At 32.8% G+C, this 144,179-nt stretch overlaps 7 protein-coding genes across 13 annotated transcripts; 4 read left to right on the top strand and 3 right to left on the bottom strand.

Annotated features, from left to right (window-relative positions):
- Positions 1-29,881: 29,881 nt before the first annotated feature.
- LOC112012679 (MADS-box protein SOC1) lies at positions 29,882-51,421 on the top strand. Of its 5 annotated transcripts, none has more exons than XM_065773539.1 (9): positions 29,882-30,037; positions 30,482-30,506; positions 30,677-30,869; positions 47,617-47,698; positions 48,171-48,232; positions 48,346-48,445; positions 48,531-48,572; positions 48,817-48,858; positions 51,075-51,421. In XM_065773539.1, the coding sequence occupies exons 3-9, from the start codon at positions 30,688-30,690 to the stop codon at positions 51,216-51,218; spliced, it is 654 nt and encodes a 217-aa protein (XP_065629611.1). In that variant the 5' UTR covers positions 29,882-30,037; positions 30,482-30,506; positions 30,677-30,687; the 3' UTR covers positions 51,219-51,421. The 5 variants fall into 5 exon arrangements, with proteins under 5 accessions (XP_065629611.1, XP_023900831.1, XP_023900830.1 ...); XM_024045063.2 differs by having other exon boundaries at positions 29,883-30,037; positions 30,358-30,506; XM_024045065.2 differs by lacking the exon at positions 29,882-30,037 and adding an exon at positions 30,074-30,376.
- Positions 51,422-52,577: 1,156 nt separating this feature from the next.
- On the bottom strand, positions 52,578-61,744 carry LOC112012678 (probable fructokinase-7). 2 transcript variants are annotated; one of them, XM_065773540.1, is made up of 8 exons: positions 61,490-61,744; positions 61,291-61,362; positions 60,333-60,574; positions 57,255-57,477; positions 56,165-56,362; positions 55,912-56,052; positions 55,554-55,661; positions 52,578-52,966 (listed from the first exon to the last, which is right to left on the bottom strand). In XM_065773540.1, the coding sequence occupies exons 4-7, from the start codon at positions 57,444-57,446 to the stop codon at positions 55,557-55,559; spliced, it is 636 nt and encodes a 211-aa protein (XP_065629612.1). In that variant the 5' UTR covers positions 57,447-57,477; positions 60,333-60,574; positions 61,291-61,362; positions 61,490-61,744; the 3' UTR covers positions 52,578-52,966; positions 55,554-55,556. The 2 variants fall into 2 exon arrangements, with proteins under 2 accessions (XP_065629612.1, XP_065629613.1); XM_065773541.1 differs by lacking the exon at positions 52,578-52,966 and having other exon boundaries at positions 55,517-55,661.
- A 4,473-nt stretch (positions 61,745-66,217) lies between these two features.
- LOC136067527 (uncharacterized) lies at positions 66,218-68,283 on the bottom strand. The gene is made up of 3 exons (XM_065773543.1): positions 68,029-68,283; positions 67,832-67,948; positions 66,218-66,796 (listed from the first exon to the last, which is right to left on the bottom strand). The coding sequence occupies exons 1-3, from the start codon at positions 68,035-68,037 to the stop codon at positions 66,422-66,424; spliced, it is 501 nt and encodes a 166-aa protein (XP_065629615.1). The 5' UTR covers positions 68,038-68,283; the 3' UTR covers positions 66,218-66,421.
- LOC112012680 (probable fructokinase-7) lies at positions 68,118-88,063 on the bottom strand. The gene is made up of 9 exons (XM_065773565.1): positions 87,025-88,063; positions 86,781-86,908; positions 86,410-86,526; positions 83,220-83,462; positions 80,019-80,238; positions 76,719-76,827; positions 74,717-74,958; positions 70,556-70,771; positions 68,118-68,336 (listed from the first exon to the last, which is right to left on the bottom strand). Exons 5-9 carry the CDS (start codon positions 80,205-80,207, stop codon positions 68,118-68,120), a joined length of 975 nt encoding a protein of 324 aa, XP_065629637.1. The 5' UTR covers positions 80,208-80,238; positions 83,220-83,462; positions 86,410-86,526; positions 86,781-86,908; positions 87,025-88,063.
- Positions 88,064-96,059: 7,996 nt separating this feature from the next.
- On the top strand, positions 96,060-96,557 carry LOC136067535 (uncharacterized mitochondrial protein AtMg00810-like). Its single transcript, XM_065773566.1, has one exon. It carries the CDS (start codon positions 96,060-96,062, stop codon positions 96,555-96,557), a length of 498 nt encoding a protein of 165 aa, XP_065629638.1.
- Positions 96,558-128,665: 32,108 nt separating this feature from the next.
- LOC112000123 (uncharacterized) lies at positions 128,666-129,241 on the top strand. The gene has a single exon (XM_024032233.1). It carries the CDS (start codon positions 128,666-128,668, stop codon positions 129,239-129,241), a length of 576 nt encoding a protein of 191 aa, XP_023888001.1.
- A 5,357-nt stretch (positions 129,242-134,598) lies between these two features.
- Positions 134,599-139,084, top strand: LOC112000115 (SAGA-associated factor 29 homolog B). Of its 2 annotated transcripts, XM_024032224.2 has the most exons (5): positions 134,599-134,976; positions 135,159-135,172; positions 135,581-136,534; positions 137,338-137,909; positions 138,823-139,084. In XM_024032224.2, the coding sequence occupies exons 4-5, from the start codon at positions 137,343-137,345 to the stop codon at positions 138,934-138,936; spliced, it is 681 nt and encodes a 226-aa protein (XP_023887992.1). In that variant the 5' UTR covers positions 134,599-134,976; positions 135,159-135,172; positions 135,581-136,534; positions 137,338-137,342; the 3' UTR covers positions 138,937-139,084. The 2 variants fall into 2 exon arrangements, with proteins under 2 accessions (XP_023887992.1, XP_065629616.1); XM_065773544.1 differs by lacking the exons at positions 137,338-137,909; positions 138,823-139,084 and having other exon boundaries at positions 134,786-134,976; positions 135,581-135,807.
- Positions 139,085-144,179: the final 5,095 nt, after the last annotated feature.

Raw genomic sequence — 144,179 nt, forward strand, 5'->3', positions numbered from 1 at the left:
TCTTTACTTCTAAGTTTTAGGAGAAATTATTTAGATTGCTAAGGATTGAGTTGGCCATGTCATCTGCCTATCACCCTCAATCTAATGGTCAGACAAAGGTGGTCAATAAAAGCCTTGAGCAGTGTCTAAGAGCCTTTGCAGGAGACAAACCAAAGCAATGGGTGGAGTGGTTACTTCTAGCTGAGTTTTGGTTTAATACCAACTATCATACAACTACTAAACTAACTCTCTTTGAGGCTCTTTATGGATTTCAACCACCCAAACTTTTGAATTACATTCCTGGTCTTACGAAGGCAGCTGTTGTTAAGGAGTATTTGCCGACTAAACAGTAGATTTTGAGTATTCTCAAGACTAATTTGGTTGCTGCTCAAGACAGAATGAAACTCTAGGCTAATAAGCATAGAGTGGAAAGACACTTTGAGGTGGAGGATTGGGTTTTCTGAAGGCTGCATCCCTTCAAACAACAGTCCATTCAATTAAGGAAGGTTGGGAAATTGGCACCTAAGTTCTTTGGACCTTTCCAAGTTTTGCAAAAGATTGGCCATGTTGCTTATAAGTTGGACTTACCCCCAACTTCAAGCATTCACCCAGCTTTTCACATATCATAATTTAAGGCCAAGCTTGGTCAACACATCAATCCTATTCCTACATTACCACCAGTGGATTCCCAAGGTCAATTATCTCCTAAACCAATTGCAATTTTGTAGCAAATACCAGTTCAATTAAGGAAGCACAGGCAAGCTACTAAAGTTCTAGTGCACTGGGAAGGTTCTTCATGAGATGATGCTACTCGGGAGCTATTACACGAGCTACAGCAACACTACCCTCACCTTGTGGGCAAGGTTCTTTAAAAGGGGAGGGTAATGTTAGGACTTCAGTACAAGACATCACGGCTATGATAGTTGTGTGCAGTAGGTACTTGTACAAAGTTAGAACAAGCATCAAAGTATTGTACATTGTTAGTTGGAGTGTTGAGCTGTAACATGTGTACTTTGTGGTTAGTTAGTTAGTTACTACTAATAGTAATACAGTAACTAGTATAAGACTGATATGATTGTAATAAGAAGAATTAAAAAATAAGAATGCATTTGTTTAGTTCTCATTGAGACTAGCTTGGAGGTTGATTCCCTCGAAGAATTATTGGAGGACTAGTTCCCTCGAAAAACTACCGTTTTGAGTGAGTAAGAGAATTAGAGAGTTGAATCACTGAGGATTCTACCAATTACTCAACCAATATTTTTCTTTACACAAATAAGTAACTTGAGGTTCCTCCCTCCTATTGTGTGAGCCTTCCTAATTAAGCAAATAATAATAATAATAGGGTAAATTTCACAAACCTACCCTGAGGTTTGTGATAATACCAATTATGTCCAAAACATTCTAAAATCCACCAATTTGGTCCTTAAAAGAGAATTTTGTCCCTGACAGCCAAACACCATTAATTTCATTTTCTCATCTTCCTCTCTCTCTCTCTCTCTCTCTCTTTTGTCTTGTTCCTTTCCCTTTCTTCTCTCTTTATTATCTGAGTTCTCTTTCTCAAAACTCTCTCTAACTGAACCTTAGCCACGGTGAAACTCTTGGCTTGGTCACCAACATCAACAACACCACCATGCAAGGATCTTCCCAATTCCCACTACAATCAAAGTCGTCAACAGACTCTCATCCCTTTCTCTCTCAAATCGGAACCTACGCAGTAGTGGTGGTGGTGCTTTGATCTAAATCTCACCTTCAATAGACTCTCATGATGGCATCGTGGATCATGGCATGATCGATCTTGTGATATGGTGTGTATTTTCTGGCTTCTCTTATAAAGATAGTTGGGATTGTGCTAGTTTTCAGTGTTGGCTGGGATTTTTGTTGGTTTTTTTGGGTTTTTGTTAGGATTTTTAGGAGATTTCATTAGGAATTTATAAAGGTATTTGTGTGTTGTTTGGCTTGGATTTTTGTTGGTTTTCTTGTGTCTCTATTGGTTTTGAAAGATATATTTTGTTGTACTTTTTGTGGAGATTTTTTATTTTTTCGTAGAGTTTTTGATACTATTTTTATGGATTCAGAGATTTGGGTATTATTACTGTGCTAATTTTTCTAGTACTTTGGGATTACTTGTAAAGGGTATTATGAAAGTTGTTAGGGACATATTTGATGTAATTGGCTAATCATTTGACAAAACGTACTTTACTTGTAATTGGGTAAATCTAAGATGGGTTTAGTACTTCAAGAAACAAGTGTTCAAGTTTAGTATTGAATCCATGCAAGTATAACCAAGAAATAAGTGAAGGAAGTGTTATTCATTAAAACTCGACAGAATACTTTCTATTGAGAATTACTGCTGAAGCTCGACACAAGCTGTATCTGTCAAGAATTACGAAATTAGAAATTCTAGATCTGATTACACGCTTATCCTTGAGTATTTGTGTAGAGTTTCTTTTCTCACAACCCTAGACATATATAAGGATTATTTTAAGAGTCATCACGAGTGATGCAAGGGTTGTAATTGTTGTTACCTGTATTGTGTGACCAGAGACAAAAGTTGCCCTAGTTCATCATACTCTCTGTAGAAGCTACTGCATCTTTACACCAAGGGTTTTGTGACCAAAGAGCTTCCTGATCTTCACTGTTGATGAATTGAAGAACTTTGCAACCAACAATCTTCCTCAAGTTGGTGTGTTAGTCATGTACTGGGATTTGTGCATCATTGGTTAGTCATATACTAGAATTTGTGCATTGAAATAAGAGATTGCCGCTACAATACAAGTCCAATTAGGTATTGGGGTAAGAGTTCAACTGTAGGTTGGTTTTAGGTACTAGGATTCCTCTTACTTGTTACAGCTTGTTTTGAAAATAGTAGATTCTCTAGAGTGGTGACCTTAAATTCACCCGATGGGGTTTTACCTTGGTGGTTTTCCTCATTCGTAAACAAATCACTTGTGTCAAACTTATTTTCTGCTGCATTTAGCAATTTGGTGATTTATTTGTACTACCACGCTATTGCATGTTGAATTTACTTAATTAATTAACTTGGATAATTAATTGATTAATTTACCAAAGAGGTCAATACATTTTTGACTAATCAAATGGTATCAGAGCGAGCACACTCTAATTAGGTTTAATTTTTATTGTGTGATCCATTGACCCTTGTTTGTCATGGATAGATGACAATCTCTTCTTATAGCTCCTTTATTTTATGGCACTAACTATGCATACTAGAAAGTATGCATGAGAGCTTTCTTATAGTCTATAGATGAGAATGTGTCATAAGCTATGGAGACTGGCGTCGAACTAAGCCAAAGGAAGCGCCGGTTGATTGGGATGATGCAAAGATCAAAGCGGCAAACTTCAACAGCAAAGCATTGAACGCCATTTTCAGTGAGGTCACGAATAAGGAATTCAAGAAAATATCCTCGACTGAAACTGCAAAGGAAGCATGGACCATCTTCTAGATAACCTATGAAGGGACTAAGGTTGTTAAGGATTCAAAACTCCAAAGGCTTACTACTAGCTTTGAGGAGATAAAGATGGAGGAAGATGAGTCATTTGATGAGTTCTATGCCAAGCTGAAGGACATAGTCAACTCAGCCTTCAATCTTGGGAAACTATTCCCTAACCCAAGGTTGTGAGAAAGGTACTCAGATATCTGCCTAAGAGATTTCATGCCAAGATTACTACCATTGAAGAATCAAAGGATATTGACTCCATTCCTTTGACATAGCTGGTTGGCAATTTACAAACCTATGAATTGGGTTTGACTAGAATTGGGAAAGAAAGCAAAAGTAAGAGCATGGTGAATGTTCAAATAGCATATAAAACACTATGAACGTTTAGACCTTCAATTACAAAATAATCAATTCAAGCTTAATGTCAAACAATATATGTGCGAAAAATGAACATAAGCTGATAACAGAATTGATAAACAATCTAAACCAATTAAAATCACATCCACAGCAGAAATTAAAAGGCAAAGATTAAGGGAAAAGAGATGCAAACACAAGGACAATACAACGATGTGTTATCGAAAAGGAAACCAAAGCCCTCGACATTAAACCTCTCCGCCGCCCTTTAAATGGTCAATAATCCACTAAAGAATGAAGTTGGGATACATGAACAGCAGAAGACCCTTAAGCCTAATCTATCTAGTGTACCTAAGCCCTCCAAGCTTCTTGCTCCAACGAGGTTACGCCGAACCTTTGTCTTCTTTAGCTTACCGGATTCCGCTATAGCCCATAGCATCAACCAATAACCATTGGTCCCTTCCTAACTGCTTCCCAAAGCACCAAAAAGTCTTCTCACAGATGTGGGTATGGTGAGAAAAGGATTTGACTAAGAACCTCTCAAAGATGTAACAATGGAGAAGGTGAGAGCAGAGAAATTTGGAGAATCAAAGGATGAAGATTGTGGGTGAGTCAATCTTGTTTTTCTCTAGGGTTTCTCTCTTAAAATTCTCTCTAGAAGCTCTCTACATTTTGTGGGTATAAGGGGTATTTATACTAGGGTGAGAAAGGAATGCGAAGAGTCAGTTTTTCCAAAACAAAGCTAGGCAACTTGGCTTCGCGACTTAACTGAGTAGTGAGTTCAAGACGCGAGCTAACTGAATGACCTGTCTAGACTTTTTGTCCTGTAGTGCTACAACTGGCATGGCGGTTCAGCTTCTTTGCATGCTTTACTCGTGTGCATCTTCTGGCAGCTTGCCAATCACGAGCCACCCGCAATATCCAGTCGCGAGTCCCTGCTTCACTGCACAGTCTTGAGCATTTCTTCACACTCTCTCACACACTACCCTTGCATGATTTCCACCTAAATATAGGGTTTATAAATGCTGAATTACAATTAAGTTTGGCACAGAATAAAGCCAACAAGATGGTTAATTAAATTCAACCTTACACATGGCATTGAAGGCCAAAAGTAACGAGACTGATGAGTCTTCAAATGATGAAGATTCCAAGGTGAAATCCTATATCACTAGGCAGTTCAAAAAGTTCATGAAGAATGCTAATGCGAAAAGATTTGATAAGGACCATAAGCTATCCAATTCTTCTCAATTCAAAAGCCAAGATAGAGAAAAGAAAAATGCTAAGGATGGCTATCAATACACTATTTCCTCCTGACCAAAGTGCTTCGGATGTCAAGGTTTTGGACACATGAAACAAGAATGTCCAACATATCTCAAGGCAATTAGGAAAAACAAGGCTCTTACTACTAACTTGAGTGACACCGAGCTTGAGATTAAGTCAGATGACAGTGATAACGAGGGAATCTTGAGTACCTTCATTGCCACAGTTGATCCTACTAAAGGGATTACAGATCAGAAGATGAAGAAGAGGACTTGGTGGTATCTAAGTTTGAGAAAGTGAATGAACAAGATGATATCCATACAGCCTATGCAAAATTATACAAGGTTTCTAAGAAACACAAGAAACTATAGAGGTTGGCCACCAAGAAGCTAATGTGGAGCTAGATCGAGAGGAGCTCTCTACAAAGGTTGATGAAGCAAATCAAACCATTGGAGCTTTGTTTTTTGATAACAACTTCCTTGCTAAAAGGACAAAGAAGCTTGAAGTAGGGAACTGTTTCAAGTTAGAGCTCAATTGGAGAGGACTTCCGGTGCAAAGTTTGATGAGATGCTAAACTTTCAGAAAGCTGTTTCTGATAAAATTAGTTTGGGATATGATTTCTCTTTTCCTAATATTGTCTTATCTAGTACAACTGTATTTGTCTCACCTGCTGATAGTGTTAATTCTAAGAATGATAAAGCTAAAACTAAAATAGCTAGTGAGAACTTAGACAATGACAAAACTATTCTAGGAGCACCCCTTAAGGTTGAAAAGAAAAAGGCTAGAAACCCTAGGACTAAAATGGGAAACAACAAAAAACCTGTTGATAATGTTAATTCTAAGAATGATGAAGCTAAAATTGAAATAGCTAGTGAGAACTTAGACAATGACAAATCTATTCTAGGAGCACCCCTTAAGGTTGAAAAGAAAAAGGCTAGAAACCCTAAGACTAAAATGGGAAACAACAAAAAGTCTCAACAAAGGAAGCCGCATTTCTATCATCACTATGGAGCTTCAAGGTATACTCATCCAAATTGCTACAAGTGGTTAGCCACTCAACAAAGCAACAGTATGGTCTCGTCCAGAAACCAGAATCAGTTTCCATCCTCTTTTGCTCCTCTTGGAGATCTTCTTAATATTCTTTTCAAACTTGAACGGTTTCAATTCTTCTCCCTCACCTCCAAATCAAAGGTTTGCACAAAAGAAATGTTCTTCTAAAATGTGGAAGGAAAAAGGCTCAAAGTGAATTAGTCATTTTTTTCTCTCTCTCCCTTTATGGTTATGCATTACTTGTTTGTTTTGCTTTCTTGTTTTAAGTCAGTCTAGTTTTATGCTTTGTGTGTTTCTTTATGTTTTTGTTTAGTTGTTTTTCAGTTTTTGCTTATTTTTTCTTTTCATAAAAATTTAAAAATAAGAAAAATACAAAAATAGTGTGTGTATATGTATATTGGTACTTGTGTACCTTAGGTGGCCATTGAAACAAAGTTTTCTAAATTTTGTATCTTTTGTAACTTAGATGAGCATCTTAATGTACAACTAAACAAGTGAGCTTTGTAGCTCGTGTTTGTGATGAGTACGATTAAGTAATCTCTTATATATTAACATTCATATCACTCTTTTTGACAAGAATGACTAGAAAATTCTAAGAGAAAGACATAAATAACTATCTCACTATTAAAGCCCGTCAATCATGTATAACATCTGTGTGCTTCAGTATAGCAAAATTGTGATATTTAAGCTTACATAATTTGGTACTTCTTCTCTCTCTCTCTCTCTCTCTCTCTCTCTCTCTCTCTCTCTCTCTCTCTCTTATGCCCATGCATGCTATGCTCAAAAGTAAAATATGCAAAGAATACAAAAGCAAAAAGAATCAAAATGTTTTTAAATATGATTGCAAGCATGTTTCTAGGAGATGTGGGAGTTATAGGATGTACCTCGAAGGTGATAGTCCCCATCAAGCAATTATGATTGTGTGTGAGTGTATTTGATTTTCTCATATCTCAAATCATCATAATATGAGAAACTTATGTACTTTTGCTATGTTTTCACTCATAACACATAAATTCTTTACTACTTTTGATACATGTCCAAGTACAATGTGATTTAGCCATCATAAGGAATACACGTGTTAATATATGCTCACTAAACTGTCTTAACTTGTTTTTGAAATATAAAATTGGTTAGACTTGTTTAGTGTGTCAGTGTGTGTGTGTTTTGGATCTTTGAATGCTTTGCATATATTTTGAAAGATGTTTTGAGAGTTTAATATGTTGATTGGATCTATGTTTAAATAGCTTTCTTTTTGCGTTCATTTCTATGTGTTTTTTTTTTTCCTTCTTTGAAAAACTCCTTTTCTTCAAGCTCGACAACTTCTCAACAGATCCTCGACAGATTCCCTTCTATCAAGCCCTTCTTTCTCCTTGTCTTGATAGATCTTAACGGAATCTCGATCCATCGAGATTTATGGGTTTCTTCAAGATAAATTCTCAACAGCTTCTTCGATCCATCGAGCTACCTTCTATCTGGCTGATAGATTCTCAACAAATTCTCGATCCATCGAGGTGTTTTTGCCGTTGACAGATCCTCGACAGCACCTCGACAGATTCATTTCTGTCAAGATTTAGTGCTCGATAGATATCTCGATCCATTGAGCTATGATTCAATTTAAAGGCTTAGTGCGAATCAGAAATCATTTCTCATTTCTCTCTCTCTCTCTCTCCCTAAACACTCTTTTCTCACTTAAATCTCCTCACCCGCTCTTTTTTCGGCCTAGATAAAGCTTCAAACACTTGGTAAGTGTTCTAATCCTTTAATTTTCATGCATTCATGCATTTTTAACCTAGGTTTTGGGGTTTTTTAAAGATTTTTTTTTAAATTGTTAGGTTGGGTGTTGTTGATTTAATGGAATATTCTCATGCATTGCATTCTCATTGCATTTCACCAATGTTTTATGCATTTAGATGTGTGTATGATTATTGTTGAATATGTGCTGCTAGGTTTGGATTAGGTTTTTACCCATGATGCAATTTAAATTTTGCATGTCACATGTTCATGCATTTTTCATGCATACGTCTTTCCTTTCTTTTCTATTTCTTTGTTTCTGTGTTGTGATTGTGTTTTGTTCTCTATCTCTCTCTCTTGAATAGACTGCACATGGCACCCAAAGTGCGTAAATCCACTCCAGCTCGGAACCCTCTTGGTTTTGGGTCTTCTTCTTCTGATCTTATCCCCTCTCTTCTCGTTTGGTTCCATGATAAAAAGGTCCAAAAGGACTTCTTGGAGAACTTTCAGAAACATGGCGTTCATCCGGAGCGCCATGTAATTTTGTCAGACTTTTCCAACACTCCTCTCCCCGCCATCATTTGGACTCGACCTGGGAATCTCTACTTGAGAGTCCCTTGAGGTGTCCCATCATGTTTATACAGGAGTTCTACTCCAATATACACGATATCGATACCTCTGTACCTTGGTTTGCCACTACATTTCGAGGTACACGTATTGTAGTTACCCCAGATCTTATGTCTGAGGTACTACATGTTTCGCTGGTAGCGCATCCTAACTACCTTGGTTGTAGGCCTCTTTGGACTGTGTCCAGAGACAAGCTTTTGTCTCACTTTTGTGAGACATCTTCCATATGGGGTGGGAAGCAAAACACCCCATGATTAGGCTTTGCAAAAGGTCTGAGGTTCCTAAACATGGTGATGACATTTATTCTTACTCCATTGTCTCACTATAACTCTATCACAGAGTCTCGTGCTCATTTTCTTTTGTCTCTTCTTAAGGACCTCTCTATAGACTTCTCCTCTCACTTCATCACATCTGTCATCAATGTGTATCAGGATACGACGACTCGTGATAAGCTTATCTTTCCTTCAGCTATCATGCGAATCTTTTGCCATTTTTCCATTCCCATTCTTGATTCTCCTTATTTCACCACCATGGGTGCCATCAGCGCCAGTTCTATTTGACTGAGCAAGTCCTAGTTTCGACCAAAGCGGCCACAGACTTAGAAGACCAATCATGCTGATCCTGCAACTCCTTCTTCTTCGGCTCCCTCCACCTTTACTCCTTCTTCTTCAGTAGCTAGTGTGACCTTGGAGGCCATCATGGTGTAGCTTCAGTGCATGGATGCTTGCCTTGACTCTCTCACCGATGAGATGTGTCAGGTGAACACCCGTGTCGGTCGTATAGCATGACGACAGGCTTGTCTTAGTGGTTTCACTCCCTCTCCATCTCCTTCTTTAGAGGCTTCAGCAGATGATGATGGTGATAATGGTGATGATGAGGATGCTAACTCTTCCAGTGATGATGAGGTGATGACCTCTCGATGACTTGCCCTTTGTCATTTGTAACAAAAAAAAGAGTAGTTTTGTACTTCGGGGGAGAGTTAGTATAGGACATTTTTGTTAGGGGGAGTGTTTATAGATCTTGAGGGATGTAGTGAGGTTCTTATGTACTTTTCTTTTCTTTTACATTAGCCTCTTGTATGTTGGTCTTGTGACCATTTATTGACATACAATGTACTTATCTTTTCTCATATATGTTTCTTCACTTATTTCTCCATGTGTTGTTTCTTTTCTCTTTTTGTACACATGTTTCTTTATGTATGCAATCTTTATTTTTGTTTCACACATAATACCTTGATAAGTTTTGTTTAAGTGTTTCAGAAGGACAGGTTGTGAAAATCTACCATGCCATGAACACTCTTCTTGCAAAGTTTTTTAGGAGTTTGTGTTAAAGTTTTTTTTTTTTTTTTTTTTTTGTGTAATTTAACAAGTGGTTATGAGTCTAGTGTTTTAAGACTTCTCTCATGATTCATTTGTTTGTTGTGATTTTGTCATGGATTGCCAAAATAGGAGATTGTGAGGGACATATTTGATGGAATTGGCTAATCATTTGACAATACGTACTTTACTTTTAATTGGGTAGATCTAGGATGGGTTTAGTACTTCAAGAAACAAGTGTTCAAGTTTAGTATTGAAGCCATGCAAGTCTAACCAAGAAACAAGTGGAGGAAATGTTATTCATTGAAGCTCGATAGAAGTCTCGACAAAATTTTTTCTATCGAGAATTACTGCTGAAGCTCGACACAAGCTGTATCTGTCAAGAATTACGAAATTAGAGATTCTAGATCCGATTACACGCATATCCTTGAGTATTTGTGTAAGGTTTCTTTTCTCACAACCCTAGACATATATAAGGATTATTTTAAGAGTCATCACGAGTGAGGGTTGGAATTGTTGTTACATGCATTGTGTGACCAGAAATAGAAATTGCCCTAATTCATCATACTCTCTATAGAAGCTACTGCGTCTTTACGCCAAGGGTTTTGTGACCAAAGAACTTCCTAGTCTTCACTGTTGATGAATTGAAGAACTTTGCAGTCAACAATTTTCCTCAAGTTGGTGTGTTAGTTATGTATTGGGATTCGTGCATTGAAATGAGAGATTGCCGCTGCAATACAAGTCCAATTAGGTATTGGAGTAAGAGTTCAACTGTAAGTCGGTATTAGGTACTGGAATTCTTTTTACTTGTAACCACTTGTTTTGATAATAGTGGATTCTCGGGAGTGGTGACCTTAAATTCACCTAGTGGGGTTTTACCTTGGAAGTTTTCCCCATTCGTAAGCAAACCACCTATGTCAAACTTATTTTTTGCTACGTTTAGTTATTTGGTGTTTTGTTTGTGCTACCACACTATTGTATGTTAAATTGACTTAATTAATTAACCTGGATAATTAATTGATTAATTTACCAAAGGGATCAATACATTTTTAGCCTATCAAAAGTAACAATGTTTAGCTGCTAGGGATTAAAACCACTAAAATATAGTTGATTTCTGGCAAGATTTGCTAAACAATTAGCTTGAGGTTAGAGAGAGTTTTTGAGAAAGAGAGCTCAAAGAACAGGGAGAATAAGGGAAAGGAACAAGACAGAAAAGAGAGAGGGAGAAGAGAAAATGAAAGTAATGGTGTTTGGCTGTTAGGGACAAAGTTGTCTTTAGAGGACCAAATCAATGGGTTTTAAAATGTTTTGGACCTAGTGGGTATTATCACAAACCTCAGGATAGGTTTATGAAATTTACCCATAATAATAACATAATCTAATCTACTAATTTTAAAATGAATATATAAAATTATCCTAAGAACTTAGAAGATTCTAGTCTTAAGTCCATAAAATTTTAGGTAGGTAGTAACAATCAAATATAGGCTGTCGCCCCAGACATCAACTCTATTAACCTAATGCATTTTTGTATCTTATTTTCAAGTCTTGTGGGTCAAAGTCCCATTTGGCTTATTATTCTTTGTTGGGAAAGTTTATAGGAGTGTGCAAATTGCGAAGCAACCTCTGTTTAGTTGGCAGAAGTCTCCAAAAATGGAAAATTGTTGTTTCCTGTTATTTTACTCTCTTTAGTAGGATATGAATGGAATATTCTCGATTCTCATGGCCCTACTAAGAAAATTCAACTCCCAACGTGATCTAAAGCACGATGTCCATGATATTGGGCAATAGTGATATCGTAAAGGCAACGCCATACATTACTTACTGAGTGAGAAAGTTAGGTACAATATGAAATTCGTTTTACATAAAAACCCTTTAAACTCTTATTATTTCATTTCATTGGTTTTAAATTTTGAAAATCTAATTATTGAAGTATATATTGTTATTATATACATTATGCTTACAAAATTTCAAAAAAATCAAAGATCAATTGTTATATCATTAATCAAATATTTAAATTTTAAGTTTTATGGGCTAAAATTATGCATAAAGAATAAGTTTATTGATGAATAGTTAATAACAACTGATTTAAACGAAATTTGACATACACGTTAAGAATATAAAGAACATACAATCCAACCGATAGATTTTCAAAATCCACACCTAATAAAAATATATATGAGGAGTTGAAAGAGATTCTTTTTAAAAACTCTGTTCTTTTCAAAATACTTTTATTTTGAGTTTGTGATTGGTATAAGAATCTTATTTTATTTTATTTTAGTCTTTGAAAGAATGACACCTTAGCTCATTGAGAAAAATTTTGTTCTGTCCACTGTCCATTGAAGAACCACACAGATATGCAGCATTAGATATGTTCCTCGCAAATTGATTCGACCGACAAAATGCATAGTATTAAAACAGTGCTAAAAAGTAAAAACTATGGATTTGGTCAAAATATCCTAATCTTGTTTGATTTGTTAGCTCTTTAGTTTAGTTTGCTTTTCCGACTGATAATTTAGAAGCTTACACAACTCGATTCGTCCATAACTTCGTTGCATCCCCTTCAATAATTACTTTTGTGAACTTTTTGTTTACTGCAAACTCAATTGCCATTGTTGAGAACTTCAACCAATATTTATAGAACCAAAGAATTAATGGATTAAAAGTTAAAACATCCAGATAACAAAAGGGACAAAAAAAGATTTAATAAACTCTCAAGAATCACTAGCATATATAAAGATTTAACAAACTCTCAAGAATATTCACTAGCATATAGGAGTATTTGACAAATATAGCTACACTTTTTAATAAATACTAAAACGAACCTATGGAATTTTTTTGGAGAGAGAGTACAAAGGGCTTTTGCTCAATTACTTGCGATGTGCATTGATAATAGCTTAATTTTGTATATTTATATCATTATTAGAAAGCATTATCACACTTATTTTGAGTTTATTCATGCATTTTATATTTGGTTTTGGAATAATATTAAATAATCAATTTTGTGCTTAATTGAATGTTATTGCGTTAATTTGTCTTTTGTAGGAAAACAGAATTAAATAAGTTGATTTGTGAAAACAGAAAATTGGAGCAAGAGGCAATGCCGCATGTAGCTTCCTCTGTGGCTTTTCTCTAGTATTGTGACTATTTCTTTCTCAATTTTATTTGTCTAGTTTAATGTTTAGTATTTTATTCTTTTATTTTATTTCAATTATTATGAGTAGCTAAATTTATAATTGAGGTTGAGGTTGTTAAGGATTACAAGTATTATTTATGTGATTTGATTTTCCCCACAATATTTGTTCTTTAATGATTTAAATTGTTCTTACTTCATATCAATTAACTAAGATGAGATTCTAGATATGAGTTCAATCATGTTTTTTTTTTTCATGATTTAGGATTTGTCTTAATTAATTGAATGTTTGGTTTATTATTTCTTGATTTTAAAATTTGATGTCTCTTATGATTTGTTTGGCTACGAATACAATTGATGATTTGATATTATAGCTAGGAAGTCAAGAAGAACATGCTTTAGATATTTAAATAGAAGTTTTAATGATAATATTTTCCATGATAGCAAAATTGATTTCTAGATTATCATGTAGTGGTTAGGAATAATTAATGGTCGCAAATATATGTTGATATGAATTAATAAGGCGGATTCCAAAAACTTAATTCCTTTCTTTAGATCGTTTACATCTCTTTACTATTTTATATTATATATTTACTTAGTTTAATTATTTGCTTAGTATATTTAATTTCAAACAACGAATTTTTATTAAACTAGATTATGATTAATTTGGTTAAGATTTGATTAATTTTCCTATGTTCATTCAAGTCCCTGTGAGTTCGACCTCGTTCTTGTCAAACTATACTTTGGTACGGTTCATACACTTATGAGTACTTTAAAATTTCACAACAACTTGTAAGAACTATGTCCCTGGCTAACTTAAATGAGTTTCAAAATGGGTACTTAATTTAAATGTTAATTTACTCTTAGATTGAGGGTTTACATATGAAGTCACCACTTCATTATTTTAGAACAAAATCAAGAAAACCAAAAAAATAGTAAAAATATACCTTTATTTGATTAATACTGAAAATTATATTGCTTTTCATGAAAATACATAGCAATAGAAAAAAAAGAAAAAAAAATTCCTTGTTATAATCTAAAGGAAAAATTATATCACTTTAACTTTAGATATATTCTAAATGTAAGATTTTAAGAAAACTTTTTGTAACCCACATTTAAATGATAAATGAAAACCCATGTCTTAAGGATTCTATTTGTGAAAGACGTTATGGTGAATAACAATTTCTAAGTAACTCTCAATTGGTATAACCCCTTTGGTTAATAAACAACTTGAAGTTACAAGTTTTAAACTCCTTTATAGAAGGAGGTTATCGAACAAATCTTAATTTAAAAGGGTCCCTAGTCTAGCCTATATATATAGCCTATCTCCATCAAAAGGAAATATGTAACCTAAAGGTCATAGACTAGAAGACATTTTTACAAATACACTATCATATAGTGAGTCTTGTTTTTCTTTAAACATTTAAACAACTATGGTTGTAAGAATGTTTATGTTTGTTTTGTTTCTACTGCACTTTAAATTTTATCTTACACTAAAAACATAATATTTCATGGATATATCACAAATCTAGAATCCAAAATTCAAACTCAAAGAATAGGTTACGATATAGGTGTTAGTCACCTGTCACGCCCGAGTCAATATTCTAGGAAATAACGACTATATATTATGTTATGATCATACAAACTTACAATCCATTTTGTGTCATCATCATAAAAGCACATAAAAATTTCAATGAACATAATATTGCTAAATAAATAAATATCAATGAGCCAATTGTAGTCTAAGAATCATGTTCATTGTATTGTCATGTTTGTCTTTATTTTTAGTTTTATTTTTTATTTATCATAAACAATCTGGACTATTGCACGTATTCATTCTTTTAAAATCTTCATATCAATCATCTCATGCAACATTTCATCATGTCACATTCATAATCAAAGAACATATTTATCTATCATTCAACCCATATCATCAAATGAAAACATACCATATGCAGAAAATTAAAGAGGTTAGAAAACTTTACCTTCATGCATTACCTCTTGTAAAAAATTTGATGGCAGATAACCCTTATAGTGTTTAGGGTTTGTATTTGATAAATGGAATTGTTTGTATAATAAGAGAAGGATGTTATGAAGGTGGAAAGTGGTTTTCTTTCTACCTTGGTAGTTGTGTCTATGCAAAGGGTAATGAAACTCTCCCAAAATTTTGTTATTAAACTTAAACCAATGCGATTTTGACACATAATTAATAAAAATCAATTCTTTCTAAAGATTAGAATTAATCATTCCTAACCACATTAGTTAGAAGTATGTTACGATTTGGTGTTACATACTATTATGGACTTCCCTCGGTATATTTAGTTATCGAGTTCAGTTTAGATCTTCGACCATATATTACACGAGTATGTCGCTTCACCTCATTTCACATGTATGAATTTAGTTAGTTTTACTTGCCTATTTTCAACTTCTTTGTCAAGGCTTTTGCTATTGGGTTGCACATCTGTGGGCTTAATTATCTATTTAGGGCATCTCCAAGAGCATCGGTATCCGGGTATATTAGCCAAAATTTGGAGAACTTGTGCACTGTGTATGCTCCAGCAGATTCGATAAACTTGGTTTTTTTTTGGCTCATGAACAGTAGCCGATCAAGTCTGATGGGCTACTTTAAATTAGCAACTGATTTTTTTTCATTAAAAAATTCCAGCACTTAATATTTTATCTCTTCTTTCTCTTTCTTCTTTGATTTGTTTCTTCTCACAGAACAATTTTTGCTCTCACAAAACAATTCTTGCTCTCATAAAAAATTGATTTAATTTAAACAACAAATCTAAAATCAAAACAACAACAATAACAACAACAACAGATCAAGAACAAGAAAAAAAAAATTAGAACAACAATAAAAGATCAAGAAAAAAAGATAGAGACGTATGTGTGTGGTGGAGCAACAACGGTAAGGAGGAGGAGCAACGGTGGTGGTGTTGTGGAGCAAGGGCAATTTCTCCTTTCTCTCCATGCGTGTCTGTGTGTGTTTGAAGATAATGGTAGAAAAAGAAAAGAAAAATAGTACAAAAGGAGAGAGCTGGAGAAAGAAATAGAGAGGGAGGTTCCGGAAGTGGAAAATAGAGAAGAAACAAAGGAGAGGATGAGGAGCAGCGGTGGCGGTGTGGTGGAGCAAGGGCAATTTCTCCTTTCTTTCCGTATGTGTCTGTGTGTGTTTGAAGATAATGGTAGAAAAAGAAAAGAAAAATAGTACAAAAGGAGAGAGCTAGAGAAAGAAATAGAGAAGGAGGTTCCAGGAGTGGAAAGTAGAGAAAAAAAAAAAAGGAGAGGATGAGTATATGGGTATACGTGTGTGGGGAGGAGAGAGAGAGAGAGAGAGAGAGAGAGAGAGAGAGAGAGAGAGAGAGAGAGAGAGAGATATGGGTATACGTGTGTGGTGCAAAAAAAAAAACGAGAAAAAGAAAAAAAAAAAAAAACATAGGGATGAAAGAATGGAAATACTACCGCAATATTTTTACAATATTTTCACTATAAATCTTAAGTAACAGATTGTTATTAGTTAATATTGGCAAGTAAAAAAAATAATTTCAGTGATGGGTTCAAATTAGAACTAATAAGAACTTTCCACATAAATTTTTTGTGTGAAAGTATTGTGTAAAATGTTGTGAACATAACACTTCTCATTGAAAATATAGTTGTTAAAAAAAGAATAAATGATGATTAAAAAAGAATAAATAATGAATGAAGAAATAATATTTACATGAGATAGAGAATAAGATAGAGAATCTATTGGAAGTGTTTTGAAAAAGTGGATAGGTAAAAGCTAAATGTCACTGTTCATTCTTCAAACAGTACCAAATTTGCTGAAACTGCTGGAGATGATCTTATGACTCCATTGTATTTGGCTTACTTTGTAAGCTACCTGTTTAATTTTTTTGACTAAGTTAGAGACTTGTGAAAAAAGCCATTGAACCACATTACTCTTTAACTTCTCCTCTACACTCTTTTTGCTCTATCCCACATGGTCCTTTGGGCATTTGAAGATGGTAAATGGATGTAGACGGTCTCATTTTACTGAATCGGTCGCAAGCAATGGTGCTTTTAGCTCTTAATCAAGATGATGGAGGGAGACGGTGGGCGCACACACAAGAAGACAGACTCTCCATGGCAAACGGATAAGAAGTAGACGAATACAAAGTGGACGGTGGCAAGGTCACGTGACATCCACATGATTTTAAGTAGTCCTCAAGAAACTTCAAAAGAAAATATCTTGCGCCTCACGATTAACCCTAATCAACAAAATCGTTATATGAAAAGGATCCTATAAAATATGTATTCTTATGAGGATCTTCCTTATAAGGAAAAGTTCCTCTTCCCCAAGAAAGAAAAAAGTCAATTCTACACTACTATAAAAACCCAATAACATTCACAAACCAAGGTACGCATAATTTACTCAAGTTCTGGTACTCTAGAGTTGTGAACATTCTCTAACTTAACATTCAGAGGGTATTTGCCCAATACCACACTGGTATTCTCTATAGGGTTTTTCTTCTTCTTTGATGTGCAGTCATGTCTTAGAGCACATGAGAAATTTCCAGCTTATTGATGATTTTTGACATCATCAAAATGAACAAAAAGTAATGTCATATTTACGTGGAACAGGGGCAGCGCCATATATATATATAATTTAAATATTTTTATTTGTCTACCCTTCAAAAAATTTTGGAAATACCCTCAAATTTTTTTATGCCAATAAAATTAAATTTTACTCCATAATTTGTTTTACATTCAGTGGATGAATGACTGCTTGGTTGTGTATATTGAAAGAGATGTAACTTGTAACATTGATAATAAGACTATCATGCACCGATTTCAAAATAAAAATTTTGTAGAAGGCAATTGTAACTTATGTATTTACATGTTTTTTTTTTGTCAATATATAAATTTCTCTTTTTATTAGATTGTATAATTTATGCTTCTTAAGGAACATCCTAAGAAAAATTTCTAGAGCCGCCACTGACGTGGAAGTGCATTCAACATGAAAAATGGATGATATAGTCTAATCTTATGGGTTAATCAATCTCATTTCACACGTATGAATTTAGTTAGTTTTACTTGCCTAGCTATTTTCAACTTCTTTTTCTAGGCTTTTGCTATTGGGTTGCACATGATTTGTGTGCTTAATTATCCATTTATGACTCCACTGGTATTCGGCTTACTTTGTAAGCTGCCTGTTTAATTTTTTTTACTAAGTTAGAGACTTGTGAAACACACCATTGAACGACATTACTTCAACTTCTCCTTTACACTCTTTTGCTCTATACCACACGGATTCTTTGGGCATTTGAAAATGAACAAAAAGTACTTTCTTATTTATTTGGAAGTGCATTCAACACGAAAAATGGATGATATAGTCTAATCTTATGAGTTAATCAATCAAAAACCATTTGGCATTGCATGTACAGGTCAGTTTTTAGGACAAAGCCTTCAAATAATTTACGGTTAGGTGAGGTTGATCCTAACTTTTGATTTATTAATTTTCCATTTGTGTTGTTGACTTTTATGATTAAACTTTCTTCGCTAAAGAATTTGAGCACTATCTTATTATATTTTCAGTAAAACATTGGTTCCTTAATAAGTAGAGAATTACTATGATTATGCCCAATAAGCTTGTCACAATTGATTGCCCCATTATTCAGCAAAATCAAAATCAAATTCAAAACGTATAATATAACAGGGTCTTTGCTCTTTGGTTCCACATATGAAATTATGAATTTTCAACGACCCCTCACTTTCCAGTGAGTCCCACGAGTTAAATGCTATTTTTTGAGGGTACGAATTTTGTGTGACCAAATGAATGGACTAAAGAGTTCGTTGAAAGCTTCAATGCCTGTTATATATGAATGGAAGAGTAAGGAAATGTGGTATATTTGTGAAATTACAACTTTACAGATGAGTACATTTCGCTTTTGTTTGTTTACGTGTGTTATCCACTAATCCATGATAGTTGGGAGATAACACAGTTGGAAGAGCGGTGATTTAAACCTATATAAATAATATGAGAAAAGTTAACGAATGCTTAAACATTTATTAATAAACTATTTTAAGAAAGTTTTTATGAAAAAATAATAATAATATTTTGAGTTTTGACAAGTTTTTTTTTAATTTCTAATAAAAGTAATATAAAAATGTTTTAAAATTATTTATTAATCATTGCCCTAAAGTTACTCGTTAGTGGAACCCAAAAACATAAAAAATCCCAACAAGTTGAGTTTAAAACACTTTTTTTTTTAAAGAATACTAAGTATTTTAACACATACAAAAAGAGAAAAAAAAATTTAAAAAAAAACTAACACTAATATATATCCAAAATGATCTTACTCTTAGATACATAATACAATTTGAGTTAAAACTTTTTTTTTTTCTTTGGAGAAACGAATGACCCATAGTCATTGGTTGGAGGACCAAATTTATTATTGTACGAGGTGCATTGAATTTTTTATCCTATGACAGTGAACTAAACGCCAAATATCGTCTTAGGTGAACCAAATTATTTAGTATGGGTTTGGATAGAAAGGTTAGTCACGGCGTGTTTTCCTCTATGCGTTTTCTCTTTTTTTTTTTTTTTTTTTTTTTTTTGCCGCACTTGTTGGCTTTGGGGGACAAAATTTACTGTGCGTATACTGTTCACACACTGTTCACGCAATATTTAATATTAAAAGTGAGTCTCACAATACTATTCACATATTTAAAAATTATTTTGCTACAGTATTTTCAGCAACAATCAGTTTTTATCAACTTTCAACAACAATAAGTGCTATTCAAATAGACCTTAATGAGCTCCGTGCAGCTATAGAATGAATGACCCATGCTCAAGTGGACTACCGGTGGACATGATTAATGCCAACGAAAGAATAAACAGCCTTGAATCTCCAAAAACTGTTTAACCAATATTTATATATATATATATATATAAATTGGAAAGCCACATAAAATTATTTTTATAAAAATGAGAATGTTGATTTTCATTGTTTATTTTAAAAAGAAAATTTCTCTTATATTTTAAAGTTATAATTTATACATAAATATCGAATATAAATTCTCTTGAAATGTGTTACAGTAAAGAGCATTTTGGCTTAATGACATTGTAAGATTTTACCTAAGTGTGAATCCATTTTACTTATTATAAGAGCATTAGCATTGAAAAATTCTAATACTAATCTATTTTACAATTCTAAAAAGTTACTTTATCATTATACCATACTATTTTACAATACTTCCACATCTCAAACTTCTATTTATCTCTTTTACTCATTAAAATAATATATCTACATAATAAAATAATATATCTCAAAATTATATCTTTTCTCCAATCTCTCTCCTCTCTCTCATTTTCAGCTTTCTTCCAAATAAAATATTATTTTTTTTTTTACAATACTTGCTACAAGGCAATTCTATATTTAGAATTGCACTGTAGCAATATTGCAAAAAAATTTGCAATATATACGTTTAGCATTCTCCAATGCAGATAGTTTTGGGGCTTAAAATTCTAAATTTTCTTTAGATTTGGCATTAGCATTCCCCAATGCTAATGTCAGTATTGCAAAAAAATTTGCAATACTGCTGTTTAGCATTTCCCAATGCAAATAGTTTTGGGGCTTAAAATTTTAAATTTTTCTTAAATTTGACATTAGCATTTCCCAATTCTAATGCTCTAAACAAATATGTATATACCATTATCTTTTCTCACACTATTTCCATTGATGTTATTACCGATGTCGGCACCACCAATAGCCACTGCCAACACCACTATTCCCACCATTATTGCCGTATCAATACTTACATTATCATCTTTATTATCACCACCTTAACCATTATCGTATTTATTATCACCTTAACCATTATCGTATTTATTTCCATTAGTTGTTGCTATCACTACTACCACTGCCATCATTGCAATAATTGTAGCTACTATCACTACAATACAGTAGTACCACCACCATCAGCAGTTCAACACCATGACATCATACTAATTCAAAATTGAAATTTAAATTGGTGTAATTGAAATTTCCAATTTAAATTTCAGTCTTTTTAAAATTTTTAAATATTTAATAAATCCTTCATCAAAACATAGCTTGAATTTTGTCAGGTCCCATATTACTATTTAAAATAAAAATTTTGCCAGAATATCAGTTGACTTAACTGGTGAAATTAATCAATGTTTTAAAAGCCACACAGTTTAAAGAACCAAAAAAAAAAAAAAATGAAGAAGTTTACCATTTTGAAGTTGGATGAAAGTTTGACTAAATGTGGGATTTCTACGGAATAATTAATTAAAGTGCAAATTAAAATAATAAATTTATAAAAAAAATAGAAACCTTAATTCAAAAAATATATATAGAAATTTAAATAATTATTAAATGCAGTTGCACGACTTATATAAGAAAAATAGAAAATAAAAATGTATAAAAAATAATATTAAAATATAATTATTCCTTCAAGTACAAAGCCTAATTGCATAAAAAAAAAAAAAATAGAAGCTTCACATTCAGTCATGGTAAGTACATAAAGTCATAATATGATTTTAGTTATATGTTTTTTTTTATCAAAAAATTTATTAAAAAAAGTAGTAAAAAATTTATTTATTTATTAGCATGCATGGTATTAATTAATATTTTTTGCTCAAAAAAAATTAATAATTTTTGAACTTGTGTTTAGCTTATAAGATAAGGATTAAAAGTTAATTTCACCGATCACAATTTTATTTCCTAAATATGATAGTGTACAAAATACCACATCATTTATAATTTTAAAAGATGGCGTATTGGATACAACATTAGATATGTAATATTTTATCTAAACTATAAAATGGATCCATTCCAAGTAAAATGGAAAGCATCCTCACACAATAATTAAGAGGACCTAGGTATGAAACTTTATAATTATTATTCCATATTTTTCTAAAGAAATTAATTGGTTAACTTACTCTGACTTTTCTTAAATTAAAAAAAAAAAAAAAAAAAAACTTCACTCTAACTTGGTCTGATCTAAAAATAATTTGATAGATTGACCGATTGAAACATGGTTTCTGAAAATAAATAAATGAGTAGCTAGACCTTTTTTTTTTAATAGAAAAATGGGTAGCTAAGTTTATTAGTATTATTATAAGAATCATATGAGCTGGTTGATTTATGGTTAATCTAACGAGATTGGAAAATCCGATACGATTTTTAAAAGACAAATCCAATGAAGCTCTAGTAGATTAAAAATCTAATTTTAATAACCAATTACTGACATTAACATATTTTAAAACATTATCTATAGGATACAGCTTAGGTCCAATGCATCAGTGCATTGGATTTGATACAACACATGTCTGTATCTGTATCGTATTGGGTCTAGTGTATTAATGCACTGAACTAGAGCTTGACCCTTATTAATATTATTTTTTCCCAAATAGAATACTTTCTTAAATTTATTTATTTATTTGATTCAATAATACATTTATTTATTTTTAATTCACAATAATACATTTTTTTTTTTGAACCTCCAGTAATACATTCTTAATTCAAGCAATTCATGTGGATGCTACACGGAAAGTGTTTTAGTAATACTTTACTAGCTCAAAAATCCTAAAAGAATCTTTCTATAAAAAAAAATATATCCTTCAAAGAATCAAGGAAATCTGACTTAAAAAGCTTGAAAACTTAAAAATAATAATAAATATAAAAATTTAATTTTTTTTACGGGATAAAAATTTAATTTTAATAACCAATTATTGACATTAACCTATCTTAAAATATTATTTATAGAACCGAAACATAACCCAATAACCCTAACTAATATTATTTTCTCCCAAATAGAATACTTTCTTAAATTTATTTATTTATTTTATTCAATAATACATTATTATTATTTTTAATTCCCAATAATACATTCTTGATTCAAGCTATGTGGATGCTATACAAAAAGTGCAAAGAATCAAGATTCAAGATACTCCAACAAGAGAAAACTTAAAATAATAATAATAATAGATATGAAAATTTGAACCACTGGGGAAAAGCTGACGACAGCAGAGATCGAGGAAGTGACGTTAATCTTCTCTGACCACAAATCCCGATATAGAATAAGGGCCGTTTGATGAGATCGAATGAATATAAAAAATAAGAGTGAGCATTGCACGCCACGTGGTCCCCCCCCCCCCCCCCCCGAGAAAAAATAGCTAAACTATTTTTCTTACATTTATGTTGAAAGTTGAGACACAACAACAAACCGGACCCAACAGGCTCGGAGAAACCTAAGCCAATGCACATAAACGGCATGTAATTTGTAAATAGAAACCCACCACTTACTGACAACTGTCGGCAACATTAATTGTCAAATAAAGGTCATGTTTTTTTTTGGTAGGAAATAAAGGTAATGTTGTGTTATACAATTAATAATAATTAAATCTACGACTATTTTGCTCAAAAAAAAAAAAAAAATCTACGACTATAAACTATTATTATTATTATGATACCTTAACGCCATCTAATTGGTTTCTTTATCGCTGTCATTATTATCACATGTATAATGTCTCCGCCTCCAAAGGCTCCAACTAACTAGTTATTACATAATATCTAGTATTTCCCACTTGTAGTCTTGGAGTGTGTTCTTCACGCGCTTCAATTTAACCAATTTCACTTGAACTTTAGCAATTTTTTTTTTTTCCTTTTAATCAGACAGAATAATTATGTTAAGACAAAATTTAGTTACAAAATTAGTTGTAATCTTACTTGATATTTTTTTTTTATTTGAGGTAAATTTTGATAAATCTACTATTAGATTACATCTTTTTTTTTTTAATATCTATTTGCTTTATGTCAACAATAAATTGTTTAAATTACAAATTTTTGTAGTTTAAAGTTATGCATAAAATATAAGCTTATAGATTATATAGTAAATAATATCCGATTAACACAAAATTTGATATGTGTATTAAGAGTGTAAAGAACATGCGATTCAACGATTAGATTTTTAAAATATATAATAATACTTTTTTTATTGAGTATTAGCTAGACTTTGTCCTTTATAGTATATTATATAATATATACTCCATATTTACATTTTGTGAAATTGAGATCTGTCTCAAAAAGAAGTGTGGAAAATTTATATCATATACATCTTCGTTCATATGAGTGCCTTCAAAGAGAAAAAACATAGTTTTAGTTTAAGGAACACCAGTCTTGATGAAACATAATTTTAGGATTAAAGTTTCATTGTTTTTGCTATAATTTTATTATTTGTTAAGTTTATTTAATTTATGCAGTAGATTCCTTCTCAAAAAAAAAAAAAAAATGCAGCAGATTGATTTATATTTTGTCTGTTGTTCTCTTCAAAAAATACAAAATAATAAATGCATATGCATATGCATTTTTTTCCAACACATTTAATGGTACATAAAAGTAGGGGATTATATTAGGATGCCTTGATACATGGCATCCCATATAAAAGATGTTGGAACTTCAAATGCATGCGAGGGATCACAAAACATAGCTATATAGTCCTCACTTTATAAGCTCCATACATAGTCAGTGGGTCTATACATTACATATATTTGCTTCATAATGCACCATAGACTGCCAATCCCAATCAAGAGATTCATGTAATCATAAATGGGATTATTAGGATAGAATGCAAATATGAAAAAAAAAAAAAAAAAAAAGAAAAAAAAAAAAAAGAAAAGGTCTGAAGAGTCCACCTTAAGATTAATGCCTGGTGAACCACTATTCTAGGTTAGCCCAGTCCATCCCTTGCTGCCTGCAATTCTTAATGCCAGTGGAAATACCTATTCCTACCCTAAAGCCACAATAAGCTACTCATATGGTGACCAAGAAGGCCTCCTTCCTTGGAAGGCCCGAGGTTGCCTTTTGGAAGTACCATAGGTTAGGTAAATGGGATAAAAGTAAGAAGCATCAAACAGAAGATCGGATTTGAGTCCTACATATAGCAATTCTAAAGAATTCCAAGAGCTCTCCTTTTAATTTTGCTATTATTTTTCAACTAAATATGAAAAAAATATATATTTATAGATGATGAAGAAACCCAAGTGAAATTTCATGATCTTGTACTCACTAAATTTAACTATTATTAGTAGTTAAAAATAGTTAATTTCAAGTTACGCAAATTTGTCTACATAATTATACATAAAGTTGAAATTTTAATTGACCTCACTCAACACTTAACTCGATCGTGGCTTAAATAGCCTTAAACAGAACTTTGATTGATCTTTATGTGGTATTTGCTTGAGTAATCCTTAAAGTGGAACTTAACTTGATCTCACAAGACATTCGCCCGATAAACCTTCAAATAGAAATTTCATTAAATCTTCGTGTGAAATTTGAAAATAAGAGAAGTTGAAGAAAATTTCATTACATGGCTTCCTTTCACAACAAAATAGAACGCAAAAAAAAAAAAAATCAAGTCATAGGTCTCTCTCTCCCTCTCTCTCTCTCACACACATATAAAAACACCATCTATATTTGGATTGAAATCCGATATAATTGCATGTGCAATTAATCCCTCCTCCTTTTCACAACATTTTTTTTACTAATTTTACTTTTTCTCATTCTTTTATTCAATGATCTCAATTCTCTATATTTAACTTAACCACTCCAAATGAAGAGAATGTCCACACTATGAGGATAGGCTTTTTTGGGGTCCGAAATAGTCCTTGATCATTCACAATGAAAAATAATTTTAGCATATAAGTATGATCACTCGTGTGGAGAAGACTAATTAGTTAAAAATAAATTTATTTTACGGGCCAACTAACTCTGAGGATAAAATTATTTTTATATATAATACATATAAAATTGACAATATTTGATTTTTGGTTGGCTTCATGTATTTTACCACATAAAATTTGTTAGGCCTCATAATTTTGCACATTATTATTCTAAGAACTGATAGTTCCATATACAAATACAATTATAATAAATGTTCATTAATAAATATAATAATTATCATGTTTATATTTTTAAGGCAAAAAAAAAAAAAAAGGAAAGAAAGAAAAATTTATGAGTACCAACTAGTATTAAGAATTACTATTATGCTACAAATTTATTATTTTTTTTAATACATTTTCAGTAGAGGAGGAGAATTTAAAATATAGACATCATAGTAACAAATTGAGAAGAGTGTTAATTGACCTAAAAATAATTATCAGTTTATCACCACAAGTCTATTAGTTACTACTAGTAGATCAGTCTATTATTTCTATCAAGAAAACAATAAGGCCATGGTGGCCATCTATACTTGTTTTTGAAAAATTATTGTGTACTTCCAGAATACCATAAATACGTACTTATTCCTTTCATATAAATAGTGAGTCTCATAAATTAAATTCATAATATGACCTACCATTCATATGAGAGAAGAAAATATGTATTTATAGTATTCTGAGAATACCTAATAGTTTCCTTTTGTTTAATTTAGGTGACTATCTTTTTTTGTTTTGTTTTTTATTATAGAAAATTTAGGTAAGTAACTTAAATTCATTATTACGAGACACCTATATATGTACGATTGGTGTTATTGTGTTACGTGAGCTCCATGTAATTTCAAATTTATTTAGCTCAGTACTGTTCGATTGGATCACACTCAAAAGCGAATATTGGTTAATTGGTTTCCATTAAAAAACAAAAAAAGCGAATAATAGCTAAAGTACGAGTAAATTAAAGTTTTGTCCTAAACCTCTATCTACACTACATAGGATTCGTAGCTAAATTAACTCAAACTTTTACTTACGCTGCAATAATGAGAGGCTTTAGATGTCTACATTGCCTTCAATTGTATCCTTCAAACTTTAAACGTATACATTTTGGCCAATTACCTAACTTGTTTGATGGCACTCCGTACCTACGAGTCGAGAGTAGGGTTGTAGAGTAGAGATTTCTAACTATTTTAAGGGAAGGAAAAAAAAAAATAGTACTACATTTTGAAATATGGTGTTAGATTTATTTACACAAATATCTTTTAACTGATGATTATAATATATCTCAGCAAAAAAAGATTATAATATGTGATTATAAACAACTTATAACTTATAAAGCATTAGCACCAAGGTCAATGCAATTTTTAATTAAATTGACTAAAAAAAAATTTATTTTTTGTTACTTTAGCTAATTTGTTATTCATAGGCAATTACATCAACCTCAATATTTTATATCTATTCCATTTAAATGTTATGTTTACAGTCAATTTTTTTAAATTATTATTTTTTTTTTTTTTACAGTTTCATATCAAACAAAGATTTACCACAAATCTGCTAGCAACATTCAGATCAACTACCATTTATCAACCAAATTCGGCAACGCATAAATCCTCCACATCAAACCCAACCACTGTCTGTTGCACTCCATTTTTGCCAATCCGCCAATCTGTCACAATTTTTGTTAATAACTTTGTTAATGAGCAGTAACTCAATAGAGGTAATAAATTATTGTTCCTTTGTTATTTGTGAATGCTAATCTGCTGGGATAGATGCATGATGTTTTTATTGGTGCTTAGCTATAGTTTCACTAAAATGCTAATTTAACTAGCCTGATAAGAATGCTTGTATGGCTTTTTAGAACTTTATTTTTATTTTTGAATACTACTATTCTTCTATTCAAGTGATTTTAAATCAAATAAATTAATGAAAAATGTTAGTTAAAATGTATTATAAATTCTCTAAGTTTGTGGTTTCTTTTAAATTGGTTATTCAACTTTCAAAATTTATAATATACCCATTTGACTATGAGAGAGATGTCATGTTACCCCATGTGCCACCTTAAAAAACTACAATTTATATATTTTTATAAAAATGATATCAATACATAAGTTGTGAATAATTACGTATAACCTAAAACACAAAAAATGAAATAAAATTTTATTTTTATTAGAATGACAAAAAGAGCACATTATTATTTGGCTTTTTTTAATGGGTGCTATTACACTTCCATTAAGGAGGAATCTATTGAATCTCACTCTATTAGAAAGCAACCAAAACAAGAGAAAAGTTAAAGGATGCACTAAACAGTAAACACTTTGATTTAGAAAAATATTTTTAGAAAATTTTTATGGGAAAAAAAGAATTGGTTTTTTTTAAATTTTATTTTTTTATATATATTTCTCATGAAAGTGGTATTAAAACTTTTCTAAAATGATTCATTAATAAATGCTCCAAGGACATTCGTTAATTGGACTCCACAAATAAATAAATAAAACACTTTTTTAATTGACCCATATGCAACAATTAAAAACTCAACATTTCTTTTAAGAGATAGTTTTAACCTATAATGTCTGCTTTAGATAATTATTTTTTATTATTAGACCAATATACTAATTGATTTTTTATATAGGAGAGAATTGAATTCTAAATCTCATATTTAAAGACAAAAAAATTTACTAGTTGTGTTGTGCCATATGAGACTTAGTTGTGTTTGATCTGAATTATAATTTGCCTTGATATAAAAGTGTTACAATTTTTAATGAGAGATTTTTTGAGGTCTAGCCCATGGACTCAAGGACAAACCTCATTGGGGTCCAGGGCCAATGCCCAAGGTGGAAAGTTTTTGGTCCTTTTTTAACTTATTGTGAAACATCTTTATAAGCTATAAATACCGCTGTTTCATATTAAAGTTTAATATGTTGTTTTAAGAGAGAAAAATTATACCAACTTAGTTGGTAATTTTTCCCTCAAAATAGTGAAATTACTACAATTCTATAGAACTAAGCAAATGGCTGAACCAAATAAATATTATCTTGTATTATTAATTTTTTTTAAAGTTTTTTTTTTATTTTTTTATTCTTATGGGCCCGTTTAGTTTGTGTTTTCAAATAACGATTTTTAGTTTTTAAACAGCATTTTAATGCACTTTTCCACTTATATGTATTTTTACAAATATTTTTAAATAATAATTTTTAATTTTTAAACACATATATCAAACGAACCCTATAAATCTAAAAATCAATACATATTCCCTACATGTGTACTAAGTACCAAACTTAACAGCTGTTTCCAAACATAGCCATGGTCACTTTCCATGTAACCACCCTAAGCTACCTCCCCCAGCTAAAAGCAAATCTATCCACACGTATATTTATAGATATAGGCCCCCTCACCTCACGCGCCTGCCTTGTAAGATAAGAAATTAGATTACCCGTTCAAAGAATAAAACAGAGTGAGTAACAAGAAAAAAACAAAGAGAAAAAGTAGAAGAAGAAGTCTGACGTGGCACACAACTATACAAAGGTACTCAGGTTAAGTTGAATGAATGAGAAAAAAGGAAACTGTCCCCCACCCCAAACCCTCTCAATTATCTGACAAACAAATGTTAAATCATCACTGGCACAATGCGTTTTCAGCTTCCTATTGGTCTGCTTTAGTACCTCACTCGTACGGACGATGTTGACGTGTTTTTTATCTTGTACTACTCTGTTCCGCACAGTCTCTCTCTCGCTCTCTCGCTCTTCCAATTTGGAAAAAAAAGAAAAAAATCTTTGCAATTAAAAAACAAAAAAACATTGTTTAATCTTTCTTCCTTTCCTTAATTAAACGCTGCCACTTCCTTTCTCTCTCTTCTTTTTGGAGTATTTTACTTTTTTCTTAGCATATATAGACACATATGATAGATATATAGACCATAGTCAGCACTCATCTCTCTCATCATGACTTTTCCACCAAGGTAAATTTTTTTATTTCTTTATTTATTCCTATTCTATTAAAATAATATTTAAAAAAATTTCTTCTTTCGGGTCTATTTATTGTGGGTTTTACCAAAACAAGCAAAAAATGAAAGTATTCCGTTGGCAACATTTGAATTTAACAATACCATAATTATTATAATTTTTTCCATGGTAAAGGAAAGTAGGTGTGTTGCCTGTGTTTCCCTTCTTCGGTGGTGACTAAGAAGAAAGGACTACTAAGAGTCAATCAATCACAATTCACCAAAAAAAAAAAAAAAAAAAAGCTCCTATTTTATCTCTCTTTTTAATATCTCTCTGGGGCTTCTTCTGTTTTTGTATTTGATATATATATATTTTTTGGTTCCTTTAAAAACAAGGCTTAGATTTTGTTGGCAATCTACCTTTTTTTGGGTCTCTTCTTTCTCCCCTCTAGAGTAAAAGCTTTCTGGGTTTTTTCCTATTTGGTAAGATTTTCTTGTTCCCACTTTTTAACTCTTTTTTCCTTATCCGAACACTTTCTTGTATGGTTGTTGAAACTATTTTGAGTAGAAGAAGATATATATAATATTATAGCTTCGTTTTTTTGTCTTATGGTGGTATTCGAATCAATCAGTCACTGAAGATATATACCAAACCCCCCATAGACACAGGTCTTTTAGGTCTTTGCTCAGAGTTCTTTTCCTTTCTTGGCCACTTCCTTTCTCAAAAGCTTTCTGGGTTTTTGCTTATTTTGTAAACCCAACTAATAATATCATCCTTCTCTTTTTCTTGGGGCTTGCTGCAGCTATTAAAACTGAATTGAAGTAATATCTTGAATTCTACCTCTCTGGAATATTTTTTCTGTGTTTTCTGCACTCTGCAAGCAAACCTCACATATTGTTTCCTTCTTCCTTTTCTTTCTCATCAAGGGATTTCTGGGCCTTGGCCTCTTTGGTAAGAAATTTTTTTTTCACTTCTTGTCTATATTTCATACTCTTAATTTTTTACACACATTTTTAACATAGTAAAAAGACTACTCCTTTATGCATTAGAGATTTTTGTGTGTGTGGTTGTCTGTGTTTGTGGGTCATATATAGTGAGCTTCATTCATTTTGTTCTCAAAGGTGAAAGAGAGATGGTGAGAGGAAAGACTCAGATGAGGCGCATAGAGAATGCCACAAGCAGACAAGTGACTTTCTCCAAGAGGCGAAATGGGCTGCTAAAGAAGGCTTTTGAGCTATCAGTTCTTTGCGATGCAGAGGTCGCAATTATAATTTTCTCTCCTAGGGGCAAGCTCTATGAATTTGCAAGTTTCAGGTTAGGACTCTAGGACTACTCAACTAGTGTTACAATATTTTCTTTACTTTTTTTTTTTATGGAATTTCATGTCTTCTCATATGAATTTTAACAGTCCTATATATAGAAATGAGTAAATTCTTTAATTATTTTTATTTTAAATTTTTTTTGACAATCATTTATGTTCATTTATTAAGTACTAAGTTTCATGCATATGGTATTGGTTGTTACACTTTAGGGTTGTATTTCTCAAGTAAACTTTCTCTCTATACAAAGCAGAATCTTTGAAAGCTCTCACTCTCTCAGTCTCTCTCACACACACTCTGACACACAGATACAGATCTTAATCAACATTCATTTAGAAATGATCCATGATATCTTTTCCTTCTCCATTTTTTCCCCTCTACCATCTAAAGTGGGCTTTAGTTTCTTGTCTGTCTTTCAAGGAAAGAGATAGAGAAGAGAAAGTTAAATTGCAACTAAGCCCAAGTAGTGGAAACCTTGATTGTCATTAATGTTCTTCAATCGTTTGTTTCACTTCATAAGTCAAATAGAAGAAACAATTGATGATAGGCTAGAGTTTCTTTGACTAATCTCATCTTCTTACTGTACAATTTCTGGTCTAATTACCAAGAAATTTACTGGACCAGACATGGTTTTGGAGCAGATATATGCAAGTACAACTCGACCATGAGTTCAAAATTTACAATTTACAAGGACTATAACGAGTTTTGAAGTATTAACCACTAATATATTTAGGCTTTCTATCATCAATAAAGTAGATAAGACATTGTACTTCTTTGGTTTATTTTTTAGTGGAGCATAATATATACACCAAGTTACTTGGACAGTGGGTTGGAGTGTACTAGGGGAATCATTGACTTATATATGAGAGAGAGAGAGAGAGAGAGAGAGCAGAGAATGAAGGTCTACAGTTTTCTGTTTGTGTTTGGGGGGGGGGGGGGTGGTGGTGGTGGTTGAGATCTGAAGGGATTTTGGATGGATTTTATTGTCATTCTATTTCCAACAAAGAAATTTTTTTTGCTTAGGCTAGAAGAAAGAAAAAGATTACTATTTGCTAATGTAGGATCATGATGGATGATCACACCATAATATGGTGCACTCTTATGCATAGAATAACCATACTTGATAAACAATGTTACTTCATAGGCATAGTAATGTTTGGATAGAAAGATGTGGCTTTTGGGTAAGGTTATAACTCTTGGGTAGGATGCATTTGTTCACTAACAAATATGTTCATTTTCAAGGGATACATAGTTATCTATAAATAGAGGTAGTGATGTGAATGCAACTACCATATATAAGTATCAATTATAATAGTTCTAATCTCCATCCAAACAACAACAACAATAATCAAACCTTTAATTCCATAATTTTGGGGTCTACTATTGTTGTTGTGAAGATAAAAAAACTTAGGCACAATTCTAATAGGGTCATGTCCTAATCTCCACCCAAACAACAACAATGACAACAATCAAACCTTAATCCCACAATTTTGGGGTCTGCTATTGTTGTTATGAAGATAAAAAACTTAGGCAGACTTCTTGAATAGTTAATATAACATATAAAGATACACTTAAATTCAAAAGGTCTAAGCCCAATGGGTATGAGCTCAACTATGTTATATTAACCACTCATCATTATTCAATGTGAGATTTTACTCACATGTGTATATCCAACAACTATAGATACTCAACAAACTAGTTGTAATCAGTTACACGTATTCTTTTAATTCATTCTATCCAAGGTCATACTTTTTGTTATTTTCTTAATTAACATATCATATTTTACTACTTATATGCCCATCCAAAACCTTGAAAGTTGAAATCTCTTCTATTTTGGATTTACTTGATTTTTGTAATGGTCGTTTTTGACATGTTCACCCCTGTATACACCCTGTATACTTGGGTGTCTCTCTCTTTTTTATATCAATAAATCTTTATTACTTATAAAAAAAAAAATTACTGAAGGATTTTTTTTTTTTGGGAATTAGTAATTGGTTTAAACCTTAGTTCTAGTTATATCCTATGAGCATGATGTTTTAACATTTAGTTAAAAATACTCATGATACGTTTATGGCTTAAGTCATCTTTCTTGGATGAATAAGTGAATCTTCATTTTCTCTCATTGTTTTTGGTAGGATGTGAAATCTCAAATGTTATACTCTAGCTATCTGAGGCAGGTAAAAAATCAGTAGATTTGACAATGAAACAAGACAGATAATAGTTTGCAACCTCACGGTCATAATGCTTCCCCCCTCCCCTTTCTTTTTAATTTAGTTCATCATCATCATCTTCTTTGATAAGTATGCCTTAAGCCTTCCTTGAATCCTGTAAGCGTGAAGCTTTAAGCTTGTTTGAGAGCTATATTATATACAGTTCTAGGGTCTAAAGCTGCTCCCACCCAGCCATGTTAATTGCACCTTTTTTCTCATGTACGTGGTAATCTCTCATAGGATTATGTTATTACATAATTAAGACAGACTATTAACTATTTAACACCTGATCTTAATTTATTCCAAACTTGAGCCGAAGCACATGTATGGCTGATTATCTTACTAAAGAAAAATGTTTCTAGACTTTTTGATTGTAAGTTTGGAACTAATTATGTATATATATTTAACAAATCAGAAGGTTGGCTATAAAATATGGTAGGCTTTCCTTTCCCAAATCTTCTCATCTTATTAGTTGAATTTAATTTTTTTGCTTATTGAGAAAAAAAATAGAATGTTCCACTTGACTAGAAGGGCCAGTTGGAATTAATTATCATTAATCAGTGATGATTGAGGCCTTGAAATTTTATTTATTTATTTATAAAAAAACCTTGGCTAGGACTCCTCTATTCGCATGGTTTGATATTGTGAGCATCTTATTTTGAATTTCATATCAAATCTCAATGTCAATTTCTAAGTAGGGACGGGACAAAAAAGGCTTTCTCAAACCAATTAAATATTTTATATTCTGAACCTGTCTAAACCTTATTAAATTATGAATTTCATTTCAAACTCATCATATTTATATTTGAAAAAGCCAAACTTAACCCAAACATACTTATTATTAATAAGATGGAACAAGTCAAGGTAACCTAAAATTAAACTATAAAATATAATTAATCAAATTCAAGTATTAATTAGAGCTTCTATACTAACTTTTTTAGAGATCTTTTATACTAACTTAAACAATAATTATAATATAGTTTAAATATAAGCAAGTACTATAACTAATAACTAGCCAATTACTATCACAATTCATTATGTTCAAATCAATAAAAAAAATTGAAATTTCAATATATATATATATATATATGTATGTATGTATATAATTTCACCGGGTGCATTTAATTTCAAAGTATTCAAAAAAATACTTGGAAACCAACACATAAGAATAGTTTAACACACATCACTTCCTCGTTCCTCTTTTCCAAGCATTTTTAATTATTGTTTGTACATGTTCAGTATGTAACACATTCTTACTTTCCAATTTGTAGATTAAGGAACAATGGTATAGAAAACCTACATTTCTTATTCATTTTTAAGAGAGAAGAAAGGTGCACATTTACTGTTGTAAAATTCTAATTTAAAAAAAAAAAAATTTATAATATGGTTGCTTAAATAATTGAAATGTAGGCTCGGGTGAGTCTGGATGCTCAAGGTGTATAACCTAAAGCATTCCCAAATCCTAAAAGGTTTTAAAGTTTGAACCTAAAAGGCTAAAACTAACCACATACCCCCTTTTTCTTTAAGAAAAAAAAAAAAAAACTCTACTCTTACTAAAAGGGTCAGATTGAATCAAAACCCCGCTGAACTTGAACATCTGCCCTCCTTATTTTCTCCATTTATTTATTGTTTAGGGTCTGTTTGGTTGGGGTGAAAAGTGGGGGATGGAAAATAAAGGAGAGAAAACTAAATACATATTTGAATGGGGGGAGAAGAGAGAGGTTGATGGAATTATCCATCTACCCCTAATCCTCCCCCACAACAATGTAATGTTGGTTTTTATTTTTATTTTTTTTCAATTTTAACTTATACATTTGGTTTATTTATTTATTATTTATTTATAACTCAACTTTGGTTTTTTTTCTTTTAATTTTTATTATAAGATATTCAAAAATAAATAAATCTACTAGGGGCATGAGACTAAATTTATATAATCTAATTTTTCTATCATTTTTTATCTCTCATTTTCCATCCTCCTAATTAAATACATATGAGAGAAAACTAAATCTCTTCTATCCTCCCACAATTTTAACTACAATAGAGTCATGATACCATGTAGAGTACATAACCGACAGGTATTCCATGTTATAATTGGCACAACTATAGATATTCATCATGTCATTGCTGTAGCCTAATTTTACGTGGTAAAATTTGCAATACATCTAGTACCATTCTTATCATTACAAATAATTCATGAATACTAACATGTTAGTCAAGAGTTTTGTAATTTTACTAATTAACACGTTTTGGTGTTTCTAACAGAGATGTTTAAGTTTCAAAACATTAGTATGCACTTTTACACTAAATTAAACATTTTTATAGCATGATTCAAATATGATTGTTCACTACAACTACTCAATTGTCATGATATTTCTTCTAAAAAAAATTGTCATGATAATTTATAATTTTCTAACATATTTAACATCTCATAGCTATAAGTTCTAGCCATCCAAAAAATATTTAAAAACCATAATACCACCTAAATTTTTATAGAAATCCTAGCTTTTGTGTAAATAAAATTAAGAATACGGATCTTTTAATAATAATTTAATGCATAATTGAGTTGGGTTTTGGGTACCTAAGGTGTAAAATTCAGACCTTTACCAAACCCTAGCAGGTTTAAAAATTAGAACTCTAACCCTTCCCATACCTCCTTATAAAATCCGAAACCCTAAATATTTAGGGTTGGATTGGGTTTAAAAACAGACTAAACCTTAGACATTGCCATCCCAATAGGATCTGGTGATTTTACTTTTAAAATTTACTGTGCTCTTTTATGGAATTTAGTTGGTGCTTCCAAAATTATGAATCCCTACTGGTCAAACACTACAATCTGGCTATGAAGTACATAAAATTTTAAGGATTTTAGCAAATTTACTATTTGCTAATGTAGGATCATGATGGATGATCACACCATAATATGGTGCACTCTTATGCATAGAATAACCATACTTGATAAACAATGTTACTTCATAGGCATAGTAATGTTTGGATAGAAAGATGTGGCTTTTGGGTAAGGTTATAACTCTTGGGTAGGATACATTTGTTCACTAACAAATATGTTCATTTTCAAGGGATACATAGTTATCTATAAATAGAGGTAGTGATGTGGATGCAACTACCATATATAAGTATCAATTATAATAGTTCTAATCTCCATCCAAACAACAACAACAATAATCAAACCTTTAATTCCATAATTTTGGGGTCTACTATTGTTGTTGTGAAGATAAAAAAACTAAGGCACAATTCTAATAGGGTCATGTCCTAATCTCCACCCAAACAACAACAACGACAACAATCAAACCTTAATCCCACAATTTTGGGGTCTGCTATTGTTGTTATGAAGATAAAAAACTTAGGCAGATTTCTTGAATAGTTAATATAACATATAAAGATACACTTAAATGCAAAAGGTTCAAGCCCAATGGGTATGAGCTCAACTATGTTATATTAACCACTTATCATTATTCAATGTGAGATTTTACTCACACGTGTATATCCAACAACTATAGATACTCAACAAACTAGTCATAATCAGTTACACGTATTCTTTTAATTCATTCTATCTGAGGTCATACTTTTTGTTATTTTCTTAATTAACATGTCATATTTTACTACTTATATGCCCATCCAAAACCTTGAAAGTTGAAATCTCTTCTATTTTGGATTTACTTGATTTTTGTAATGGTTGTTTTTGACATGTTCCCCCCTGTATACACCCTGTATACTTGGGTGTCTCTCTCTTTTTTATATCAATAAATCTTTTTTACTTATAAAAAAAAAATTACTGAAGGATTTTTTTTTTTTTTTTTTGGGAATTAGTAATTGGTTTAAACCTTAGTTCTATTTATATCCTATGAGCATGATGTTTTAACATTTAGTTAAAAATACTCATGATACGTTTATGGCTTTAGTTATCTTTCTTGGATGAATAAGTGAATCTTCATTTTCTCTCATTGTTTTTGGTAGGATGTGAAATCTCAAATGTTATACTCTAGCTATCTGAGGCAGGTAAAAAATCAGTAGATTTGACAATGAAACAAGACAGATAATAGTTTGCAACCTCACGGTCATAATGCTTCCCCCCCCCCCCCTTTATTTTTAATTTATGGCATGTTTGGATGTTTAAAAAAGGAGGGGGAGTAGAGTAAAGGGAGGGAGAGTAATGCAATTATCTTGTTTGAAAGTTTTTTAAAGAATGAGGGGGAGGGGTTTGGAGGGGTTTGGACTCCCTCTAGCCCCCCAATTTTAATTCCCCCAAATTGGAGAAATTTGGAGGGAGAGTAGAGTACATAAATTATTGACCAAGTAAATTACCTAATTTATCCTTATTATATTAACAAAATTACACAAAGGGAAGGGCTAATTACTCCCTTTCCCCTTACTAATTTTAAAAACATCCAAATAAAGTGGAGGTGAATCATTCTCCTCTACTCTCCTCCCCACTACTCCCCTTCCCTCTACTCCCCTCTACTCTTCTTCCTCTCTAAACTTCCAAACAAGCCATTAGTTCATCATCATCATCTTCTTTGATAAGTATGCCTTAAGCCTTCCTTGAATCCTGTAAGCGTGAAGCTTTAAGCTTGTTTGAGAGCAATATTATATACAGTTCTAGGGTCTAAAGCTGCTCCCACCCAACCATGTTAATTGCACCTTTTTTCTCATGTACGTGGTAATCTCTCATAGGATTATGTTATTACATAATTAAGACAGACTATCAACTATTTAACACCTGATCTTAATTTATTCCAAACTTGAGCCGAAGCACATGTATAGCTGATTATCTTACTAAAGAAAAATGTTTCTAGACTTTTTGATTGTAAGTTTGGAACTAATTATGTATATATATTTAACAAATCAGAAGGTTGGCTATAAAATATGGTAGCCTTTCCTTTCCCAATCTTCTCATCTTATTAGTTGAATTTAAATTTTTTGCTTATTGAGAAAAAAAATAGAATGTTCCACTTGTCTAGAAGGGCCAGTTGGAATTAATTATCATTAATCAGTGATGATTGAGGCCTTGAAATTTTTTTTTTATTTATTTATAAAAGAAACCTTGGCTAGGACTCCTCTATTCGCATGGTTTGATATTGTGAGCATCTTATTTTGAATTTCATATCAAATCTCAATGTCAATTTCTAAGTAGGGACGGGACAAAAAAGGCCTTCTCAAACCAATTAAATATTTTATATTCTGAACCTGTCTAAACCTTATTAAATTATGAATTTCATTTCAAACTCATCATATTTATATTTGAAAAAGCCAAACTTAACCCAAACATAAGTGTCCATCTTATTATTAATAAGATGGAACAAGTCAAGGTAACCTAAAATTAAACTATAAAATATAATTAATCAAATTCAAGTATTAATTAGAGCTTCTATACTAACTTTTTTAGAGATCTTTTATACTAACTTAAACAATAATTATAATATAGTTTAAATATAAGCAAGTACTATAACTAATAACTAGCCAATTACTATCACAATTCATTATGTTCAAATCAATAAAAAAAATTGAAATTTCAATATATATATATATATATGTATGTATGTATGTATATAATTTCACCGGGTGCATTTAATTTCAAAGTATTCAAAAAAATACTTGGAAACCAATACATAAGAATAGTTTAACACACATCACTTCCTCGTTCCTCTTTTCCAAGCATTTTTAATTATTGTTTGTACATGTTCAGTATGTAACACATCCGTACTTTCCAATTTGTAGATTAAGGAACAATGGTATAGAAAACCTACATTTCTTATTCATTTTTAAGAGAGAAGAAAGGTGCACATTTACTGTTTTAAAATTCTAATTTAAAAAATAAAAAAATTTATAATATGGTTGCTTAAATAATTGAAATGTAGGCTCGGGTGAGTCTGGATGCTCAAGGTGTATAACCTAAAGCATTCCCAAATCCTAAAAGGTTTTAAAGTTTGAACCTAAAAGGCTAAAACTAACCGCATACCCCCTTTTTCTTTAAGAAAAAAAAAAAAAAAAATCTCTACTCTTACTAAAAGGGTCGGATTGAATCAAAACCCCGCTGAACTTGAACATCTGCCCTCCTTATTTTCTCCATTTATTTATTGTTTAGGGTCTGTTTGGTTGGGGTGAAAAGTGGGGGATGGAAAATAAAGGAGAGAAAACTAAATACATATTTGAATGGGGGGAGAAGAGAGAGGTTGATGGAATTATCCATCTACCCTAATCCTCCCCCACAACAATGTAATGCTGGTTTTTATTTATTTATTTTTCAATTTTAACTTATACATTTGGTTTTTATTTTTTTTTATTATTTATTTATAACTCAACTTTGGTTTTTTTTTTTCTTTTAATTTTTATAATAAGATATTCAAAAATAAATAAATCTACTAGGGGCATGAGAGTAAATTTATATAATCTAATTTTTCTATCATTTTTTATCTCTCATTTTCCATCCTCCTAATTAAATACATATGAGAGAAAACTAAATCTCTTCTATCCTCCCACAATTTTAACTACAATAGAGTCATGATACCATGTAGAGCACATAACCGATAGGTATTCCATGTTATAATTGGCACAACTATAGATATTCATCATGTCATTGCTGTAGCCTAATTTTACGTGGTAAAATTTGCAATACATCTAGTACAATTCTTATTATTACAAATAATTCATGAATACTAACATGTTAGTCAAGAGTTTTGTAATTTTACTAATTAACACGTTTTGGTGTTTCTAACAGAGATGTCTAAGTTTCAAAACATTAGTATGCACTTTTACACTAAATTAAACATTTTTATAGCATGATTCAAATATGATTATTCACTACAACTACTCAATTGTCATGATATTTCTTCTAAAAAAAATTGTCATGATAATTTATAATTTTCTAACATATTTAACATCGCATAGCTATAAGTTCTAGCCATCCAAAAAATATTTAAAAACCATAATACCACCTAAATTTTTATAGAAATCCTAGCTTTTGTGTAAATAAAATTAAGAATACGGATCTTTTAATAATAATTTAATGCATAATTGAGTTGGGTTTTGGGTACCTAAGATGTAAAATTCAGACCTTTACCAAACCCTAGCAGGTTTAAAAATTAGAACTCTAACCCTTCCCATACCTCCTTATAAAATCCGAAACCCTAAATATTTAGGGTTGGATTGGGTTTAAAAACAGACTAAACCTTAGACATTGCCATCCCAATAGGATCTGGTGATTTTACTTTTAAAATTTACTGTGCTCTTTTATGGAATTTAGTTGGTGCTTCCAAAATTATGAATCCCTACTGGTCAAACACTACAATCTGGCTATGAAGTACATAAAATTTTAAGTACCAAGCTCCCAAGGGTGTCAATGTTTCCTTCTAAACTAATAATTCTCCTTATCCATTTATACCCTGGTCCTTAATGAATTAATACCATATTTTGTATATATGATGGTATGACAAATGTGTATTTATTACGTGTGCTATAGGTTTATGACTTGTTTGTTTACATGCTGATTCATAATTTCCCATGTATAAACACAGGCTATCAACCCTTTTGGTGTTAAGTCCAACTCATGTTGAAATATTTTTGAAGTTTTTTAGTTGGTTTCGGAATCCTACGTCGATCAGAAGGATGATAATTATTAGGAGTGTTAGTCCCTCATTGATTAAAAAAGAACTAGGTAAGTGCAATAGTTCCTACAAATAAAGTGATATAGCTTTGTTGTGCATGTGTGTTACTTTGTCTAGTGTGGTGTTAGTGTGAGGTACTTTTGGATGTACTAGGACTTTGGGTTAGTTTTATATTTGTGAGAGTTAATGACATTTTATGAGTGTAGTTGTAATTCTTAGGTTATTATTGATAGTGGATTTTATGTTTGCATTGCTTGTGGATATGGGCATAAAAGTTTTCCGAACCACATTAAATTTTGTGTTGTGGTTTTTGCTATTTTATTATTTGCGTGTGGAAAAGTATTGTCAAAGACATTTGGTGCAACAAAGATTGATTAAGGCATTGTATGAAAAGTAAAAAGAGTCAGCCACAATGTCTAATGATGAATTGGAAAAGGTTGAGATGTAGGCATTGAATACTTTTCGTTTGTGTCTGGCCCTAATAGTAAAGCATATCATGTTGAATGAGACTTGTTCTAAAAAAAAGAAGAAATATTTAGAGGATATATATGTCAAAGTCATTGAGAAATTGGTTTTACTTGAAGCAAAAAGTTATATCAGCTAAGAATGGAGGGAGGAACTGACATTTGAGATCATTTGAATCCTATTAATAGATTGATTACTCAATTTTTAAGGTGAAGGCTAAAATTGAGGAAGAGGACTATAAATTATAATCAAGCACTAACTTTGTTGCTTTTTTAGCTTCATTCCTTCCTTTGTATGATACCATGGTGACTACACTATCAGTTGGTAAGTAGAAATTGAAATTAGAAGAGACGACAACAATTTTGATGGAGAGGTCAAGAAGTTAGTGAATGATTCAAAATCTAGGGAATTTGTGGTGAAGCCCAATTCAAGTTGCGGTAGGAGTTTGTCTCGTGGACTGATCGGGAGAACTCAAGATCAAAATCTAGACCAAGGATATTAATGATGTGGAATGCTACTATTGTCATGGGATGGGGTATTACTAGTATCAATGCAAAGAAGTTGAGAACTAAGTTAGAAGAGTTAAAAGAAAAGTAGTGATAGTCAGTCTCTAAATACTACAATTGTTGCAACAAATAGTGAGGATGATGATTGTAATGATGTTCTTAGGGTTAGCAAAAGTAAAGATTGGTTTGACATGTACGCGGTTCTTTATTAAGGTTGTGTTAGGCTAATAATATGGAATGTAAAGTTATGAGGATAGGTACAATTAAAGTAAAGATGTTTGATATGATCGTGAAAGCCTTAGGTAATGTGAGACACGTACTTGAACTTGAAAGAAAATTGATTTTGTTAAGCTGATTGGATTCTTTAGGTTATGGATATTCTATATAAGCTGGAGTGATGAAAGTAAAGAGGAACTTTTGGTTAAGACATATTTTAAAAGAAAGATAATCATGGATTAAATAAAATATAATATATAGAGAATGTGATTGATTCAGTTGGGAAGCCAAGTTCAACTGAGAAGTTAGGCTGATTGGATTTTGTAGGTTATGGATAATCTACATAAGGTGCAATTATGAAAGTTACTATTTTACTTTTTATTTTTAATAATTTATTAATAATGGATATCTTCCTTGATGATTATTTTATTTTATTTTTTTGTATTTTACTTTTTTTTTAATAATTTATTAAAATTTAATGATGTTTAAACAAACACTTATCAGTTGTCTCCTATTAAATAAGTAGAGGTAACCCTACATATTTCCCCTCCTTTTTATTATTTACAACATCATAACAAAAGAAATGGATAACTATTCCATTCCCTCTTCTCTCTTTTATCTTCTTATTATCTACACTCCCTCCAAACTTGCAATCATAGTTTCTAGAGATATCAAGTTCTAAACCTATCGAATTATTCAAATCTTTATTATCCCAGTCCAAATTTATTTTACTAGGAATCCTAATCCTTCTTGTGGTATAAGTAATCCGTTTATACTACAAGTATTGTATTTCTAGAATTTAGTCCAAGGGTAGCCTAGGGGTACTCTACTATATATACCTACCAATGGATTCATTCTAACACACACGGCTTAATAATCAAGATGTAACTATTGTAAATGTGACATTTAAGGTCGAAATTAATTTATTGTGCTATCTCTTCTTCTCTTTATTTCTTTTTATAACATGGTGTTTGAATCATGTCTTGCATTTTGTTATATGGTATCATAGTTACATCTTTGTGAATTGTACTAATCCTAGAGCATGGTCTCTCTCTCACTGCCATTGCCAATCACTAACCAGTCCCCCCCTCTCACACTCAATTTTTCATACAAATTCCAAATGTTTGGTCTATTTATCCAGGCTCTAAATAGGGGTTTCAATCAATCAATCAATCAATCAATGCAATCACCAAAACTAAAATTTGTGCGCGTATCTCAAGCCAATTCTTACAAACTTCATATCAAGCTACACCTTCAACTTTAATACTTGTTTATTACTATTTGGTTTTAGTGGAAGTAATTTCGCGCACAAAAAAAAAAATAATAATAATAATAATCATGTCCTTACAAGATAACAATATTTAACATGGTTCTATTCTAACTTCAAGCCTATATTCATGGGCAATGCGAATCAAAATTCGCTACTAATAGAGAGGCCTCTATGGACTCTTCTCTTGAACGGTTGGGGATAGAGGAACGGAGAAGTTGGGATGTCTGTTTCATTCGAGAACCAAATGATTGAGAGATGGGTGTTGTGGATGAATTCCTTCGTATCTTGGGATCTAATTTACCTCCAACTGAGAATGGAGATTGTATGAGATGGAAGTTGACGAAGAATGAGGATTTTGACATCCGCACATTTTACAATAAGTTATGAAGTCCCTTGCCCATTGTCTTTCCTTGGAAAGATATTGGAAGGTTAAGGCTCCTTAGCATGTTTCTTTCTTTGTTTGGACCACAGCTGGGGATAAGTGACAATTTGTGAGGTAGAGACTTTGATTTTGTTGACTAGTGCATTATGTGTCGTTGTAATGGGAGACAGTGGATCATTTGCTACTTCATTGTGAAAGGCTTATTGGTTGTGGAGCTTGGTTTTTAGATCTTTTGGGGTTTTATGGGTCTTGCTAAGATCAGTTGCAGATACTCTTTTTGGTTGGTGGAATTGGTTGGGAAAGCACTCATCTTGCATTTGGAATTTAGTTATGTTATGCTTGATGTGGTGTATTTGGAGGTTGCGAGATGAGTGGACTTTTGAGGACATGGAAAGCTTCGATGACCAGTTGATTGGTCAACAGACTTTTCAGTGGTTCCCTTTTTGATTGGTTTAGGGCTTGGGGACTCACCTATAGTGTTTCTCTCCCTTTGTTCCTTATTTCTCTCCTTTGTAATTAGCTTTTTCTTCGTTTTTTCGTTTCTCTTTTTGTAGCCTTTGGTTTGCCTTATGCCTTTTTACATGAAGTAGCTTCTTGAATATACATCTTTCTTACTCATCCAAAAAAAAAAAAAAAAAATCGCTATTAACGATGTGGATTACAATAACAAAAACTCTCACAAACATAAACTAACTTACAAATCCCACAAATACAAGCTCACAATAACAAAGGCACAATATACCCAATAACTCCCTTTGCACTTGTACAATAAATGAACTCACAAAACTGGGTATCTTCCTACCCCAAAAACAATACTACATCATTCCTCACACGGGGACTAATTTGGACAGATGCCTTACATGGGACTAAAACCACTAAACTTTTTGTAACAATGTATATTTATAAAATTTTAATTTTATTCCATGAAGGACAAGGATTACCAAATTGTTACTCCAATAAGGATTCCTCTCTCCTTCCATATCAAGTAAAATCATTTTTCCATACCAAGAAAGCCCAATACGGAAACCAAATACAAATAAAGTTTTGAGAGAGTTTCTGACCCTTAATTGCTACATTTTTACTGTCTTAAATTATTTGTTACAATGAGATTGTTGGAGGCATATATATAATATAGAGTCTAAATCTTAGGTTAACTCTGGAGTTACTTTACTTGCATCATAAGTGTAGTTACTACAAGCAGAATTAGGATAACTTGCACTATAAATAAGTCTTGGTACAATGAATTTAGAATGAGATAAGAACTTTGATCGTAGACTAAGATTGAGCTTGATGTCTTTAACACCCACTATCAACAGACGGTGGTGGAAGGTGGTTGGAGGGCAATTGCTATGATTGATGATGGTTGCACTAGTGGTTGAAATGATGTATTGACATCGAAAAGTGTTGTGAGTGGTCGATGACAGCAACACTAACAGCCAGGATGATGACATGGCTATGATCAATTCTGTTGTTGGTTTGAGGGGTGCATCCAATCCTGTAAGGCGTATGAGCGAGTGGTTGTGTGGGGGACTGTGGGGCACATGGTATGACCTTTTGGCGACATGTGAAAGTTGATTTTGTGAGTAGGTCTTTTGGCATCTTGTAAATCGGCTTTCAAGAGATTTGATAGTATAGTTGGTGAATAAATTCAATGTATAGATGGGGTAGATCTTATGGTGAAAAGGCAAGTAATCCTAAGATCCTAGCTTTGATACCATATTAGAAGAATCAGACATATCTATTAGATGTTGAGAGAGAGAGTGTATGTAGGATTGATGTGGTTTGGTTAATGACTTACATTCACAACATAAAACCTTGATGTTACATTTTTACATTGTGTGTTACAATGAACCTATTAGAGACGTATATAGAGAGAAATAACCTCTGAGAGATACGAATAGAGAGAATAGAACTTAGTCTAACTCTACTAAAATAAGGGTTTCTTTATTTGTATATATAAAAAAAAAAGGGTCTCTTTATTTGCACTACAATTAAAGTTATTATTAAGTTAGATTACGATTTTCTTGCTTTGCTTGCACTATAAGTTGGTTTTAGTACAATAAACCTAAACTAGGATGACGAATTTGGCCTTGACTAGTATTGTGTCTTGATATGTTGACATTCAAAATTAGAATAGCCAAAAGCCATCAAATTGATATTAAGTGTGCCAATGTGCTCTAGCTTAATTGGTACCTCTCTCCTTGTAAGTTTTAGGTGTATGGTAAGATTGTGAGTTCAAACCCCATTGGGTAGGCGTGTAAATTACCAATTAAAAAAAAAAAAAAAAAAAAAAAAAAAAAAAAAAAAAAAACCAAGGAGATTGCTTTGTAAAGCATCAAGCTTGTAAGCACCCTTCTACGTTCTTAATTCCAACTATTTATTGGACAGCCAAATGTCGTCCAAAAAAAAAAAAAAATGTCATAGCTAGGGTGAGAACAGTACATGTTGCTTGAAGAATCTTGTATGAAATCTACAATTTGTAATGGTTTTCAGCTGTGTTATATTGGGAGCCTCCTAAAACCCTCGTGGATTGAGGAGTATGAAGAATAAATTAGTGTGCCACTTATTCAAAGAAATTACCTGCAATGGAGAATCTTTAGCATGGTGGATCAGAATAAACGAGCAACGTGAAGATCATTGTTGAAAACAGATTTTACACTATGGGGAATTGTAAAATATTGAAATCAAGAAGAAAGTCTTGCCTGCCCAATAATTCAGATGATTAGATCCGGGCAAAACCATAGAAATAAGAGAATTAGGCACCAACTATCTAAGTTTGAAAGAAAATTTTAGGTTAAATTATTAATTTGGTACCTCAACTATTAAGTATTAATAGTGTCAATTTATAATCACTAATTTACTTCCTCAATTATTAATTGTTTCAAATTAGTCCCTTCACTTTTAAAATCAAGTCAATCTCACTTACCTCTGTACAGATTTTGTTTGGTTCTTTTATACCAAATTTATTATATTGAATTTTGTTATCTTTGGATAGTGGTATGCCTTACTAGTTATTTAACCAAAGTCCAAGGTTATTTGGAATTTCTCATATTGATGATCTTGGGAGTTGGGTTTGTGCATATTCTAGGCATTCTGGAACTGTATAGTGTTGTTGGTCTTGTTGGAGGAAATGCTTCAAATGATATGGCTATTTCTCTGGATTTAGTTTTGCTATATCTGGTGTTGATTAAAGAGCCATTTTAATTTATATCGAGTCCCTAATTGTTTGTGTTTAATTGCTTGGCTATAATCTGTTTGTGCCTCTTAGTTATGAGGTGAGGTTAGGCTTGTTTGTTTATTTGTTTGTTTGCTTGTTTTATTTATTTATTTATTTATTTTTATATAAGATAAAATTTCTACTCTAGCTTAATTTAAGTGTATGTGCGTGTGAGTTTTCCTCCTGGAGACTTGAACCCTGGCCCTTGCCCTCCACACCCCACAAGCACTTATACTTGTGAAGTGACCACTACACCAAGGGTACGCAATGGTTAGGCTTGTTTGTTATCATGAGTTTTATTTACACAAGGACAGAAGCTGCTAGAAGTAAACAACAAAATGATAATAATTTATATAGAGAATTAAAAGAATGTTATTAACATTAAACATTACCTTAATAATGTTGTTTGACTAATCAATCTTTTTATTGATAATTCATAATTTTTTATGTCTGTTTTGTTCTTGTTTTTAGCTTTTTTTGTTATTCAAGAAATTACTTGCTTGTTTGGATATGTAATTGCATGAAATTAATTGATGTTATGTACATAAGTAAAAATTTGTAATGCAGGCTTGGTTAACTGTATATTCTATATTTGACTATGCTAGAAAACTTGATTATCAGTGTTTCAGATAAGCTGATGATATGGTCCTAACAACATATCGGGTTGTTTGGGGTTTTTTTTTTTTTTTTTTTGGTTATAGGAGAAGCCAGTTTTTGATGGCATACTTATCTATTTTGGATGATAGTTGACCCCAACCTTTGTATGATTGAATTTTAATGCAATTGTTGTAGATAATCCTTTTTAAAGTTTTTGGGAAAAGATGTGCTAATTGCAGTATATTGGACTTAATTCTCAGCATGCAGGAGACAATAGAACGCTACCGTCGGCATACAAAAGACGCTCAAACAAACAACAAATCAATTGAACAAAACATGCAGGTTGTGCCCCCTTTTCCTCTGATTATACTAATTTCTTAAATTATTTGGGAAAAATTTTTGTACAGCAACTCTGCCACCAAATCATTTCACCTGGCCATGTCCTCAGGTTTATCTTGCTTTTAAAATGCTATTGTAGCCCTAAATAGACCACTATACCAATCTTGAAAAGCCTAAATACTTGTCACCTCTGATATGCTATAAGCTACAATCTCATCCTTGTGATGCTAATTGTTTGCTGTTATAGAGAACTGGCATTTGAGAGTTGACATTGCCTATATGTTAAAATGATTACTTATGAGATTGACACATATATAGAATACTCTATATACATGTCTTTCACTTATTAAAAAAAAAGAGTATATTTTTCATCAAGAAGATTCCAAATTTTCTATTCTTTGTGTGTTCACAACTCCTGGTTCTTGTCACACTTCTTTTTTTGATCTCTTGGCTGATAGTGATTTTACGTTGGCAGCATTTAAAGCATGAAGCAGCAACCATGATGAAGAAGATTGAGCATCTTGAAGTTTCAAAACGGTTGCAGACCTAGTTTAATATTTTTATTGTTCTTTAACATACTGTTTGAATTTGTTGTATTAAGAGATTTACATTCAAAGGATTTTATGAACCTTAAATTTGGAACACCTCAGGAGACTCCTGGGAGAAGGTCTAGGAACATGCTCCCTTGAAGAACTGCAACAGATCGAAGAACAGTTAGAGAGGAGCGTAAGCAGCATTAGAGCTAGAAAGGTTAATTATAAAATCCCTAACTTGGCTTTCATGATATTTTACTAAATGGTAGTTTAACATGCTTTATCTTGGTCTATACTTTCAGGCTCAGGTTTTCAAGGAACAAATTGAGCAACTAAAGGAAAAGGTAAAGTTTTAAATTGATTGAAATGTAGGCCCAGCAAGGTTTTTTTTTTTTTTGGGGATAGGTGGTAGGCCCAACAAGGTGATTTCAAGTTTTGTTGCCTAGAAAGAAGTTTCCCAGATTTTTTTTTTTTTTTTTGGTTGAGTTCCTGGCACTGAAATATAGCAGCACCATAAGTGTTTTTTCTTAACAGAATGCTTCAGTTGTTGCTGATTAGTATATGTTCTATTTTCTAATTTTTCTTCAGGAACGAGTCCTAGCAGCTGAAAATGCAAGGCTATGTGAGAAGGTGAACTTTTGCAATTATTATTACTAGTCGCATACTCCTGCATTGCGTTAAAATTATTTTAGGATAGTCTCATTAAATATTTTATTAATATTATAATTTTAGTTATTAACCATTGGTTTTTTATTAGTTTTTAAGTTAATAAAAACCTTAAATATACTTTTTTTTTTTTACCTTTAACACACACACACATACACATATAGTGAATCTTTACATATACCTTTAAGAAAACTCTATATATTTCACTTTTTTGAATGCGTAAAATTATAGATTACTACTCCATAATGATAGTAGCTAATTAATTTTATATTTTTTTTAGTAATCTCATTTGTAATGCTTTTTAACATTATCATATATTTACTAACTAATGATTTGCATAACAAAGACGATAAATGAAAGGTTGCATAGAATTAGATTTTCGAAAGTAATAGTATATGAAAATTATATATATATATATATATGTAAGGTTAAATGAAATGTCAAAATATGGATTTTTAAATTTTCTAACTTTATTTCTTATGTAATTTCTACTACTATTAGAGAACATCTTTTTTTTTAGTTATGATTAATATGGTTTTCATAGTTAAAAAGCGTTTGATTAGTTTTAAATTTAAATTTAGTACCATGATTGTATTTAATTGTTGATTTAATTTTTTAAGTGAATTTAACAGTTTATGTTACTACATTGTAAAGTTTTTAATGTTCTCCACACTATAATCTTTATTTTATCTTTTACTTCTCCTTACAACTTCTTTGTTTTCCAATCAACGATTACTAATTGATGTTTAGTTTTTTTTTCTTTATCTACTCTTTATTGCTTTGTATTGGTCTCTCTCTCTCTCTCTTCATTGGCAACCTATTCTTTTCCAAAATTTGATAATGTTTCTATGACATTAAATATGCATTGTTTGTTTTTTTTTTTAATTTTTTAATTTTTTAATTTAGTGTTTCTAAATTGAATATTTTTTTTTTCATTCTTCCTTTGATGCATTGGGTGTTACAATGAGTCCTAGCATTACTCCACTTAATGTGGTCAATTTTATTTATTTAATTTAGGCAAAATATTATATTTTAAATTTTTTAAAATAAAAAAAGGGTGTAAATATAAATAATTTAATGATATATATGAGGGATGTGGTTGAATTTAAATGTTCAATAAAATAATGAGAAAAAAATAAAAATAAAATACATAACAATAAACACTAACTTATCCAAATAATTTTATGTAATATAATAATAGTACATTCTTATATACTATTTTTAATTATTTATAATGCAATATGCTAATATTTAACAATCAAAGTCGTAAAAAAAATAAAAAACTTAAAACACAAAACTAAATCCCATCAACCAAAATAGAGTTCTAAAGAATACAAAACTTTATCAAGCTAAAATAGAGATGTAAGAAAAATTAAAATAAAATTTCACCAAAAAATTGAGGGAGAAACGGTGGGAAATAACCACTTTTTTGTGAGAGAATTATATAAAGAATGGAAGAATGAATGACAAATTTATACTAGAAGGATAATAATAAAAAGAAACAAAGTAGAGGAAAGGTAAGAGTGATATCAAGTAGAGTGTTTGGGGAGATGAAAAGGTAAAGAGAAGGAAAAATGTTGGAGAAAGTATAAATGTAAAAAAAAAAAAAAAAAAGAACAATTTGATGGGCACAATTTTCTTTTATTTGAATTTAAGTAAAATATTACATTTTTTATTTTTTAAAACAAAAAAAGAGAATATAAATAATTTAATGATAAGGAAGATGTGGTTGAATTTCAATATTGAGTAAAATAGAAGAGAAGAAAAAAATAAGAAAAATTACAAGATATAACAATAAACAATAAATTATCCAAATTATGCTATGTAATGGAATACTATTTTATTTTTATCTACTATCTTTAATTTTTTATAATGTAATTAGATAAAATTTAACAATCAAAGAGCAAAATAATAATAATAATAATAACTTAAAACACAAAACTAAATTGTATCAACTTAATTTAGGGTTCTTAAAAACACAGAAACTTATCAACCTAAAGCGAAAATGCAATAAAAAATAAAAATCCACCTAAACATTGAGAGAGAGAGAGAGAGAGAGAGAGAGAGAGAGAGAGAGAGAGAGAGAGCCTTTTTGTGAGAGAAAACCTATTGCTTGACTTGTATTATGATTTTTTATTTTTTTATTTCTTTTTAAAGTTACCTTTAACATCTCTTTGCAGTGCGGTATTCAACCACAGCAAGGATCAAATGAGCCGAGAGAAATTATACCTTATGAAGAAAGTAGTCCAAGTTCTGACGTGGAAACTGAGTTGTTCATTGGACCACCAGAAGGGAGAACAAAGCGCTCTCGCTTACAGAATTGATGGTCTTACTCTTAAAATTAAGCCACATCTTTGCAAATATAATACATTATTAGTAAGTCTATTTCCAATAATCTGTACTAGATTGTGGTACAACTAAAATGTTGCACTCCCTCGGGCAATTGTACTGCTGACTGCCAATAGCTTGATGTATTGTTTGCTGAAAGTGACAGCTTTGATTATAGTTATCAAGTTTACCATGGGAATATTGTATCTTGGTATATATATATATATATATATATATTTCATTTTATTATAATAGTCCAATGGTTCTTCTAGGCCTTTATATTCTTGAGTTATTTCTTTGTTCCTTTTGGCAGTCGCTTTTCGAAACTTGTTTTCAAGAATGAATTTCAGAAAGGTAAAAAAAAAAAAAAAACAGGTCAAAGTGTAAAACCCCTCTATTTAAGGATCATCTTTCAGTTGTTCATGGGTCAAGTGTCTTTTATGTTCGGGAAATAACTCCAAAAGTAATGAAGCAAGATGCTTGCATTATTTTAAAACAATGTTTTTATATTTTATTTTATTTATTATTATTATTTTTTATATACATTAACATGTGAAAGACTTAAATAGTAGCATTATAGGAAGTCATATCAGAAAAGACTTATGGCCATACCTTGTATTTTAAACTATGAACTTTTCAACATTCTTTTTTGGGATGGTGTGCTCCTCTCTCTCTCTATATATATATATATTATTTTATTTTATTTTTTGAGAAATAACTCCAAAAGTAATGAAACAAGATGCTTGCATTATTTTAAAACAATGTTTTTATATTTTATTTTATTTATTATTATTATTTTTTATATACATTAACATGTGAAAGACTTAAATATTAGCATTACAGGAAGTCATATCAGAAAAGATTTATGGCCATACTTTGTATTTTAAACTATGTACTTTTCAACATTCTTTTTTGGGATGGTGTGCTCCTCTATATATATATATATATATATAATTTTATTTTATTTTTTGAGAAGAACTCCTTTAATTAAGGTTACTGTGGAGTACCTCCTAAAAAAAATTTAATATCATGTGCCGAGTAGCCTATTCGATAGAGACTTTGCCATTAAAATTTTAGAATTTGATATAGTTTAATTGGCACCTTTTCTGTACAAATTACTTTGGGCTTAAGGAAAAAATAGTTCACACTATAGGGTTAATTACAAATTGTAACTATCTAAAAAAATACCCTTCCAACAATGCTCCGGACATTTATATGCATGGCTAAAAAACAAATCATAAAATGGGTCCAAAACATTTTTTTTTTTTTTTTTTTTTTTTTTTTTTTTTTTGGGGAGAGAATTATTACCAAGAAGATATATGAGCAACTTAATTAAGACCTAATGATTATATATTATTCAGGGACGAACTTATATAGGGGGTAGGGGGGGCCATTCCCCTCCCTTTAAAAAAAAAAGCTAAGAATACTGGTTAAAACATGACTCTCATTTTAAAAGTTTCATTAAATTCAAGGTGAGTTATTATCTCTTTTGTTGCAAACTTGATGTTGTACCAATCATCTATTCGCTGTTTTTTACTCGTAACTTCATCTCTTTCGCATGCCATAGACTAAGCATCTCTTCCCTTCCCTCCACATGGGCATGGTTGAATCAAGCTGAGACTTGAGATAGAATTTGAAGAACAGCTTCTTTAGTAGGGAGTGCAAGTATGGCTCCTCTCTCTGTCACTGTGATAGCACCGCACGCATTTGCAAACTGGCCAACTTCTCTAAATCGCTTTTCATCCTTACAACACAAAAATGTCAATGCATACTAATGTTATGTTTCCACAGCCATCACCTCAGAAGTGAATGCCAATTATGACTATTGAAAATTATCTTAGACTCCTGGTTTAACATTGGGTATTAATTATGTGGAAGGCAAGTATTTTCCTTGTTCAAAATGTAATTTGGCTTTATATCTTTATCAAGAAATAAGAATCGGAGCTTGCCATTAGTCTTCTTGTTAACTAGTATCTCTTGTTGTTTCGAATGGAGATGTCTGAGATTCAAATCCTCTCATCTCCATTATAACTATTAAAAAAAAAAGTATTGGAGTTTACAACTAAAAATACTTTCATTCAAAAGATTGATTAGCTTCAATTCAACTAGGAACTTGTTTACAGTATTTATTGAAAAACAAGCCAAACTCAAATCCTTATTTTGGATTAATTTAATAATTAAATCAAGCTCAATCAAATTATTTTGTTCTTGAATAGGCCTGTGAATACAATGTTTTGAAGATAACCCATCCAAGTTTAGAATTGATATAAGCTTCCTAGTAAATTTTATTGTGGGATTTAATAATTTGAATAACCCACTAAATAGCCAAACATATAGCTGTAATTCATTTTTTACATTTGTCTTGAAGTTCAATGGCATTGTCAGATGTTTCCAATGAAAATGTTCAGATTCTGAATCCCTCTCCCACTTTAAATAATCTACAAAAAAATTATTATTTACCAAGCATACATGGTGCTTATTTACCATTTCTTGTTGACAGTCCCTATTCAAATGCTTCATGCTTCTTTTTCTCCCTTCTCTCTCTCTCGTCTTTATTCAGTTTATAGCCAATTTTCTCTCTTTCTCGCCATTTCATCTATACATATTGCTCTTTTTTTTTTTTCTTTCACTGTTTCTCATCACTTCCTCTCAATGCTGCTCAAATAACAATTGATTTATTAGAAAGAATATGAACTTTAAGTAGGGCTCATGAGTCCTCCGAAGGCATAGCAATGGCCCTGGTTGACGTCAGGGCCATAATTAAAGGCAACTGTAAGCTTATAATTGTGCAGACAATGATTGGAAGAAAAACATTTTGCTTGTTATCTGGTATTCCTTGTACACAAAGGAAGATTGGAGCATGTAAATAAGCCTCGTTTCTATGGATCTAGTAGGTTTGGTCAGAGGTGGTCCTCCAATATGGAGGACAGGGTGATGGTTCTTTTGAACTGAGTGATACAGGTGTTCAAAGATACTTATGGAGGTGCTGAGTTCTGAGGCTCTAAAATGTTTTATAGCTTTTACAGTTGAAAGATGCCCATGTGTGTGAATTAAAATAGAGTTGAGAATTAGTTTAACTAGCCGCAGGCTCACATGATGCGTGGAAATATATATATATATATATATAATAGGAAGAGAAAGGTTGGAGGAAGTGTAACCGTAGGCATATACTAATAAAATGGGAAGAAGAAGAGTCAAGTTATAAAAAAGAGAAAATGATGAAAGAAGTGTAATGGCAAAGTAGAGAGTAGTGGGGGAGGTAAAGAGACAGAGGGAAGAGAAATGTTGGAGGAAGTGTAACTGTAGGCATGTACTAATAAAATGGGAAGAAGAAGATTCAAGTTATGAAAAATGATGAAGGAAGTGTAAGGGTGAAGTAGAGAGGAGTGGGGGAGGTAAAGAGGGAAGGAAAAGGTTGGAGGAAGTGTAACTGTAGGTGTGGACCAATAGGGAGAAGAAGAAATTTTTGTTTTTGTTTTTTTTAGAGAGTAGTGAGAAGAAAAGTCTGAAAAAAAAAAGAAGAGATAAAAAATAAGTGGATGATGTGGCTTAATGATTGAGTAGCAAAATGTATTGTGTATGTCTATATATATATATATATATATAAGGATTAGGATGGAAAGAAAATAACACTCAATGTTGAAATGAGGTTTCAATTTAGACAATAAACAATTAGAATTTATGATGGCATGTAGTGTATTACATTTGGCCACAAAGAATTAATTTTGCAATAGACAATTAATAAAGATGGAAAACCAAAAAATAAAAATAAAATAGTAATGTGGTTGCTGATGTGGCTCAATAAGAGTGTAGCAACAATAAATACTACGCTTCAGCTTTGAAATATATATAGATGTAGATGTTTAAGTGTGAGAAGACCATTGTGTATATTGAGTTATAGAGATGTGTCATATTTCTGTACTAAGATTTAGTGTTTTGTTGGTATAATGAGATTTGAGTTGGTTTAAATTTGTGAGACCTTGTGAGTATGATTTGAGATTATTTTTTTTGTAAAGGGATTTGAGATGAATTAATTGTGAATTGTGAGAGTTGGTTGAGTATTTTGTTTTCCATATTAAAAATAGTGAATTTCGACTAATATTGTCTTTGGATGTAGACAGCTAGCCAAAGAATTATGTAAGTTAGAGATTTTTTGTTAATGTTTCTGTTTTATTGTTTATGTATTAGTACCACAGTTTTCATTATCACAACAATAATAATGGCAAAACACACAAGAATTTGGAAAGCCAAATAGTTTGTGTGAGAGAGAGATGGAAAAAAATGAAACAAAGAATAGCCACTCAAAAGCAAAAGAATTTATTGAGTTGCACCTTCTAAAGATTTGGATATGAAGCCAAAATGTTCAAGATTCCACCTATAAAAGCGTCACCTGCACCAGTTGTGTCAACAGCTTCAACCTTAACACCACCAACCCTGCCCTTGAATTCCGGCACAACCACCAAAAAGAAATTACTCCGGATTAACTGATAATATTATAAAAAATAAAGATTAAAATGCATAAGATACCAATTCCATTTCTCCAATATGAGGTCACATATCATTAGGATCTCCTCCTTCATTAAATAGTTGTCAAGCGCATAGAAGATGCCAAAGGCCTAGAGGAATTTATTGCTCGAAATGGAATAAAGCTTTGAAATCATTGTTAACCTAAAACATATGGATACTGACTTTAGTATAGTATCTGCAGCCTTGTGCTCCTTCAGTTACGAGCAGTAGATTAAGATTGGGGTGGGAAAGCTTCTTCAGCACAACATCATCATCATAAGGATCATCACCTCCAGTCAAGAATGTGATATCCTCCTCACTTATCTGCAATTTCCCCAAATAATTCCAACAGTGACGTGCATGTAAAAACTTGTAAGATGAGAATTTAATGTAATACTTCAGAATATATATGGTGCCCAAATTTCAAAATATGTACCTTAGTAATGTCAGATTGGTTCCATATGCTCATAATACCATCTCGAGCAGCCTCTGCAGATGGCCAAAGTGGCAATCTCAAATTTGGGTCATAAGATAGGAGACAACCAGACTTCTTAGCAATGTTCATGGCAGCAACATGAGCAGACCTACAAGGTTCCTCAATCAAAGTAATCGATCCATAATGCAATATGTTTGCCTACATCAACGATTATCATATAGAAACAATTTACTTATCAGCAAGTTCAATACCATATTTCAGATTGGAAAAAGATAAAAAGAAGGTTCCATACCCAAATAATTATGACTTATGAGTGACATCCTGAATTTAAGCAACTTCTCCGAACATGGAATTTCACTCAATAAACATTTACCATTTGAGATTCTATAATATGCTCTTGTTTAATAACCTTATCGGATCAAACAACAACCTCAACAACCAAATTGTAATTCCAAAATGTTGGAGTTGAAAATGGATTCTCAATATACTAATTAGTGCCCTCCACATGTATTCTTTTCTAATATTCTATTATATCTAAAATCATACTTTTTGTTTACTTCTTTAATTGACATGTTAGTTTTTGCTATTTATACTAGTGTTTTATAATAAAGTGACTAAATTTTATGCTAGTTGTCAATCTACCACAATCTGCCTTTACCAAACTTGAGATCAACTGTGAACAAAATATATAACACTAAACATAGACACAAATAGCGTAGCTCATCCAATCCATCATCCATTTGATATATTAAGCGAAGAAAGAATCTCTCACTTGCTTTCCTAACGGGTGTTGTGGATGTTGAACATGATACGTTCTGTTAAAAGCTATATGTAATTTGGATTTTTTTTTTAAATTAAAAAAAAATACCTGTTACAGCTTTTCATCTAAAAAATACTTTTGCATGTTGAAATAAGAAAAATATAGCTGATGAGAGCCATTAGACTAGGCTATTTTTCATTGATACCTTTACCACTATGCTAAATAGCAATGACAATTGACAAGCAGTTTGCCTCAACAACCAGTTTAGGGGTTAGACAGTTCAAGTCATTCCTTGTTCTTTATTGCTTAGGTAGAATGTTGGCTTTTTACCTTCTTAATTAGGTTTGCATCAATTTCATCTTCGTGAAGAAGCATATCCGCACTAGGGTTGCAATAAAACATGAATTCACGCTCGCCATCATCTCTCAGTACTGTAACAAATGCCAATGTTGTCCTTGCATGTGGATCAAAAGGCATGCCAGACTTGACAACATTATTTTGTACAAGAATGTCGGCCAACATGTAACCAAACTCATCTTCACCTATGACCTACCTGTGATGCACAGTGGAGACAAAGTGATCAAACCAGATTGAAATAAGGATCTGAAATGCATAAAAGAATCGGATGAATCATGAATGAACTACAAAGCTATAACTTGTCAATGTAATCACTAGACATGGACGATGGGGAGAAATTAGAAAACTATGCCAACATGATCCTAATTGTTGACGTGCCACTTCATATCACAGGGTAGACTGATTAGCAGAACATAACATAGGTAAACAATTTTAAGGAACCTTAAAATAAATATTAAAACTTTTGTTGAATCACAACTCAATCTCACGTGAATTAAGAAAATAAAATAAACAACTTTAAGCAATCTCATAAATATATTCTAACTAAAATTCTCAAGCCAAAAAATCAATTCAATTACAAAATACAAAGATATACTTAGAAATGAGACCTTTCAAATTTAACGAAAAAAACATGGGACCAGCACAGAAAAATTTCACATATTCATCTCATTTTTTTTCCAACATTTAACATTCATACTAAAATTGGAAACAATACAAGGATTTACAATGTACGAATTCAAAAAAGTCATCACGTCCAAAGAAATCAAGTTGAATACCATGGTTTTAGATTTATCATACTAAACCTGATATATTCCTTCCTCTATATATATATATATATATATATCCTTCATGAGGTTCATTGTAACATATAGTTCATAATAGTAAAGACGTATATTTCAGGACTTTTCCTAGTGTATGTAGACCATTAGGTCAAACTAAGTTAAATTTCTTGCTTCCACTTTCTCTCTCTACATCATGTTATTTTATTTTTTCTATTTTAACATGATATCAGAGTTAGTCTTTTGAAACCCTTCTCCTTCCTTTCCGGCATTCCTTCTCGGTCGTGCCTCCCTCCAACGGTTTTCCTACAGCATATGACAACATCTTTTAGTAAACAGTGTTGTTATCCTCTGGCAACGATGTCAGCATCCTCTAGCCATTGTTCACAATCAACTTCCACCGACTCTTGTCTCGTGTATGCCATCCTTGAGTCACCGTTCCTCTATTGACGCTCCTCAGGCCATCGGTGCATCCATTCTCCAACCATAGTAGTCACTCTTTGATCACTAGTGCAACCGTTCTCCATTACTAGTGGTCATCTTCCCAACTTCATTTGTCATTGACATATTGTCATGGTTTCCTTCAAGAGCTTACATTCCAAACTCAAAAAAATTTCAGTTTTCCTTTTCAGTTTGAGGGACATGCTAGAATATATTATAATATTGTATACTAGGATATTAACATAAATTTGTAAGGTTTAGTAGAATACCATGGGATATCATAGTAGATTTAGGATTACAATACTAAACCTAATATATTCTTGTGCATAACCTACATAGGATCCATTGTAACACATGGTTCAAAATAATAAAAATATGACTGTTTATGGCTTTCGGTTGTGAATACAAGTAGTAAGTCTAAACCATGTTAATTGTCTTACATCTACTTTTTTTCTCTTTGGCGTTTTTTTTCTTCTTCTTATTATTTGAACAACCTCACTTGGTTAAAAATTCTCTTCTCTTTTTGATTGAAGTCGATAGTAGTATATTATTATGTGAAGAAAATACATGTCATTACCCAGGGGTTATCTAAGGAAACAGCCAAACGCAGTGGCTAGCAAACCCAGGGAAAAAAGAAGAAGAAAAAACTAGTTAATTCTCGCATCACATTTTCTCCTAAGAGAAAAAAAAACTCTATTGATCTACTATCCAAGGCCAAGACACATACGTATATTTGGAGTATATTTGTAAAGTCTCCTTATCTTGTTTATTAAATAATATTGAAAACTTACTTCTGATTTGGTTTGCACCTTTTATATTTTATATACCATAGGAAAGTTTAACAAATCATAAAATTTTCTTTCTTTTATTTTTTGCCTTAAATATAGAATTGATAATTATAATAGTAGCAATTAATAAGCATTTATTATGATTGATTTGTATATAGAATTATGGGTGAGGCTTAGGTCCCCAAGTAGTTTGATGGTACGTTGGAAGTCCTAATCTCATGGGTTAAACTCCCCACCCAACCAACAATACGGAATGCAAATCCTCTGTACCAATTTTTGTGTACCACTCTATGTTCCACTAATCACTACTTACCATGTGTATAAAAAGTGGTATAGAAGATTTGGACTCAACAATACGAAGCACTGTTAGGTACTCATCATCACTTTGAAACTTGGACCTCAAAGTTTGGAGTGTATATGTATGGAATGACTGAAGACATGATATTTATGAAACCTATTTTTTGCCTTAAATATAGAACTGATAATTATAATAGTAGTAATTAATAAGCATTTATTATGATTAATTTGTATATAGAATTATGGGTGAGGATTAGGTCCCCATGTAGTTTGATGGTACGTTGAAAGTCCTAATCTCATGGGTTAAGCTCCCCACCCAACCAACAATACGAAGCACTGTTAGGTACTCCGTACTCATCATCACTTTGAAACTTGGACCTCAAAGTTTGGAGTGTATATATATATGGAATGACTGAAGACATGATATTTATGAAACCTATTTCCAAACAAATAATTATATTGCCACTCGTAAGCATTGAAAAAATAATTAAAATCAATGCAATCGAGCACTATTGTCTAGATACATAAGAATGGGCCTCAGACAGTAATAAATTGAAAGATTCAAAAATCTTGGTGCTTAAGAAACTAGGTGGATGTTTGATGCATTGTGACACAAAAGGTTGTAGTTCTAAATTTTCTCTTTTTGGAGTAGAAATTTTGAAATCAAATCAGGACATAGTATTAGGTGATCTTTGATATAACAATGACTGGAAAGACACCATGGAAACTTAAAAGAAGAAATGCACCTTGCCAATAAAAGCAGCTAAGCCTCCTAGTCTAGCAATCCCAACAGCAACATTGGCAGGAGCTCCACCGGGAGCTTTCTTAAAAGAAGGTGCTTCTGATAGTGAAACTCCACCAACATTTGGCACAAAATCAATCAACATCCCCCCCAAAACAAACGACCAGCTGTTTTTTCTCCTGGCACCTTTATTTTTATCAACAACAGGCGTTTTAAATGAACCATTAAGAGAGGCTTTATGTGAGCCTACAAGAGGCAAATTGGTGTAGATGAACAAGAGATGTATATAAAGTGATTGTAAAATACCAATATTAATATGACATTGCAAATAGATATGAAATGAGATAATACATATTTCAGATGAATTATTTTTCTCATTAAGATCATTCCCTTATGAGCCAACCATTCTCATCAAAGCCAAAATTATTAGCCTAAGATTCATATGGTTAATTATGAATGAAACTCAAAAGGAATATTATATCAAATTGTGAACTAAGACAAGATCAAATAATTTTCACCTAGACAATAACTTGCTCTAGCAAAATGACACATGGCTTTTTGAATTTGAGCAGATTATGATTAAAGACTTCTTACGAGGACAATAATTTTAGCTCAAGGAAAAATTATAATTTGGAAAAGAAATAATTCAAAACCTCACAAGGTCCATTAAAAAATCACATCATTTATCTCAAGAATCAAAATAAGTACAAAGCAACTAATACAAAACAAAATTCCAAACCAACTTGTGAACTAATACCGATTCAAGACCCAATAAACCCTGTTTCCTCATTTAACTTAGAAATCAAAATGAACAAGAGTGGAACTCAGGAGAAAAAAAATGGTACCCAAATAGACTTATGAGCTAAAACTGATTCAAACCCAAGAATGCTCATCAAAGACAAATCATTTACTACAAGAATCAAAATGGGTATGAATGAGAATCACAGGAAACAGTGCAATACCTTCTGGGGAACTCTTTTTCAACTTGAAGCTATCCTTACGCGACTTTTGAAGATTCACAGGGAAGCAGCAACCTGACATTTTTTTTTTCAGCACAACCTTTGAGGAGCTCTATCAATGTTCAGAAAACCGAAATATATAGTACTATTAGAACTAACAAGAACGTGAACTAGAAAGCCAGAGAGGTTAAGGATAATATACCATTTTTGTCCCTCGTTTCAATCTTTGTACTGTTGGGCTAGTTTGTTCTTCTCCACTGTTCCCTGATCCGTAGCCTACTGTATCGCAAAATCTAAACTCCTTTCCTTATCAGTATTTGCTTGGTTTGGAGCTTTGATTTTTTTTTTTTCTATATCATCATGACTATGAATCCGTGAGGACCGTGACTGATTCTTTTTTCTTATTCTCTTCAAAGTCTAAACAAAAAAACAAAAACAAAAAGTCCAAACACAACCATCTGCCTATGTTTCTCCAGTTTTATGGGGATCACAATCCACTTTTCTAACTGTAGTTTAGTCACTGTAAAGTCCAGTAAGCTCAGATATTGCCACATCAGATGGAACCCACCGTTAAAGTGGGGCTAGTAAGCTCTTATATTAGGATTTTATTTCAAAATAACACCAATTTTCAAATAATTTTGTTAATTAGTATAGTTTCCAAATTATTTATGAAAGTAACATCTCGAGTTTAAAAGACTCGAGTTCACTGTAGCAACTTGAGTAGCAATTTTCAGTGGAACTTGAGTATTAGAGACTCGAGTTCTTGCTCTGCACAAATAAAAAAGAGAGAATAGAGGGAAAATGACCTTTGCCTAAGGAATTACACACGTTCGTGGGTTCAATTCGAGCTTGAGTTCATGGGTTTCACCGCTTGGGTCATGGGTTCGTTGCCTGGGTTCGTGGGTTCGCTGCCTGAGTTCGTGGGTTTTGTTGCTTGGGTTCGCCACCTAGGTTCGCTATTTCGTGGGTTTGTGGTTGATCTCTTGTTTTGTGTGGTTTCTGCTTTGATCACTTGTTTGTGTTTGTGTTTTTGGTGTTTCTTTGGTTGTCATGAAATTTTTTTTTCCAGAGGGGAGAAGGATTGTCGTGGATTTTTTTCAAAGGGAGAAGAGGAAGAAGAAGAAGAGACTGAGGCTTTTTGGTTTTCTTTTGTGGAACTCAAGTGTTTAAAACACGAGTTCCAGGTGAATTTTCATTGAAATCAAGTTTGTGATACTTGATTTGCTACAGATCTCGAGTCTCTTAGACTCTAGATGTCAGCTTGCTAAATAGTTTAGAATTGATACTAACTAACAAAATTGATGTTATTTTGAAAAAAAAAAATCCTTTATATTACTATCTTATCATGTGACCCGTCTAAAATGCACGAATTCAAAATTTTTGCAGAGAGAAAGTAGGTAGACAAAAAAAATTAGAAAATATTTGGGTCCTTCAATTGGCAAATAGAAAGATGACACGTGTCTTGTTATATGTAATGTAAATGACTTTTTTGGATTATTGAAGAAAAACATGACTCACTTGTTAGTTTGTTGGGTTAAGTGAGTCATGATATGATAAGTAAAAATGTCATCTTTTTATTGGTTGTTACAGCCAAACTCTATTTAAAAAATAGATTGTTAACTATAGGAGGAAAAAGTGGTATTTAGTGGTTTGTTAGTAAAAACTTGTCAATTTAACTATTGTGAAAAATATTGTAAAATTTTTTTTATATAGAATTTATAGATTGCATTGACATTTCTCTTTTCACAACATCATTGATAAATTTTTATTATGATTTTAAAAATCGAACCATTAAAAATAGAAGATTCGAGGTTTTAAAGTTGAACTGAATTGTTGGTTGAAATGTCATAACATAAGAATTTAATAACAACTAAAATACAAATAAATAGAGTAAATTAGTAATCTTGATTGTAAAATAATAGTTGTTGATATATAAATAATTTTCAAATATATTCCATAACTTATATTGATGTAAAAAAAGTGCCCTTGACTTTCTTGAATCATAAGTCAAATTAAATTACATTTTTTTTTTTTTGTTATCTCTTATTTTTAGATCTAAATTTAATTATTGGTGTAGTTTTTTTTTTTGGTTCCCCACAATGTTTCCTTAAAACTTTCAACCAGACACTAATCACTATTCACGACAGGTTGGCCCATAGCGGGGTAAATCGCTAACTCAGAGAGTTTTTTCAAAGAGCTAGTGTCTGGACTTGAAGTAGGAAGCTCCTAGTCAAACCCAAGACAGCCTCTTTGAGACCGAGTGCCCAACCACTTGGTCAACCCCACTGGGTTGAAGTTTACTTACATGTAGTTGGTGTAGTTGTAGTTTACTTACATGTGTTTAAGTTTGTTTTGATAGCGCCTACCATGGTTTGAAAAATGTCACTTAACTCACCTGAGTTGAAATTATTTTCATTATAAAATAACATAACCCCACCTCATCACTTTCTCCGATAAAAATAAAAACATAACAAAAACAAAGAAATTAAGATCTAAAGTTTTTTATAAAAAAAATAAAAAAAAAAATAAAAAAAGAAGAAGAAAAGAATAAATCCATATTGTAATCAGAATTGGTAATCTACTAAGTTGGCAAACCCAATTCCATGAGCAATATGACCTCAGCAAGCAGTTTATGGTGAAACATATGGAAACCGTTTAGATGTAACCTTTACCAATTTCCCCTGAAAAGCATTCTTCTAATGACAGCTCGGTATGCAGGAGCGCATCTACAGTTTCGTCCAGCATAAAAAAGAAAATAAAATACAAGAGTTGCTACACTAATCAAATATTTTGAGAAAATATGTCATACTCCAAAGTCGATCCACCAACATATACAGCATGACCGGCTCAAGATAATTTGAGACCTAATGTGAAAATTTTAAAGGGGCTTTTTTATATCTAAATATCACTTAAATGATATTTATTTATTTTTATATTATAATTTTTTTTTCAAATCTATTATTAATTCTTACTAATTAATAAGACTAATTTATCCAAAGTGAGCTAGTGATACTTACTACATAGGTTTTACAAACTGACTAGTCATCAATAAATAAATTTTATGTAAAACATTAATTTATTATGTTGTTTGATCAGTTTGTAAGTTTTTTGTAATAAAATTTGTATTAGTTTTAGCATTTTTCTTCACTTAATGGTGAATAGGTAATTGTGTTGTATTTCTATTAATTCATTTTTTTTTAATGTGAAGAAGATTCTAAAGTACTACAAATTTTATTATAAAAAACTTATAAATTGATGTGATATTTCAAGAAAAAAATAATATTTAATTACTTATGGCAATTGGACATATCAATGTATAAAACCTATGTGATAAAAAAATGTGCAGGTTACAAACTCTTTTTTTAATTAGAAGGAAAAAAAAAAAAAAAAAACTTATTGGCCCCATTTTAATTTGGGGCCGTGCTATGTTAGGGGGCCTTAGGCCATGGCCTAAATGGCCTAGGCCTAGGGCCGATCCCAATATTTAGGCAGAACTAAAATTTTGCTCAGCTAAGATATTTAAGTTAAGGATCCGTTTGGTTAGGCGTTTTGTGAGTTTAAAAGAGCATTTTTAAAACTCAAAACTTTGTGTCGCAACTACAACTCCTCATAGCTTTTTTCAAAACACCGTTTTCAAACAGTTTATACAAAAGCACCCTAGCTCAATATCAAACCTCCAAGAGGCTTGTTTTCTTGCAACAGGCTCAATATTAACTTGAGTCCACAAGGTTGTATCAATGAAAATTAAATGCAAAATAATTTTAGGAAAATTCCATTTTCTCTGCCTTATTTATACATTTATTGTGTCTCTCTAAACTTTAATACCAAGCACTATTATTTGTTGATAATAATTACAGTTAAAATTTCCATAAATTTTATTGAAAAATTAAAATTTCAATCACACAACTTTCAAAATTATTTTTGACATTTCCACTAAAATCATCCAACTGACCTTTCCTTTTGGTGCAATTTTAGTAAGAATAATATATATATGCAACAATTTTTACTATAGTTGAATTGACAATTTCTTAAGGGTTCTAGTCTAAACCCACCATTAATGTAAGGTTGAATTTATTCAATCATTTTGTTGGCTTTATTCTGTGCCAAATTTGCTTGTAATTTAGTATTTGGAAACTCTGTATTTAGGTGAGAATCATGTAAGGGTAGTGTGTGAGAGAGTTTGAAGAAAAGCTCAAGAGTGTGCACTCAAGAAGGGTCTCGCGACTGGATCTCGCAATTGGCGAGTCGCCAAAGGTGGCACACATGTGAAGCATGCAGGGGAGCTGAAGAGTCACGTCAGTCATTGCACTACAGGACAAAACTTCTAGTCTGGCCAGGCCGTTAGCTCGTGACTCAAACTCATGACTTGTTCCAGTCGCGAGCTCGAGTTGCCAAAACATCCTGTTTGTTACAAAACTGACTCTTCACATTCTATACACACCCTTCTATAAATACCCTTATACCCACGTATTGTAGAGAACTTCTAGAGAGAATTTTGAAAGAAAAACCCTAGAGAAAAACAAGATTGACTCATCTACAATCTTCATCATTTGATTCTTTAAATTCCTCTACTCTCACTCTCTCCATTGTTATATTCTTGAGAGGTACTTTAGTCAAATCCTTATCTCACCATACTCATATCAGTGAGAAGGCTTTTTGGTGCTAGGAAAGCAGTTAAGAAGGGACTAATTCATTTTGGTTGATGCAATGGGCGATTGCGGGATCCGGTAAGCTAAAGAAGACAAGGTTCAGCGTAACCCTATTGGAATAAGAAGCTTGAAGGGCTTAGGTGCACTGGGTAAATTAGACTTGGAGGGTCTTTTGCTATTCATGTATCCCAACTTTATTTTTTAGTGGATTATTGATCGTTTGGAGGGCGGCAGAGAGGTTTTACACCGAGGACTTTGGTTTTTTTTTTTTTTTTTTTATAACACATTGTTGTTTTGTCTTTGTGTTTGCATCTATCTTCCCTTAATCTTTGCTTTTTAATTACTACTATGGTTGTGATTAATTTCGGTTTAGATTGTTTTACCAATTCTATTCTATTTTATTTTCATATTTCGAACATACATTGTTTGATTATAAACTTGTATTGGTAATTTGTAAATTGGAGGTCTAAACATTAATAGGTGTTTTACACCCTAATTGAACATTCAGTTGGTATCAGAGCGGGTGCACTTGTTCTTTGTAATGGTAATGATAGCTCATATGTTTGAAGTGAGTCAATTAGTTCTTGAACTTTGATATCATCAAGATCTTTACTCTCTTCAATTGCTATAACTTTTGCATGAAAGCTCTCTGGCAATGACCAAAAGATTTTCTTCACTATCTTTGAGTCCTCTATTTTCTCACCCAAATTGAACTTGCCAATAATCACCTCGTTCAGTTTGCTATAGAATGAGTCGAATGACTCGTCTTCACTCATTTTCAGCTCTACAAATTGAGTGGTTAGCATCTGCAACTTAGTATCCTTCACCTTCTTCGTTCCTTCATAAGTGGTCTCCAATATCTGACACGCCTCCTCAGCAATTGTTACGTGAAAAATCCTGTGAAACTCATTTGGAGAAATACCAAAGCAAATGCAAATAGCAAAGCACTAAGTGCTATTTTCACTTATTTTCACACAAATTTTTGTTTTTGTTTTTTTAGAGAGTAGTTAGAAGAAAAGTCTAAAAAAGAAAAGAAGAGATAAAAAATAAGTGAATGATGTGGCTTAATGATTGAGTAGCAAAATGTATTGTGCATATCTATATATATATATATATATATAAGGATTAGGATGGAAAGAAAATAACACTCATTATATATATATATATATAAGGATTAGGATGGAAAGAAAATAACACTCAATGTTGAAGTGATCTTTCAATATAGACAATAAACAATTAGAATTTACGATGGCGTATAGTGTATTACATTTGGCCACAAAGAATTAATTTTGCAATAGACAATTAATAAAAATGGAAAACCAAAAAAATAAAATAAAATAGTAATGTGATTGCTGATGTGACTCAATAGGAGCGTAGCAACAATAAATACTCCGCTTTAGATTTTAGATATATATAGATATAGATGTTCAAGTGTGAGAAGACCATTGTGTATATTGAGTTATAGAGATGTGTCATATTTGTGAATTAAGATTTAGTGTTTAGTTGGTATAATGAGATTTGAGTTGGTTTAAATTTGTGAGGCCGTATGAGTATGATTTGAGATTATTTTTTTTGGAAAGGTATTTGAGATGAATTAATTGTGAATTGTGAGAGTTGGTTGAGTATTTGCTTTCCATATTAATAATAGTGAATTTCGAATGATATTGTCTTTGGATGTAGACAGCTAGCCAAAGAACTATGTTAAGTTAGAGATTTTTTGTTAATGTTTTTGTTTTTTTGTTTATGTATTAGTACGATAGTTTTCATTATCACAACAATAATAATGGCAAAACACACAAGAATTTGCAAAGCCAAATAGTTTGTGTGAGAAAGAGATGGAAAAAAATGAAACAAAGAATAGCCACTCAAAAGCAAAAGAATTTATTGAGTTGCACCTTATAAAGATTTGGATATGAAGCCAAAATGTTCAAGATTCCACCTATAAAAGCGTCACCTGCACCAGTTGTGTCAACAGCTTCAACCTTAACACCACCAACCCTGCCCTTGAATTCCTGCACAACCATAAAAAAGAAATTACTCCTGATTAACTGATAATATTATAAAAAAATAAAGATTAAAATGCATAAGATACCAATTCCATTTCTCCAATATGAGGTCACATATCATTAGGATCTCCTCCTTCATTAAATAGTTGTCAAGCGCATAGAAGATGCCAAAGGCCTAGAGGAATTTATTGCTGGAAATGGAATTAGCTTCGAAATCATTGTTAACCTCAAATATATGGATACTGACTTTTGTATAGTATCTGCAGCCTTGTGCTCCTTCAGTTACGAGCAGTAGCTTAAGATTGGTATGGGAAAGCTTCTTCAGCACAACATCATCATCATCATCATAAGGATCATCACCTCCAGTCACGAATGTGATTTCCTCCTCACTTATCTGCAATTTCCCCAAATAATTCCAACAGTGATGTGCATGTAAATACTTGTAAGATGAGAATTTAATGTACTACTTCAAAATATATATGGTGCCCAAATGTCAAAATATGTATCTTAGCAATGTCGGATTGGTTCCATATGCTCATAATACCATCTCGAGCAGCCTCTGCAGATGGCCAAAGTGGCAACCCCAAATTTGGGTCATAAGATAGAATACAACCAGACTTCTTAGCAATGTCCATGGCAGCAAGATGAGCAGACCTACAATGTTCCTCAATCAAACTAATCGATCCATAATGCAATATGTTTGCTTGTATCAACTGAAAGCTTGGATTTGTGTAAATACACGAGCTTGTTTAGATCCCTAAATTAAAATTACGGCAACTTTTACTCTAACTTATATTAAGTGTGAAACAAGAGTAAAGACATGCAAACAACAGTTATCACTACCTTAAGTCATATTCATCCATTATCAACAATAAAAGGAAAGTTTAAGAGTAGGGAAGAAAGATGCAAACACAAGATAATACCAAGACGTGTTATCGAAGACAAAACCGAAAAATTCGGCGAAAAACATTTCCGCAACCCTCCAAGTAGAAATGTATCTACTAGGGAATAAAGTTGGAATACACAAATAACAAAAGACCCTCTAAACCTAGTCTACCTCATGTACTTGAGCCCTCCAAGCTCCTGCTACCAACTAACTTCTCGGAGCCTTGTCTTCTCTAGTTTTTTAGATCCCGCAATTCAACCCGATTGTATCTACTAATGAATGGCTCCTTCTAATGCTTCCCAGCAGCACCAAATTCTCACTTTACACTTAGAATGAGTGTGGTAAATGTTTGGACTAGCAACCTCTCAAGGATGTAGAGATGGAGAGGTAAGAGTTGAGGAAAAATTATAAGGAAATGTGTAGATTGTGGATATGACAATCTCTAACTCTCAAGTGTATCTTCAAGGGTTTTCTCTTTGAAAAACACTCCTTGCAATTTGTGGGTAATGAAGGTATATATAATGTGGGTAAAGATTTGGAAAAGCAAAACTTCACTTTTTGCCAAACAGAGAGTTTCACAAGTCCTTCGCAGGTTGGCTTTACCCACAAGATGCTCGCAAAAACCTCGAGCCTAGCATGATTCTTCATCTTCTAGTCATGTGCTCTACACGTGGCTCTTTTGCGGGTAAGTTTCTCGTGAGACACTCACGAAAACCACTTGTTTATCTTTTAAAGCTTGAGTCTTCACACTCTCTCACACTCATCCCTTACAACTAGAAACCCACATACATACTGGGAAAACTGATTGAAGAAATTACAATAAAATTTGGCACGGAATTAAAACTAACACAAAATAGTTGTAAATCACGACTTTACATCAATGATTATCATATAGAAACTATTTACTTATCAACAAGTTCAATACCATATTTCAGATTGGAAAAAGATAAAAAGAAGGTTCCATACCCAAATAATTTGACTTATGAGTGACATCCTGAATTTAAGCAACTTCTCCAAACATGGAATTTCACTCAATAAACATTTAACATTTAAGATTCTATAACATGTTCTTGTTTAATAACCTTATTGGATCAAACAACAACCACAACAACCAAATTGTAATTCCAAAATGTTGGAGTTGAAAATGGATTATCAGCATACTAATTAGAGCCCTTCACATGTATTCTTTTCCGATATTCTATTATATCTAAAATCATACTTTTTGTTTACCTCTTTAATTGACATGTTAGTTTTTGCTATTTATACTAGTGTTTTATAATAAAGTGACTAAATTTTACGCTAGTTGTCAATCTATCACAATCCGCCTTTACTAAACTTGATATCAACTGTAAACAAAATATATGAGACTAAACATAGACACAAATAGGGTAGCTCATCCAATCCATCATCCATTTGATATCTTAAGTGAAGAAAGCAACTCTCACTTGCTTTCCTAACGGGTGTGTTGGATGTTGAACATGATATGTTCTGTTAAAAGCTATATGTTATTCCTGTTACAGCTTTTCATCTAAAAAATACCTTTGCATGTTGAAATAAGAAAAATATAGCTGATGAGAGCCATTAGACTAGGCTATTTTTCATTGATACCTTTACCACTATGCTAAATAGCAATGACAATTGACAAGCAGTTTGCCTCAACAACCAGTGTAGGGGTTAGACAGTTCTAGTCATTCTTAGTTCTTTATTGCTTAATGTTGGCTTTTTACCTTCTTAATTAAGTTTGCATCAATTTCATCTTTGTGAAGGAGCATATCAGCACTAGGGTTGCAATAAAACATAAATTCACGCTCGCCATCATCTCTCAGTGTAACAAATGCCAATGCTGTCCTTGCATGTGGATCAAAAGGCATTCCAGAATTGACAACATTATTTTGTACAAGAATGTCGGCCAACATGTAACCAAACTCATCTTCACCTATGGCCTACCTGTGATGCACAGTGGAGACAAAGTGATCAAACTAGATTGAAATAAGGATCTGAAATGCATAAAAGAATCGGATGAATCATGAATGAACTACAAAGCTATAACTTGTCAATGTAATCACTAGGCACGGACGATGGGGAGAAATTAGAAAACTATGCCAACATGATCCTAATTATTGACGTGCCACTTCATATGACAGGGTAGACTGATTAGCAGAACATAACATAGGTAAACAATTTTAAGGAACTTTAAAATAAATATTAAAATTTTTGTTGAATCACAACTCAATCTCACGTGAATTAAGAAAATAAAATAAACGACTTTAAGCAATCGCACAAATATATTCTAACTAAAATTCTCAAGCCAAAAAATCAATTCAATTACAAAATTCAAAGATATACTTAGAAAGCCCTTTCAATTTTAAAGAAAAAAACATGGGACCAGCACAGAAAAATTCACAAATTCATCTCTATTTTTTGTCCAACATTTACGACTCATACTAAAATTGGAAACAATACAAGGATTTACAATGTACGAATTCAAAAAAGTCATCATGTCCAAAGAAATCCAGTTGAATACCACAGTTTTAGGTTTATCATACTAAACCTAATATATTCCTTCCACTATATATATATATATATATATATATATCCTACATGAGGTTCATTGTAACGTATAGTTCATAATAGTAAAGATGTATTTTACAGGACTTTTCCTAGTGTATGTAGACTATTAGGTCAAACTAAGTTAAATTTCTTGCTTCCACTTTCTCTCTCTACATATGTTATTTTATTGGCTAAAATTCAAAATTGACCATCTAAGTTTCCTCATATTTCATTTCAATCAACTAATTTTAATTTCATTCATTTTAGTCCTCTAAGTTTCAAATTTATTCAATTAAAGCCTTTTTGTCAACTTTTGTTAAAATTTTTTTAAAAAAAAAAATCTAGAAAATATTTTTCAATCATTAATTGAATTTTTTTAATTTTAAAAATTTGAAGAAAAATTTAAAAAATTGAAAAATTAACCACAATATATAGCAAATGTTGATGGAAAAACCTTAATTGAATAAACTTAAAACTTAGAGGACTAAAATGAACGAAAACAAAATTAGAGGACTAAAATGAAATATAAAGAAACTTAGAGGGTCAGTTTTGCATTTTAGCCTATTTTATTTTTTCTATTTTAACATGGTATTAGAGTTAATCTTTTCAAACCCTTCTCCTTCCTTTCTGGCATTCCTTCTTGGCCGTGCCTCCCTCCAACGGTTTTCCTACAACATATGACAACATCTTTTAGTAAACAGTGTTGTTATCCTCTGGCGTCGATGTCACCATCCTCTAGCCATTGTTCACAATCAACTACCACCGGCTTTTGTCTCGTGTATGCCATCCTTGAGTCACCGTTCCTCTATTGACGTTCCGCAAGCCATTGGTGCATCCATTCTCCAACCATAGTAGTCACTCTTTGATCACTAGTGCAACTGTTCTCCATTACTAGTGGTCATCTTCCCAACTTCATTTGTCATTGACATATTGTCATGGTTTCCTTCAAGAGCTTACATTCCAAACTCAAAATTTTTTCAGGTTTCCCTTTTTACTTTGAAGGACATGCTAGAATATATTATAATATTGTATATTAGGATATTAACATAAATTTGTAAGGTTTAGTAGAATATCATGTACTCTCATAGTAGATTTAGGATTACAATACTAAACCTAATATATTCTTGTGCATACTCTACATAGGATCCATTGAAACACATGGTTCAAAACAATAAAAATATAACTGTTTAAGGCTTTCCATTGTGAATACAAGTAGTAAGTCTAAACCATGTTAATTCTCTTACATCTACTTTTTTCTCTCTGGCATTTTTTTTTTCCTTCTTTTTATTTGAACAAGCTCACTTGGTTAAAAATACTCCTCTTTTTGATTGAAGTCGATAGTAGTATATTATTATGTGAAGAGAAAACATGTCATTACCCAAGGGTTGTCTAAGGAAACAGCCAAACGCAGTGGCTAGCAAACCCAGGAAAAAAAAAAAAAAACTAGTTAATTCTCGCATCACATTTTCTCCTAAGAAAAAAAAAATTCCATTTTCTCTTGGTTTTCACGCTATACTCTATTGATCTACCATCCAAGGCCAAGACACACACGTACATTTGTGAGTATATTTGTATAGTCTCCTTATCTTGTTTATTAGAATATTGAAAACTTTCTTCTGATTTGGTTTGCACCTTTTATATTTTATATACCACAGGAAAGTTTAACAAATCATAAAATTTTCTTTCTTTTATTTTTTGCCTTAAATATAGAATTGATAATTATAATTGTAAGGTTGAATTTATTAACTATGTGTTGGTTTTATTCTGTGTTAAATTTGTTTGTAATTCAGCATTTAAAAACCCTGTATTTAGATGGGAATAATGTAAGGTTTGTGTGTGAGAGAATGTGAAGAATTGATCAAGTGTGTGCAATAAAGAGGCTTCTTGCGACTAAAACTCGCAACTGACTCTGGTGACTAGCTAGAATCCAGCACACGTGTGAAGCATGCAGGAAGTTAAAAGGTCAGGATAGCTGGATCACTACAGGACAAAAAAATACAGTCTCGCGACTTGTCCCAGTTGCGAGTGACTCGCCAAAGCACCCTATTTTGCAGAAAAATGACTTTTCACATTCCTTTTTGTACCCTACTATAAATACCTTTATACCCACGAAAAGTAAAGAGTTTTCAGAGGGAATTTTGAGAGAGAAACCCTAGAAAACAACAAGATTGATTCATCCACAATTTTATATATTTGACTCTTCAAATTTCTCTACTCTCACCCTCTCCATTGATATACCCTTGAGAGGATCTTTAGTCAAATCCTTATCTCACCATATACATATTAGTGAGAAGGTTTCTTGGTGTTTGGGAAGCAGTTTAAGAGAGAAGCAATTCATTTTGATTGATGCATTGGGCTTATTGCGGGATCCGGTAAGCTAGAAAAGACAAGATCAGACTTAATCCTGTTGGAGCAAGAAACTTGGAGGGTTTAGGTGCATCGGATAGATTAGGCTTGGAGGGTCTATTGGAATATGTATCCCAACTAATTTTCTAGATGATCATTTTATCGCTTGGAGGGCCATGGAGAGATTTTTCGCCGAGTTCTTCAATTTCCTCTTCGATTACACGTGCCAGTGTTATTTTGCGTTTGCTTCTCTTTATCCCTTGCTCTTTTGCTTTTAATTACTGCTATGTTGTGATTAAATTATGGCTTAGAGCAGTTTGCTTGTTTGGGTATAGTTTATATTTATCATTCCGCACATATATTGTTCAAGTATAAGTTTATGCTGGTAATTTTATAATTGGGGTTTTGAACATTCACTAGTGTTTTATACACTAAGTGAGCTTTCAATAATAGTAGTAATTAATAAGCATTTATTATGATTGATTTGTATATAAAATAACTGCCATCCCATGTAGTTTGATGATACGTTGGAAGTCCTAATCTCATGGATTAAACTCCCACCCAACCAACAATATGAAGCATTGTTAGGTACTCATCATCACTTTGAAACTTGGACCTCAAAGTTTGGAGTGTATATGTATGGAATGACTGAAGACATGATATTTATAAAACCCATTTCCAAAAAAATAATTATATTGCCACCCATAAGCATTGAAAAAATAATTAAAATCAATGCAATCGAGCACTATTGTCTAGATACATAAGAATGGGCCTCAGACAGTAATAAATTGAAAGATTCAAAAATCTTGGTGCTTAAGAAACTAGATGGATGTTTGATGCATTGTGACACAAAAGGTTGTAGTTCTAAATTCTCTTTTTGAAGTAGATATTTTGAAATCAAATCAGCACATAGTATTAGGTGATCTTTGATGTAACAATGATAGAGTTGGTAACTGGAAAGACACCATGGGAACTTAAAAAAAGAAATGCACCTTGCCAATAAAAGCAGCTAAGCCTCCTAGTCTAGCAATCCCAACAGCAACATTGGCAGGAGCTCCACCGGGAGCTTTCTTAAAAGAAGGTGTTTCTGATAGTGAGACTCCACCAACATTTGGCACAAAATCAATCAACATCCCCCCAAAACAAACGACCAGCTGTTTTTTCTCATGGCACCCTTTATTTTTATCAACAACAGGCGTTTTAAATGAACCATTAGGAGAAGCTTTAGCTGATCCTACAAGAGGCAAATTGGTGTAGATGAACAACGAGATGTATACAAAGTGATTGTTAAATACCAATATTAATATGACATTGCAATATTAATATGACATTGCACATGCACACCCCTTAAAATAGACATTGCAATGTCATATTTTAGTGTGGCTGAGCTCATGAAATCCCCCAATGGTGTCCTTTTTTGGGATGTGAGTTTCTTTAGGGGTGTGCATGTTCGAGAATTAGAGGCTTTATCAAGTTTCATGGAAACCATTTATGGTTCTTCTATTAGGGGGGTTGGTGAGGACAAGATGTGTTGGATTCCTAACAAAGCTAAGGGGTTCTTGGTGAAAGATTACTATAGGATTCTTGCTGGTCCTACTATCTTCGGTTTCTCTTGGAGAAGTATTTGGAAGCAGAAGATCCCCTCTAGAGTAGCTTTCTTTGTTTGGTCTGCTGCATTAGGGAAATGCTTGACGATTGATAATTTGCGAAAAAGGAAGGTGTGGATTTTGGATTGGTGCTACATGTGCAAGAGTAATACTGAATCGGTTGACCATCTATTCCTCCATTGCCCCGTTGCCATGGATCTCTGGTCTATGGTCTTGGGTTTATTTGGAGTTTCTTGGGTTATGCCCCCTACTGTTTTGGGGCTGTTAGGGTGCTGGCAAGGCAGCTTTGGTCGTCATCGAAATGGTTATATATGGTCCATCATTCCTCATGGCTTAATGTGGTGTCTTTGGAGGGAGAGGAATAGCCGTTGTTTCGAAGATTCGGAGAGATCTATTCCAGACCTCAAGCTTTTCTTTTTTAGAACTTTGTTGGATTGGTTGTTTGCTTTGCAAAACAAATCTTTCCCTTCTCTGTTTGTTTTCCTAGATTCTTGCAATTTTTGTGTTTGATCTGTTTGGCTCCCTGTTCACTCCCTGTGTACTAGGGTCTTTCCCTTTTGATATCAATATATCTTATTACTTATCAAAAAAAAAATATTTAATTGATATCTGAAACTGGAAATGAACTTATTTTTCTCATTAAGATCAATCCCTTAGCTAAAGATTTAAAAAAAGGTTTGAATGAAAGCAAAAAAAGCTCTTTTCTTTTTCCATATCAAATAGTAATAGTATACACAATGCTGTACTCTTTTCATCCCAACTCTGTCCCTTTCCATGTATTGAACACAAGACCTCTATTTTCTAAAAAGAGAGGGATAATCACTTAGCTACAAAAGTCAGTGCTCCATAATTTCAGTCCATATGACCCAGCCATTCTCAAAATTACTAACCCAAGATTGAAATGGTTAATTATGAATGCAACTCAAAAGGAATATTATATCAAATTGTGAACTAAGACAAGGTCAAATAATTTTCACCTAGACAATAACTTGTTCTAGCAAAATGACAATAATTTTAGCTCAGGGAAAAATTATAAATTGGAAAAGAACTAATTCAAAACCTCACAAGGTCCATCAAAATCACATCATTTAGCTCAAAAATCAAAATAAGTACAAAGCAACTAATACAAAACAAAAATCCAAACCAACTTGTGAACTAATACCGATTCAAGACCCAATAAACCCAGTTTCCTCATTTAACTTGGAAATCAAAATGAACAAGAGTGGAACTCAGGAAAAAAAAGAAAAAAAAGAAAAAAAAAAAAAAGTACCCAGATAGACTTAAGAGCTAAAACTGATTCAAACCCAAGAATGCTCATCAAAGACTCATCATTTACTACAAGAATCAAAATGAGCATGAATGAGAATCACAAGAAACAGTGCAATACCTTCTGGGGAACTCTTTTTCAACTTGAAGCTATCCTTACGCGATTTTTGAAGGCTCACAGGGAAGCAGCAACCTGACATTTTTTCTTTCAGCACTACCTTTGAGGACCTCTATCAATGTTCAGAAAACCGAAATATATAGCAATGTTAGAACTAACAAGAACATGAACTAGAAAGCCAGAGAGGTCAAGGATGATACCATTTTTGTCCCTCGTTTCAATCTATGTAGGGCTATTTTGTTCTTCTCCACTGTTCCCTGATCCGTACGGAGCCTACTGTATCTCAAAATCTATTCTAAACTCGTTTCCTTTATCAGCATTTGTTTGGTTTGGAACTTTGAATTTTTTTTTTTTTTTTGATATCATCTGACTATGAATCCGTGAAGACCGTGACAGATTCTTTTTTCTTATTCTCTTCAAAGTCTAAATAAAAAGTCCAAACACAACCACCTGCTTATGTTTCTCCATTTTTATGGGGATCACAATCCAATTTTCTAACTGTAGTTTAGTCACTGTAAAGTCCATTAGGCTCAGATATTGCCACATCAGATGGAACCCACCATTAAAGTGGGGCCAGTAAGCTCTTATTAATTATTATCTCATCACGTGACCCGTCTAAATGGCACGAATTCAAAATTTTTGCCGAGAGAAAGTAGATGCACACAAAAAAATTAGAAAATATTTGGTTCTCCATTTGGCAAATAGAAATATGACACGTGTCTTGTTATTTGTGACGTAAATGACTTCCCTTTGGGTTATTGAAAAAAAAATAACTCGTTTAATTTGTTGGGTTAGTGTAAAAGGATAAGTAAAAATTAAGGCGAAAAGCACATTTTAGTCCCTACATTTTTAGGCGATTTCTATTTTAGTCCCTAAATTTTATTTTTACCGCTTTTAGTCCCTATCCTTAAAAACGGTTCCGTTTTGGTCCTTGCCGTTACATCAGAAACGGATATTGCTGATGTGACAAACGGCAATAATAAATAATATTTGTTTAATGTCCACGTGGCCTAATTAATAATAAAAAAATATTTTTTGACATTAAAAAATGCCACGTCAGCATATAAATTAAAAAAAATAATTTATTAATTTTAATTAAATAAAAAAAATTAAAAACAGAATAAAAAATTAAAAATTTTATGAATTGAGATCTAAGTGTGTATTGAACAAGAACAACAAGAACACAAACTTAAACCCAATTACATAAACCCAGAAATTAAAAAAAAAAAAAAAAAAAAACGATTATTTAATTGTGGTCCGAATGGTCCACCCTTCTTCATCATCTCTCACTCTCTCACTCAACTGGATATGGGTTTTCCGCCAAAGATGAATTCGTGGCGCCCGGTGGTTTACCCGATGACTTTGTGCGTGCCGCCACTGCTTGCTTGGCTTTTGCTCGTCAAAATCCAAACATCTTGGGGTCTGTTCTTCTAATTTATTCTCATCCTCGTTTTCTTTAAATGTTTATTTATATTTTGCTTTGCTTTGCTTTGGCTTGTTCAGTTGCTTTCCAGAAGAGATATTGCGGTGGTGGTTGAAAATGGGTCGCCATTTCTGGTCAAGAATGGTGAGGAGTCAGTGAGGAGGATGAGATCGTTTTATATGGGTTTGGGTTCTCAGTTTCATATGGGTTTGTTTGTATTGGGAAGTTGCAAGGATCGGTTGGGTTTGAAGGGATTTTGCTCTAATGGTCTTTGTTTGTTTCAAATTTTTCTAGTTCTGAAATTTATGGGTTAATTTGTTTTCTAGGTGATATTTGTGGGTTTGCTCTAGATCTATTGTTGGGTTTATGTTTGTGTTCTTGCTGGAGATCAGTTTGTGTTTGGTTTAAGTTGATTTTGTGTTGGTTTCTCGGAAAAATGAGAAAATCTGGGTTTGAGTTGTGATTTTGTATATCTGGGTTTTGTAGTTTGAGAAAATCTGAGTTTTTTGGTTTGAGAAAATCTAAGAAGATCTGCTGTTGGTTTTGTGCTTGTGTTCTTGCTGGAGATTGATTTGTGTTTGTGTTTGTGTTCTTACGTTTGGTTGACAAGAAAGGGCAAGAAAATGTGAGAAAATCTGGGCATGTGTTCTTATGTCTAAAATCTGGTTTGTGTTTCTTAGTGTTCTTTGGGAAGAACTTATTTTTTTTGGATTTTAGCTGAACAGAGAGAGAAAGAAATGGCCGAAGCTGATGGGTGTTTTTTCTTTCTTTTTTTTTTTTTTTTGAAATTGTGTTTTTTCTTTCTTTGTTCTTGGATCTGGAATTATGTTCATTTTGATCTTCTTCAAGGTATACTTTGATCTTAGGGTTTGGTTTTTTTTTTTTTTTTTTTTAATTTATGGGTTTATGTAATTGGGTTTAAGTTTGTGTTCTTGTTGTTCTTGTTCAATACACACTTAGATCTCAATTCATAAAATTTTTAATTTTTTATTCTGTTTTTAATTTTTTTTATTTAGTTAAAATTAATAAATTATTTTTTTTAATTTATATGCTAACGTGGCATTTTTTAATGTCAAAAAATATTTTTTTATTATTAATTAGGCCACGTGGACATTAAACAAATATTATTTATTATTGCCGTTTGTCACGTCAGCAATATCCGTTTCTGATGTAACGGCAAGGACCAAAACGGAACCGTTTTTCAGGATAGGGACTAAAAGCGGTAAAAATAAAATTTATGGACTAAAATAGAAATCGCCTAAAAATGTAGGGACTAAAATGTGCTTTTCGCCAAAAATTAAATGTCATTTTTCTATCTTAAAAGTAAATTGTTAATTATAGGTAAAAAAGCAGCATTTAGTGATTTGCTAGTAAAAATTTGTCAATTCAATTATTGTGAAAAATATTGTAATTTTTTATAATAGAATCTATAAATAGCATTGACATTTCTCTTTTCACAACATCACTGATAAATTTTTATTATGATTTTAAAAATCAAACCACTAAATATAGAAGATTCAAAGTTTTAAAGTTGAACTAAACTGACGATTGAAATGAGATAACATAAGAATTTAATAATAACTAAAATACAAATAAACAAAGTAAATTAGTAATCTTGATTGTAAAATAATAGTTGTTGATATATAAATAATTATCAAGTATATTCCATAACTTATATTGATGTAAAAAAAGTGCCCTTGACTTTCTTGAATCATAAGACAAATTAAATTACTTTTTTTTTTTTTTGTTATCTCTTATTTTTAGACCTAAATTTAATTATTGGTGTAGTTGTAGTTTACTTACATGTGTTTAAGTTTGTTTTGATGTATCAACATGTAGTTGTAGCACACAACATGTTTTGAGAGATGTTGGCCTTTTACCTTCTTAATTAGGTTTGCATCAATTTCATCTTCGTGAAGGAGCATATCAGCACTAGGGTTGCAATAAAACATGAAATCACGCTCGCCATCATCTCTCAGTGTAGCAAATGCCAATGCTGTCCTTGCATGTGGATCAAAAGGCATTCCAGAATTGACAACATTATTTTGTACAAGAATGTCGGCCAACATGTAACCAAACTTATCTTCACCTATGACCTGCCTGTGATGCACGGTGGAGACAAAGTGATCAATCTAGATTGAAATAAGGATCTGAAATGCATAAAAGAATAAGATGAATCATGAATGAAGTACAAAAGCTATAACTTTTCAATGTAATCACTAGGCATGGACGATTAGAAATTAGAAAACTATGCCAACATGATCCTAATTGTTGACGTGCCAGTTCACATCACAGGGTAGACTGATTAGCAGAACATAACATAGGTAAACAATTTTAAGGAACTTTAAAATAAATATTAAAATTTTTGTTGTATCACTACTTAATCTCAAGTGAATTAAGAAAATAAAATAAACAACTTTAAGCAATCTCATAAATATCTTCTAACTAAAATTCTCAAGCCAAAAAATCAATTCAATTACAAAATACTAAGATATACTTAGAAATGAGCCCTTTCAATTTTAACGAAAAAGACATGGGGACCAGCACAGAAAAATTCACAAATTCATCTTTATTTTTTGTCCAACATTTAAGATTCATATTGAAATTGGAAACAATACAAGGATTTACAATGTATGAATTCAAAAAAGTCATCATGTTCAAAGAAATCCAGTTGAATACCACGGTTTTAGGTTTATCATACTAAACCTAAATATTCCTTCCTAATATATATATATATATATATAAAAATCCTACATGAGGTTCATTGTAACATATAGTCCATAATAGTAAAGATGTATTTTATAGGACTTTTCCCGGTGTATGTAGACCATTAGGTCAAACTAAGTTAAATTTCTTGCTTCCACTCTCTCTCTACATCATGTTATTTTATTGGCTAAAATTCAAAACTGACCATCTAAGTTTCCTCGGATTTCATTTCAATCCTCTAACTTTACTTTCGTTCATTTTAATCCTCTAAGTTTCAGATTTATTCAATTAAAGCCTTTTTATCAACTTTTGTTAAAAATTTTTAAAAAAAAAAATCTGGAAAATATTTTTCAATCATTAATTGAATTTTTGTTAATTTTAAAAATTTGAAGAAAAATTTTAAAAATTGAAAAATTAACCACAATATATAGCAAATATTGATGGAAAAACCTTAATTGAATAAACTTGAAACTTAGAGGACTAAAATGAATGAAAATAAAGTTAGAGAACTGAAATGAAATCTAAAGAAACTTAGAAGATTAGTTTTGGATTTTAGTATATTTTATTTTTTCTATTTTAACATGGTATTAGAGTTAGTCTTTTGAAACCCTTCTCCTTCCTTTCTGGCATTCCTTCTCGGCCGTGCCTCCCTCCAAAGGTTTTCCTACAACATATGACAACATCTTTTAGTAAACAGTGTTGTTATCCTCTGGCATCGATGTCACCATCCTCTAGCCATTTTTCACAATCAACTACCACAGGCTTTTGTCTCGTGCATGCCATCCTTGAGTCACCGTTCCTCTATTGACGTTCCTCAGGCCATGGGTGCAACCATTCTCCAACCATAGTAGTCACTCTTTGATCACTAGTGCAACCGTTCTCCATTACTAGTGGTCATCTTCCCAACTTCATTTGTCGTTGACATATTGTTATGGTTTCCTTCAAAAGCTTACATTCCAAACTCAAAAAATTTTCAGGTTTCCTTTTTAGTTTGAGGAACATGCTAGAATATATTATAATGTTGTATATAAGGATATTAACATAAATTTATAAGGTTAGTAGAATACCATGGCTATCATAGTAGATTTAGGATTACAATACTAAACCTAATATATTCTTGTGCATACTCAACGTAGGATCCATTGTGACACATGGTTCAAAATAATAAAAATATAACTGTCTATGGCTTTCCGTTGTGAATACAAGTAGTAAGTCTAAACCATGTTAGTTGTCTTACATCTACTTTTTTTCTCTCTGGCATTTTTTTTTTCTTTTTATTTGAACAACCTCACTCGGTTAAAAATTCTCTTCTCTTTTTGATTGAAGTCGATAGTAGTATATTATTATGTGAAGAAAATACATGTCATTACCCAGGGGTTGTCTAAGGAAACAGCCAAACGCAGTGGCTAGCAAACCCAGGGAAAAAAAAAGAAAAAACTAGTTAAATCTCGCATCACATTTTCTCCTAAGAAAAAAAAAATTACATTTTCTCTTGGTTTTCACGCTATCCTCTATTGATCAACTATCCAAGGCCAAGACACACACGTATACTTGTGAGTATATTTGTAAAGTCTCCTTATCTTGTTTATTAAATAATATTGAAAACTTACTTCTGATTTGGTTTGCACCTTTTATATTTTATATACCACGGGAAAGTTTAACAAATCATAAAATTTTCTTTCTTTTATTTTTTGCCTTAAATATAGACTTGATAATTATAATAGTAGTAATTAATAAGCATTTATGGGTCAAGCTTAGGTCCAGTGTCCAGTAGTATTGGACCCATTGAGATGATGACATATGTCCATTTTTAGATACGTGTTACCATCTGACCGGGTCCAATGCACTGGATACACTGGACCTATACCAAGTCCTAGAATTATTGCCACCCCATGTAGTTTGATGTTACGTTGGAAGTCCTAGTCTCATGGGTTAAACTCCCCACCCAATCAACAATATGAAGCACTGTTAGGTACTCATCACTATGAAACTTGGACCTCAAAGTTTGGAGTGTATATGTATGGAATGACTGAAGACATGATATTTATGAAACCTATTTCCAGACAAATAATTATATTGCCACTCATAAGCATTGAAATAATAATTAAAATCAATGCAATCGAGCCCTACTGTCTAGATACATAAGAGCGGGCCACAGACAGTAATAAATTGAAAGATTCAAAAATCTTGGTGCTTAAGAAACTAGGTGGATGTTTGATGCATTGTGACACAAAAGGTTGTAGTTCTAAATTTTCTCTTTTTGGAGTAGAAATTTGAAAATCAAATCAGCACATAGTATTAGGTGATCTTTGATATGACAATGATAGAGTTGGTAATTGGAAAGACACCATGGGAACTTAAAAGAAGAAATGCACCTTGCCAATAAAAGCAGCTAAGCCTCCTAGTCTAGCAATCCCAACAGCAACATTGGCAGGAGCTCCACCGGGAGCTTTCTTAAAAGAAGGTGCTTCTGATAGTGAAACTCCACCCACATTTGGCACAAAATCAATCAACATCCCTCCCAAAAAAAATGGCCAGCTGTTTTTTCTCCTGGCACCCTTTATTTTTATCAACAACAGGCGTTTTAAATGAACCATTAGGAGAAGCTTTAGGTGAACCTACAAGAGGCAAATTGGTGTAGATGAACAAGAGATGTATACAAAGTGATTGTAAAATACCAATATTATTATGACATTGCAAATACCACCTCATCACTTTCTCCGATAAAAATAAAAACATATCATAAACAAAGAAATTAAGATCTGAAGTTAAAAAATAAAATAAAAAATAAAAAATAAAATAAAATAAAAGAAAAGAAGAAATCCATATTGTAATCAGAATTGGTAATCTACTAAGTTGGCAAACCCAATTCCATGAGCAATATGACCTCAGCAAGTAGTTTATGGTGAAACATATGGAAACCATTTAGATGTAATCTTTACCAATTTCCCCTGAAAAGCATTCTTCTAATGACAGCTCGGTATGCAGGTGCGCATATACAGATTTGTCCAGTGTAAAAAAGAAAATAAAATACAAGAGTTGCTACACTAATCAAATATTTTGAGAAAATATGTCATACTCCAAAGTCGATCCCCCAGCATAATTTGAGGCCTAATGTGAAAATTTTAAAGGGGCCTTTTTATATTTAAATATCATTTAAACGATATTTATTTATTTCAAATCTATTATTAATTCTTACTAATTAATAAGACTAATTCATCCAAAGTGAGCTAGTGATACTTACTATATAGGTTTTACAAACTGACGAGTCATCAACAAATAAAAGTTATTTAAAACATTAATTTATTATATTGTTTGATCAGTTTGTAAGTTTTTTTGTCATAAAATTTGTATTAGTTTTAGCATTTTTCATTCACTTAATGGTGAATTGGTAATTGTGTTGTATTTCTATTAATTCAAATTTTTTTTTTTGGGTGCGAAGAAGATGCTAAAGTACTACAAATTTTACTACTTACAAACTGATATGACATTTCAAGAAAAAAAAAAAAGAATATTGAATTACTTATTGTAATTGGACATATCAATTTATAAAACCTATGTGATAAAAAAATGTGCAGGTTACACTCTTTTTTTAATTAGAAGAAAAAAACAAAACAAAAAAAACTTACTGCCCCATTTTAATTTGGGGCCTTTCTTTGTTAGGGGGCCTTAGGCCATGGCCTAGGCCTAGGGCTGACCCTGATATTCAGGTAGAACTAAAATTTCGCTCGGCTAAGATATTTAAGTTAAGGGTCCGTTAGGTTAGGCATTTTGTAAGCTTAAAAGAGCGTTTTTAAAACTCAAAACTTTGTTTTGCAACTACAACTCCTCATTGCTTTTTTCAAAACACTGTTTTCAAACAGTTTATACAAAAGGACCCTAGCTCAATGTCAAACCGCTAAGAGCCTTGTTTTAAAGTTGCCCAAATAAGATATTCGGTGTTCAAATTCTCTTTCCACAATTATTGAATTATAAATAAATAAAATCATACTTTTTTTTCCCCTGGCAACAGGCTCAATATTAACCTGAGTCCACAAGGTTGTATCAATGAAATTTAAATGCAAAATAATTTTAAGAAAATTCCATTTTCTCTGCCTTATTTATACATTTATTGCGTCTCTCTAAACTTTAATACCAAGCACTATTATTTGTTGATAATAATTACAGTTAAGATTTCCATAAATTTTATTGAATTATTAAAATTTCTATCACACAATTTTCAAAATTATTTTTGACATTTCCACTAAAATCATCCAACTGACCTTTCCTTTTGAGAGTCACAATTTTAGTAAGAGTAATATATATATATATATATATGCAACAATTTTTACTATAGTTGAATTGACAATTTCTCAAGGGTTCTAGTCTAAACGCACCATTAACATTACTTTTTTACCTACTAATAAAAGTTTGGTACCTCAATAAAGAGAAAATGATGAAGGAAGTGTAACGGTGAAGTAGAGAGTAGTGGGGGAGGTAAAGAGGCAAAGAGGAAAGAGAAAGGTTGGAGGAAGTGTAACCATAGGCATATACTAATAAAATGGGAAGAAGAAAAGTCAAGTTGTGAAAAATAATGAAGGAAGAAAATGATGAAGGAAGTGTAACGGCAAAGTAGAGAGTAGTGGGGGAGGTAAAGAGGCAAAGAGGGAAGAGAAAGCTTGGAGGAAGTGTAACCGTAGGCATGTACTAAAAAAATGGGAAGAAGAAGAGTCAAGTTATGAAAAATGATAAGGAAGTGTAATGGAGAAGTAGAGAGTAATGGGGAAGGTAAAGAGGCAAAGAGGGAAGAGAAAGGTTGGAGGAAGTGTAACCGTAGGTGTGGACTAATAGGGAGAAGAAGAAATTTTGTTTTCGTTTTTTTAGAGAGTAGTGAGAAGAAAAGTCTAAATAAGAAAAGAAGAGATAAAAAATAAGTGGATGATGTGGCTTAATGATTGAGTAGCAAAATGTATTGTGTGTGTCTATATATATATAAGGAATAGGATGGAAAGAAAATAACACTCAATGTTGAAATGAGATTTCAATATAGACAATAAACAATTAGAATTTATGATGGCATGTAGTGTATTACATTTGGCCACAAAGAATTAATTTTGCAATAGACAATTAATAAAGATGGAAAACCAAAAAAATAAAATAAAATAGTGATGTGGTCGTTGATGTGACTCAATAGGAGCGTAGCAACAATAACTGCTACGTTTCAGCTTTTATATATATATATAAATATATAGATGTTTAAGTGTAAGATGACCATTGTGTATATTGAGTTATAGAGATGTGTCATATTGGTGAATTAAGATTTAGTGTTTAGTTGGTATAATGAGATTTGAGTTGGTTTAAATTTGTGAGGCCTTGTGAGTATGATTTGAGATTTTTTTTTTTGGAAAGGGATTTGAGATGAATTAATTGTGAATTGTGAGAGTTGGTTGAGTATTTGTTTTCCATATTAATAACAGTGAATTTCGACTGATATTGTCTTTGGATGTAGACAGCTAGCCAAAGATGGAAAAAAAAAATGAAACAAAGAGTAGCCACTCAAAAGCAAAAGAATTTATTGAGTTGCACCTTGTAAAGATTTGGATATGAAACCAAAATGTTCAAGATTCCACCTATAAAAGCGTCACCTACAGCAGTTGTGTCAACAGCTTCAACCTTAACACCACCAACCCTGCCCTTGAATTCCTGCACAACCATCAAAAAGAAATTACTCCTGATTAACTGATAATATTATAAAAAATAAAGATTAAAATGCATAAGATACCAATTCCATTTGTTCAATATGAGGTCACATATCATTAGGATCTCCTCCTTCATTAAATTGTTGTCAAGCGCATAGAAGATGCTAAAGTCCTAGAGAAATTTATTACTGGAAATGGAATAAAGTTTTGAAATCATTGTTAACCTAAAATATATGGATACTGACTTTTGTATAGTACCTGCAGCCTTGTGCTCCTTCAGTTACGAGCAGTAGCTTAAGATTGGGGTGGGAAAGCTTCTTCAGCACAACATAATCATCATAAGGATCATCACCTCCAGTCAAGAATGTGATTTCCTCCTCACTTATCTGCAATTTCCCCAAATAATTCCAACAGTGATGTGCATGAAAAAACTTGTAAGATGAGAATTTAATGTAATACTTCAGAATATATATATATGGTGCCCAAATGTCAAAATATGTACCTTAGTAATGTCGGATTGGTTCCATATGCTCATAATACCATCTCGAGCAGCCTCTGCAGATGGTCAAAGTGGCAACCTCAAATTTGGGTCATAAGATAGGAGACAACCAGACTTCTTAGTAATGTCCATGGCAGCAAGATGAGCAGACCTACAAGGTTCCTCAATCAAACTAATCGATCCATAATGCAATACGTTTGCCTGCATCAACTGAAAGCTTGGATTTGTGTAAATACACAAGAGCTTGTTTAAACCCCCAAATTAAAATTACGGCTAGATAGCTTTTATTTTAACTTATACTAAGTGCGGAACAAGAGTAAAGAAACGCAAACAACCGTTATCACTACCTTAAGCCATATTCATCCATTATCAACAATAAAATGAAAGTTTAAGAGTAGGAAAGAGAGATGCAAACACAAGATAACACCGAGACATGTTATCGAAAAAGAAACCAAAAAACTCGGCGAAAAATCTCTCCGCGACCTTCCAAGTCGAAATTGATCCATTAGAGAATAAAATTGGAATACACAAATAACAAAAGACCCTCAAGCCTAGTTTACCCTATGTACTTGAGCCCTCCAAGCTCCTGCTACCAACTGACTTCTCGGAGCCTTGTCTTTTTTAACTTTCTGGATTCCACAATTCAGCACGATTGCATCCTCCAATGAATGGCTCCTTCTAATACTTCCTAACAGTACCAAATTCTCACTTTACACTCAGAATGGGTGTGATAAGTGTTTGGGCTAGCAACCTCTCAAGGATGTAGAGATGGAGAGGTAGGAGTTGAGAAAAAATCACAAGGAAATGTGTAGATGATTATGGGTATGACAATCTCTAACTCTCAAGTATATCTTCAAGGGTTTTCTCTCTGAAAAGAATTATTTACAATTTGTGAGTAATGAGAATATATATAGTGTGAGTAAAGACTTGGTAAAGCAAAACTTTACTTTTTGCCAAATAGTGATGGGAATCAAGATCAATTGATTGAGAACTTGAACTAGAATTGCATTAAAATTAAGAATTAAAGCTAGAATTATAGAGAAACTGGAGAAACAAGTTTCTGTCTAGGTCAGAAACTAAATTATATTTACATCAAAAACTGATTGTACTCTTACATAGCTAGCCTATTTATAATCTTTAACAATTAGGAAATAAAGTAGCTAATAGTTACATAAGTCAAAACTGTAATTAAAGAGGATCCATGGCAAATATGAGAAGTCAAAATAAGGGGCTGTTGGTAGTCCTAAGATGTTAGAAAGGTTGGTTGGCTGTTTGGCTTGTAGAGGGTGGCTGGTTGTCAGTCCTAATGGTAGAGGAGGGGTTGGTTGGCTGGCCTAAGGATAGAGAGTGGCTGATAAAATTTTACAACTTCTCTCTACAAATAAAATTTAAAAGCAAAAAATTAAGTGAGAACTGAGAATGCTAAGATGAGAGTAATCAAATGAGAAAGGATCTAAAATGATGATAGAGGAGAGAATGATACATGTTGTGATTGTGAGCCAAGCCGCTGAGAAGCAAAGCTCCTAGTGATTAGCGTTACCGAGTAGAAATCACGACCACAATCTATTGAAAAAGCTTCACAAATTGAAGAATATGATTTATTTTGTCTTTTTAGTTGATGTGAAGCCTAATTGATTGATTTGTTCAAGATAGAAATTGAGAGATAAAAAAAAAAAAAATCTATTTTACCTAAAAAAAAGAAAAAGAAATTGACAGATACTATAGATAAAGAAATCAAGCCAATTGAGAAAAATAATTTATGGGGACTTACAACTTCTCCATAAGGAAAGCTGTTTTTTTTTTTTTTTTTTTTTTTGGTAAAAGATAAACATATATATTAAGCTTAACAAAGGAAATACAGCATAGTCTAGCCGACTTATAATATGTTGTGTTGTAGACAGCGAATTGGAAATCTTGTAGTTCTAACTTGGGCTTGGCGGACCGAGACACCGAACCCTTCTTCGCAGGCGTAGGAAGGTTCACCACCTTCACTTTCTTCTCCCAACCTGTAGAGTACTCACCCCGCATACAAATACCACCCTTTCTCCTTTACCTGCCACTCAAATATAGCAGACCGACTTTGCTTCTTAGCATACGCCACCACAGACTTGGTGAGAAGAAGTAACTGAGGGTTAGCAAAAATAATGGCATGAAGACCATCAGGAGGAATGAGAGAAAGCCCATGGCTACCTAACAACTCCTTCTCAAATGAAGTCATCACAACCTACCAATACCCATGCATCGCAGCTATGCAAAGACCCTCTCTTTGGGAACCCGGAATAGTGATTGTTGTGAAACGCTTGCTCCAAAACTCAAAAGCACTAGGCCGCAGGAATTCCAGCCCTCTTTTCTCTCATTTTTTACCCTCTAAAACCCATAAGTGATTCTCCAAAGTTCTTCTTAGAGCTAAGGTAGTGTAACTACTACTCTAGCTCCATCTCCTTTTAATTTTTATGTTGTAAATACTCTCTAAATCTATAAATTTCTTCATTTTTCTTATGAGTCTGAATTTGGTAAGGATGGGGTGTAAAAGCCATGTTTTACACCATCTAATAAGTGATTGTCACATCAATATTTTACTTAAATTCAATACATCCTAATACATCTAATAGCATCTCAATATACTCCCAATTTGGTTGGATTTATATATGAGTATTATAATTGATTGGGTGTGACTATGCTTATTCTTAAATATGTGATAAGATGATATGGCATGTTAGGATTGGAGAGGTAAAATATAAGTTTTACACCACATCTTTGTAGAATTTAATCTTTTTTCTTAGACCCTTTTACTTCATATTCATTTAAATTGTTCTTTACATTTAGCTTCTCAAAAAAAAAAAAAAAATGCTCTTTACATTTAAGTCATTTAAATTCTTGCTTTTATATTTATGTCATTTACTTTTATGTTCTTTAAATTTAAGTAATTTAAATTCTTGCTCTTTACATTATGTCATTTACTTTTATACTCTTTACATTATATCATTTATTTTTCAAGCTTGTTACATTTATGTCAATTAATTTATGCACTTTAAATTTATTTCATTTAAATTATTTCTTTTTTTTTTCCTTTTATATATATATATATATATATTTTTTTTTTCTTTTTCTTTTTGAGAATCCAAACCCAGAGGCCTATTTTGTTGAATGAAATTGAAAAAAAAATTACAGTGCATCACACAAAACAAAGGGAGCTATATCTTGAGGAACATATTCCTCTTTTATAGTTGTGTTTTCCTTTATACTCGACATGGGTATATGCTATGTGGGAATGTATTTACCTTCTTTTGCACATAGACATACTAAATCTAATGGATTTAAAGGAAAATTCAACTTCACACCTTGGTAAATCTTCATATCCTAAACAAATATGGTGAGTGGAGATTAGTCCTTGCGCACCACTATTTTGGTTCGACTATGATTTTAAAGATTTAGCTAAGGTAGGTCTTCTTAGACTAATCTCTAACACCAAAATCAATATAGTGAGTGGAGGTCTATCCTTATGCACCACCATATTTGATTTTCCATGGGTGTAAAGGTTTATTCAAGGGGGTTTACCTTACCTCAAATACTTTTTTAACTGGAATCTCATTTTGTTTTAATAAAAACTGTCACATCATTCACTAACTAAATAAAAGGTGGAGATTAAAACTCACTACCACTTACTATTGTATATTTAAAATAGAAATACATATCTAGTTAAAAAAAGTACTGGAGGTAAGCCAAACTCTATTCAAGGAAGATTTCATTTACTTTATGTCCTTAAATTCATGTATTGTTTTTAAATTCCACAAACACACACACACACACACACACACACACACACACACACACATATACATATGTGTGTGTGTATGTATTTATATTCCTTTATTGCTTTATGTCTTTACATTAAGTCCTATTTATTTTCCTTGTTTCCTTCTCACCCTAAATCACCAGACAATGAGACGTTTGATTCAAGCAAACTTGTTAAAAATGTGTTGTTGGAATGTTAAAAAATACTCCAATAACCATCCCTTTTCAATAAGTCTTTAAAAGATGCAAACATTTTAAGTTCACCCTTGAATAAAAAGCCTTCCAATGGAGCATTTTTAAAGCTTCAATAAGTGTCATTTTCAAATTAAATCTTAAGAAGTCAAAATAAAACTCTCTTCTATAAAAAAAATAAACAGAAACCACGGATTTTTACTTCCAAAAGGACCAAAACCATATATATATATTTTTCTTTTTTCTAAAACATGGAAATGATTTTCTTAAAACAAATCCCTTTTCTTGAATAGTTTTGATTTTAATCTTGGATATGGTTTCTAAAGTGCATAAAAATATATATTTTAAAAAATATAAAATTGCTCTTTCTTTATGTTTTCCCCTCAAAAGCCTTTTTTTCATAAAATTTCAAGAGAGAATCCCTTTTTCAAAATTCCTTTTCCCAAAATTTCCTTTGTTTTAAAATTAGAATTTTTTCCAAAAAGTCATGATGTTTTCCAAAGGACAATACTCATCTTTTCAAATGTAAGTAAATGGTCTTTTCTATCTTTTATTACTCTAAATGCATAATGTGATATCTTTCCTCTCCCTTCCTTTCTTTTATGTTGTACAATATTATATATTCACATGCTAGATACATAATAAATATAATACTAACATGCTAGTTATATATATTTACCTTCTTGCATTTTAATTTTCACATATTATTTAAATATACTCACATGTTTACTTGTAAATTACTCTTTGCAATGATATTCGCATGTTATTTAGATATGTAAATAAGATATTATGTATATGTATTGTTTTGTACAAAACTTTTTCAAAAACAAATGCCAAGTATTCTATTTATCTTTCTAAAATACGAATGTTGTGATTAAATTAAAATAAGGTGCTATTCTTTTGATAAGCAATGTAGGGTATTTAACACCTTTCCCACCTATAACCGAATTTTCAAGTCCAAGAATCTTTGGTTTGAGACTCTGGTTACCTTAATTAATTTAAGAAACCTTGAATTGGTTTTAGTTAATTAGGTAATTAAAACAAATTAGACAAATAGGTGATGAATCACACTTAGAACAAAACCAATAATTGGTGACAACTCTATAAAATAAAAATAAGAAAAATGATTCACACACACACACCTTACCTTAGTAACACGTGCACATTTAACACATTGTCAAATGCCCAATGTGTGAATACTTGAGAGGGGAGAGCTTAGAACTCTCGTGCCTCTTCCAAAATCTCACCCAAGGGCATCTACACTATAAATCCAATAGCCATAAGCTTTGATCCTTATTCAGAGATGGATATTAGGAATTAATGCCCCAAACTTGCTATAAAACATGTAAGGTTGAAATTTATCAACCATCTTGTTGGCTTTATTCCGTGCCAATTTGCTTGTAATTTAAGCACTTAGTAACCCTGTATTTAGGTGGGATTATTGTAAGGGTAGTGTGTGAGAAGTTGTGAAGTAAAGCTCAAGTATGTGCAAAGAAGCAAAGCTTCACGGCTAGGACTCGCGGGTGGCTTGTGGCTGTAAGTCACCAACTTCTGGCACGTGAGATGCACGTAGGGAAGCTGAAGGGTCGCGCCAGCTGTCGCACTACAGGACAAAAGTCCCAGGCTGGCCAGGTCATTACATGGCAACTTGATTTCACGACTTGGACAAGTTGCGAAACCAAGCCGCCAATTTACCCTGTTTGGCAAAAATCTGTCTCTTCGTATTCTCATCTCACCTCACTATATATAGACTCTTATACCCACTAAATGTAGAGAGCTTCTAGAGAGAATTTTGTGAGAGAAAACCCTAGAGAAAAACAAGATTGCCTCATCCCCAATCTTCATCTAAGAAACTCTACAAATTCCTCTACTTTCTTCCTCTCCATTGTCATACCCTTGAAAGGTGTTTTACCAAATCCTTATCTCACCACACCCACGTCTGTGAGAAGGTGTATTTGGTGCTAAGGGAAGCAGTATGGAAGGAACCAATATACATTGGTTGATGCTATGGTCAAGTAGCAGAACCCGGTAAGCTAGAAAATAAAAAGGTTCGGCGCAATCTCGTTGGAGCAAAAAGTTTGGAGGGCTTAGGTACCTGGGTAGATTAGGCTTGGAGGGTCTATTGCTGTTCATGTATCCTAACTACATTTTCTAGTGGATTATTGACCGCTTGGAGGGCGGCGGAGAGGTTTTATGCCGAGGACTTCGGTTTCCTCTTCAATAACACATCGTGTGTTGTCCATGTGTTTGCATCGTTCTTCCCTTTATCTTTGCCTTATATTTACTGTTGTAGATGTGTTTATATTTGGCTTAGATTGTCTATCAATTCTATTATTGGCTTTTTATCATGTATCGCACATTAATTGTTTGATATATAGTTTGAGTTGGTATTTTTATAATTTGGGGTCTAAACGTTCAAGGGTGTTTCATACCCATACTGAACTTTCAATTGGTATCAGAGCGGGTGCATTCTTTGTGGTTTGATTACTTGAGTGCGATCTTAGACCCCTTGGCGATGGATGCAGCTGTAAAAAGGGTCATGTTGAATTGTGGTTTAAGTGTTTGTGATAATGACTCTATGAGTATGTTTGAAGGATATTCTAAAAATGAACTTTTAGAGCTAATTAAATCCAAAAAACATGCTAGGATGTTCATTCACTTGCTGAAATACTTTGAAAATAAGAACCACATTCTACACAATAGTCTATGTGAGTCTAATTCTTTGATTGAGAAATACAAAAGAAGAAATAGAACATTGCATGAAAAGGTTGATAATCTGAAAAAGAAAATTCAATCTAGAAAAAGCATGGAAAGTAACAATGAATTTTTGTTTGATGGTCAAGAATGCTTGTCTCATGCTTGTATATTTGTGCACACCTCATTGAAGTATTTAACTTGTGCTTATGGTATCTTGATAGTGGATGTTCTCGTCATATGACAGGAGATAAATCACTGTTTAAGACTCTCAAAGAGAAAGCATGTGACTATGTGAATTTTGGTGATGGGAGTCATGCTCAAGTTCTCCGGAAAGGAACGGCTGAAATATCGAGATTACCTTACTAAAAGAAATGCTATACATCAAAGGATTGAAGGCAAATCTCTTAAGTATTACTCAAATATGTGATGAAGAGTTCCTTGTCCAATTCTCAAAGAAGGGGTGCATAATCATTGATGAAAAATGAATTCACGTCTTGGAGGGAAATAGGACTACTGATAATTGTTATGAAGTAGTTCCTACGGCACCCATCTCATGTAGAAGTGCTCATGTTGATATGTTGAAACTTTGGCATCACAGGTTTGGACATGCAAACTTCAAACAAGTATGTAAAGTCTCTAAAATTGAAGCAGTTGAAGGACTTCCAAAGTTTGGAAAGGTGGAAAAGACTATATGTGGAGCATGTCAAATGGGGAAACAAACAAAAGCAAACCATCACAAGGTGAATGTGATTGCTACCTCACGGTGTTTGGAACTTCTTCACGTTGATCTAATGGGGCCTACAAGAACTGAAAGCCTAGGAGGAAAGAGATACATTATGGTAGTAGTTGATGATTTCTCAAGGTACTCTTGGGTGGAATTCCTTAGAGAGAAATCCGAAGCATGTGATAAAATGCAAAGATTATGCAAGCGACTGCAGAATGAAAAAGGAGTTCCCATAGTCAAAATCAGAAGTGATCATGGGAAGGAATTCGAGAATGCTAAATTTGAGTCGTTTTGTGAAGAGCATGATATCAAGAAGGAATTTTCAACTCCAAAGACTCCACAACAAAATGGGGTGGTTGAAAGAAAGAACTGGGTGATCCAAGAGATGGCTAGAGTCATGCTACTCAACAAAAACATACCTCAAATGTTCTGGGTTGAAGCTGTGAACACATCTTGTCACATTTGTAATAGAATTTATTTTTGAGCAGGGACAAAAAAGACGTCATACGAAATATGGAGAGAAAAGAAACCCAAGGTGAAGTATTTCAGAGTATTTGGGAGCACATGCTACATTCTAAATGACAGGGAAAATCTGGGAAAATTTGATGCTAAGAGTGATAAGGGAATATTCCTAGGATACTCCACAAATAGCCGAGCTTATAGAGTGTACAACAAGCGCACTAAGACGATAATGGAGTCAATCAATGTGGTCATAGACGACACCATATCTGAAAAGGAAATTGAGGATGATGGAAAGGGGCTGAACTCAACACAAGAAGTCTCAAGTCCTCTCACTCCTCCAGAAGTTCAAATCCCAATTTCTCGTGATGAGGAAGTCTCAACTACCAAGAAACCTTCATCAAGAGTGACTCTCAATCACCCATCAAGTAATATTATTGGGGATGTGAACGAGGGACTTCGTTTGAGAAAAGGGCCAAAGTATACTGCTAACCATGTAACATACAACTGCTATCTTGCTCAATTTGAATCTAAAAAGGTAGAAGAAGCACTGAAAGATGAGAATTGGGTAGATTTTATGCACCAAGAACTACACCAATTTGTTAGAAATGATGTGTGGGAATTGGTTCCAAGGCTTGAAGATACACATGTGATCGGCACCAAGTGGATTTTTAAGAACAAAACAGATGAAGATGGTGAAGTTATCTGAAATAAGTCTAGATTGGTGGCTCAAGGGTATACTCAGGTGGAAGGCATAGATTTTGATGAATCATTTGCTCCGGTAGCAAGACTAGAGTCCATTCGAATTCTCTTATCCATAACATGCATCATGGATTTCAAGTTGTATCAAATGGATGTAAAAAGTGTCTTCTTAAACGGCTAACTTAATGAAGAAGTTTTCGTTGAACAACCCAAGGGGTTTGAAGATCCTCACTTCCCAAGTCATGTACTAAGATTGAAGAAAGCTTTGTATGGGTTGAAGCAGGCGCCAAGAGCATGGTATGATCGTCTCACTACTTACCTATTGGATCGTGGGTTCAAGAGAGGTCAAGCAGATCGCACATTGTTTGTTAAAAGAGATGAAAAATCCCTTCTTGTCGCTTAAGTGTACGTGGATGATATTGTATTTGGATCCACAATTGATCAACTTGCTCACGAGTTCTCGGAAGAAATGAAAAAGGAATTTGAAATGAGCATGGTGGGAGAGTTGAACTACTTCCTTGGGCTTCAAGTGAAACAACGGAGAGATGGTATATTTATTTCTCAAGAGAAGTATGCCAAAAATCTTGTCAAAAGATTTGGTTTGGACTCCAAGAAACACACCTCTACTCCTATGAGTTCCTCAGCAAAGTTGAGCATAGATGCAGCCGGTGTTGACGTTGATCCAACCTTTTATTGGAGTATGATTGGCAGTCTTCTCTATCTCACAACAAGTAGGCCAGATATTGCATTCAGTGTTGGAGTATGTGCAAGGTTTCAAGCTGCTCCTAAAGAATCCCATTTAATAGCAGTTAAGCGAATCATTCGCTATGTAAATGGCACATCTGACTATGGAATTTGGTATACAAAAGATTCGAATGAGTGTTTGGCGGGATATTCAGATGTTGACTGGGCAGGGTGCATTGATGATAGGAAAAGTACTTCTGATGTGCCTCTATCTTGGAAATAACTTGGTTTCATGGATGAGCAAAAAGCAAAATTCAGTATCTCTGTCAACGACTGAAGTTGAATACATTGCAGCAGGAAGTTGTTGTGCACAATTGTTATGGATGAGAAAGCTATTGCATGATTATGGAATTTCTTAAGACACTATGTGTGTGTTCTGTGATAACACTAGTGCCATAAACCTGTCAAAGAATCCAGTTCAGCACTCCAAATCAAAGCATATCGAGATCCGCTATCACTTCATTCGGGACTTGGTAGAGGACAAGATAGTATGTCTAGAATTCATCAACACTGACAATCAAAAGGCAAACATATTCACCAAACATCTTGATGGCCCTAGGTTTGAATCCTTGCGCAAGACAATTGGTGTCGGTATCATTCCTTAAACTCAATCTTCTATGACATTTTTTTTGGTTTGTTGAGTGGGTCTTTTGTTTGACTGAATGTTTTTGTGTTTTTTTTTTTCCTTTGGTTTTTAATGTTTTTGTGTCAAAAATCCAAAAACACATTAAAAAAAATAGAAAATCCAAAAAGTTTGATCACTTTGTTGAGTTTTTTGTCTCAAAGCATGTTTTGCCTTGTACCTTTGTACTTATGGTTTTGTGCATTTAATGAGCTTAGCTTGTCTCTCATGCACTCATATCATTGTGGAAGAAATTCTGAAATCTATGTGACTGTTATAAATAGATTTTCAACCTTGTCATGAATGATTAGTGAATGGTTTTGTTGATCTTGAGACATGCATAGACTCATGCCTATATATCTTCCCACCTTTTATTTTTTGCTTAAAAGAGCTCTCTAAATGTAAATCTCCAAATGAAAAGAGATATAGAGCTGCAAAAGCCTGTCGCACAAACTAGTATTCGATTAGGAAAAAGGGAAAGCAACCAAAATAAAATGTATGAATGATGCCTAAAAAGCCAAAGGCTAACACATCAATTGAAATATCAAAAATTTCAGGCATCTATCTCTCAATGAGATTTTATTTGCTCAAAAATTGCAAATAATATGTTGAATATGGAGCCAAATGTAAAGATTTAAAGAATTGTTATCAAGTACTTGTGGGAGGTCATATATGCAGGTTTCTATAATTGAGATAGATCACACTATCTAGTGCTAGTTGTGTATGCCTTGATTGAATTGATCATTGAAGCTTCACATTGGACTAAGGACTATCTCATTTTTGATATCCACACACAACACACAAGTCTATGTTTAGTGAATGTCATATTCATTTGTGTGATTGTACTTGATTAAATGTGTTTTCACATGCTCAATCTTTGTTGGTCAAATACAAAAAGATTTTTGAGTGTTTTGATTTGTTTTTGGAAAGTACTTTGTTTTTACAAAAATGTCAAAAATTTCAAAAATAGTGTTGCCCTACTTTGGCGACTAAGTCGCGAGTTGGCCCAGTCGCATGTCCCAGTCGCTAGATCACTCAGAGATTTTTCGCGGCTAACTGGCGAGTAAATGCTCTAATTGTGAAAAAGACTTAGAAAACTTTTCCAAAATTTGAGTTTTCTTGTTTTTGCGGGTCAATGTGGCGACTGGTTCGCGGGTGGAAGGTCCAGTCGCGAGAGGTACTCAGAGAATTTCGCGGCTCATATCGTGACTATCTCGTGGGTAGACCTTCCAGTCACGAAAAATACTTAGAGAAATTTCTCAAGTTTCTTCTCTTCACAGTGTTTCGTGGCTTAACCTGGCGACTTACTGGCGACTTGATCCAGTCGCGAAAAATGCGTGTTTTGCGTTTTCAAGACAAATTTTAAAAACTTTTAGTTTTTCCTTCGTACCTTTGTGTTTGTTCATTATCTTCCTCATTTTATTCTCACAAACACTCCGAGCTTTTCTGTGAAAATCCTCCATTTCTACATCATCTTCTCTCAAATCTTCCACAAAAAGGTATGGGCTTTCTTCCTTTCCTTTCATACTTATTGGTTTGAGCATTTTTTTTTTTGATTTGTGAAGATGTTGTTGTGGGCTGTGACTTATCATGTTCGAACATGGGTTTCCAATTTTCGGGATATATTGCTTGTTTGTATTGGTTCTTACACTGATCTTCTCAATCTTATGTACCTACTGTGGTGTTGGTTGGTTACACACACTCATTGTCATGTTTTGAACCCAAATGTCAAGTATTTAGGGTTTCCTTCATTACCCATGGTATGGCACTGGCACATTGCTAATAATGTTTGTTGTCCTGTTTGGTGTTTCTTATGTGTGTAAAATCATGGTGCAGAGTTAAAATGTCCCCATTCAAAAGATCAGCTGTGAAAGGAGGCAGTAGCAAAGGAAAGGAACATGTTATTGAAATTGATAATTTTTCTCCTAGAACAAAGCGGGCTCGTTCCCTATCTGGTGTGTTCAATCCCAACAGGTTTCGATCATATGCTGCCTTTCAAACTCATGACAATTACTTCAAAAAGGCTACACCTCTGATTGAAAGAGTCTTTGACCAACATTCTCTGTTTAACACCAACATTCCTCAATGGTTTGCACGCAAGGATTGGAATTATCTCCTCTCTGACCTTGATGATGCATATGAAGATCTGGTCAAAGAGTTCTATGCCAATGCTTATTGAAGGAGATGAACTTAAGTGCTGGGTTAGAGGAAAAAGTTTCTCGGTCTCTCCCACATACCTAGCAGAGATTCTGCACAACAACAGGCCAATACTTGGGGTCTCACCGGTCTATGATGATCTACATTCGGATGAAGAACTACTTAAAGTAGCTCTTGGGGAAAATCTGGAATTTTCCTCAAATGGGAACTCAGTCAGTGTTTCATCTCTTCCTCCAAAATTGAGGGTGCTCACGATCGTCATGTTTCACAACTTGTATCCCCTATCCAGCACATGGTATATGAATCTCGGGCATGCACTATTTCTTCATGATCTGATTTCTAATGTCGAGATTGACATCTGTGCTCATATCTTTCATATCCTTCGTAAAACTGTTCTACGAACCGAATCAAGGATGTGCATCCCATTTTGCTGTCTCATCTCACGGATTCTGAAGCGTAAAGGGCTCCATCCGTCTGAGAATGAATTTCCCTGCACAAAACCATGTCCAATCAACATGCGCACATTCAACGCTAGCATTGGTCATAGCAAGAAGGGAATCAAAATAGAAGCTTCTGTGTCCCACAGTGGCTCGCGCTCCAGTTCACTTCCCGTTGACGAGAAGCTAGACTCTATTATAGCTTTTGTTCATGAACTGAGTTCCAATATGTCCGACCTTACTTCCATCTTGAATCATCTCAGCATTCGATGGGATACGAAGTTCACTTCAATTCAAACTCAATTGGATGAAATTCAACGAAAGCTAGAAGATAATGACGACTAGCTATTCCATGACAAAAAGGGGGAGATGTTGTTGGCAGGGGGAGAGCTCAACAAAAGGGGGAGATTTCAGCTAACAGACTTTTATTTACTACTTTTGTCTATCTTTAGTTGTTACCATATTTCTGTATCCATCTTATATCATTCAGCACTTTATGTTGTTGTTTTGTACCCATGATGCTTCTGTAAGCTTTAAGGGTTTGTTCTTATGCACAGTTTGTAGGCCTTTGTGGTTTGTGCCATGCTTTATGCAGCCTTTGTGCTTTGTTATATCAGTACTTCCAACTAAATGTCTTGCATTTTCTTCTAAGTACTGTCACTCTTGTGCCTATTGTAGGATTTTTCCTAGATGCACATACTTCATGTACTGTGCATTGGTTGAGTGTTGGTCATTCAAGCAATTTACCTTGTGTTTATTGTCTTGAATGTCCAGATGTTCATTCTAAGTGTGAATGAGCATTGTGATCACTTGGCTATAGTGATTTCCTGTTTTGGTCTTGCCATGGTTTATTGCTTTATTCCATTGTGCATGATCGCATTGTGCTTGCTCCGTATGCATTACAAGTTTCTGTATACAATGAACTTATTGTATTGTTGTGTTTCAGGAGTTACTTGTTCTTATGGTTCTAAAGTTTCGCAGATTCTAGAGTTAGGTGTGAGTGAGTTTTCCAACTGTTCCCAACTCACGCGTTAAGTCTAGAGTTTGTTTTAGGGTTTTGTCACGAAATAGCCAAAGGGGGAGCTTGTAAGGTTGAAATTTATCAACCATCTTGTTGGCTTTATTCCGTACCAATTTCTTGTAATTTAAGCACTTAGTAACCCTGTATTTAGGTGGGATTATTGTAAGGGTAGTGTGTGAGAAGTTGTGAAGAAAAGCTCAAGTATGTGCAAAGAAGTAGAGTTTCGCGGCTAGGACTCGCGAGTGGCTCGCGGCTGCAAGTCGCCAACTTCAGGCATGTGAGATGCATGCAGGGAAGCTAAAGGGTTGCACCAGCTGTCGCACTACAGGACAAAAGTCCCAGGCTGGCCAGGCAGTTACGTCGCAACTTGATTTCGCGACTTGGACAAGTCGTGAGACCAAGCCGCCAATTTACCCTGTTTGGCAAAAATCTGTCTCTTCGTATTCTCATCTCACCTCACTATATATAGTCCCTTATACCCACTAAATGTAGAGAGCTTCTAGAGAGAATTTTGTGAGAGAAAACCCTAGAGAAAAACAAGATTGCCTCATCCCCAATCTTCATTTAAGAAACTCTACAAATTCCTCTACTCTCTTCCTGCTCATTGTCATACCCTTGAGAGGTCTTTTACCAAATCCTTATCTCACCACACCCACGTCTGTGAGAAGGTGTATTTGGTGCTGAGGGAAGCAGTATGGAAGGAACCAATATACATTGGTTGATGCTATGGTCAAGTAGCGGAATCCGGTAAGCTAGAAAAGAAAAAGGTTCGGCGTAACCTCGTTGGAGCAAGAAGCTTGGAGGGCTTAGGTACCTGGGTAGATTAGGCTTGGAGGGTCTATTACTGTTCATGTATCCCAACTACATTTTCTAGTGGATTATTGACCGCTTGGAGGGCAGCGGAGAGGTTTTTTGCCGAGGACTTCGGTTTCCTCTTCGATAACACATCGTGTGTTGTCCGTGTGTTTGCATCGTTCTTCCCTTTATCTTTGCCTTATATTTACTGCTGTGGATGTGTTTATATTTTGCTTAGATTGTCTATCAATTTTGTTATTGGCTTTTTATCATGTACTGCACATTAATTGTTTGATATATAGTTTGAGTTGGTATTTTTATAATTTGGGGTCTAAACGTTCAAGGGTGTTTCATACCCATATTGAACTTTCAAAACATTGTCACCAAACTATGCATTTATCGGCAAGATTTTACCTACCTCACCAACCTTATTCACTCTTCCAAACTTGAATCCAATCTTCTGATATAAGAAGCAACATATTCCAAAGGTGCTCTAGGGTGTGTCATGGTGCAAATAACCTTCTCTCTCCTTTAGCAATCTCATCTTTATGCTCATTATATAGTGATCATAAAAACAATAATAAACATATATTTTTTAATATTCTCCTTTGTGATTTAATGTCTTCTGTATTTCTCCACAATGCAGTGATGCACCATTTGCTTCCATTTTTCAATTGGAGTGACTAGTAAGTAGTAGGCGTGACTCTTTTATATATATATATATATATATACACACACTCTTTCGAACATAGGTTGATAGGCTCAAGTTCATTTAAATTTTCCCTTCCAAAATAGACTCCAATAGTTGTTTTTTAAGAGATTAAACGTTATTTCAAACTGGCATCATCACACGTGCTTTGTGCATGCAACGAAACTCTTTTTTATTTTTTATTTTGTCCTAAGTGTCATTTAAAAGTGAGATAGAGATCGTGACCTAATTTTTAGGATCTTGCTCTACCAGATTGTCGATAAAAGTTTAAAATTTTGAATTGAAAATAAAAAATGATAATTTAGATTAGAGAAGATTAAAAAAAAAAAAACCTAAAACTTTGAAATTTCTAAAAAATAGTAAATTACTCTTTTAACCGTTTGTGTTTTTTAAATTTAAAATTATTTAACTAGAAGATATGAGGCATTTTAGAGGGTTAAAGAATTTGTGTGAGAATATTTTAGTGCGCAAACTGATGAAACCTAAATAAAGAATCATGTTATTAATAGTATATATGATGATGAAGATTCCAATTACTGTAATTAGTTATTTATGATTAGATCCCTACCAATCAAAACTATAAATATTTAAGGTTAGTCTATTTGATTTCCTCATTTTTTATGTCTAAAATACCCTCATCATACCCACTTACAAGTTTTCAATTAACGGTGATAAATATTTATAAGGACCCACATATATATTTTTATACTGACATAACAAATTTCATAATATTTTCACAATTATTGAGGTGTCAATTTCTTATAAGTCAAAATAAAATAATAAAATATAAAACTGTGACTAACTACAATTGAAAATAAATATTTTGTGAAAATGTTGTGACAATTGTTGGGTGAATGTGTAAAAGCTATAATACTTTTGGTTTGTTCAATATGTACTGTTCATTGCTTTTTTTTTTTTTTTTTTTAGTCATCAATTTGTGCTCTTTATTTTTGTAAGGGCCAAAAAATGTTTGTGTGCTGGTCCACTTAAAATAATGGATTGAATTTGTCAAACTTGGCCCAAACCAATAGAATTTGTAAGAGATGGGATAGAACAACAAGCATGGGTTCTGCCCGAGAACAATTTTTGGGAAAAGTCCTGTTTATATTCAGAATTAGATGAGCAAACAATTTTACACGAAGGCTCCCAAAGAGGCAAGATTTTCCAAAAACAATCCCTCTCCCCCTCTTTTCTCTCCTCTCTCTTCTTCTTCTTTCTTTTTCTGAAAAATCCCCCCCATTCCTATGCCCTTACCCCTCCTTATATAGCTCTTCCTCATTGTATCTTCTTCGTCCATCTCTACCTGATCTTCATCCCTCTCCAACACCTGTCACCTTTTGCATCTAAAGTAGGTGGTAGCAGTAGCTTGTGTAGAAGCACTGTTCAGGTCACTTCTTCATTAATGCTGCTGATAAAGTTGGTGTATATCATTTAATGTAGATGCGACAGGTAGCTCCAGCCCGGGGGTTCCTTGTCTACCACTGAATTCTACCTTCTTCAGTTTGCAGCCCCCTCCGTAGAATACCGTAAGACGCTTTGGCAGATTTGTCTCCTTCCTTGGGTGTCATTGCTCCTTAAGCCCATGTTTAGTGTCGTGCCCAAATTAGTGCCTTAACCTTTCCTATTCCTCTTCAGGCCTCGGCCTAGTGTTTCGACCCTACAACTTCCTCCTCGGTCCTTGGGCACCCACATTTTCTATATATAAAAAGAGTGAATAGGCTCATGAATAGTGTTATAAACAGTATTTTTGGTTTAGTGACCTGTCTTTTTCCATATACAATTTCTTTGGGTTGACTTTTTGTATATTTTTTTCTTTACACACTATTTTAAGTAAAAACACATAGTTTGCACACAAAAAACAAAAACAAAAACTTAGGAAAAAAACATTTTTGATCCTTTATGTTTGGGGTAATTTACAATTCTTCCTTAAACTTTAAAATCAAGCAATTTTTTCTTTAATATTTTGGAAAAGAGCAAATATGTCACATTGTTATTCTCTCAGTTAAACCCTAATGAAAACTTATAATTCTTAAAATATTTTATTGTGTAATGTCTAAATTACTCCTACTAAATTTTAACATTCTAAAAATTTTAACATTCTTCTTTCTCCTTACAAATCCGTCATTTATTTATTTATAATAAAAAAAACTTTACATTTTACACTTATGACTTTTTTTTTTTTTTAAGAAAATTTTCTCATTTCAAATCCTATATTTTTGTGTACTACTTATCCATCAAAACATTTTCATTTCATCATGCTCATTTTTTTGAATATGTTATAGTACATTTGTATAAATTTCACATAATAATATTCTACAATAACACAATACTAATGATACATTTCTCCTCTTCGTCCATACTACTCTTGTCCTATGGTTTGTATCTTCTTAAATCTCTCCATCTTAATGATTTATTGATCTAAAATATCGAAAACTTTCGCTCTTTCGTATCTCTTATGATTCATATATGTACTCTATTTTAGTCCTACTTAATCAAAAGCTTTTGAATTTAGGAGTGTCTCTCCAAATTTCTAACTTGACATTAATTCCACCTCATCTAATTTCATCTATTAATACTTTATCGTTTGCAAAAGACACACATTCAAAAATTTCTTCTTGAATTGATTTAGTTAATACACCTATCAATATTGCAAAGAGATATAAATTTAATGCTGACTATTTATGCAAGCTATAGTGATAGTATATAAGTATAACCCTGATGTTCAAAAAATGGTGATGGAATTCTGTAATGCCCATAATTTCCAACTCAAAACCTCCAAGCATATAAATTCAATCCCAAAATAAAAGAGAGAAACTAATTCATCTAACTAAATGTTAGACAACTCCTCACAAAAGCTATCTTTTGAAAATCAATACTTGAAATCCTACTAAATATGAAACTTTGTCAACTTAACTAAGTGCTTGAGATTTCAATAGCAGTCCAACTGCAACACAACAATTACATTCTAGCACCCACTTGTCACTACGAATCTAAGCAACTAATATTGGGTTTTCCTTTTTCTTTTTCTTTTTTTTTTTTTTTTTTTTGACTCAGGCTTAGTGTTTCTAGAAAAACTCTGGCCAGAAGAATATAGTCATGGCTTATATATATATATATATAAATTTTCTTTAACGATAAAAGAATGCTTGCAAGTGTGGTCACTGTCTCTGCATTATAATATAGAATTACCTAGGCACTAATGGAGCTTACCTGCCAATACTCGTATCCACAACTTCTGGACTTGTAAGTATGATAGGTCATGAAGGCTTCCTATCACTAGGCCACCTTCCTAGGTGGTGTATATGGTCATGGCTTGTGGATGAGTACCGTATGTATTTCATAAATCAAGTTAATATTTTGTAGATCATGCATCTAATTGGACCAAGCCACTATTAGCTTAGCAAATTTAAGTGACTGGAATTGGATTCTAGTCATCCCTATTCTCTAAAACATAGTGCATACGTATTTCATAAATCAAGTTAATATTTTGTAGATGATGCATCTAGTTAGACCAAACCACTATTAGCTTAGCAAATTTAACACTATGTTTGTAGAAAGGGAAAGGGAAGAGAAAGGAAAAGAGGAAGGGCAGGGAAACAGAGAAGAAAATATTTCCTTTTGATGCATTTGGATATAGGAAAGAAAGAATAGAAGAAGATGTGAAAATTCTATCTCTCATTTGTTTGGTTTGCATAGGGAAGAGAAAGGAAAAATGCTTGCCTTTACCTTTGTGTCCTCATTAATGATTGGAAAATTCATATACTAGAACACTTGTAATTTCTTAAAAGTGTTAAGGGCATATTAGTCATTTAATAATATAACGTGGTGGACCCCAAGAATTTATTTCTATCCCTTCTTGCCATTTCCGCCCAAATTGGGTTGATACAAAAACAATGGGGCCCATGGAAGAAGAATCACTCCAACTCATTAACTTTTTTTTTCCCGTGGGCAACCAAACAGCGGAAATGATTTACCTTCCTTGCTTTTCCCTTCTTCTCTCTTCCCTTCCCCACTTCCAAACATGGTGTAAGTGATTGGAATTGGATTCTAGTCATCCCCATTCTCTAAATCATAGTACATAAGCAAATGAAGCATTACCCTAAAGTAACATACACCAAGATTGAATAGAACTAGATCACTTGAGAATTTAAATATTCATTTATAAGGTGGTTGAAACTCACTAGTCACGTTTATTGCCACATTAGCTTGTAAGTTTTATGTAGTTAAACTTGTAGTACTTTTAACATTAAAAAAAAAAAAAAAATTATTGGGGGTTTAATATCAAAATTTTTCATTCATCCTGTTTTGGGATTTATGCATTTGTCAATTTGGTTTATGTGGTTCATAATCATCGAAATAGAGTTGAGTAAGGGTTACATTATTTTAATAAAACAATGAGTTTTAACTAGTTTTAATTTGCAAAAAAAATCAAATTAAAAATATATTTATAATGATGTCAGGACTGGAAAGCAATGTTAAGACAAGATTGAAAGGAATAAATTCACTTTCAAAGCTTGTGATGGAATTCACTTTATGCTAAACTAAACTTGGATGGCTCCTCCTGTGGTAACTTGAGAATGGTTGGCTGTGGGGGCATTATTGGTGACAAGTACAACTATGAAAATTGGATTAAATGCTATTCTAAAGCCATCTGTATTGCTACCAGTATAATTATTGAGCTATAGGATCTAGGAGATAGGTTGATTCTTTGTTTCCAACTTCAACTAGATGCCATAGAAATTGAACAAGTTGAAAAGGTTGCGGTCTGCCTTATAAAGCGTCTGAATCATGGTTTTGAAATCCGGACTGGAACTTACGGTCTAACCCGGTTAACCAGAAACCGTCCCTTCGAACGGTTTGTTTAACCACCAAACCCGTTTAACATAAAAAAAGTCAGTGAACCGTATGAACCGAGATTGAACTGCCCTGGTTTAAGAACTGTGGGCATGTCTTACAGTTCAGGCCAAGCTCATTAACAAAGATAAAAAGCAAGCTAAAATGATTTATTTCAGCCGGTAATAAGACAAACAAACATAATATTTCACCTTAGTGCAGTAGTTCGCCACCTAACCCAACGCAGACAACGCAAGGTTGCCCCTTCTTCTTCTTCTTCTTCATTGTTCCTTCTCTACTTCTTTTTTCGTTTTTCAGGGTCTTCCTTCAGTTTAAGTAAATGACTTGCTTAAACTTTATTTTTGCTTTTTAGTTTGGTGATGAGCCTAGCACGTGTGACATGACAAAGCGTTGGAAATGACAAAAATGAGTTTGAAAGTGTTGAGGGTCATTTTTGTAAAACACGAATAGAAGGAAGGAGGCCTAACCCAGCAACGCAAGTAGCAAATAGAAGTGGCAAGCATAGAATAAAACTGTTAAGTCTAAGTGGCAGGAATAATGGATCACAGACCCATAAAATAGATAAATGGGCATTGAGGAAGCAAATGGGCTCAAAAGGCTCGGAAAGAGAGAATAGCAAACTCATGGGCAGTGTATGATGTGAAAAAGTAAGAATGGGCCACAGCAAGTTCAAGGCAATGTAAACAAAGAAAGTAGAGGATTGTTGGCAGGCCCACAAACCCCAATGATGAGTATGAGGTAATTGGACCAGGGAAGCCCAATGAAGTTAGTAAAAGCCCATGGGAACACAAAATTAGGAAAAATGACAAGAAAGCCCAAGACAAGTAAATGGGTAGAGGATGCCCAAGGAAAAAAAAAAGGGACACAGAAGCCCACAAGCAAGAAAGCCCATGGCCATGCAGAGCTATGGAGAAAGGAATAAATGACAGGTCTAAAAGAGGGCCAGCAGGATCAAGTCATTATAGCAGGAATGACAGAGTAGTATGGCAGGACATGATGGTAATCAAGAAACGGGCTAAAAGAAATATAAAGCCCAGTATTAAATAAAGCCCAGCCCCTAAGGGGAGTAGGGAATTATGAAACAACCCACAAAAAAGGTTGAAGAGGGGCAGCAGACTGTGCAAGCAAGCCTCTAGACCGCGGCAAACGTATAAGCAGCAGGCAGATTTTGGACACACGTGGAAAGGAAGCACGCGTAAGACCCAGGCACCACCAGCCTGTATCCAGCCAATATGGGAGTGGTGGGGTCATGGGTCAAAGGTAAGGGGGTATGGTTTGGTGGTGGGGAGAGGGAAAAAGACCTATTTTGTGGCTCCTACCTAAGCTCTTTTGGGGGGCACGTCCTGCTGGGATGACAGACCACCCAAAAGAAGCAAGGTTGAGGGAGGAACCGTCAGGTGTATGCCCTGAGAGATAGAGAGAAAGCATTCACACTGTGGCAAGAAAGAGTGCCATGACAGACTAATAAATGAAACAGCCTTCCTTTGTCTGAAAGTGGAGAGTGGCTCGCAAACTAACCAGTGGTGGTCGGCAAGTACATCCAAACCAAACAAAGGTGGTTAAGGNATTGCAAACCTCACACCACAAGAAAATTCAATTCAAGCTACGTAATTCAAACAAACCAACAAAAACAGAGCATGGATAACAGTACACTCTGTCTCAACTTAATGTTTTTTAAATGATGTGAAGCCAACATAGTATATTGTAAAATTCACAGTAATAAATTACAAATCGCTGACATATATAATATGTTATTTTTCTCCCAAAATCAGATGGTATAGAAGAATGAGTGTCTAATAATAATCATGATAGTGAAAAACACCCAGAAAATCAAATGTGAAAAGTAAAGCATTCAATTTTCACTAATAATATAAATCTTACGCCAAACACTGATAATCAACATAAAATAAAATAAACACAGATTATCTATACTACTATTTAAGGGGCTACACCTGTTTGGACCAGATTTTTTTTGTTCCAAAAAGACCCCTCTACCTTAAAATTTAGCCGAAACAACACTTGAGGATAACACGGTAATAATACCCCTTTAATTCCCACCTGAAACATGTCCTACAAAAAAGGACAACTCTCCTGGTGGTTTTCAAACTCAACTTGATATCTATTAGAGATTTAAACTGCTACAACTTTCATATTCCTTCGATTACTAAAATACTCAACCCACGTTTTAAGCACAATGGATGAAACAGAGTACAATGTTGGTTTTGGAAGTGTTGTGTTTAGGAATGGTCTTTGGATTCCTTTTGTTTCTTTGTCCAATGGTATGTTGCCCTGAATCCGTTTCTTCCTTCTAATTATTGAATTGCATTAACATATATTTTATACTCATTTGATTGGGCTTTTTGGTTATGGTAGATTTTTTTTTAAAATTTTTAATAACAATTTAGGGGTTCAAAAATTCTTTAGCCATATGGGGTACATAGGAAAAAACCTGGCTTTCATAATTCAAAGGGTATTTCCAACAGATGTCCGCACGGCTGCAATTTCTTGCATTGTCCGATCATAACCAGAGGTCCAAAGCTGCTCTCAGGTCTAACTTTCTTTTATGGGTTTAATAAATCATATAAAAAAAAGGATAGATAAAAATGTGAAATTTGATATGTTTTTATTTTTTATTTTTTTTTCGTTTATCTATACTACACTTGAAAATGTAAATCTAATGTGTTTTGAGGTTTTNCCAGGCCCAGAGCAAGCTGTCACCCTCACACTTAATGCATTCACCTAACCCCTCTGGCCGCATTAATGGGGATATAACCCCTTAGCAGGGCAACGTTGATCAGAGTGAACCACTTGAGTACTGATAAGGCCTCTGATAGGACGGACGGCCAGAAGAAAGGCAAATGGATGATCAACAGATGGAAGAACGAGATAGGACAATGAAGACTATATAAGAAAAGCGAGTAAAGTAAGATAGGGGGGAAAAAAGGGAGAAGGAGAAGGGCTCCTCGGCCACGGGCCGAGGAGCATCCCCCCCGTTGTAAACAAGTTCTAAGTATTTTTTAATAAAAGAAGAGAGTTCATGCTTGGTGAACGACGACCAGCGCCTAAACCTTCAATCCACTCTCTACAAATTTATTGTTTGGGCTTGTTGGGCTGAAAACCCATTTATACTTTGGGTCCAATCCAAATTGAGTCCCCACAACTATGATTTATTTCTTTATGACTAAGAGGTCTCAAATGGTCCAAATGTAATTACCAAATACCCGCAATCAGATGATATTGTTGATCAATGATACCATTTACCATTTATGACCAAATACCATTTATGACCAAAGTTCTGATCAATTTATATTAAATTGATTAATGAAACTTTCATAATATTAATGTGAATGAGAATCTTTTATCCCACGCATAATATTCCATTTTTTACACTAGTATCCATTTTCTTAGATGGAAAAAAAAAAAAAATCAGTATATCATTTGTATGAAACTTTTATAAACTACTATTTAGAGTAAGTAGCACTCCCTTTAAGCTATTCTAATTTTAAGCATCTTGACACACGTTGCTAATATTTGTGTAATAAAAAGAGTAATGTTGAGAATATAATATTTTTCGGCTGGTAATTGGTTAGGATTAGAATAATATTATTTTCAATCAATTTTGTTACTAATACCACTTTTGTTGTAGACCAATACTACTTTTGTTATACAATAAGCCATATTAGGAGCTGTGAAATAAATCATGAAAAATGTTGTCCTTAGATTTATCGTGTGAGTGATGCTAAGGTTACAATGAATTTTACTATATAATATTTATAGATTAATGTATTATTAATCACAAATATATATATGTATATATATACACACACACGTATATAAAAACAAATATTATAAGGAAATGATTATTATTTGCATTTTCCCCATCTCATTCCTCTCTATCTCAATTAGGCCTTAAGAGTCACTTACGGTAAATCTTAATGAGAAATCCTATATAATCTCTAATAATTCAACTTTGTTAGGTAAACATGATAGTGAAAGAAAAAAACTATCACTTATTTCTAGTTTTCTTTTCCCACTATTGTTTTCTTTTGTTATTTATTAATCTAACCCATCATGAGGGTCATCCCTTATTTCTTTCTAGTTCCTAGCCATTTATTTATGACTAACACTAAAATATGTAAAAAGTATTTTCCTTTACTATATTTTTTTTAGAATTATTTTCTTTTACTATGGTTTTTATTTTATGATCATATTGCCAATTAATTGATTGGAATAGTGTTGGGATTATATTTGAGGGATAAACTTATTCGTACTTTTAATTTAGTTAAATGGCCTAAAACAAATTTACTAGTTGAGTTAAAATGTTGGTCAACCCATTAAATCTAGACGTCTTCAACTCTCATCCACCAGAGATGTTAATTTTTGGACTAATTATCTACATGTGTTTGGTTCAATTAAATGGTTTGGAGTCTTTGGACTTAAAGCTTATGCTATACCCAAATCTAACTTTTGGAAAGTACCCTATTGTACCACATAGGAGATAGGACACAAGGAAAAAATAGCTCAAATGGATAAGACAAATTTGTCCAAAAAAGACTACCGTTATTTGGTTTGTCAGGAAAACCAAAATATAGAAATCCAGTTCCAGATCATACAAAAGAGCAATTAGATATGCATCAATCATAATCTCTGATTGGTGATTAGGAAAACGACTAAGAACCATTTCCCAAAAGAGAGGATGAAAAAGAGTAACCTTTCCTGGTTGATTTGGGGCTTCTATAAATATCCATCCAAATCCACATCCTCTGTTTATGAGCCCAAGATGGAAGATTTGGTTGTAGAGGCCCAAAACATATTCCCAAACCGGCCAGCAGAAAGAAAACAGTCCAGATCCACACAATTATTCATAAACCTCAGCAAGTTTGGAGAATAAATAAAAGCAGGGCGTTACAAACCACAAAAGATCAAACACTTCAAATTTTCCTAAGCCCTCAAAAAGTATTAGACTAAAATCACTTTGTTCATAGAACATTACAAACCACAATAGATCCACACAATATAGATTCTGCAAAATGAAAAAAGAAAATGCAAACCTCACGGACAATTCAAGCTACGCAATTCAAAAGAATCAATAAAAACAGGGCATGAAGCATTGCACACTCTGTTTCAACTTATTTATATTGCAAGCTCGAAGTTATGTAAAATTAAAATCCACATAGTTGGTATATACATAGCAGTGTTGTTAGTTAAAAACCTGGAAAGTGCGAGGAGTGTGATGATGAGAATGACCAGGCCAAGAACTATGTCTGAATTAAGCTCGTTCCCTGCAGTAACCAAGAGAAAATTAATTGAATGAAATACTGGAACCAACAAAAGTAAAAATCGTTAAAAAGATATATTCAGGTAATATATATTCATTCTCACCCATTTGGAGGAGTAAAGGAACCGTTGAAGCGGTTGTTCTCTGAGGGAGAGTATGTAGGAGTAGAGGAGTTGGTGTCTTAGGGAGAGTATGGACTACAATCTGTATCTGAGGGAGAAGCAGAGTATGGACTTTGGTTGTTTAAGCTACAAATGGACTTGAGTTGGTGTCTTAGAGAGAGCTAAGCTACAAAAACAAATGGACTTGAAATGGTTGGTATGGACTTCTATGTTTTAGAGATAGTTTTAGAGTTCTTCTATTTCTATATGGAGATTTTAATATATGTGTGACTTCTATATTCTATATGGAGATTTTAATATATGTTGCAGGGTTTTTTTAGAGATGTGACTTCTATATTCTATATGGAGATTTTAATATATGTTGCTTTTAGTTTGCGGGGCGGGGTTTTTAGAGATGTGACTTCTATATTCTATATGGAGATTTTAATCAGATTAGGGACTTCTCTTGTTTGCTTTTAGTTTGCGGGGCGGGGTTTTTAGAGATGTGACTTCTATATTCTATATGGGCCAGACTTGCATTCGGAATGGGTTAACCCGAAAACTACCAAATAAATACGTTAATGTTACAAGACTCACAACCATATATTAACCATTCATCAGTACTATTTCTATCCTATGTGGGACTTTGTCATTTAATTAACTAGGTAATTTATATCAATAATTCTAAACCATTTAGCTTGCTTCTAGTTTATCTCCCTCAACAACAAAAGAAAAACGCAAATAATTATAATTGGTTTACCTCTCAAAATTATTCTTAATTTGTTTTTAAGAGATTTATGTTCAACAAATTCTAAGAATTCAAATAAATTTTTTTATTTATATATATTAGTATATAACTTAATTAATACTACATTAAAATATTAACTTTTATCATTTTATCTAAAAGAAAATACGTAAAGTTCGTTTGACTATAGAGACAGAAGGATGTCTCTAATGCATTATTAATAGTGAGAAGATTTCATCAACAGTACGATTTTATGACCCTAACTTCACCTCCACCTATATTGGTCTTGCGACATGTTTAAATGATATTGTGGCAGGCAAAAAGTAAATAATGATGTTTACAAATTTTATCTTGCTACTATTGCTCACACAATTAATTTTTAAGAGGTGGGATGCTCGATCAACCTTAAATACCTTTAACAAGAGGGAAAAATTTAGAGGATGTGTTAGAATTGATTCCAAACGTGGAGGATTAGTCTTGGAATGGTTATATTGGGGTCCTCAGGTTTAGTTCGAGATAGAAGTTACAAGTAATTTCTAAGTCCAAAAAAGTCCATCCTTTAATTAGCCAAGGTGTATCTGAGCCCTACATTTGGAAGGTCGGGATCGGATTTCCTTGATAATTGTCCTATCAAGGCCTTACTAGAAGGTTTCTACACTGAGATAGGAGCTGGGTGGATACTATTTAAGGTCATTTCCTCATTAATGTGGCCAACTAAGTGGTTGCAGTGCGTTAAATGCGGAGGTGATGGTTGCTTTGTCCATCCACTTTCCTTTCTTCCTTGCTCAGCAACACATTTTTCTCTTCATCCTCAACTTGCACCCAACGAGCTTTAGCCTCGGTTCTCGGCCTTTCAAGAGCGTGCTAGCGTCCTCAGGTTTCTCTTCCATTGCAGCCTTTTTGCACTTGCATAAGGTCACTTGTATCTTTCCAAGGTCAGTCTGCTAGTGTTTTCTGAGGTTCGTTTCTCCAGCGTTGTCCTTAATCCCATTTCTTGTATTTTCGGATCCTCGTCCCCTTACAATTATATTGAACCGATCCCTAAAACTTCATAATAATTTTGTTGTGTTACTCACTTACACTAGTATTTAACGATAATGAAATCTTTTAAGAACACCTTGTTGAGGGACTATGTTTTATGTCCATATAACCAAGAAGAGAAGGATGTCTCAAATGCATTATCAAACAACAAACAATTAGAAGATTTAGTTGATCTATAGTACAATTTATGAGCCAAACTTAGTTGCCTATATACTAGTCTGTTCATGTGCCATGCTTAAATTGTATACTAAATAGATCCGAGTAATTTCATAGTATTTATGTATGTATTTCAAATAAGAGATGAAAGATTTGAACATTGGATGTTTGACACACTCAAAAGTAAAAGTACTAGGCCAATTGACCTAAAGGTCATTGGTAATTTGGTGCAACCTTTTCATTTCAACATAGATTTTATTGTTATACAATAAAATGTTTTGAAATACTTTAACCCATGCCAAATGCCTTTAGCTCAATTGTGACTTCTAGATGTTGAAATCCGCCTGCTCATAATTATTGAATCATCCAAAAAAAAAAAAAAAAAATTTTGACACAATAATTCTAACACATGTTCACATATATGTACAAATATATAATTACACACATTTTTATATAAAGATAGACCAAAATCCAGGTAAATGCCTCTGGTGAGGTTTATGCCAACCCTTTAGAAAGCATGTTATCTTGCCTATGAGTTAAACATTTGAGGCGATTTCTTAGGTGCTATACATTATGTTTCTCATTTAAATTCAAACATTTGATTACATTAAATGTAATTTTTTTAGGGAACGTAAAATAATTTTTATTGTATTGGTTATACAATAATGTGTTTAATTTTAATTAAGAAACCTAAAGCACAACAAATAAAAAATTGTACCTAAGTTTGTCATTATATATAAACAGATTCTAAAAAAAAAGCACCAAATTAAATAAATATATAGTTATTAGTAAAAATTCACAATTAAATCAATATTAATAAGTGCTACCAAGATGCAAGGTTATGTAAATTTTATGTCTTACAGGGTTGATGGAAATTTCATGTGCCATACTAAAATGCAAGATGATGCAAATGTTGTCTTGCTAGGGGTGATGGAAATTTTATGTGCTATCAAATTACAAGTGATGAAAATTTGTTGTGCAGCTAAGGAAGGTGATGGAAATTTTATGTGCTTCCAATGTGCAAGGTGATTGAAAATATTTTTTTTCTAATAGGGGGTGGTGGAATTTTATGTGCTATCAAGATGCAAGGTGGTGGCGGAAATTTGTTGTGCTACTAAGCAAGGTGATGGAAAGTTGATACGCTACCAAGGTGCAAGGTGGTGAAAACTTTGTTGTGCTACTTAACAAGGTGATTGAAACGTTATGTGTTATCAGACTTTTTGTGTTGGCAAGCTGGGATTATATCATGTAGTGTTTGAGGTCCCACCGGGTGGATGGGTTAAAGAACTTTAAAATGAAATTAGTGGCGGACTCAAGTGTCAAGTAGGACCATTTAGGCTCATCCTTTTTCCCTTTCTTTTTTTTTTTTTTTCTTTTTTTTAAATAAATAAAAAATGAGCTTTTTGGTGTGGGCATCTTAACCCCACGTCACGTGACAGCAATGAGCAATACTACATGTACCACATGAACCTTATTGGGACCATCGCTTAAACCGCTCCTCTCTAGATGCTGAGATAAGAACTCATACTATCAAGCCACACTCCATTTGGTTAGTCTCATCTTGTTTCGAAAAAAATGTTTGGCTTGTGCTACGGGGTCATCTTAATCCGACTGCGTGCATGTGCTCGGCTAGTGCAACCAAACAAATGGGGGGTAAGTCAAAATCCCTTTGTACAAAATGAATATTTCAAAAAGACAAATTAAGTAAATTCCAATCATTCTTCTCACAAAAAAAAAAAAAAAAGAAAAGAAAAGTCAATTCCAATCAGATCTAAGAAATTTGAGGGAAAATGGACCACTTGGGTAAGTGTTTATAGCATCAATTGGAATCTCGGCCGCTTTTAGATTTTGCTGTCCATTTCTTTCACCCCAAAGGAAAAAACATCAGCAATGGGTGATTATCAACACACGTTCACAGTCCAAATTGTCAAACTATTACCATTCGATGTTGTACTCTAGAATTTCAATTTCAGTCTTTATAACACGGTTTCTTCGGGTGCTCTGCAAGTTTAGATAGTTTTGGATGGAATCATGAGCGTGAAATAAATGTTAGGTCAAAATGTCAAACCCACGATCTAAATTTTACCATTTTTCATTTTAATTCTCTAAATTTGAATTCGGTTATTTCAGTCTTCTAAATTTTAAAATTCCTTAATTCGGTCATTTATGCTATTAACACCCCCAAAATGACACTTTTTTGGATTGATTTTAAATTTTAATTTAATTATTTATTTCTTATTAAAAAAACATTAAAAACACCAGAAATTATTTATTTTTAAAAAAAAAAAAAAAAAAATAGGTCACTTTTTTTCATCCTTTTTTCGGAAATAGTTCTTAGTTGTTTTCTTAATCACCAATTAGAGATTATGATCGATGCAGATCTAATTTCTCTTTTGTATAATATGGAACTAGGTTTCCATTTTTGTTTTCCCTAACAAACCAAATAAGGGTTTTTTTTTGGGGATAAGTTTGAATAGCTCATTTGTGCCATCTTTTTTTTGTCTTATATGGTACAATAGAATACTTCCAAATGCCAGATTTGGGTTAGTGGACATGCAATACAAGCTTATAAAATTTGTTTCTCCAAAAAAATAAAAAGTTAATAAAATTTAGGAGTGGGAAGCGAGTGAAACCTCTCTATTGGATTAGACATGAGAGATTGAGGGTTGAAGACGTTCGGTTTTAATGGGTCGACCAACATTAGCCCAAAATTTTAACCCATTAACACCAATTCAAACTTTAAGAAATGTTACTGCACTTAATATTTTTAATTGGATACGAATTTTGACAAATTACCATTAAATTACATTATCTTTGTTTATTCTCCATATTTGCAAAATTTCAAGGTGATCAAAGATCAATAATAATGTCATTAAACAATTGCTTAAATTCAAGTTTTTGTAGTTTAAAATAATACATAAAATATGAGTTTATGAATTGAATGATAAATAACATCCAATTGGCAAGAAAATTGGTGTGTATGTTAAGAACATGTAAAACATATAATATAATGGTTAGATTTGCAAAGTTAAGAGAAAATTCAATTAGATTTTCAATTGGAGTCTAATTATAAAACATATGTCTCATATAAATCTTAAAATTTTATGCCAAGTGAGTTATTAGGGCAAACGCTAAAATGTCAAAAATAAAAATTCAATTAGATTTTTAATTAGATCTAATTTTGTGTCACATATCTCATATAATAATTTTTTTAATTTTTGTGTCACGTGAGTTATTAGTGCAAAAATCAAATAATCAAAAATAAAAAGAAAAAGAAAAAAGAAACGTTTGATTTGACTTTGACAAGGTATTAACATGATTGTTCACAATGGTAATGGAGAAAATTAAAAAAGATAAATAAATAAGGCAAATGTTATATTTATACTAGACTTAGGCTTCAACTTAGGTTTCATTCTCCTGTAGACCAAATCTAAGATTCTAAATCAATAAAAACTAAATTCTAGCACAAAAGAAAATTAATAACATTTGCCATCAATATTTTTTCTTAGATATAACATTATTATTATTATTATTATTATATTATTATTATATAAATAGTGGTTGAATAAAATAAAATAGAGAATTACATGAATAAAAATTTAAATTAATTTTTGTCATTTGTTTCAAATAAACTTGTATTTATTTTATAAGCAGCTAATATATATTTTCAAATACATAAGCATTATATATGTCATATATAAAATATGAAATTTTTTACTGTAATATTTAATCGAAAATGCAAAATCCAACCTTTAAGTTTTACCACTTTTCATTTCAGTCCTCTAAGTTTACATACAGTCATTTCAGTTATCTAAATTTCAAAACTCTTCAATTCAGTCCTTCATTAAACAGCCATCCATTTATGCCATTAACACCCCAAAACAATGCCTTTTTGGTCTGATTTTAAATTTTTATTTTTATTTGATTATTTATTTCTTAATTTAAAAAATTGTTAATTAAAAAAAGTCTAAACCCCAAACGATGTCATCCCTCCGTCGAGAGGAGAGAAGGTGATGGCTGATAAAGCATGGGAAGGGGAGAGGACAATTGTGAAACAGAGTAGCTTTAGCGAATTGGGGTTTGGATGCTAACAATGAGGAGGTGGAGACGGCATTGGTGGATGTTGTAGATGTCGGAGAACCAAGAGTTGACCATGTGGGCAGTGTGGGTGACGAGGGTTTTGATTTGGTTGGAGTCTAGGTGTGACTTCAAAGAGATCATAGGTGTCTTGGTTCACTTCGTGGTCGAAAATGTTCATAGCCATGGTGGTGAAAAGGAAAAAGGAGTTCTGGATTTTAGGTTCTGAAAGTGTATGAGAGTAAAAATGCAGAGTGATGAGAGAGTATATAGAAGACAAAGGTGCAGGGAGAGATGATTGCAATGGTAATGGTGTTCATGTTATTGGGATTTGTATAGTTCTTGTTGGGATTTTCATTGTTGACTTATTGGGTATGGAAGCCCATTGATGAGAGCCGAGAGGGAAGTTTGGGTGTTTTTTTTTAATAAATAATTTCTGGTGTTTTTAATGTTTTTTTAATAAGAAATAAATAATTAAATTAAAATTTAAAATCAATCCAAAAAAGTGTCATTTTGGGGGTGTTAATAGCATAAATGGATGGATGTTTAATGAATGACCGAATTAAGGAATTTTAAAATTTAGAAGATTGAAATAACCGAATTCAAATTTAGAGAATTAAAATGAAAAATGGTAAAATTTAGATCGGGGTTTGACATTTTGGCCTAACATTTATTTCACGCTCATGATTCCATCCAAAACTATCTAAACTTGCAGAGCACCCGAAGAAACCGTGTTATAAAGACTGAAATTGAAACTCTAGAGTACAACATCGAATGGTAATAGTTTGACAATTTGGACTGTGAACGCGTGTTGATAATCACCCATTGCTGATGTTTTTTCCTTTGGGGTGAAAGAAATGGACAGCAAAATCTAAAAGCGGCCGGGATTCCAATTGATGCTATAAACACTTACCCAAGTGGTCCATTTTCCCTCAAATTTCTTAGATCTGATTGGAATCGACTTTTCTTTTCTTTTCTTTTCTTTTTTTTTTTTTTGGTGAGAAGAATGATTGGAATTTACTTAATTTGTCTTTTTGAAATATTCATTTTGTACAAAGGGATTTTGACTTACCCCCCATTTGTTTGGTTGCACTAGCCGAGCACATGCTAGCAGTCGGATTAAGATGACCCCGTAGTATAAGCCAAACATTTTTTTCAAAACAAGATGAGACTAACCAAATGGAGTGTGGCTTGATAGTATGAGTTCTTATCTCAGCATCTAGAGAGGAGCGGTTTAAGCAATGGTCCCAATAAGGTTCATGTGGTACATGTAGTATTGCTTATTGCCGTCACGTGACGTGGGGTTAAGGTGCCCACACCAAAAAGCTCATTTTTTATTTATTTAAAAAAAAAAAAAAAAAAAAAAAAAAAAGGAAAAAGGATGAGCCTAAATGGTCCTACTTGACACTTGAGTCCGCCACTAATTTCATTTTAAAGTTCTTTAACCCATCCACCCGGTGGGACCTCAAACACTACATGATATAATCCTAGCTTGCCAACACAAAAAGTCTGATAACACATAACGTTTCAATCACCTTGTTAAGTAGCACAACAAAGTTTTCACCACCTTGCACCTTGGTAGCGTATCAACTTTCCATCACCTTGCTTAGTAGCACAACAAATTTCCGCCACCACCTTGCTTCTTGATAGCACATAAAATTCCACCACCCCCTATTAGAAAAAAAATATTTTCAATCACCTTGCACATTGGAAGCACATAAAATTTCCATCACCTTCCTTAGCTGCACAACAAATTTTCATCACTTGTAATTTGATAGCACATAAAATTTCCATCACCCCTAGTAAGACAACATTTGCATCATCTTGCATTTTAGTATGGCACATGAAATTTCCATCACCCCTGTAAGACATAAAATTTACGTAACCTTGCATCTTGGTAGCACTTATTAATATTGATTTAATTGTGAATTTTTACTAATAACTATATATTTATTTAATTTGGTGCTTTTTTTTTTTTTAGAATCTGTTTATATATAATGACAAACTTAGGTACAATTTTTTATTTGTTGTGCTTTAGGTTTCTTAATTAAAATTAAACACATTATTGTATAACCAATACAATAAAAATTATTTTACGTTCCCTAAAAAAATTACATTTAATGTAATCAAATGTTTGAATTTAAATGAGAAACATAATGTATAGCACCTAAGAAATCGCCTCAAATGTTTAACTCATAGGCAAGATAACATGCTTTCTAAAGGGTTGGCATAAACCTCACCAGAGGCATTTGCCTGGATTTTGGTCTATCTTTATATAAAAATGTGTGTAATTATATATTTGTACATATATGTGAACATGTGTTAGAATTATTGTGTCAATTTTTTTTTTGGATGATTCAATAATTATGAGCAGGAGGATTTCAACATCTAGAAGTCACAATTGAGCTAAAGGCATTTGGCATGGGTTAAAGTATTTCAAAACATTTTATTGTATAACAACCAAATCTATGTTGAAACGAAAAGGTTGCACCAAATTACCAATGACCTTTAGGTCAATTGGCCTAGTACTTTTACTTTTGAGTGTGTCAAACATCCAATGTTCACATCTTTCATCTCTTATTTGAAATATATACATAAATACTATGAAATTACTCGGATCTATTTAGTATACAATTTAAGCATGGCACATGAACAGACCAGTATATAGGCAGCTAAGTTTGGCTCATAAATTGTACTGTAGATCAACTAAATCTTCTAACTGTTTGTTGTTTGATAATGCATTTGAGACATCCTTCTCTTCTTGGTTATATGGACATAAAACATAGTCCCTCAACAAGGTGTTCTTAAAAGATTTTATTATCGTTAAATACTAGTGTAAGTGAGTAACACAACAAAATTATTATGAAGTTTTAGGGATTAGTTCAATATAATTGTAAGGGGACGAGGATCCGAAAATACAAAAAATGGGATTAAGGACAACGCTGGAGAAACGAACCTCAAAAAACACTAGCAGACTGACCTTGGAAAGATACAAGTGACCTTATGCAAGTGCAAAAAGGCTACAATGGAAGAGAAACCTGAGGACGCCAGCACGCTCTCGAAAGGTCGAGAACCGAGGCTAAAGGTCGTTGGGTGCAAGTTGAGGATGAAGAGAAAAATGTGTTGCTGAGCAGGGAAGAGAGGAAAGTGGATGGACAAAGCAACCATCACCTCCGCATTTAATGCACTGCAACCACTTAGTTGGCCACATTAATGAGGAAATGACCTTGAATAGTATCCACCTAGCTCATATCTCAGTGTAGAAACCTTCTAGTAAGGCCTTGATGGGACAATTATCAAGGAAATCCGATCCTGGCCTTCCAAATGTAGGGCTCAGATACACCTTGGCTAATTAAAGGATGGACTTTTTTGGACTTAGAAATTACTTGTAACTTCTATCTCGAACTAAACCTGAGGACCCCAATATAACCATTCCAAGACTGATCCTCCACGTTTGGAATCAATTCTAACGCATCCTCTAAATTTTTCCCTCTTGTTAAAGGTATTTAAGGTTGATCGAGCATCCCACCTCTTAAAAATTAATTGTGTGAGCAATAGTAGCAAGATAAAATTTGTAAACATCATTATTTACTTTTTGCCTGCCACAATATCATTTAAGCATGTCGCAAGACCAATATAGGTGGAGGTGAAGTTAGGGTCATAAAATCATACTGTTGATGAAATCTTCTAACTATTAATAATGCATTAGAGACATCCTTCTGTCACTATAGTCAAACAAACTTTACGTATTTTCTTTTAGATAAAATGATAAAAGTTAATATTTTAATGTAGTATTAATTAAGTTATATACTAATATATATAAATAAAAAATTTTATTTTGAATTCTTAGAATTTGTTGAACATAAATCTCTTAAAAACAAATTAAGAATAATTTTGAGAGGTAAACCAATTATAATTATTTGCGTTTTTCTTTTGTTGTTGAGGGAGATAAACTAGAAGCAAGCTAAATGGTTTAGAATTATTGATATAAATTACCTAGTTAATTAAATGACAAAGTCCCACATAGAATAGAAATAGTACTGATGAATGGTTAATATATGGTTGTGAGTCTTGTAACATTAACGTATTTATTTGGTAGTTTTCGGGTTAACCCGTTCCGAATGCAAGTCTGGCCCATCTTGAAAGCATCCCTAATCTGATATACTCTCCGTATGAAAATGACTGTCTTATCCCCGGAAGGCTACAACCAACAGTAGGCTACAATACATGTAAACTCAAATACTCTCCGTATTAAATTGACTGTCATACATGTAAACTCAAATAGGCTATGTTATTAAAATGACTGTCATACATGTAAACTCATGCTATGTTATTAAAATGACTGTCATACATGTAAACTCATTAAAATGACTGTCATACATGTAATAGGTTATTTAAAATGACTGTCAAAACCAAATAGAAGTCACATCTCTAAAACATGCATATATTTGGTTTTTGTAGCATCTCTAAAACAGAAGTTACATGCATATATTTGGTTTTTGTAGCTTAGCTCTCTCTAAGACACCAAAGTCCATACTCTGCTTCTCCCTCAGATACAGATTGTAGTCCATACTCTCCCTAAGACACCAACTCCTCTACTCCTACATACTTTCCCTCAGAGAACAACCGCTTCAACGGTTCCTTTACTCCTCCAAATGGGTGAGAATGAATATATATTACCTGAATATATCTTTTTAACGATTTTTACTTTTGTTGGTTCCAGTATTTCATTCAATTAATTTTCTCTTGGTTACTGCAGGGAACGAGCTTAATTCAGACATAGTTCTTGGCCTGGTCATTCTCATCACACTCCTCACACTTTTCAGGTTTTTAACTAACAACACTGCTATGTATATACCAACTATGTGGATTTTAATTTTACATAACTTCGAGCTTGCAATATAAATAAGTTGAAACAGAGTGTGCACTGCTTCATGCTCTGTTTTTATTGATTCTTTTGAATTGCGTAGCTTGAATTGTCCGTGAGGTTTGCATTTTCTTTTTTCATTTTGCAGAATCTATATTGTGTGGATCTATTGTGGTTTGTAATGTTCTATGAACAAAGTGATTTTAGTCTAATACTTTTTGAGGGCTTAGGAAAATTTGAAGTGTTTGATCTTTTGTGGTTTGTAACGCCCTGCTTTTATTTATTCTCCAAACTTGCTGAGGTTTATGAATAATTGTGTGGATCTGGACTGTTTTCTTTCTGCTGGCCGGTTTGGGAATATGTTTTGGGCCTCTACAACCAAATCTTCCATCTTGGGCTCATAAACAGAGGATGTGGATTTGGATGGATATTTATAGAAGCCCCAAATCAACCAGGAAAGGTTACTCTTTTTCATCCTCTCTTTTGGGAAATGGTTCTTAGTCGTTTTCCTAATCACCAATCAGAGATTATGATTGATGCATATCTAATTGCTCTTTTGTATGATCTGGAACTGGATTTCTATATTTTGGTTTTCCTGACAAACCAAATAACGGTAGTCTTTTTTGGACAAATTTGTCTTATCCATTTGAGCTATTTTTTCCTTGTGTCCTATCTCCTATGTGGTACAATAGGGTACTTTCCAAAAGTTAGATTTGGGTATAGCATAAGCTTTAAGTCCAAAGACTCCAAACCATTTAATTGAACCAAACACATGTAGATAATTAGTCCAAAAATTAACATCTCTGGTGGATGAGAGTTGAAGACGTCTAGATTTAATGGGTTGACCAACATTTTAACTCAACTAGTAAATTTGTTTTAGGCCATTTAACTAAATTAAAAGTACGAATAAATTCGACTCCAAGTAAAAGAGGTCAACTTTTGTCTACTATAAAAGCCCCAATACCCTCACTAATCAAGGGACGCATAATCGACCATCTCTAGCACTCTGGAGTGGTAAAAGATTCTAACTTGACCTTCGGAGGGTATTTGGCCGGCACCACACCGGTGCTCTCTGTAGGTTTTCTCTTTCTTGCTGTGCAGGTGACTTTTTGAGCGTGTGAGCGACGTGTAATTCATTGGTGATTTTTCAAACTTCATCACATTGACACTTGGTTTGACAAGAATTTTATATATATATATATATATATATTTTTTTTATATTTAAGTTATTTTGATTGAATGCAGACATATTTGCCTTTTCATTTCTCTTAGTCTTAGATGATAGAGATTTGAGATCTATTTGGATTGATTAATCTAATTGGTCAAGTAATCCTATACTAAAATCAATTTCTTTTAGGTCGGATCAATTAATCTTGCAACTATAAGCAAACTTTGTTACTACTAAGATATGGCCATGTACAAACATTCAAATATCATTTAGGGAAATGGTTGGGCATTTGATTTTTTCTTTTCTTTTTTCTTGAATAAAAAGAGGGTCTTTGGTGTGGACTCATCAACCTCATGCCACGTGATGACAATGAGTAATACCATGTGTATCATTTGGACTTGATGGTACTATCATTATGGGCACAACATATTCGTTGAAGTACTACTCTAATTGCTCAACTTTTGCCAAGTATTATGTCAAATGATATGAGAACTCCTACCACCATACCACACTCTATGGTAGTGGGCATTCAACTTCTTGATGCTAACGTGGCCAATTCTGAACATTATGGAGGGATAGTGCATAGTGTTGACGATGTTTATAATGGATGTTGATATAGTGCATGGTGCTGAGATAGTGAGTTAGTGATAGTTTGTAGTATGTTACTCAAATTAATTCTTGGACCTTTCTTTTTCATTTGAAATTTCAAATATAAAACTTAGTTTTATAGAAGGTTAGAAAAATAAAAATAAAATAAAATACATCTTAAAGTTTATAGTATTCTTTCGTGTGCTTAGAGGCTCTTCTAATTTCTTTTAGGGGTTAACACTTTCTATTTATCTTAATTCAAGGTTGCTGCATTTTTCAATTGCAAAAATACCTAGAGATGTGATGAGATATATATGAAAAAGTTATTTTACCCACAAAGTCAAACATGTCATCACACCCCTAGGTATTTTTGTGATTGGAAAATATTGTAACTTTGAATTATGATGGCTGAAAATTATTAACTTTTACACTTCGTGTGGGAGTCCATAAAGGAATAGAATGGAACATGTAAATTGTAGAGGAACACTAGCCTCTAAGCACACACTCACGCGCGTGCTTAAAGGCTCTTCTATTTTTTTGGATAAATGTTAATAATTTTCATCAATTATAATTTGAGATTACTACATTTTTCAATTAAAAAAAAAAAAAAAAAACTAGGGGTGTGATGAGTATTATGCGTTTGTAGGTGAAATAAATTTGTTTGTCACATCCCTAGGTTTTTTTTTTTTTTTTTTTTTTCTGTGATTGGAAAATGTAGTAATCTCAAATTATAATGGATAAAAATTATTAACATTTATCCAAAAAAAATAGAAGAGCCTTTGAGCATGGTGTGAGCGTGTGCACAAAGGCTAGTTGTTATTATTATTATTATTATTATTTCTTAAAAAAAAGTATCATTATTAACAAAAAAAAAATTGATTTTAAAAATATTAGTAAAAGTTAATAAGAAAATAAACAAGCAATTAGGTAGAAAATCAAACAATCATCATGGTGTAGACCCAATAGATTTGAAATACTATTGTATGAGTAGTACTACATGTACTACAAATTTTACTACATTGAGCCTACCAACTAATGTGTCACCAATCATAAAGAGACCATTCAAATTGGGACTGAGCATGGAATCTTCTTGACCCAAACCGAAGGGCTTTAAGCAGGTCGAAAGGACTTTCAGGTCTTGGACTTAGGGTTTCGTGTTTAACCCAACTTGCCCTGTCATTTTTATTTTTTATTTTTTTATAGACCTTGGGTGGTTTTGATGCTATATTAATATAGTGTTCTCAAACCCAAAAAATATCATCTTATGTGTGTATATATATATATATATATATGTAATATACTAGTCTCATCATATGTACTCCGTACATGCGATGGGTTTTTTTAAAAAAAAAAATTTATTTTGAATTTAATGTAATTTTTCAATTTGAATTTGTTAGTGAGGTTACACTTGAAGGGATTTTTAAGAAACTAAAATTTAGGATTTTGAAAATAAGTAAATTGCTGGGTTTAATGTGTGCTAGTTTTTATGAAAAAAAATGTATCAAATGTGTGTAGATAAATTTAAATAGAGACTGTGTGCTAATTTTTTTTTTTGGTAGTTTTTTGTTTTTGAATTTTGTTGAATTACAATTTTAATCCTATTTTTTATTTTTAAGAATAAGGATTATCTAATTAGATAAGAGGTATTTTTGACATTTTCTGAAGTCATAACTAATTTTCTGAATCCTTTTAATATATAGAAATATATATATATATATATATATATATATTTTTTTTTTTTTTAATTTTGATTATAAATATTAAAAAAAAATTCTATTATAGATTTCCCTTTTCCTTTTCTAATTTAAAACTTTGACCAAATTTCCTCATAAAAGACCCAAATTTTATACTTTCCTTGTTTTATTTTCCATTTAAATTTGAATTAAACCTTAAAAGGTAATCCCTTGGCATTAATTACGTAACTTAGTTTGATAAAATATTCAATAACTTTTTTAAATTTTCCCAATAGAAATGTCAACTTAAATTTGAGTTTAAGAGCTTAATTCCAATGGAAATATCTTATCTTTAACCATTTTATTAAAACCTTTGCATTTTCCAAATTGATTGGATTCAAATTTAAAATTCAAACATTGACTAACCCGATTCAAATGAATATATATCATAAAATGTACTAAAGTCAACCAAAAAAAAAAAAAAAGAAGATATATGCGTTGAAACAAAAAATAATAAATACACCAAATTAAAGAAAAAAAGAAAAAAAAAAAAGGAGCAATAAGTAATTAAAACATAAAGTTGTGTTTGTGATCTCAAAATAAGAAATACGGAGGAATCAATTGCTAGTCAAAATTGAAGTTTCTATAACTAGCCTTCCTCCATTAGATCTTGATTCCAAATTTGAATTCCATTTTGAATTTAAACTATGTTTTGGAAGGAAATAAAGTGTATAGACTTTTCCATCCATTATACTTCAAATTCCAAATTTGAATCTCATTTTGAATTTAAACTATGTTTTGGAAGGAAATAAAGTGTATAGACTTTTCCATCCATTATGCTTCAAACTTCAAATTTGAATTTCATTTTGGCTTGTTTATTAAATGAGCCTAAAACTAAGGCTCAAGCCGAGCCCAAGCAAAAACAATTGTTCACAAACAAGCTTGTGAGCTATTAGGCTTGATACAAAATAATTCAAGTATATATTCATTTATAAGATTATATGTGTTAGCTAAATATACTCATTATACATATTTTAATAATGACATGACCAACATGGGACCACTACCCATTACCTTAATTTTTTCCTTCCTTCTAAACTGACCAAGAACCACTTTAGACTATAGTTACATTTAAAATAAATTAGTTAATTAAGCAGGCAACATATGATCCTTTTCCAACAATCATCTAAAGTAAAATTATAAAATATGTTAGTATTTTCTCATTCGTAATAGTTACAAACAAGTATTTTTTTAGTTCTTTAGCGTCAGCATCTAACATAAATGTAAAAATTGTATTTTGAATATTTGCTAAAACTGTAGTAGGCAAGAATGAATTAATTTAATTATATAAAATTTTAATTTGAATAATGACTAATCATAAGTAGGACTAGACGCATAATAAAATGAGTATACAATTTTTTCTTCTTCTTAATTTTAGAGATTTGAGATAATTACAACATACTGTTAACCCGCAGCTTGAACCCTTTTCCCCTAAACCCTCAAGCACTTTGTGTATGGGGAGGTGTCAATTCAGCTATAAGGCCTTTGGTCTTAATTTTAGAGATTTAAGTATTTGACAATGTAATTTTTTTAGATTTCAAGCTCAAAAGCTTAACCTAAGCTCAAGTTTAAGCTTGAGCCTGACTTGACTAATTAATTAAGCCAAGCTAAGTTAAGGTCGAACTTTTTAGCTTTTCCACAATCTCAAGCTCAAACATTATTTTTAGGTTTATCGCGAGTTCAAGCCAAGTTTGAACTTTTGACATTTCATAATGAACCAAACTTAAACATGCACTACTCGACAAATCTCGGCTAGTTTCCGGTCGTATATATTTTGGGGTTAAATCCAAAAAAGAAATATGTACGGATGTTTACAATAGCAACTACACTTTGATTGATGTTTCTAAACTTGAAATCCCTTCTTTTGGTGGTTTTAACAACATGGTTGGCTTCTATAATATGGCTCCGTCTGTATCGCTGATCATATGACTTCTCCTAATTGCAAAATATATTTGTGGAACCCAAGCATTAGAAAGTTAAACATGGTTCCTGCTTGTACCTTGCTTGATCGCTCTTTGGTTTCTAATTTCACTCATGTCACTCTTGGACTTGCCTCTGACTCCAAAAACAATGACTTGAAGATTCTCAGATTTGATAGCTTTGAAGGATGCCCGGCCGAGGCCCAGGTTTACTCGTTGAGTACGGGTTCGTGGAGAAAGATTGAAATACCTATGGATTCATATGGGACATCTGTTACTTCAATATATCCATCACCCTATTTGTTTTTCAATGGAGCTTTGCACTCTTTAGTATGTTCTGAGGTATTATGTTCTGAGGGGGACGTGGACGCTGAGGTGGAGACTGTGGGGGAGGAGGATAGCCGCAAATTTAAGGTTGTGGGGAACGTGGAGGAGGATAGCCGCAGATTCATTTTGTCCTTTAACGTTGATGATGAGAAATTTCATGAGATAAAGCTACCTGAAAGCAATTTATGCAAAAGACATTCCAAATGTCTTGCAGTGTTAAAGGGATCACTGGCTTTCATTGGTTTCAGTCTTGCTGATAGCCAGAGTGGTACTTGCTTCATATGGGTGATGAAAGAGTTTGGTGTGTTTTGAGTCTTGGACTCGAATATGTGTACCAATGGCAATGGATGGACGTGAAAGTTTACTTGGATGCACCGTTAATGGTGAACTTCTTATTAAGCGTTCAAGCCCTTTGAGGGATCGGATTGTCTCTCTTGACCGTTAGAGTTCAAAAGCGGAAACTCTTACAGTTCTATCAAGCACAGATGTGATTTATACTGCTAATTTTGTGGAGAGCTTAGTTTTACTTGATGGGTAAACGTGGAAAACCAGTAAGTTCTAGTTGGCCTTCATCTTTTTTAAATTCATATTGACAAGTCATTTTTGTTGTTTTTGTATTTGTGTAAATGAATCCGTTATTATCTTGTGTTTTCTCTCCCTTTGTTATAGACTTGAAAGTAATGCTTTTGTTGTAGAAAAATAAATATATAAAACAAAAAATTATCCCTTTGGGGAATGAGACCAAATTTCATCTAGTTAATTGGGCTCCAGTTTGTGCCCCTCTTCCCTCTGGTGGTTAGGCTATTAGGGGTTTGAGGTGCTTTAATAAATTATTATTGGGAAAGTGGCTGTGGAAGTTTGGGCTTGAGAGGGATGCATTATGGCAGAGAGTGATAGAAGTGAAGTATGGTTGCAAGTGGGGGGGCTGGTGTTCCAACTCAGTGTTCGGTTCGCATGGGGTGATTTACGGAAGTATTTTAGAAAGGGTTGGCCTACTCTATCAAGCTATCTCCGGTATAAGACGGGATAGTTCTAGAGAAAAGTTTGGGCAAGATCTATGTTGTGGGGAAAACCCTTTTGCTATGTGCCTTCTTGAGTTATTCAGGATTTGCTGTGACAAATGGGCAAGTGTCATAGATTTTACGAAGCTCACTGATGGAGTCCTGCATTAGGATATGAATTTCATGCAGGTTGTGCAGGATTGGGAGTTTGGAATCTTTGTTGAATTGCATGTATATGATCTATGGGGCATTTGTAAAAGGAAGTGGGGAAGATAAATTGTGCTGGAGACTAGATAAGAAAAAGAGATTTATTGTAAGTGGTTAATATCAGGTTTTACTTTGTAATAGCAACCAATATTTTCCTTGGAAAAGAATATGGATACCAAAGATAACTTCCAAAGTTGCTTTCTTTGTTAGGACAGCAGCATTGGGGAAATTTCTGATGATTGACATTTTACAGAGAAAGAGTGTGTGGATTTTGGATTGGTTTTATATATGTAAACGCAATGGTGAATCATTAGACCATTTATTATTTCACTATCCTATTGCTACAGAATTGTGGTCTATGGTGTGTCTAAGGTGTTGGACTAATTTGGGAGATTGTGGGTGGAGTTGTTAGCTTGTTGGCTAGGTTTTTTTGGTGTCACCAGAATGGTCATTTGTGGATGGCTACCACACACTGCTTGATGTGGTGTCTGTGGAGGGAGAGGACCAACCGAAGTTTCGAAGATATAGAGAAAACCATGTCTGATCTCAGTTATTTTTCCTCAGAACTTTGCTTGATTGGTTGTTAGTTTTGCATAGTTCCCTTTATGATAGATTTATGTAATTTGCACAATTGATTGTATAGTCCCTAGTTGTGTACATGATTATCAAAATTGCGATCCTGGATCCTATACTCCTAAATTGATTTGGATTGCTATAGGATCAATCAGGATGTAGAGTCGAGATGGGATCATGTGCCAGAGCGTAGGATCGCAACCTTACTGCGATTATGGGTGATTCTACAACACATAGAGAATGGATCAATTTTTGTCAAATGGGTCTCCCATTTCGACCCTAAATTGAGAACTATTGGGGCTCAGTTTTATCAATGCTGGTGTCAGGGTATGTCATTCTCAAACAGGACCCATTTTATCTTTTGTGTTTTACTGTGGTTGATGTGCAGGGTGGTGATGATAATATTAGTGGTGTTGCTGATGGTAATAGTGATGATGATGAAGTTTGAAAGAAGACAGCAAAAAAGCCACCACTGAACAGGCTAAGGGAGAGAAGGCATCCTAAAAAAGTGCAAAGCAGTCAAAATAGTAAGAAGTCAAAGAAAGTAAAGTAGGTTGCTATTAACATATTTAGAAGGTTGTCAATCCCACTGTGTTTTTGGATGATTAACATTTACTGTTGATTTATCTGTCCTTAATAGTTTAGCATTTTTGTCATATGGATTTCGATCAATCTTGATAATGTGGCTGCCTTACTGGTGATGCTCGGTTAAGTGTTTACTTCTATATGGTACTTGGGAGCATGGGATTATTTTAATCAATTGCAGCTAAAGAATGTCTTAGTCTATCGTGTATGAAATGGTCAATTTACTATGAATGTTTTATTACTATCTTCTGCTGGGAAGGAAAAAAAAGAAAGAGAAAACAAGTATCTCTCCGGTTTTTCAGGGTGGCTGAATGTTCAACTTAGTTTCATCATGGTTTTGGGTTCAACCGCAGATTCTCACACTACATTCTAGGAAATCTCAAACTGTTACTGCATTTCCTGATTTGTAAAAATAAAATTTAGTTCGGAATCTTACCCTTTTTAAAAATCCAAAATTTTAAATAATTAAATGCTGATGAACTTCGAGTGCATTGCAGCAATGCTCTGAAAATTGCAATTTATAATGAGATCAAGTGACAGTGACGGGGTGATGATCACTTCACTTATTAGATGGCTTTCTTTACCTCATCATATGCAATTTTAAAAAATAAAATAAAATAAAAATTCAAGGGGAAAGTCGTTGAGGGAATGTTGATGTGTTATACAGTCCAAATATTATCTCCTGGATTTGATCATGTACTATATATATATATATATATATATATATATATATAAACTAGCCTTGTTGCATGCATTATATGTGTTCTCAAAGACTTTTAATTTTGTAAATTTTAGTGGTACTACAAGTTTTACTAATTGAACTTACAAATTGATGCGTTAGCAATCATAAAGAGGCAACTCAAATATTCATTTATGAGGTAGTTGAAGCTCACAAATCACATCTATTGCTACATTAGCTTGTAATTTCTTCCCAAAAAAAAAGCTTGAAAGTTTTATATGATTAAACTTGTAGTACTTTTAACATTTTTATCTCTTTTTTTTTTTGTCTTTTATTATTATTATTTTTGGTTAAAATAAAAAATTTTCATTTATACCAATTTGGGATTTATGCATTTATCCAATTTGATTTATGTGGTTGGCAATCATTGAAATAGAGTTGGGTTACTTTATTTTTATAAAATAGTGAGTTTTAACTAGTTTTAATTTGCCAAAAAAAAATCAAATTAAAAATATATTTATAATAATAATAGTGGTCGAACTAGGATTTTAGTTTGGAAAGCAATATTAAGACACGATTCAAATGAATAAATTCTTACTTTAAAAAAAATGAGAACAAAAACCCTGCCCTCCACTTTGAAATGGAAAAGCTTGTGTCGGAATTCACCTTCTACTAAACTCAACTCTAATAGCTAATAGTGGTCGAACTAGGATTTTAGTCTGGAAAGCAATATTAAGACACAATTCAAATGAATAAATTCTCACTTTAAAAAAATGAGAACAAAAACCCTACCCTCCACTTTGAAATGGAAAAGCTTGTGTCGGAATTCACCTTCTACTAAACTCAACTCTAATGTCTCCTCCTGTGGTAATTACTTATAACATTTTTGTCTTTTATTATTATTATTATTTTTGGTTAATATCAAAATTTTTCATTCATCCCAATTTGGGATTTATGCGTTTGTCCAATGGTTGGCAATCATTGAAATAGAGTTGGGTTACTTTATTTTTATAAAACAGTGAGTTTTAACGAGTTTTAATTTGCCAGAAAAAAAAAATCAAATTAAAAATATATTTATAATGATAATAGTGGTCAAACTAGAATTTTAGTCTGGAAAGCAATATTAAGACACAATTCAAAGGAATAAATTCTTACTTTAAAAAAAATGAGAACAAAAACCCTGCCCTCCACTTTGAAATGGAAAAGCTTGTGTTGGAATTTACCTTCTACTAAACTCAACCAGGATTTTATAATAATTTCTTCTTTTAACATAAAAAACAGGGAAGTAGTTTATTATCAACATGGGAAATTTTTTTTTTCTCGTTTATCAAATTAAAAAAAAAAAAACATGGGAATAATTTATTATTATGCTCCAAACTCTTTTAAGCTTAATATTTCCTCAAACTTTCTTTCCTTTTACCCTCAAAGCTTAATAATTTTATTATTATATAAAAATTTAAGAATTTAATTTTGAATCCCTTCCCTCCTCTCCACTTGTGATTTGAGAAATGAGAAAGCCTTTTGCATTTCCTATGGGCTGGAGGTAGTTATTAATATGTCCAAAACCAAAATAGACATTTAGACACTACGCGGTATGCAAGTTTAAACACATATTTTCAGTTTTTAAATAATATTATACGTTATTTTATATATTTTTTTACTTACATAAATTTTCAAAAAAATTAAAAACTGTTGTTTAAACACACGTATCAAACGGATAGGCATGTGTTTGGATTGAGATTATAAATAAAAATTATTTTACTATTCAGCTTATTTTTACTATTATTCATGGGTTCTATTACACTTTTTGGCACTATTTATAGGTCCTATTATACTATTTCAATTAACTTTTACCCTTATTTATAGTACTTTTAATAATAATTTTTTAATTTTAGTAAAATAAGCAGTATCCAAACACTTAATGTCCAAAAACTATTGGGAAACCTTTTTTTTTTTTTTTTTTTTTTTAAGCAGTGGGAAACCCATTGACCAACAAAGAAAAACAAGAAAACACAAAGCCCCAAGAAAGGAAAAGAGAAAAGAAAAGGCAAGGCAATCACAATATCACACGTGGCAACAAAACAGAAGTTACAAGAAACACACCATTAAAAGAAGTTATTATAATCACCTCTTTACATCAATCACCTTCTCAACCATTTTCTGTCTTTGCTCTCACATTGTGTCCGCACACACTCTCTCATTACTACCAGATGAAGAAGACAACCTCGTAGTCATCATTGAGGTTGTTGTGGTGCCGACTTTGAAGCACTTCTGTTCTGTTTTATTGTCAATCACTTCATGGGAATTTTCAAAATTTTGTAAGTTGTTATCTTATTGATAAAATTCATAATATATATGAAATTTTCCCCCCCCCCCCCCCCCCCCCCCCCCCCCCACAAAACCCCACTTTTTCATTCTCCTCCTTGATGCTCCTTTGTGACTTATGCCCTATAGTGTTAAAATTGCTTTTCTTTTTCTTTTTTTCTCTTTGGCCTGATTTAATATTGGTCTTTCAGCAGGTCAGTTTTGTATGAAGAGACAAAAAATTGTTGATACTTGCTGGATAGAACTTTCTATTTTAAAAATATTTAAAGAATGTGGATAAGTCTTTCAGGTTTATGACTAGAAGACTACAATTTACATGGTTCTTGATGAGCTTGATTGGCCCAGAGATGCTGAGTGTTGTCTTTTTCTTCCACCATTTTTTTTTCTTTGGCTTAATGATGAGTGCCGGTTGTCCTACTGTTAAGTGCTTAGAGGAATAATATGGTTTATGTCTATATTTTACTTTATGTAATTGAACTATTTTCATCTGAGAGTGACATTCCTTTTTCCTTGCTGCTCTTAGGAAGTACAAGCTGCCCATGTCAAGAATTATTCCTTTCCCCAAGAGAAATGATCTTAGTAATGTACAAGATTTCCCTACTGGAAGTCAGGTTTTGGCTGTCTATCCAGGAACAACTGCACTTTATAAGGCAACTGTTGTTAATGGCCATCGCAAGGTGACAATTCTATCTAATTTCTTTACTTGAACAGAAGTTATTATTCATTTCCTTTGAATTCCAATATTCTATAGATTCTTATACTTCCTTTTGAAAATGCCTGTGAGTTTTGCATGAATCTAACTACTTCTTGTAATTTTGCATATTGTGGCCTTCTATCAATTGTTCCAAAATATTTTCAGAGGAAGACGGATGAGTAAGTATATCATTCTTTGTCTTTTAATACTCACTGTCTATAATTTTTGGAAAGAGTGCACTGTCAATTTTGCCATAGCTTCTTATGTAGTATGATTTCATTAGTAATATTGATAACCTCAATTTGTTTTATTAGTTTCTCTTCAGGGTAGATTATGGATTCTAATGTAATTTGCTTTCATTAGTCACCGAAATGATAAGCATATGACAAAAAAAAGAAAAAAAAATGGTTCTAACATTTTTTTTAAGGAAACAAATAAGCTTAATTTATCTAGCAAAGTCATTTCTTCATATGAGGAAGATGTAGAAGAATGATGACACTGCCATCTGCTTCCAAATGAGGATATTTTGCTTTAAGATCTTTATATTATGTTGTCAATAATACATATTTCATGATTTGGTTGGGCAGTTATTTACTGGAATTTGATGATGATGAGGAAAATGGATCATTGCCTAAAAGGATCGTACCCTTCCAAAAGGTGGTTCCTCTGCCTGAAGAATCTCGTCAATGAATTCAAGCTTTTTATAGCCGTGTATAAATCTCCAGCGTTATGTAACATTATGAAGCTGGCCTTTAACGTGCCTTATGTTACTTTTTTATGTTATATAATCATATTTATTTCTTATTCCTCTCAACTATTGAAAATGTTAAGACTTTCTGTCATTCCGTCCATTCCCGTTAACTTTTATCTTCCATGACCAAGTGTCATTTGAAATTATTGCTCTCTTGGGAAAAAGTTTTTCTACCAAGAAATGAAATATTCAGCAAAAAAAAAAAAAAAGAAAAAAAAAAAAGGAATGATTATAAGAACGTATCACTTGTGGTATGTGTAAATTTTGTTTCTCAGTAAAATAAAGAACGAAGTGGTAACTTTGTTTAAAGGTTGGGGTTTCTACTTTCTAGTCTTGGAACAGTTTCAAATTTCAAACAAAATGGCCAGAGCCTCAGCATAATGGAGCCAAAAATTGCCTACTAAAACCAACAGTGACCCAAATGGAAAGCTGCTAACCGCATGTCCTAATTATTCTACCTAGAACCGACTCTTCTTAACTCGCTGTTAAATTAAGCTGAAACAGCCTACCAATCACATAATATGGCCAAATTTATATATGTAAAGACATTGTCATTGCAAGTTCTCAGCAATTTCCTCTCCCTCTCTCTCTCTCTATCTCAATTGAATAATTATGCATGTGCACACACACCTAGACAAAGAAACCCCCCTGCTTTATCTTTCCCTGCCTTTGTAAAGTGCAACACATCCATTGCCATAACCCCTCCTCTCTCTTACAAGAAAAGCAAAGAGTGGAATATCTTTAAGGGAGTTCCCTAAGTGTGTGTTTTTGAACACTGCAACTTTGTCAGGCAAGCAACTATCATTCACTATCTTTAGCATCTTCGACTACCAACTTTCTTAGTTTCCATCTATGAATATTATATTTATACACCTTCTTTAAACTTGTATGCACTCTTTGAAGAAAAACTTATAGGTAGCTAAATTGTTCATTGATAAAAGACTAAATGTTACAATAATATTCTTTTTGTGCTCTGTATTTGCTTCAAATAAGAAGGAAGTTTTGCTACTCTTGGTTGCATTCATGAAAAATATGTATGCTCATTGAAGATAGTTTTGTGGAATAAAAATCCTCCCCATTTTTAGTGTTCCACTTACAATCTGCCAATTACAGTGTACTATTTCTTCCTTTTTTCTTTTTTATTTTTTCTTTTTAAATTTCATTTTAAACTTTGGTTACTTATAAGAAAAAATAAGTATATATGATAGATTGTGAATACAAATCCTCTTTACCACTTTTTGTATTCTATTATATGTTCCACTAATTATGGTATGTCATTTGTTTGATTATTTTTCTATTTTAAATTTTGATTATTTTATAAGGAAAGTTAAATGAATACAAAGCATACTATATTATTGGTGAAATATAAAGTAGAATACAAAAAAAAGGTAAACAGGATTTGTATTCATAAATTACGATTAATAGAGTATAAAGTGGAATACTTAAAGTAGGATAGAAGATGTTGTTATATGTTGTTATTATTATTATTATTTATTTATTTCTTCACATCCGATAGACAATGGTATTTTAATGTAATGCAGACTTCAGTAAAAAAACAAAATATGTACTCACAAAAACAAATACTTCGTGTAGGTGAAATGGATATCACCTCACTTGTGTTAGAAATTTCTTCGTCAGTGGATCTTTCAAGATTTAAGAATTTCATGACAGTGAGTGAGGGTAAGAGTAAGCATAACACTAATGATGCATACAGATCCGGAAATGAAATCTTGTGGGATTTCATCAAGAAGTTTGACAAGCTGTGTGTTAAGGCAGATGCAATGACAGGAAAGGAAAAACAACTCAAGTTGGAAATGAATAGTTCAAGTGATATAAAACTGTTAACAGATTCAAAGGCTTCAGATTCAAAGAAAATTGTGAAGCCAGTGAGTTGCTCAGGAGGAAAGGTTTGCAATAATAGTTCTTGCAAGGGGAAGGGAATCTTGCAGGCTGGTGTTGTTGAACACCTTAATGGCCGACTGAAAATCCTTGAAGAAGAAACTAAGACTATGAAACAAGATATCTTGGAGGCTCTGGAAGAAAGGAGAGAGCTGGTGAATGATATATATGAGCAGTTTCAGATTATTCATAGTCACCTTCGCATACGAAATCAAGTGATGGGAGAGTCTAGTTATGATGATACTTTGATTGCAAATTCTCCAAAGGTAACTCTTTCTGCTATGATAGTGATATGTCTTATCCACTTTTATTAGAAATTGAGTTGTACTTCAATTAATTTTGTTGTGCCTCTGCTTTTAGTCTTTTCTTCTCTGTTTACTGAAGGCATCACTTTGTCTTTACTTTTTGTGCTGGGAAGAAGTTAGCTGTTTGCTGTTAGTTATTGGTGAAGCATGAGTTCCTGATCCTAGTCTTGTGGATCAATGTCACTACCCTTCTATGCATCATTTACTAATTGTTTTTCACCCAAGACTATTAAGAACAATATTTATCTTATGAAAGAATACCAAAAAAAAGAAAAGAAAAGAAAAAAAAAAAAAAAAGACTTGCTTCGCCTTCAACTTAATATTTGACTATTATGGTATTTGATATTCTTAACTCTTAAGGTCTGGTAATTGGTAAATGGTGTTTGTGCAGCCCGTGGTGGGGTCTAATAGGCCATCTTGAAACATAGAAATACAAGGAAAGTTCCTACATACACGCTCATTTTCAAAGAATCTATGCATTTGGAACTAGGAACACAAATGACAAAACATCTAAGTCGCATTATAAAGTTGCTATTGATCTTCACGGCACACCCTACTTCCACCTCTTTTCATGCTGAAAATGGCAGATTTCAAAGCATATTGCATTCACTACATTAGTTTTGTAGTAGTCAAACAGTTTGCCCAAATTATTCCAATAAATTGAGAGTATTCATTTTCAAGAGACCCAAGACTCTACAAGTTAAAGACTTATTCTAACTTCTCTAGAGTTTCTTTGGTATGACTGACTGTTTGGTTGCGGAGGGATTGAACAAAAAGAAACTGAGAACAAAATTAGTTGGTTTGTGTAAGCTTTGCTCTATCAATTTTCAATACTTGTATGCATAACTTTTACATGTTTGTGGTGTATAAACAGGATGGAAGAATAATTGGGACTGGTATAACAGAAATTTTTCTCCAAGAACCAAATATGCCTCTTGTCACCAGAGATCTTAGAGCTGGCACGTTAGAATTCCAAGAATCTGCTTAAGTAGTGCACGGACTCTCAATGGGATGATTTTTTTTTTTTTTTTTTATCTGAAATTTTATGAAAGTTGTGCAACCACCTGTTTTAGTTTGTGTTCTTTGGTGTGTTAAAAAAAATATATATACATATATATATATACACATACATACAGTCTTTGGAGATTTTTTTTTTTTTTTTTATCTGAAATTTTATGAAAGTTGTGCAACCACCTGTTTTAGTTTGTGTTCTTTGGTGTGTTAAAAAAAATATATATACATATATATATATATACACATACATACAGTCTTTGGAGTCCACTATAAATTTTACTATGTTTATCAATTGTTTCTCATATAATAATGAGTTTTTGGCTGAATATTGGTAAAAATTGAGTTTATTTGTGATAAGTGTAATGTTCAAAGTTATTTAATTGCTTGAGGAGAGAGATGAATTTTGGTAATGATGTTGCCAAAATTGTGAGAAAAAATAAAAGAGAGAAGATAGAACTGATGTGACGAGGGGAGGAGAGAGAGAAAAGCCATTTCGGCAATAGTATTGTGGAGATTTCTACTGCCCAATAAATTTGTGTTGTGGTAACACCATTGCCGAATAGGAGAGAAGAAGAAAAAAAAAATTAACTGTTGCAATGCAAGTGCCTAAATAGGAGAGATGAGGGAGGAAATTCTTTTTTGTATTTTGGCAATCACAATACCGAAATATGAGAGAGAAGGGAGACTATATATATATATATATATATATTTTTGCTAAAAGAGAAAAGAGACTATATCCAAATATTATATACATATTTATAGAGTTCGAATAAAGATCTTCATTGTGGATGGTTGCAAATATTTAATGAAAAGCTTTGTTGGGTTAAAATAGATGGACTTTGGTTACTTAATTCAATTACTCAAGTTGATTAATTAAATCAAATTACATGCAAATCGTAGAGGCACCAACAAATTACCAATAACTAATATGCAGCGGAAAATAAATTAACACAATAAATTGTTGATAAATGGGGAAAACATCTCGCCAGGCAAAAAACCTACTGAGTGAATTTAAGGTTACCATTCCCAAGAATCCACTAATTGATAGTCAACCGTGTAGAGAGGGAAAATTCCCAACCTATCACAAGCTGACACATCATACTACCAAGTCCACAAAATACAGCCAATTACAAAGCGCCACGTATTACTGCTATGTTTTGCTATCATTGCTCAGAAACCAACAGAAATTTGCCAAGTGTCATGCAAAAACCAATCACACATTAGCGCACGTGTAAGCGATGACATAAGCAGTCTTGCACGTGTAAGCGATGACACAATCAGTCCAGCACGTGTAAGCGATGACATAAGCGGACCAATCAAGCTCTGCCATGTGTCACCAATCAGACTCTGCCACGTGTCGCTCACCCACCTCCAAACTCCTATAAATAGAAGCCTTCCTAAGGCATTTCAGAGGGATTTGGAGAGCTGGGAGATCTGAGATCTGAGGAGATCTGGAGAGAGGGCACCAAGCCATCTGAAGATTCAGAAGTCCAGAAGCTCTGGTGAAATTAAGCCCTGAAGCCTTCAGCAACTTCAAGAACTTCAACCTTCAAATACGAAGAACATTCAAAGCAGAATCATCCAAACTACCTGCCTAGATCTCAAAGTTCACTGGAATTAAGCTCAAAAGCCTTCAGAAACCTTACAAACACAAATCAACGAAGCTCTACAGATTCAAGCCTCTAAAGCACCGAAGAACTTCCATCACAAACCTTCAAATACGAAGAACATTTGAAGAGGAATCATCCAAATCATATTCCTAGATCTCAAAGTTCACTGGAATCAAGCTCAAAAGCCTCCAGAAACCTCACAAACCACAAATCAGTGAAGCTCTATGGATTCAAGCCTCTAAAGCCCCGAAGAACTTCCACCACAAACCTTCGAATACAAAGAACATTTGAAGAGGAAACATCCAAATCATATTCCTAGATCTCAAAGTTCACTGGAATCAAGCTCGAGAGCCTCCAGAAACCTCACAAACCACAAATCAGTGAAGCTTTACGGATTTGAGCTTCTAAAGCACCGAAGAACTTCCACCACAAACCTTCGAAGACGAAGAATGCACCAAGAACACGAAGAACACACGAAGAACACGAAGAACGTGAAGAACAAAGGATTTCTAACAAGCTCATAGCCAAAGATCCATTGTAATTCCGTTTCGAAGATCTTCGATCCATTCTTTAGCCAAATTGAAGGATATCTTGTGTTCAAGTCATAATCATATTACCACAAATCCAAATTAATAAGTCTTGCAAGGAGATCGAATCAGAGGATCACTCTTTTGTAATCACAGAGAATTGTACCACACATTCATCAATACAAATTCGCACTTGTGCAACTATTTTACTTGTTTGATTTATTTTGAACCGAGAAATTTAGTCGTCCACAAACCGATCATAAGTATGAGGAATCTTACCATTACCCTGACCTGTTCCAAAATACCAACCAATAGTTAAACCTTTACTTCAATATCCAATTGAACTTGATCTTGTAGTAGGCTTGTTTGCTTTGCACAAATCTCTAATCTGTGACTAGTTCCTTTGCACAGAGACTAACTCCAGCAACTTGACTGATTGTTGTTGGCTGTAACGTTCTCCACTTCATAAACGATGAAGATCAAGAAGCACCTAGTTACAAATCCCTAAGGTGTACAAACATAGTAGCTTTACACAAAATATATGAGTTCTAGATCTCTGTTTTCATACTTGATGGCTTTTAAAATAAACCTTATATGTGTTTAGGGTTGTAGAGAGAGAAATCCTAATCATTCAACTCATCATGAGCCGAAATTTAGATCTGAGAAATCTGAAATTGTAATTCTTAATAGATTGAGCGTGTGTCAAGCTTGTATTGAGCTTCTTCATTAATCTTCGATAGCAACTAGTGTCAAGCTTTAGTGAAACAACTTTTCTTCACTTGTTTCTTGGATCAAACTTCATGTCTTTAATAATACCACTTGATATGTTAGAATAACATACTTCTTGATACATTAAACCCGACTTAGATCTACCCAATTACAAGTAAAGTGTGTTTTGTCAAAAGATTAGCCAATTACATAGAAAATATAACGCTAACAAGCTTCAATTGCATATGAAGAACCTAAGGAACAACACTGAAATACTATACCTAAGTCTCTCTCTCTCTCTCTCTCTCTCTCTCTCTCTCTCTCTCTCTCTCTCTCTCTCTCTCTCTCTCTCTCTCTCTCTCTATATATATATATATATATCTTATTTCAAAATGGAGAGTTAAACAGCATGAGTCTAAAAGTTATGCTGTGTTTTGTTTTTATTCTTTCTAAGGGTTTGTTTTATCTTTTTGTTCACATTTTTAACTTATCCACTACACTTGCTTGGCTGATGAGGAAGTCAAAAGATAAGAATTGTGGTTTCTAATTACTTTGATAATCTGTAAGAGTGTTTCCAAACCACACAACCACACCCAAACCACTTGCAAAATGGAGCAATTGCACTGCATCACAAGTGACAATGAACCACACCGTACTATAGGGTGTGGTGTGCATTTAAGAAATATATAGAGTAAGAAATATATATATATATATATAGAGAGAGAGAGAGAGAGAGAGAGAGAGAGAGAGAGAGATAGAGAGATCTTCAAAATTGTTTGTCCTTTGTTAAGAGTCTTGTAACTCAATTAGCACTTCTTAATATTTTTAAATTCCAACAAACAATTCTCCCAAAAAAAAAAAAAAAAAATCTAACAAACACACACAAGGTTTAAATTCTCGTCTCCAACTATCAAATTATACCCCAAAAAAAAAATTGTTCTCCTTAATCCCTTTAATTAAAGAAACTACTGTTAGAAATATGTCTATCAGTATTTTCTCTACAATACTAACTCTTTCACTAGGGGTAATTTCCTGAAACCTCTAAAATATGATCAAATAATCATAACAAACTCATTCATGTACTCTCTTCCCAGATTTGGATTGGGTGCAATTATCCCATTTTCCTCACTATTTGTTTTTTTTTTTTTTTTTTTACTATTCTTAAGTTATGTTTGGTAATGGTTTTTGTTTTCTATTTTCAAAAACTTGTTTTTAGGAATATAAAGAAAAACCAATTTTCTTGTATTTTTGAAATCAAAAACATGTTTGGGTAGTTGAAATTAAAAAAAAAAAATGTTTTTTGATGAAAAAAATAGAAAATACTAAATTAAATGGGTATTTTCATTGATTTTTGAAAATTAGAAATTGAAAATAGTATTTTGCATGTTTTCAGTTTATTTCACAAACTAAGTTTTGAGAACAGTTTTTGTTTTCTATTCATTTTAAGTTGCCAAACAAGTTTTTTAGTTTCAAAAATAGAAAATTGTTTTTGAAAACAAAAAATAAGGAGAAAAAACAATTACCAAACAAATTCTTAGTTTCTCACTTTTTAACTTTAACTTTTTACTTATTTATTTCAATAATTGAGATTTAAAGTAGTTTTATTATTATTTTTTAATAAATTTTAAATCTCAGTCGTTCATAACTATCACATCAAGTCTCTCACTCTTAAACCCTCCTTGTGTCTCTCACTCTCACAAACCCTCAGTCTCTCTCTCCTTCTCCCTACCTCACTACTCCATCTCTCTTCTAGGCCAGCCTCAATCTCTCCACTTTCTTTCATTCACTTTCCAAACAAACAGATCCAACATCTCAAATCCATATCGGAGTCTCGTTAGTCTCTCCCCAAACAAACAGATCCGGCAAAAAAGAGAGCTTGGATTTTCGACAACCATTTTTTAGCAAATATTTTTATGGGAAAGAAATCGGCAAACTAGTAACAAGTTTGAGAATCGGAAGGTTGATTGTGGCTTGAACAGTTTCCAACCAAAATGACTTCTTCGGTTTTGTGAGTTTTAAAATCCGGATTGGTGGTCGGTCCTTGATTAACATGGTTTGACTGGCTAGTTCGAGTTTCAAAACTTTTTCCAAGTTTTCTAATGTTGTGTTTGATAGTCTAGGAAGGTAAGGTTATCGAAAAATGCAAGGCTTGGTTATAAAGCATTAATTTCAGCAAAAAAGGGTTTTTATTGGTGAAAAGCGTTTTTCTAAAGCCTCGCATGCATCTAAAAAAAAAAAAAAAAAAAAAGTAAATGTGTTTTCATCTTTTCATTGAATAAGAGATCTGAGATTTGATCCCTCATGTACATCAAAAATTAATTGATGTTTTAGTCCGATGATTAAAAACAATCATTAGGAGTGAACACCATAAA

The sequence above is a fragment of the Quercus suber genome, unplaced genomic scaffold (assembly GCF_002906115.3).
Source record: "Quercus suber isolate HL8 unplaced genomic scaffold, Cork oak 2.0 scaffold_76, whole genome shotgun sequence".
Lineage (NCBI taxonomy): Eukaryota > Viridiplantae > Streptophyta > Magnoliopsida > Fagales > Fagaceae > Quercus > Quercus suber.

Excerpts from the sequence above, each read along its gene's own strand:
- LOC136067535 (XM_065773566.1), top strand. The coding sequence starts at position 96,060 with ATGAAAAAGGAATTTGAAATGAGCATGGTGGGAGAGTTGAACTACTTC.
- LOC136067527 (XM_065773543.1), bottom strand. Across the intron at positions 66,797-67,831 it reads CATATCCAAATCTTTATAAG|ATATTGGAGACCACTTATGA; the intron begins GTGCAACTCAAT and ends GAGGCGTGTCAG.
- LOC112000115 (XM_024032224.2), top strand. The coding sequence starts at position 137,343 with ATGGATATCACCTCACTTGTGTTAGAAATTTCTTCGTCAGTGGATCTT. Across the intron at positions 137,910-138,822 it reads TGATTGCAAATTCTCCAAAG|GATGGAAGAATAATTGGGAC; the intron begins GTAACTCTTTCT and ends GTGTATAAACAG.
- LOC112012678 (XM_065773540.1), bottom strand. The coding sequence starts at position 57,446 with ATGTTGGCCGACATTCTTGTACAAAATAATGTTGTCAAGTCTGGCATG. Across the intron at positions 56,363-57,254 it reads ATGCAAACCTAATTAAGAAG|GCAAACATATTGCATTATGG; the intron begins GTAAAAAGCCAA and ends TCGTTGATGTAG. Across the intron at positions 55,662-55,911 it reads GCTGCAGATACTATACTAAA|GGCAGGGTTGGTGGTGTTAA; the intron begins GTCAGTATCCAT and ends CCGGAATTCAAG.
- LOC112000123 (XM_024032233.1), top strand. The coding sequence starts at position 128,666 with ATGGTTCCTGCTTGTACCTTGCTTGATCGCTCTTTGGTTTCTAATTTC.
- LOC112012679 (XM_065773539.1), top strand. The coding sequence starts at position 30,688 with ATGGTGAGAGGAAAGACTCAGATGAGGCGCATAGAGAATGCCACAAGC. Across the intron at positions 47,699-48,170 it reads CAATTGAACAAAACATGCAG|CATTTAAAGCATGAAGCAGC; the intron begins GTTGTGCCCCCT and ends TTACGTTGGCAG. Across the intron at positions 48,233-48,345 it reads CATCTTGAAGTTTCAAAACG|GAGACTCCTGGGAGAAGGTC; the intron begins GTTGCAGACCTA and ends GGAACACCTCAG.
- LOC112012680 (XM_065773565.1), bottom strand. The coding sequence starts at position 80,207 with ATGTTGGCCGACATTCTTGTACAAAATAATGTTGTCAATTCTGGAATG. Across the intron at positions 76,828-80,018 it reads ATGCAAACCTAATTAAGAAG|AGGTCCTCAAAGGTAGTGCT; the intron begins GTAAAAGGCCAA and ends GAACATTGATAG. Across the intron at positions 74,959-76,718 it reads GAAAAAGAGTTCCCCAGAAG|GATCAGCTAAAGCTTCTCCT; the intron begins GTATTGCACTGT and ends TGCCTCTTGTAG.